This window comes from Peromyscus eremicus, chromosome 6 (assembly GCF_949786415.1).
Source record: "Peromyscus eremicus chromosome 6, PerEre_H2_v1, whole genome shotgun sequence".
In the NCBI taxonomy this organism is placed as follows: Eukaryota; Metazoa; Chordata; class Mammalia; order Rodentia; family Cricetidae; genus Peromyscus; species Peromyscus eremicus.
Genome location: NC_081421.1, coordinates 24,880,979 through 25,025,157, shown reverse-complemented (window position 1 = coordinate 25,025,157; position 144,179 = coordinate 24,880,979). Strand labels below are relative to the sequence as shown.

General features: G+C 41.5%; 2 protein-coding genes across 3 annotated transcripts in view; one reads left to right on the top strand and one right to left on the bottom strand.

Moving 5' to 3' along the window:
• The window catches only part of Nceh1 (neutral cholesterol ester hydrolase 1), a 76,721-nt gene extending 58,712 nt beyond the window's left edge, over positions 1–18,009 (bottom strand). The window contains exon 1 of the mRNA XM_059265282.1: positions 17,802–18,009. Coding sequence (XP_059121265.1) covers positions 17,802–17,939 — 138 coding nt within the window. The 5' untranslated portion in view covers positions 17,940–18,009. The remainder of the gene's footprint in view (positions 1–17,801) is intronic.
• Positions 18,010–46,069: 28,060 nt separating this feature from the next.
• Ect2 (epithelial cell transforming 2) lies at positions 46,070–109,935 on the top strand. 2 transcript variants are annotated; one of them, XM_059265281.1, is made up of 25 exons: positions 46,070–46,261; positions 52,609–52,760; positions 53,543–53,622; positions 53,713–53,805; positions 56,232–56,414; positions 57,526–57,615; positions 61,711–61,818; positions 65,079–65,152; positions 66,500–66,630; positions 67,068–67,183; positions 67,284–67,346; positions 69,047–69,269; positions 73,546–73,682; positions 76,821–76,940; positions 78,739–78,807; positions 81,001–81,111; positions 81,972–82,068; positions 83,190–83,271; positions 84,758–84,836; positions 85,217–85,336; positions 88,980–89,118; positions 91,524–91,678; positions 101,610–101,717; positions 105,103–105,246; positions 108,663–109,935. In XM_059265281.1, exons 2-25 carry the CDS (start codon positions 52,631–52,633, stop codon positions 108,750–108,752), a joined length of 2,742 nt encoding a protein of 913 aa, XP_059121264.1. In that variant the 5' UTR covers positions 46,070–46,261; positions 52,609–52,630; the 3' UTR covers positions 108,753–109,935. The 2 variants fall into 2 exon arrangements, with proteins under 2 accessions (XP_059121264.1, XP_059121263.1); XM_059265280.1 differs by lacking the exons at positions 46,070–46,261; positions 52,609–52,760; positions 53,543–53,622; positions 53,713–53,805; positions 56,232–56,414 and having other exon boundaries at positions 57,506–57,615; positions 108,663–108,800; positions 109,484–109,935.
• Positions 109,936–144,179: the final 34,244 nt, after the last annotated feature.

Genomic DNA, 144,179 nt, shown 5'->3' with positions numbered 1-144,179 from the left:
AAGGACTGGCAGGAATTGGCACAGGCTGTTCTTGAACCCGGACGACATCTCCAGTGGAAAATGTGGTTCAATAATGAGGCTAAAAATATAGAAAAACAATGGAGGGATAGCGGAATACAAGTCTGTCAGGATCAGCTTATTGGAGAAGGCCAATATGCTTCAGTAGAAACACAATGTTTATATGATGTCCAAACCCTAGTTCTATGTCGAACGGCAGCTTTGAATGCATGGGACAGAGCTGAAGAACCAGGAAAAAAAACTGAGTCATTTACAAAGGTTATACAGGGCCCAAAAGAATCTTTCACAGATTTCTTACAAAGATTGACTTCAGCAGTACAGAAAATGGTCCCGAATTCAGAGGCTAGTCAGATAATAATTGAATCTTTGGCCTTTGAGAATGCAAATGCAGCATGCAAAAGAATAATCAGGCCGTTAAAGGCAAGATCTGCACCTTTGGAAGATTGGATTAGAGATACAGTTAATGTTGAGGCTTATGACCATGATGATACATGGGTAGGAGAAGCAATTTCAAAAGGTTTGAGGAATGTTAGATGTTTTGGATGTGGAAAGCAAGGACATTTGAAAAGGGATTGTAAACAGGTCATTCCTAGAAATAATGTTTCTTCAAGGAACACTGGCAACAGAATGCCCCTTCCTTCTGGAGCATGCAGAAGGTGTGGTAAGGGAAAACACTGGACCAACGAATGTAGATCAACAAGGGACAGACAGGGTAATCCTCTGCCTCGAGCTTCGGGAAACTCCCAGAGGGGCCTCAGGCAGGCCCCCACAGTAAATCCAGTTCAAACCTTTCCTGCAGTTGTAGAGGAAACCCCTACTCAAAGCAACTAAATAACCAAATGTCTATAGGAATAAATCATGTTAGTCGAGATGATGAAACAGAGAAAATAGGGAATTCAGGAAAAAACATAAAGAAAATTTTTTGGCAAACTTCTATTAATGAACAAAGACCAAAACTAACAATAAAAATAAATGGTGTTTTGTTGTCTGGTCTGGTACACACAGGTGCTGACATTACCATAATTGCACCAGAATTTTGGCATCCAACTTGGCCTCTTCAGGAGGTAAATGTTCAACTGTTAGGAATTGGGACATTATCTCGAGTGAAACAAAGTGCAAGATGGCTTGAATGTATAGGTCCAGAAGGACAGAAAGGAAAATTAAAACCATATATGGCTAACATAGCTATGAACCTGTGGGGTCGAGATTTGTTACAACAATGGAATACTCAGATTAACATCCCTCCAATCTCAGAAACAAATCATAAATTAGTACATGTTTCTGAGAGAAAGATTAAAAGATATTATTCTAATGAGTGCTCACCAGCCATCCATGTCATACAAGAACAGGGCACAACTGATAATTTTCCAAAAACACCAACAGCTCTACCTTTAAAATGGTCAACAGATAAGCCTGTATGGGTTCAGCAATGGCCTTTAACAACAGAGAAACTCCAGGCTTTACAAGAGCTGGTGGAAGAACAGTTAAATGCTCATCATATTGAAGAATCAACCAGCCCTTGGAATTCTCCTGTATTTGTTGTTAAAAAGAAATCTGGTAAATGGAGAATGGTAACAGACCTTAGAGCAATTAACAAAGTAATTCAGCCAATGGGCTCTTTACAATCTGGAATTCCTTTGCCTACTCTGTTACCAAAAGGATGGCCTCTCATAGTTATTGATTTAAAAGACTGTTTCTTTTCAATACCGTTACAAGAAAAAGACAGAGAAAGATTTGCTTTCACAGTGCCTACTTATAATAATTCTCAACCGGTTAAAAGATTTCAATGGAGGGTTCTCCCACAGGGAATGTTGAATAGCCCAACTTTGTGCCAATATTTTGTAAAACAGCCATTAGAAGTGGTACGTAAAAAATTTCCTAAATCTATAATTTATTATTATATGGATGATATTTTATTAGCTGACTCAAATGCAGATACTTTAGAAAGAATGTTTGAAGAAGTAAAGAAAATTTTGCCTTGCTGGGGTTTACAAATTGCTCCTGAAAAGATACAAAGAGGAGATTCTATTAATTATTTAGGATATAAAATAGAACTTCAAAAAATTAGACCTCAAAAGGTGCAAATTAGGAGAGATAGACTACAGACTCTTAATGACTTTCAAAGATTATTTGGAGACATTTCTCATCTAAGAACTATTGTTGGGGTAAAAAATGATGAACTGAATAATTTGTTTAAAACCTTAGAAGGTGATAAGGACTTGAACAGTCCAAGAGAATTATCACCTGAAGCTGAGAAAGAATTGGCCTTGGTAGAAAAGAAAGTACATGAAGGGCACGTAGATCGTATTGATCCAAAGCTGGATTGCATTTTGGTTATTTTACCTTCTAGGCATTCTCCAACAGGAATATTAATGCAAAGGGAAGATATTATATTAGAATGGATATTTTTACCAAATAAACCAAATAAAAAATTAAAAACGTATGTGGAAAAAATCTCTGACTTGATTTGGAAAGGAAAATTGAGACTTCGTCAGTTAGCAGGAATAGACCCAGCAGAAATTGTTGTACCTTTAACTAAGGAGGATATTGAAAAATTATGGATAGAAAATGAAGCTTGGCAAAAAGCTTGTAGTAATTTTTTGGTAGAAATTAACAGCAAATATCCCAAAAGCAATAGAATTGATCTTATAAAGAGAGCTGATTAGATCTTGCCTCGAATTGTGAGGAAAAAACCCATATCTGGAGTTCGTACATTTTATACAGATGCCAACAAACAAGCAAAGGCAGGTTACAAATCAGAAAATTTAAGTAAAGTGGTTCAAAGTCCTTATAATTCAGTTCAAAAATCAGAATTGTATGCTATTCTGTTGGTATTAATGGATTTTTCAGAACCTCTCAATGTAGTAACTGACTCTCAGTATGCTGAAAGAGTAGTATTACATATTGAGACTGCAGAATTTATCCACGATACTTCAGAATTAACTTCATTATTTATTCAATTACAAGATACAATCAGAAAAAGGAGTCATCCTTTATATATAACTCACATCCGATCCCATACTGGTCTGCCAGGCCCTCTAGCACAAGACAATGATGAGATTGATAAATTATTGATAGGAAATGTGCTGGAGGCCTCAGAATTTCATAAAAAACATCATGTAAATAGTAAAGGTTTAAAAAAGGATTTTTCCATAACCTGGCAACAAGCCAAAGAAATAGTGAAGAAATGTCCTACTTGTTCCTTCTACAATCAAACGCCATTACCAGCAGGATGTAACCCAAAGGGTACTCAGAGGAATGAAATCTGGCAGATGGACGTGTTTCACTTTGCAGAATTTGGAAAATTGAAATATGTACACCACACTATTGATACTTATTCAGGATTTCAATGGGCAACTGCTTTGAGTTCTGATCTGTAATCACTCATTTGCTAGAAGTTATGGCCATTATGGGTATACCTGCACAAATCAAAACTGATAATGCTCCATTATATGTCTCTGTTAAAATGAAACAGTTTTTTGCTTATTATAATATAAACCATATTACAGGTATACCACATAATCCTACAGGTCAAGCAGTTATAGAAAGATCAAACAGAACTCTAAAGGATATGCTAAATAAACAGAAAGGAGTAACAAAAACCCCCAGAAATAGACTACATAATGCTCTATTAACTTTGAATTTTCTCAATGCCAATGAGAAAGGAACAAGAGCTGCAGAGAGACATTGGATAATAGAAAAAACTACAGAATTAAATCAACCTATATACTTTAAGGATGTGCTGACCTCAGAATGGAAACCAGGATATGTATTACATTGGGGACAAGGTTTTGCTTTTATTTCTTTTTTTTTTTTTTTTTTTTAGTTTTTCGAGACAGGGTTTCTCTGTGTAGCTTTGCGCCTTTCCTGGAACTCACTCTGTAGACCAGGCTGGCCTCGAACTCACAGAGATCCGCCTGCCTCTGCCTCCCAGTGCTGGGATTAAAGGCGTGCGCCACCACCGCCCGGCTGCTTTTATTTCTACAGGAGAAGATAAGCTGTGGGTACCATCAAAATTGATAATGGTTCGATTTGAACAAGAGAGACCTCTTAATTAGAGGAGGTGATAGTTCATCAACTATCATGAACATCCAATTTAAACTAACTTACACCAGTAACATATGCCTTTTCATTTAATCAGATAATAACTTGCCAAAAAAGGAACATCCCCAAAAAACCTTGGGGAAAGGTTTTTGTTTTTGTCTTTTAGGAGAATGAAGGTTAAGGAATCTGAAGAACACTGGACAAATGAGACAACTGAAGAAAAGGGACAAATCGTCTATCCTAAGAAACAGAGTGAAATGGCGTATGGGTATGTTATCTAAAAAATTTTTATGTCTTCCTAAATGTTTGTTTCTGCTTTTCTTTAAAGATTTAACACTATTTAACCTCTAATAGTCCCAGTTCAATTAAAATTTAAAGCTGACTTTGGAGTTGGAGAATGGCTCGCTCCTTCTTTAAACTCAAGCATGTTATTAAAAGGAAAATACAGACTCCCTGTATCATGCCAGAGGAAAAGAGCCATCTTCTGCTATGGGACAGGAGAAAAGCCAAATTAATTAAGGGACTATTCTATTACTAATCTCAACTCTTTGATTCTATTCTGATTCTTTAAACTTTTCTTAAAGTATGAAATTTATACCAAAATTTACAAGATTAATATATATAGATATATATACATTTTAAACTTTGTTAAGATATAAATGGTCATATACAGTACTAACTAATTCTAAAAAGCCGCATATATAGTCTTTATGTTCGAGTCTCTTATCAGTTTTTTGCAGGAAATCACGGTCAGGCCTAACATCAACTGAAGTCTCCAGGAAGAAAATGGGGCCCCACAACAACAACAATTCCATGTGGACAATAATAACATCACTAAGCTGACAAACATCATCTACAGATCAGCTTTGAACTACAAAGTGCTCAGAGCAATTTTGAGAGCGCTAGCTGAGATGATCCAGTCTCAAAGACTACTTGAATAAGGATTTGAGATAAACCCTGAACTTTGGCATTATACACAGACTGGATAATGAAGGATATAGTTACCTTTCCTAGAATTTGACAATTAACCTAAAATTTTTCTTTCAGGATAAAGATAACTTCGCCCATACCCAGCAGGAAGCAATTTCAAGAATACGACGCCCACATTCCTAAAGAGGTGGTGTGGGGTGGTTGGTTTTTTGGTCTTTTAGGTCTTTTAATGGGTTTTGGGTCTGGGATAATTTTCATTGATTAGGGGGGTTGCTTACAAGTTGTTGTAAAGGGTGAGGAAAAGGGCTAAGCAAAGGAGATTAGATTTAAGGTTCTTATTTTAAAAAAAAAGAGAAAGAAAGAAAGAAAAAAAACGTAAATACTTTACATTGGATTGGATTGTTTTATATTGTATACAAATTATATATATTGAAATTGATATTGTTAGAAAATGCTATATGTATATTTCTAATTGTACCATTCATTTAACAATGTAATGCAATTTTCTAATCCTTGAATGTTATTACCAACTATTAGGATATAAAGAAATGAAAGTTAGTAGTTAGACATTATAATAGAACTTGTAGTTATATTAGGTATGTTTTCAAGATTGAGTAGATATATTTTAGATAGACAGGTTATCTTCAAACCCTTCAGAGATCTACAGAATATGGCATTTAAAATGTTTTAATAACTTAGAAAATTTTTCTTTTTTGTTATGACTATGAGACATGTCGGTTCCTGACAGTACCAATCTACTTCAGAGAAAATATGGGCATTGAAAAAACTGCAATTGGAGTTAACTTTCATTGTAGCAAAAGTTAGCCACTGGACAACAAAGTATCCTCGAATCAACTGCTGACAGACAGGACACGAAACAAAGGACTACTGATTCTTGTGAAAACAAGTGTGGTTATATGGCTTTATCAAAAGGCATCTTCTGAGGCCAGGACAATATAGCACCATTCCTGAAGTGGCCTTCGCAATCCGGGAAAGGTACAGTGCCCTTTTTTTCGAAGGCAGCTGAACAGGCAGTGGGCCGATGGCTTCTGATGTGCAATGGGGAGGTAGCTGAAACAGTTATTCTTGAAGAGTAATTAAGCTCATACCTCTCAACAGAAGAATGGCAGGATGCTGAAATGAAGCCACATACACACATAGCCAAGAAGAATGGACAGCTGAATTCAAAAAACATCAAAAATTTCCAGAATTTAAAATCCTGAATCATGACATGACACTAGTGGAATTCAGGTGTTTCTGGTATATAGACTGCTCTCACCCAATGTGAGGTTGAACTGTTGACCTTGTGTACATTCTACTTCACAAATGAGTCTGTCAGATACGCTAAGCCTATAGGCTGAAGATGATGCCCCAACACTGCGGAGAAACCTCAGATGATTGTCCAGGCAGCTGGCTGTTTCTGTCAACTCACAAGTTTTTGGAAGTTGCTTGCATGCACTTCCTGTTTTTATTTTTTATTTTTTTGTTAGCTAATACTATTTCCTTCTTGGGTCTCTGAGGGAGTTGAAGATTAGTTAGTTATAGTTGACGATTAATTAGGATAGAAAGTGAATTAGATACAATAGAATAGATAATGGAATTATTTTCTCTGAATTTGTCAAATACAAATGAACTAGACATTGTTTAGGTATTTATTACTTGTATATATTGTATATAGTTATTGTACTTTTGTATATAGTTTTTCTTATGTTAGTTATAAGCTTTTTCTTTTTTCCTTTTTATTAAAATAGAAAAGGGGAAATATGGTGATATTTTATTTGTATTAAAATGTTATTTGTATGTTAATAAATAAAGTTGCCTGGGGGTCAGAGCTATTAGCAAGCCATAGGAAAGCAGGGCAGTGGTGGCATACACTTGTAATCCCAGCACTTGGTATACAGAGCTGGGTAAGTCTCTGTGTGTTCAGGGATACAGCCATTATTGGACACACATGTCTTTAATCTCAATACCAAGCAAGGAAAACCTGGAGGCCTATACAGACAGGCCGTGACGAGGCGGTCATGTGGTTGGGTTTACAACCAATGAGAAGGCAGAACAGGAACACTATATAAAGACATTAACACAGGGGTAGTGAGTTCGGAGAGGTAGGACCACTGCAGGAGGAAGGGTAAGGTTTTAGCTCTTAGCTCTGACCTCTTGGCTTTCTTCTTTGCATTGGTTCTGTGTTTCTTATTTAATAAGAAGGTTGGTTACATCTACACTACACTACCAATGGGTACTCTTCTAGGGGCATAGCTCGGTAATGCAGTCCTTGCCTAGTATGTATGAGCCGCCCCGCCCCCCACTGGCAACAGACTGGAACCAGGAAACAAACAAGCAAACACATTTCTGAGCACTGGAGGTATACTTGGGAAAGTGCTTGCCTAGCATGGTGGAGCCCCGGGTGCCAGCACCTCATCAACAGGGCAGGATGGTGCATGCATGCACTCTCAGCACCTCATCAACAGGGCAGAATGGTGCATGCATGCACTCTCAGCACCTCATCAACAGGGCAGGACGGTGCATGCATGCACTCTCAGCACTTCAGGGAGAAGCAGGAGGATCAGAAGTTCAGGGTCATCAGTGGCTACATGGAGTTCTTGGCCACCCTGGGCTATGAGAGTCTAAAAAAATGCTGAGGATTACTCTAAAACAGACTTGACCACGTGACTTCCTGCCTTCCCTCTTGGCCATGGATAAAAAGCCACTCCTTACCCAGATCATGCTTCCCTCTGACCCCACTCTCGTCTTAAAACATTTAAGGCCCTAGCTGGTCTAAGCCATTTTTAGGTTCCCAGCCTTATCCTCATTTCCCCCCAGGCCCCTCATTCATCCACTGTTGCTCCAGCTACATGCCCTTTCACCCCTCTCTTGTAAGTGCCCGACTTCCCCTTTCTCAGCTGGTCCCTGTGCAAAGTCAGTCAGCACTGTGGTCAAGCTCCTGAGTACAAGAGCAAGGCTCTTCACCTCCTCATCTGTCATCCCGAGCAAGTTACTTGTCTTCATTTTGGTGTGTTCCTGGAGTAGCCCAATGAATCCCACGCAAATCACAGGGCACAGGATCTGAGAGAGCAGGCACTTACTGCGCTTAAAGATGGTAAATGTACGGACAACACCCAGCCTTGCTAACAGACTGGATACCAAAGGACAGGAGAGAAGCCCCAGTTACAGGGCCACTGTCTGTTGTTTGGTCTCAGAGCCTTAGCTCCTGATCCTCCTGCGTCCATCTGTCCACTGCTGGGATTACAGGTGTACACCACCCTGCCCTCACCCTAGGACTGTGTCCTTTTCAAAGATATTGCAGAAGCCAATAGAAGCCCCATCTATAACTTACGTTCTATCATCAAGTCCTGTGACAGTCACATCTTATTCAACCAGCAACTCAAGTTTGTTGTGTAGCTATATCATGTTAACTGAAATACCCAGGAAGGAAGCTTCTAAGAACCCAGGAAGTAAAGACAATTCACAGGGCCCAGGAAGCTCATGAATGTTACAAAATTCACACTCCTACCCCAAGAGAATACAAGCAAACAATGCTGGGGACAGGTGACTTTCTCTGGGAGCTACAGGGCACCATCATCCATGCTGGGGCGGGCTTTTCCATGATACGGCTGCCTTTGAATTACCCATGCTCCTGTAACATACTCCTAGACCCATTAGTTCAGTAGGCAAGGTGTGGAATGGTTTCTTTGACTGTTAGGGTTTTACTGCTGTGAAGAGACATCCTGACCACGGCAACTCTTATAAAGGAAAACATTTAACTGGGACTGGCTTACAGTTCAGAGGTTCCATCCATTGTTGTCATGGTGGGGAGCATGGCAGCATGCAGGCAGACATGGTGCCTGAGAGTTCTACATCTGGATCAGCAGGTGGCAGGAAAAGAGAGAGACACTGAGCCTGGCTTGGGCTTGAGACCCCAAAGCCCACTCCTAGTGACACACTTCCTCCAACAAGGCCACACCTCCCAAAAGTGCCAATTCCTATGAGCTCATGGGGGCCATTTTCATTCAAACTACCACAGTACTTTATCCTGGATGAGTAGATATTTGTTTGCACCTCACCAAGAAAAGCCATACACTTAGATGAGTTCATTCTGCCATTTATTCTGTCATGCCTAGCACTGGTGCTCAGTTAATATTTATTAAGGGTTGGGGAGGTGGCTCAGTGGTTTAAGCTAAGCCCTTGCTATGTAAACAAGAGAACCTGAGTTTAGAGCCCAGAACTCAGGTAAATGCCGGGTGAGCACAGTGGCTCACCAGTGATCCCAGTCTTGGAAGGCAGAGACAGAGAATCCCTGGAACAAGCCCTGGAACAAGCTAGCTAGAGCAAGCAGCCTTAGCAGAGCTCTGGGTTTGACCTAGAGACCCTGCCGCCTCAAAGAATAAGGTGGAAGATTTGATTGCAGAAAATTCTGGGCTGGGGACAGTGAGACATCTGAGTGAGTTAAGATACCTGCCGTCAAGCCTGAGGACTGGAGTTTGACCCTCAGATCCCACACAGTGGATGGAGAGAACTGAGTCCTGTAAGTTGTCCTCTGACCTCCACATGCATGCCTACACATATCACATACACATATATGCAATACATACAAAATAAAGAATATTTAAAAAATCCCTAACATCAACCTCTAGCCTCCTCACATAGGCACACATCTGTACATGTGTGTGCAAACACATGTGAACACACACACACACACACACACACATGCATTCACCACAAACATACGCTGAAAAGAATAAACATTTCTTTATTGAACAGGCCTAGGAGTGTGTGGCTCAATGATAGAGGACACACTTAGCATGCATGAGGTTCTGGGTTCAATCCCTAGCACTCACATGTGCACACACACACACACACACACACTATATACAAATGATATATAATACATATACATTATATATAAATACATATAAGAGATGATGATGCCAGGTGGTAGGATTTTAACTTTATTCTAGAAACACTAAAAAATATATTGCAACCATCTCATAATATGACATATCTTAGATTGTCCTGGGAATGTTGCCAAGTTTGTCACTCGGCAACTCAATGACATTCTTTTCCCTTTTTGTGACGCTGGAGAATGAACCGAGAAACTCATGCATTGTAGACCAGAACTCTACCACTGAGCCACATTCCCAGGTCCCACATCTTCATCCTTTCATCTGTTTGTTTTTGAGACAGGGCCTTCCTATGCAGCTCAGGCTGACCCTGGAACTCTTAATCCTGCTGCTTCAGATTCCCAAGTTTGGGCCTATAGATATGTGCCACCCCATACCAGGTCTTATCTTCATTCTATAAGCATAAAATGGAGGAAATAAATAAGCAAATATTTCAACGTAGCCTCACTGGAGGCCAAGATAAACACATGCCAGTTATTCATTTATTCATTATTGGGAACTATGCTTGAAGCCAAGGCCTTGTGTTTGTTAGGTACACTCTACCCTATCTCTCCCTGACCTCCCCTCACTTTAAGTTTTTTTATTTTGAGGTGTCTTACTGAGTTACCCAGGTTAGCCTTGAACTTGTCTTCTCCTGTGTCAGCCTTTCTAGTTTGCGGGATTATACAAGTATACCATCATACCTAGCTAAAACCAGACCTCTCTCTCCCTCCCTCTCCTTCCCTCCTTCTCTCCCTCCCTCACTCACTCTTCACTTCCTCTGGTATGCTAGGAATAAAATCCGGATCTTACTCATGCTAGGAAAGCACTCTACTGCTCAGCTACATCCCAGCCTCATGCTCATTATTTTTAGAGTAAACTGCATAAAAAGAACATTTCAGAATGAATGCTTAACCACACTTCCACACTTTACAGAAATGTAGATCAAGCTCGGGCTGCCTGTAAAAAATAGGATAGGCTGTCTCACAAAAGATCACATAAGAAAGAAGCTTCTCTGTGTCAGGGCTATATTTGCAGAAGTGATAAAAAAAATTAAGAGGAGTCTATTAATTAGCCCTTGCATTACACATCTGGTAAGTGAATCAATTTGACCTTAATATTTCCTATGTGCTGTCTGCAGATCACAACTCCACCTGCTCACCTGTCAGAACTAGTTCCGATCCAACACCTCCCTGAAGGTAAAGCCCTCCCACTGCCCTGTGTCTGTAGAAAATTCAACAAAATCAGCTACACATCACTATGGTTACTGAACCCTCCAACTTCCGTAAAGCGGTATTCTTCATCACAAGTCTGAAGGCGGCATGCCAAACTTGTTTCCTACCAAGCATGGTGGCCCACAAGTACAGTCCCCATGTTCCAGAGGCTGGCAGAGAGTTATCACGAGTTCAAACACAGCCTACGCTAAGGACAGAGTAGGCTTCAGGCCAGCCCAGTGTGACACAATGTTTCCAAAGAGAACATCATTAAAATTTATTTACTAATATTTTAAAGTCCATCCCATCCAGACTACAGATGCAGTGTGAGCAGCTGCCTCAGGCTCCTATCCCATCCAGACTACAGATGCAGTGTGAGCAGCTGCCTCGGGCTGCCATCCTATCCCTTCCCCGTGGACTGTATCCCCTCAAATCAGGAGCCACAATAAACACTTCCTATACTTACAGCTAAAATTTACCCGAGATTGGTAGAATTTCCAGTTCAAAACTCAAGACAAAGGTCAGTATACTGGAGCTCTGCAGTTTCCAGCTAGGCTGTAATTTCAGTCACACCCACACAATACGGGAGCACAGCAAGGCCTGCAGAGAGCACAGGTGGGGTCACATTACAGCTCTAAGTGTGAGCAGACATCTAAGAACTTTGCTCAACTAGTCCAAACGCTTGGTCATCCATAGAAAGGAAGACATGGCCTGGTGGTGTGGCTCCACACTCAAAAATAAGAGGAAATCGGCATAAACTCCATTTCTGTAACCTTTCTTTACATTATGTCATAAGAAGATTCATATGACCGACACACCATGGGTCTCTCACGGAACCTTGAAATAACAGACACAGCTAGAGTGGACGGCCAGAAAGCCCTAGGGATCCTCCTGTCTCCGCCTCAATAGTGCTGTGAATACAGACGTGTGTTGGGAACATAGGCATGAGCTAGGAATATGGACATGCACACTGAGGATGCAAGCTCGGGTCCTCATACTTACGTAAAAAGCATTCTGCTCTGCTGACTGAGTCATCTCCCCAGCACTCACTAAACGTTATTTCACAATATAAACATTCTAGCTGCATAGTACTCAAAAATATGAGCAGACCACAGTTTAACTTCTTGTTGTTTAGGGATCAAACTCCAGGTCTCACAAACGCTAGGCAAGCACTCACCACTGAGCTACATACACCCCACCTCCCTCTTCTACTGTTCCTGAATTTCCATTCATTTAAATGATTACAGGGTCCTGGGGATCAAAGTGAAGTACCAGTGCATGCACTACAAGCACCCTACCAGTGAGCCTGTCTCCAACCCTTCCCTTTAACACAGAATGCTTCCTTTCTTTTTTTTTTTCTTCTCTGTCCCCACCCCCCACCCCCAGACAGGGTTTCTCTGCCTAGCTTGGCTGTCCTGGAACTCACTCTGTAGACCAGGCTGGCCTGGAACTCAGAGATCCGCCTGCCTGTCTCCCGAGTGCTGGGATTAAAGGCGTGCCCCACCACCCAGCTTCTCTATTTCTTACAAAGGACCATGTACTTGGACTAGCAGGTTCTCAATCCCGTAACATCTGCATCTCTAGCTACAGCTTTGCCTCTATGACAATCTGTTATGTCCACCATGACATAACAAATTCTACCCAAAGGGTCTGGTGGCCAAGAATAAACATGCTTCAGAGGTTTCTGATGGGCACTGCCAACCACAGAGGAAGTGGTCCTGCATGTTCTCGCCAGCAGAGCTCACCTCTGAATGTCTAACCATCTTTTCACCTGCACAACTTTTTCCTTTTTTTTCCCCTGTATCCCAGGCTGGCCTCAGACATGCTTTGTAGATAAGGATGCTGAAATTACACAAATGTGTTGGTTTACGTGGTGCTAAGGATTGAACCCTGGACCTCATTCATGCATGGCCAACTCTGCCAACCAGCTACAGCCCCAGCCCACTTACATACCTAACCTGACGTGGCTCCTTGCTGTCCTCAGGTCTCCAGCTGCACCGTCTTCATCTGCCTGCTTCCTGCCCTTCACAAACACACTGCCACTGTGGTTTCTGCTGTCAAGTCTGATGGCTCTGCTATCACATTGAATCTGCCTCATTAGCATTTTATTCCCTGGACCAGTGGCTCTCAACCTTCCCAATGCCGTGACCCTTTAACACAGTTTCTCACGTTGTGCTGACCCCAACCATAGAATTATTTCATTGCTACTTCATAACTGCAATTTTACTACTGTTGTGAACTATAATGTAAATATCTGATATGCAGGGTATCTGATAATGTGATCCCTGTGGGGGTCATGACCCACAGCTTTAGACTATTGAAGATCACCCAGCTAATCTGATAACCTAATCATACATGCTAGATTACCTGGATAGGTTAATAAGCAAAATATATATCATCCATAGTATATCCAAATAATATCAAAATAAATATTATCCATAACAGTATTTTGTCTTATTTATATCATAGTACAATTTAAGAGGATTTCTTTCTTTTTGGACAGAAGATATCAGAATGTACCCCAGGTTGGCCTTGAACTTAAAGTAATCATCTTGCCCCACCACCTGAGTGCTGGAAGGACCATGGTTTTCAAGCTTGTGACAACTGAAATCACCTGGGGACGTCTTAAAGAAAAGGCCGCTTACCCGGCTGGCAATACAGCTCGGCGGCGGCGGCACAGTGCCTGCCTGGCAGGGCTGGAACCCCGGTTTCTACAACCACAGGGAAAAGAACTGCTAAGAACACTGGAAACCCCCAGAACTCTGAGTGAGTGTGGCCTGGGGGATGACCTAGGCAGGAGAAGTGTTCAGGCAGTGCTGGCACTGGAGAGCTGGAGACAGGAAGATAAGGGGATCAAGGCCAGTCCCTGCTACAAGAAGCACAGACGACAAAAAGCAAAAGGGAGCGAGCGAGCTGAACAGCTTCCAGGACCCCACGGAAGGAACGCTCAATAAACACTGTCGCCGTGATCTGACAGCGGGCACCAGATCAAAGAAAAAGTGAGGAAATGGTGGAGGCCAAGCACAAGAACAAGGAAGGACCTACAGGAATTAGTATTAGACAGGGTCTCACTACGTAGCCCTGGTTAGGCTGAAGCTCACCAGGAAATCTACCGGAATATCAAAGACGAGCTAATACCAATTCTCCTGAAATGGTTCTGAACCATAGAAACAGAGGGAACACTGCTAAACTCTTTTTACGAGGCTGCAGTTACCCTGATACCCAAACCACACAAAGACAGAACTAGGAAAGAGAACTACAGGTCAAAGCCCTCATAAACAAAAAACCCACCGAGATCTGCCCGCCTCTGCCTCCCCAGGACTGCAGATAAAGTAAGTGTGCACCACCACACCACGCTGCACTCACACTTCCTGATGTTAGAAAGTAGGCCCAGCTTAATCTCTCAAACAACTTCACCTGCTTTTTTAATTGAGCCAAACCATCTCACCCAAAAGTATTTGGCAAACAAGGTTGTGCCAAATCATGACAGCTGTCTAGGTTTTCTGTTTGTTTTGATTTTCGTTTTTCAAGACAGGGTTTCTTTCTCTGTGTAGCCTGATTGTCCTGGATCTCACTCTGTAGAGCAGGCTGGCCTCAAACTCACAGAGATCCTCCTGCCTCTGCCTCTCTAGCGCTGGGATTTAAGGTGTGCGTCACCACCACCACCCTGTATCAATAAATCAGCTTATCTTGTGTTTGAACAAAACGGACAAGCCTACAGATTTCCCCTACAATCTTGTGGAGCTCTGCACACCATAGAACCCCAACACAGCCTTGCCCTGGTGGTTTGGAAGGCATGCTGGAGAAGAAAAGCTTCCCTCCACCACACAGGCTACAGGCTTTTAAACAGACTCTCGGGACACTGAGGAGGTGAGGCAGGACGATCAGGAGCTGAAGGCCAGCTTGAACTACGTAACAAGTTTGAGGCCAGCCTGTGACAAGTAGCAAGATCTGGATACTGAAAACCAAAAATAAGAAAAGAACAATTTATAAGCCGACACGAGGGATGTGAAAACAGAAGAATTGTGAGTTTAAAGTCAGCCTTGACTACATAGCCAGCCTCAACTACATGACACACTTTATCAAACAACAACACACGTCCACACATACACGGCACATAGTGGGGACAGGTCTGCAATCTCCACATGGAGAACTTCCAGGAACTTGAAGCCTGCTTGTGGCCCACACAGTAAATTCCAGGTCAGTCTGTCCTACATACAGTGAGAGATCCAACCAACCAACCAAATAAAATTATAACAACAGTTGAGGGGCGTGGTGGTACACACTTTTAATCCCAGCACTTGGGAGGCAGAGGCAGGAAGATCTCTGTGAATTCAAGGCCAATCTGATCTACATAGTGAGGTCCAAGCCAGCTAGAGCTACGTAGTGAGTGAGTGAGTGAGTGAGAGAGAGAGAGAGAGAGAGAGAGAGAGAGAGAGAGAGAGAGAGAGAGACTCACAAACATAACTGGGCCAGGGTGTAGCTCACTTGTCCACTGTTTGCCCAGCACATACAGAACCCTGAGTCTAACCCCTTTTTGGGGGAAAATTCAGGGAAATTGCTTTCCAGGTAAAATATGCTTTCATCTGGTCTGAATGTCTTGCTAATATTTTCAGTTTAGCAGGAAGGTGACCAGAGCCACACTCTGACTGAAAACCCTCTCGCAAGCCAGCACCAGATGAGAACACTCATTACCTCCTCGGCTGCTGGGAGTACCTGGCATCACACATACCCAGCATGCTGGAAGGCATACCACAGAAGGCTGGCACAGCCTTGCCCTGTGATCTGAAGGGCAAGCTGGGAAAGAAAACCTTCCCTCCAAACCTGGGCTTTTCCTAAATTACTATAAGGAAGAGTCCTTCAGTGACCTAAAACAAGAAAAGATGAAGCACCTTGGTGCCAATACAGCATTCTTTCCTTATTCTGACTTACTAAAGATGGCCAACCCAGCCCAGTAAACACCCTTTATTCTCCAGAATCTTCGAAAGATGTTACTTGTAAGGTGCACACTCACTTCACGAGGGCTTCCTAGGAAAGACTGACTTTCTTGTATGCCTGTAGAGAAGAGACCACCATTGTTCCAACAGGTCAACACTCTGTTAAAGTCTAGATGGTGGTCCAGGCCCAGAATTCCAGCGTTCAGGAGCTAGAGGCGGGGTCAAGAGTTCACGATCACACTCAGCTACTCAGTGTGTTCCAGGCCAGACAGAGCTGCATACTGAGACCCTGTCTACAAAACAAGCAAAAAACAAAAACCATCTGGAGCTTATGGTTAAGAGCACTGGCCCTGGGTTCATTCCCAGAACCCACATGGAGGCTCACAACCCTCTGTAAATACAGTCCCACGTAATCCAACACCCTCTTCTGGCCTGCTTGGGCACGGCACCCACGTGGTACACAAACATGCAGGCAAAACACCCCTACATAGAATAAATAATAATAAAATGTAATGCATGTTCACATACTTTAAAAAATAAACAAAAACAAAAACAGAGCTGGGTGGTTGTGGCTCACGCCTTTAGTCCCAGCACTAAGGAGGTAGAGGCAGGCGGATATCTGATTTCTAAGCCAGCCTGGTCTACAGAACTGAGTTCCAGGACAGCCAGGATTACACAGCAAAATCTTGTCTCAAAAAAACAAACAAACAAACAAACAAACAAACAAACCAAAAAACCGCCAGTATTAAGGCTCAGTATCGGGCAGAGGTAGAGGGTGACTTGGTTGTGGAGGAGTGTTGGGAACCTGGATAATATAGACTACTCAAAAATACTATCCACTCGTGGGGTTCAGCCTTGGCTGCAGACTGCTTCTGATACTAAAAACAATCCTCCTACGACGAAATAAACCAAATAGTTACACTGTCCTGCCCATGAGGGGAAGCAACCTACACCAGCAGGGTACAGTGGAGAGAAATGCCACCCTATCAGGTTAAAGAAGGCCACATCGCCTTAGCTCAGGCCAAGGTTATCTCCCCGACATCGAAGGACACAAAACAAACGCTGCCGGGCAAACAGAAAGCACAGCCTGCCAAGGAGGACCTTGACAGCCTCCAGCCTCCCAGCCTCCTTTTCTTGGGCTGAGCTGAGAGGTGCCAGGGAGCGAACCGAAGGTCAGAACGGTTCCTCCTGGCCCCAGAACGGAGCGCTAGGGCCTGGGGACATTGGGAAGCTGCCCGCGCCCGCTTTTGCTCTTCGGGGAATCACAATCCCTTTCGCTAAAAATATTTAACTCCTCCTCTGCCTGCGGATGGGACGACGAGGGTGGGGGCGGGGTGGTTTTTTAAATGCTGTAGGCTTTGGCTCAAGACACTGAAAATCAAGAAAGCAGGGGCGCTATTTAGCACCTGGGAAAGGTTAAACAGCTGTCACCGAGACGCCAGGCGAGAACTTCACCTGTTTCCGGGCGCATAAGGATGCGAACACCACCGGGCTAGGGGTCCTGGGGAAGCGCGCACTCGGGGAAGCACGGGTGACACTGAGTGTCCCCACTGAACTGCAAAGATGCAAACACGACACCCTCAGCGCCCGGGGGATCGGAAGAAGCGAAGGGGAGGGGAGATGCGCGTTCACGGGAACACGGGCGACCTGGGGTATCCCTACTGCAGTGCAAGGATGTAAATGAGATACCCGCAATGGGCCCACGGGCAACCTGGACAAGCGATGGGGGTTTCGTTCGGGGGAGCAGGGGCGACACGGAGCATCCCCTTCGCTCTGCTCACCACTTGCTGCGCGCCGCGGAAAGTGGCGTCCAGCAGCATCAGTTTCCAAGGGTCGGACACCGCGCCGGGCAGTGGGATGTACACGTAGTAGGCGGCCAGCGCCAACAGCGCGGCCAGTAGGACGCACGACGACCTCATTGTCCCCAGGCCGGGCTGTCCGGAGATGACCGCGGTACGGTGCGATGCTACCCGGAGACGGCCAGTAAGTTTCTGCCGGCCTCAGCTGCTGCTTCACGTGTTCCTCTTAAGGCTGCGAGCCAATCACAGCCTGTGTCGGGAGGAAGTGGGAGCGCGGATGTGCCCCCTCCGCGGTGTCCTTGCGAAGGGCTGCGGGCTCGCCAGGTTGCAGGAAGCGAGATGGTGCTGCCGCGCCCAGAGGACGCACAGCAACCCCTGGCGGGCACTGTGAGTATGACCGCCTGTGATGCCAAGCTGCCTTCTGAAGGTTCGCAAAGGGGTTCCAGGCCAGCCTGAGCCGCTTGAAGCAGTCTCAGAAGAAAAAAACTAACAGTAACAAAAAAACAAACAATCAAACAATAAGTTGAGTTTAGCACACATACCTGTTTTGAAAGGTAGGAGCATGAGGACCAAGGTCAAGGTCATCCTGAACTACATGGCAAGTTTGAGGCCATCCTGGGCTAGCCTAGAGACCCTGTCTCAAGAAAACCAAAATATTAAACAAACAAATAGAAAACTCAAGTAATTGCATTGTGCAACTTCCAGAGCATATAAATCATCTGATCCAAAACGGAGATACTATTGCCAAAGATAACAAAAATCCTCTCTCTAGAGGAAAACTTGGAATGGAATATACATTCAGTAAGTGGTTCAAAAAGAGAGTTGCTGTGCAAGGCGGTGGCACGTCTTTAATCCCAGCACTTAATGGGGCAGAGGCAGGCAGAGTTCTGTGAACTTGAGACCAGCCTGGTCCACATAGCCAGCCAGGGCTACAGGGCTACATGAGAATCTATCTCAGGGGATGGCAGGCAGGGGGTGGCTATAACACAGACAGACAGACAGACAGACAGACACTATGATTTCTCATAGCTCAAACAAGACCAGTATAGCTAGCCTCATGTCTTTGCTTCCAAATCCCATTCTCACTGGGCATGGTGATGGGGTTGGTAATTACAGAACTGGGGAGATAGAAACAGGAGGACCAGGGTTTGAGACCAGCCTGGGTGAAAACTTGCTGGGGAAAAATAATGAAAAAGGAGGGCCGATGATAGAGTGCTTGTCCAGCATGCACAAACCTTGGTTTAGTCTTCAGCACTATGTAATAAGTAAAGCAAAGATTTTATTTTAAAATATTTATTTGTAGGTTAGAGAGATGGCTCAGAGGTTGGGGGCACTGTTTGTTCTTCCAGAGGTCCTAAGTTCAATTCCCAGCAACCACATGTGACTCACAACCATCTGTAATGAGATCTGATACCCTCTTCTGGCATGCAGACATACATGCAGACAGAACACAGTACATATAATAAATAAATAAATCTTTTAAAATATTTGTCTTTAATTATGTGTTGTGTGTATCAGTGTGTGGAAATGTGCACATAAGAGCAAGTATCCGTGGAGGCCAGAAGAGAACAGCTCCCCTGGAGCTGGAGTTACAGATAAGTGTGAGCATCTTGACATGTGTGATGGGAACTGAAGTCTGGTCTGTAGACAAATTTCAAAATTGTCTTATTAAATAAAAAACACAGAGCCAGAAATTTGGGTTAAAGCCTTAGAGAGATCAGGGAAATATGAAAAGCCACTAGCTAACCTCACCTCACCAACTCCACAGCTTCCGAAGAGCGTGACTTCCTGTCTACCCAGGCTTACATGCCTTGCTTTTCTGCCCTCTCATTGGCTCTTAGCCCAGCTACCTCACTTCCTCTTCCTACACAGCTCTGTCGCTATCTGTCTTTATAGACCTCCAGGTCTCTATGGTAGGTATTGGGATTAAAGGCGTGTATCACTACGCTTGGCTTGGTTCCCTAGTGTGGCCTTGAACACACAGAGATCCTGCCTGCTAAGGGATTAAGGGTGTGTGCGGCCTGACTTTTTTGTTTACTTAAAGTGGCTGGCCTTTCCCCCTCGATCTCCAGGCAAGCTTTATTATTATTATTTATTAACGCACAAATAAAATATCACCACACTTCAGCACAAATAAAATACCACCACACTGGTCCTTTGCAAGACCCTTGCAAAAGTGAGCTCTTAACTACCATCTCTCCAGCCCTAAATGGTTTGCACTGGTCCTTTGCAAGACCCTTGCAAAAGTGAGCTCTTAACTACCATCTCTCCAGCCCTAAATGGTTTGTTGTTATTGTTTTAAGAAACTTCTCTAGTTCTTGGTGCTTCCTTCATAGCTTGGAAAGGGGTTTTGTTCTTTTTGATAGCTTTTATGACACTAATTAAGATAAACTAAAGCCCTTTTTTCATCACTCATTTCTATTACTTCATTCACTCCACAAATAACACCTAGCCCACACCAAGAACTAGAAGAGCTGGAGAACAAGACCACAAAGTCTCTTTTATTCTGCGCTGGTGACTGAATCCAGGGCTTTGCATGTCAGACAAGCATTTTATTTACAGCTGAGCTGCATCCTAACCCTCGGATTTTTCTGAGACAGGAACGCAGGCTAGCATAAAACCAACCTCCTGCCTCAGACTCTACAACACTGAGTTTACAGGCATTTGCCACTACCTGTAGCAAGTAAGACACACACACACACACACACACACACACACACACACACACACACACACACATTTTGGATCTCTGAGACAGGCTTCCATAGAGCCTGGTCCAGCCCGGTTCTGTCTAACCTCTACCTACCTGAATTTCCCAAGGACGGTTACTGTCATTTGTTAACAGGCGACACTTGCTCTGTTTAATTTTTTTGTGTCTCATAGTTGGGGGGTGATTGTGAAGTGCATGGAAAACACACAAGGGAAGCCAAATAATAGCAACAATAGCGGATATACAGAGTGCTTATTGTGAGCTGCATTCTAGGGTAAGCACTCCAAAAGGATCAATTTGTTTAGTTTCATAACAGTTCTGGGAAGCACTATTGTTGCTCTGAAAACAGAGGCATTGAAAGAAGTAGACAGGCATAGTGGCACACACTTTCAATCCCAGAACTTGAGGAGCTGAGGCAGGAGAATGTCTGAGTTTGAGGACAGCCTGGTCTACATAGTGAGTCCCAGACCAGCCAGGACTACATAGTGAGATCTTGTCAAAGAAAGGGAAGAAAAGGAAGGGAGGAAGGAAGGAAGGAAGGAAGGAAGGAAGGAAAGAAGAAAGGAAGGAAGGAAGGCAGAGTTACTCCTAGCCATCCATCTGGTGATCGCTGGGATTTCAGCTGAATCCATATCCAGGGCTCATGATGTTTTATCACTCACAGCTACTGCTGGGAAATGAGAGTACAACCCGAGGATAAAGCTCTCTTGATGTAATGCTTGTCCATCATGCAAAACCCCCTGGCTTTGCTCCTCCCAATGACAAGGACGGGGTGTGTCGGCACGTGCTTATAAGCCCAGCACTCACCAAGTAGGCAGATCAGAATTTCAAGGTCATTTTTGGCTATGGCAGTACCATGTAAGGAAAGGAGACTGACTCCTGAGTAGACTATCCGAGAGTGAGCCTGGTCCCCCTAACAAATGAGCTTCCTCTCTATTTATTGAACAGCAGATCAAATACGGCATGGGAAAGGATGGAGGAACTTTGTCTTACTCTATTACAGGAGTTTTACTTCTCGAAGAAATTTGATTTTCTGAATTTCCTGATGACTCAGTGCAGCAAGCAAAGCCACAAATAGATATTATCAAAGTGTGCACTTCCAACATTTTCTGTGGGTCATTCATTGTTTTCAAGTCATTATTTTCAGTGGTGGTCTCGGGCCTAAGTACCACCCCTTACACACTTATTTTGCTCTGGTTCAGAGACATGGAGAAGTTATGCAGGAGAAATAGGGCACAAGGTTTAAGATTAAAGCTACCGCTCAGCTTATAAAAGCTGATTGTACGGGGAGCTCCAAGGTATGGCACGATTGACTGCATCGTCTTCTTAAAGGCAAGTTAAGTCCAACAATCCAGGCACGTGGTACATAGTTTGAAATGATCTTAAAGCATACGATTAACTTGGCTACAATACTGTATTGGATGCTCAGGAGCCTTTCTGAGCAAATACCATTTGATTATTTTATAAACTGAATCCAAGGGGGAAAAAGCCACAAGTACGTCAAAGTTTCTTTAATGCTGCTTAACTCATTAGAACTGCTTGTGGAGGCCTGGAATGGTGCAGATCTGGAGCCAGACTATCTTGGGCTGTCTTTAGTTCCCACCTCCCTTAACAGTAAGTAGAAGCCTGTGTAATACCACAGACACGTTTGTGTCCCTCAACTGTTCTCAAAGGCCTCTTTTTTCACCAAGAAGTCTTCTGTGTTCAGTAGTAGCCCATCAGTCATTTGTGAGATTTAAACTCTGTATCTTTAGTATGTATTCTCCTCAGGATTAGGAATGATGTACTTACTAATATACTGCTGGATATTCTGTATCTTCCCTTCAGACATGCCTTTCCCCATTTTCATCAGGTTGGTTGTCCTTCACCTTAGGTATATTCTGGACATTTACCTCTTGTCACATGTACGGGTTTAAAACACAACCTTAGATTCTCTGCCTTACGTGTGCACTCTGGAGATTATTTGCTATATGGAAGCTCTTTGGCTTTATGAAATCTTGTTTTTATATTTCTGTGCCTTTTGGTTTATGTCACAATATTTGTTTCCCAAACAGATGTCATGACACTCTCTCTTATGTTCTCATCAACTATGTAAAGAGTTCAGTTGTCATATTTAAGTCTTTAGTCTATTTGAAGTGAATGTGTATGAGTTGTAAGATGAGGATCTAATTGCACTCTACTTTTTTTTTCCTTAAAAAAACAAACCAGCCAGGAAGTGGAGAGAAGGCTCAGTGGGTAAGAATGCAGTGCAGACTTGAAGACCTGAGTTTGAGTCCATCGCCCCCAAGTAGAAAGCCACGGTGCACCCCCACGTACCTGTAACCTCGGTCCTGTAGGAGGTAGAGACAAAAGATGGCTGGGGCTTGCTGGCTGTCAGGCTGGCTCCAGGTTCAGTTAGAGGCTTTCTCAGAGAGAGAGCAATAGAGCAGGACACCGATGTCCTCAGCTTCCATGTGCACACCGATGCTGAGGTCGCTGATGCTGAGGTCCTCGATGTTGAGGTCCCCGATGCTGAGGTCCCCGACGCTGAGGTCACCGACGCTGAGGTCCCCGATGCTGAGGTCCCCGATGCTGAGGTCACCGACGCTGAGGTCCCCGATGCTGAGGTCCCCGATGCTGAGATTACAGGCTTGCACCACAATGCCTAGTGGATCAGTTTCTTTGTAGATGTAGCTTTTTGTAAATGGAAATTTTCACTAACTTGAGGAACATAACCTGGCAGATGTAAAGTTACCATTTGTTCCAAGGTATTCACATGGGATGGCTATTCTTGGTTGTCAACTTGACTATATCTAGAATAAAAACTAAAAAACACAAGCATCTGGACACACCCACAAAGGAATTTTGGTTAATTGGATCATTTGAGGTAGGAAGACCCACATTAAATCCAGATCATTTGAGGTCAGAAGACCTACCCAAAATCTAGGCCACACCTTCTCCTGTCACTCATTGTCTTTGGCAATCATGCTCCTGAGGCATTCCTTCACCGTTATTAGAACCTACTTCTTCGGGATCCTGACATACACTAAAGACCTGCTGAGACATCCAGCCTCATAGACTGAACAACTACTGGATTCTTGGATGTTCTGTTGGGATACAGCCATTGTTGGACTAGTTGGACCACAGCCTGTAAGCCACTCTAATAAATCATATGTGTGATGTATAATTTATTATATATATAAGTACACACACACACATATATATGTATATATATATTCATTTTATCTATCAGTTCTATTCTTCCAGAGAATCCTGATTAATACAGCACACTTAAATTTCCTCCGTCGGAAAGCAGTTCCTTCCTGCCCTCTGCTACCCAGTGAACTCAGGGCAGAGCTTTTGCCTTTGCCACAGGAGCAGTTAGACATCTAGATGGTGAGGAGAGAGAGGCTTGCTTGCCAAGCTCTGCAGATTAAGTTGTCTTGAGGGCTAGAGACTGGGTACTGTCTTCAGATTTGCGTTTTCCAAGATGTAACTCTCTTACTGAGTGGCTGCTAGTTGGCAGGAAGAAAGGATGGTAGCCTGAAGAAGGGCTGGAAAATGTGGGTTTATTTTGTCTTGATTTAGTTTGTTTTAGATTCTAGAGACACTGTCTTGCCTTATAGCCGAGCTCACTTTGAACTGGAGACCCTCCTGTCTTAGCCCCTTACTAATATAGGCATGAACTACAAAAGCCTAGCTGAGCTGATGGATTTGAGAAGCGCATCATGTAGAGGATTGTGATCACAGCTTTGGGAAAGGGAAGAATGTTGCAGGAGGCCAAGGTTTCCAGAGTTATGGGCAACTGGGGAGATGGTACCCACAGGAGAGTTGCTGGGGGTTGGTACACACCTGTAATCTCAGCAGGAGATACTGAAATTCAAGGTCATTTGCTAATAGTTTATAGCCAGCCTGGGCTACATGAGACCTTGTATCAAGACAAAGAAACAGACAAAATCAAAACAGGAGGAAATTACTAGGAGTGTGTGGCAGTTTGAATAAAATTGCCTCCATAGACTTGTAGTTTTGAATGCTTTGTCATTAGTGAGTGGCAGTATTTGGAAAGATTAGAAGGATTCGTGTGGCCTTGTTGGAGGAAGTGTGTCCTGGGTGGGGAGTGGGCTTTGAGGTTTCAAAGGCCCATGCAGGGCTAGACTCTCTCTTTCTGTCTGCCTAAAGATGAAGGTGTAGCTCTCAGCTACTACTGCACCATCTGCCTGCGTGCTGCCTGCTGCCCACCATGATGCTTATGGACTCACCCTCTGAAACGGTAAGCCAGCCCCCAATTAAATGCTTTCTTTCGTAAGAGTTGCCTTGGTCATGGTGTCTTTTCACAGCAGTAGAACAGTGACTACGACAGAAAGGAAGGTCTCTGGGGAAAAGGCAGTATTGCACTTTTTGAAATTAAAGTTTAAAAACTTGTGTTTTCTTTCTTGTTTTGAAAACTTATATTTTCAAAGGGAGACTCTGGTGGGCAGTTCAGTGTATGAATTTGCACCTCAGGAGAGATCTGAGGTAGAGATGGAGATTTGAATATTTGAAATATTGACAGTCTGAAAGTGAGAATAACACAGAGTAAAGGCCAGAAATAACAATGCTCATATGCAGCCCACAGAAGAGCAAGCCAGAGGTCTGGCCTGCGGGTTGGTTATGAGTTTTCATGCTTTTTCACCTATGGTAATGTGTTCCCACAGTGAAACATAGGGTTTTAGTGACCCAGTTAGAAGCAGCTCCTGGCTGCCCTGTTTCCTTTTTTAAATGTGTCTTAGGACTGAAGGTTGTGGATCGGAGGAAGATGATGTGTCTCAGATGCCCAGGCTTCAGTGTCCATTCTCAGGTCCTCGGAAGAACTTTTCCTAATTATGCCTTTTCTTTATTTTTGAGAATTGCATATACATACACAGTAACTCATGATCATATCCACCCCCAATTCTCTCCCCCAAATCGTTCCCAACAGGTCATCCTCCCAACTTCATATCTTCCTCCTCCTCCTCTTCCTCTTCTTGATAACCCACTAAGTCCAATGAGTGCTGTCCATGGGTGAGTGTGGGTGGGGTGTGGGCGGGGTCATCCACTGGAGGGTGGGACACCTATCAGTTGGAACTTATCAGTTGATTCCCCCTCCTCCACCAGCTCCTCAGGAAGGGGTAGGGCCTGGAGATCACCTTCCCCCATCTATGCTTGAATTCTGGCTGGGTTGATCTCACGCTAGTCTTGTGCCAGTAACCACACAGCTGTAAGTTCGTGTGTGTGGTAGCAATGTCATGTCCAGAAGTCCGCCTTTCATAGCCTCCTCCAGCTCTTACATTCTTTCTTCCTCCTCTTCTGAGCTATTTCTGGAGCCTTGTCAGGGTTGGGGAGGGTGGGCAGAGTTGCAGTAGGAGAGTGTGGGGAGACTGGATAAAGACGGGTCACGTTAATTAGCTAGGAGCACTCAGTCTCTTATTCTCAGTACTTTGATCAATTATGTCTCCTCTGCATTGACTGACTGCCCATCGCATAAAGAAGTTCCTATGACCAGAAGTATCTGTGACCAAGGTTGAGAACAGCCGTGTCTGTAGGTATAAGCATAAGTATTTAGAAGGCGGTTTGACAACATGACCACTGAACCAGATAACAGTAGCAGATTTTGCCCTAGGACCTAGGACCTCCTCAGCCATGGGTTTTTGACCAGGATTACAGTACAAACTTGGATTCCATATTCTGGAGCAGGCCTCGAATCCAGTCAGCAAGCACTTAGTTCCCTCGTAACAGCTATGCCGCTACGGCACATCCTGCCCATTCAGTCAGCACTGTAGCGTGCAGGACCCAGTGCTGAGTAAATCTACTGGGGCCTTTTCCATTGCAGCCTGCACAACGCCGCCTGGGATGGGGAACAGAGAATTTTCTTTTTTTAAATGTGGGGAGTATTTCATCTTAGAGATTTGCTTTGGAAGTTTAGATTGTACTCTTGCTTCTGTCGTAGTGAACTTACGTTTTCCTCAGTACAAAGGCCTCACATGAATCCTGAGCAAGCATTCTACCGCTGAGCTATATTCCTAGCTACACTCTGAAATTTTCAGTTTGAGACAAGGTCTTGCTAAGCTGTTCAGCCTACCTGGAACTGGAAATTCTCTTGCACCCACCTCCTGAGTGCCAGGGTTGTAGGTGTAGGTCACAATACCCCATGTTGCTTATTTTTGTAAGATCTTGATGTAAACTAAAATTCTAACGTGGTGTCTGTTCTTATTATCATCCCACCTACATTAAAGATCTAAGTTCTACTTTAGACTATTTGATGCAAAAATAAGTGTAAGAAGAAATATAACTGTGTGAGTCAGAAGCTCAGCTCTGGGAGGTAGAGCCAGGCCCAGTGTGCTGGCCCTCCAGAACTTGGGCTAGTATGTATTGGTCACTCTTGCATCTTCATTTGGTAACATAACTCTAAAGGTAATCAACATTTTCATTATTCTAGGGAGGCAACATCTAAGAGGAATCACAATTAATAATGATAATCATACAGAAAAAATAAAAAGCACACATTTATATCCACAAACTTAATACTTTAACAGGTAGAAGTTTAAAAATAGTAATAGTCTTTGCTATAAACATAATTTTATAATTTTAGTTTGTTAGATGTATATATAAAATTCGAGAGGTTGGGGATTTAGCTCAGTGGTAGAGAGCTTGCTTAGCAAGTGCAAAGCCCTGGGTTCGGTCCTCAGCTCCGGAAAAAAAAAAGAAAATTCGAGATTCTTTTTTTTTAAAAAAAGATTTATTTATTTATTATGTATACAGTGTTCTGTCTGCACACCAGAAGAGGGCACCAGATCTCATTACAGATGGTTGTGAGCCACCATGTGGTTGCTGGGAATTGAACTCAGGACCCCTGGAAGAGCAGCCAATGCTCTTAACTGCTGAGCCATCTCTCCAGTCCAAAATTTGAGATTTTTATTTGCTTATTTTTAGCCCAGGCTAGCCTGAAACTTACAATCTTTTCCCCTGATCTCCTCCAGCACTGGGATTACAGTGGTCCCCAGCATGCACACCTAAGGTAATCAATCTATTAGACATATGATTTTAATAATTATGAACCTGGTGTGGTGGTTGGCAAATATTTGTAGCTCCAACACTCAGGAGGCAGAGGCAGGAGGATCAGGGGCTCAAGGCAAGCATTGGATACATACTTAGTTAGAGGCTAGCCTGAGCTACATGAGACCCTCTCTGAAAAAACACAAAACAAGATTATCTTTTTTGTTTTGTATATTTTTTTAAATAAGTGCATTTTCTATGCCCAGCTAGATTTTTTTCTCTTTTCTTTTCTCTTTCTTTCCCTCTTCCCTATCTCTCTCTTTTTTGAGACAAATTATCACTGTAGCCCAGGCAGGTTTGGAAACTGCTACACAGACAAGACTGGCCATGAACTTTTTTCTTTTCTTTTTGCTCTTTCCCTTTCTTTCTTTCTTTCTTTCTTTCTTTCTTTCTTTCTTTCTTTCTTTCTTTCTTTCTTTCTTTCTTTCTTTCTTTCTGTCTCACTGTGTACCTTAGGCTGGCTTGGGACTTGCTGTATAAACCAGGCTGGCTACAAAACTGACAGAGATCTGCCTCCCCAAAACAACTAGGACTAAAGGTGTGTGTGACCACATAGAGCTGGCCCTGAACTCTTGGTTCTCCTCACTCATCCTCTCATCCTTATAGCTTTTAAAATTATTATTATTACTTACTTGCTCCATTTTTTGTTGGCTTTGTTTTATTTTGAACTCTCTGATGAAGAGGTTTCTACTTTAAGGTGTCCCAGGGTTTCCAGGAGACAGAACTCTCGCCCTCCTTTCCTTGAACAAATACAAGCTTGTTGAGCAGTGAGATGTCTGAGCAGGTGGAGGTGCTTGCCGCCAAGCCTGAGCACCTGAGCTGGATCCCAGAGGTCCACATGGTGGAGGGAGGGAACTGATCTCCACGTGCTGTACAGTGCACATACTTGGAACAAACACGTAAGTAAATAAATGGTATCTTTACAGTGTTTGTGCTTTCAGCTTTTGGGGGAGAGATGGTAAAAGACTTGGACCATTCTTGGGCAGAGCTTGGGTGTACACCATTGAAAACTCGTAGAACACCAAAAGTTTCACAATGAACAGACAGGGCACAGCAAAGGTTTCAAACTGTAAAAACAACCTACATTCATGTCAGGTGTTCTGTGTTGTGCAGGCCCTTCAAAGAAGGAGAGACACCCTAGAATGTAATTTAGGCTCTGGCAGCAGGGAGGAACAGTTTCTGAGAACTGAACCCTGAACCACTGTTCAGAAGCACATTTATTGGCTGTACATAAAGCCTGTGTTTGGGATCCAACAAGTTCCTCGTGTCAAAAGCCCCTCTGATTTTTTCTACATGTTATCTGAAGAAAACCATCACACCCTCACAACCTTTAGTCTTTATTGTACAGTGTTTGCTGTATCCAATAATAAAGACCTCCAAGTGTGCCTGGTTAGTCATGTGATCAAAGATCTGCAATAGACGTATAACCCCTTCAAGTTAAAAAAAAACAACTCTATAAATCATAACTGTTCTCTACACAATTTCCTCAAGGTCCAGGTACCTTCAACAAACACTAATACACGCCCTAGATACAGTGACTCTACTAGATTCCCACCACACATTCACAACTTTTTGAAAACAAAAAAACAAAAAGAACTGTCAATGTAGGCCAGGGATGGTGGTGCATGCCTGTTTTATTCCTAGTTTTATTCCTAGTACTCAGGAGGCAGATCTGGAGAAATCTAAGGCCGATCTGGTCTAGGTGGCAAGTTCCAGGACTGCCAGGGCAACATACTGAGACTTATGTCACTCACACCACAAGCCAAGGTCCAAGTCCAGACTTGGGAGGAGGTGGAGACAGGAGAATTAGGAATTCAAGGTCATTTTTGGCTACATAGTGAACTCAAGTTGGCCTGGGCTGCATGAGACCAGTCTCAAAAAAAAAAAAAAAACCAAGTCAAGTGATGCTCACTCAGCTGGGCCTCTAATGTCACATCCACACTCTCAGGAGTAGTGCTGTGTCAATTCCTACATCACTCACCTTCCTGAAGATAAGACAACAACAATAAAACCACCACCACCACCAAGAAAAGGAATTTAATTTGGAACAAGGAAACAATGTAATTTGAAATTACTGATAATGATCTTAATTATACAAATAGTATATGTAATGACTCTGTTTAATCTTCAAGGAAGAAGCATGCAAAACGTTAATGAAAAATTAAAGAAAATTATGTTTAATGAAGGAGAAAATAGCCCAATATTTTAATAGCTTCCATAAAATAAGCTCAACTGGGTGTGAAAAAAGGTGAAAATAATGAGCTAGAGCATTTTCCATTTCCACGGCGACTGGATCTAGCACCACAACCTTCATATTAGTGTTCATTAGGGAAACATTTCCTTTTTTACATATATTAACCAAAACTGCCTCTCTATTACAGATAATTAGTACAGATATAAAGCTTCGTGTTTTCCAGTTGTACAAAAATGAAAGCGCTGGGATAGGATTAGTGTTTTCTGAGGCTGGGGTTGGTAGAGTGATCGCCTAGCATCCATAAAGCCCCGGTTTAACTCCAGCACAGCGCAGACTGGGCATGCTGGCACACACCTGCAGTCCCTTCACTTGGAAGGCCGCCATTTTATTAGCTCTACCGCAAATCTGAAGAAGACTGGGCTTCATGGGGTCCTGTTTTCAAAAGAATTGTAATAAGATCACATCAATGTGTTTCATAGTTTTATTCCTAGTGCCCAGCACAGCACCTCAAAGGTAAATGCCTAATAAGTAAATAGTTACGCTGATTTGCTTTGTGGTGTTATGAAAACTGCCTGGCTATTTTGTTTTTGGTGTGATAATGTTTTGAAACAGGATCTCATGACTTTAATTCCTGATTCCCCTGCCTCTCTCTACCTCCCCAGTGCTGAGACTGCAGGGCATGCCACCGTATCCACCCTGCCAGCTCACCTGAATTTCAGATTTCTGCTGATGTACTACTGCTGCTCACAATGTGGGACTTCTCCACTTTTCCATGCCTTTCTGGCACGCGGCATCTCACACTCTGTGCTTGTGCTCTAGTGCTTTAGGCACACCAGTTCCTGCGTGACACGGGATTTGCAGCTTGTTCCGGATCCTCGTGTCACTGGAGCCAGACATCCTAAGTTCTTACCCCCAGGCCACTCCTTTGCACACTCTCTGCCACAGATTTAATAATGCTCTCATGAACATTATCTCATGAGCAGGGCCAGTTCTTTGGGAAGTCCATGTCAGTGACACCGGGGCCTCATGTACAGGCTTGCCATCCCAGCCACTCAAGAGACTGCAGCAGGAAAAGTGAGATTCCAGGGTGAGTTCAAGTCCTGTCTGAGCAACATAGTGAGACTCAAGAGAGCAAATGGAAAAGTACAAAGGAATATAGCTCAGTGGTAGAGCGTGTGCCTAACACATGGGAGCCCCTAGGTTCAACCAGAAGTGTGACAAAAAAGAAAAGGGAAAAAGAGAAGGCTAGTCAGGGAACACAACCTCCAGGGAATGAAAGTGAACTTGACAGTGGTCTGGTGTGATCCCCCCCTTCTTCTTCAGGGTCTAGTTGTGTAGGACAGGTTGTCCTCAGGAGTCCAACCTCCCACCTCTGCCTCTGAGGGCTGCACACTAGCCACCTGTCATCTGATGCCACCCATCTCTTGCTGTCTGCATAAGGCATTTATTTTGGTTACGCATTTTACGCACTTATTAAAATGATCACAGTGCCTTGTTCCCTTATCCTGTGAAAGAGGTAATACAGTTCACTGGATTTTAAAATGGTGACGTTTTTGGTTTTGTTTTGTGTTTGTTTTTCAAGACAGTGTTTTTTTTTTTATGCAGTTTTTGTTGTTGTTGTTGTTGAGTTTGTTTTTGTTTTGTTTTGTTTTGTTTTGTTTTGTTTTTTGAGACAGGGTTTCTCTGTGTAGCTTTGCGCCTTTCCTGGAACTCACTTGGTAGCCCAGGCTGGCCTCAAACTCACAGAGATCCACCTGGCTCTGCCTCCCGAATGCTGGGATTAAAAGGTGTGCGCCACCACCGCCCGACTACTTCTCTATGTAGTTTTGGTGCCTGTCCTGGATCTCGCTCTGTAGACCAGGCTGGCCTTGAATTCACAGGGATCCCTCTGGCTCTGCCTCCCAGTGCTGGAATTAAAGGTGTGTGCCACCACCGCCTGGCCATAAGGAGTTTCTTCAATGACCATCATCTCTGAAGTAAATTGCTGCTGCCAGGAGCAGATGTGTCTTATTGTCATGAAAAGCCCTAAGTTAGCAAAACATTTTAAATGCCATATTCTGAAGGTCTTTGAAAGGTTTGAAGACCATCTATCTATCTAAAATATATTTCTATATGATCTGGAAAGCATACCTAACATATCTACAATTTTGATTGTTAGAAATGACTCAACATTAACCTATGTTTCCTGATTATCCTATATAGTTTATAATAATAGTTTTCCAAACTAGAACTTCACCCTACATTTCCAAATGAACTGCATAGGCACAATACCTCAAAAAAAAAAAAGAAAAGAAAAGAAAAGAAAAGAAAAGAAACATACATATAATATGTTGTAACAAAAATAACCTTAAATTTTTATCAATATACAAAAATCCTTTAAACAAGAGTAGAAACATATATACAGTATATCAAAATTAACTTTGAATTTGTATCAATATACCAAAATTCATGCCAATGCAAAATATCTGAAATTAATAGTTGTCTCTTTATTCTATATTCCTATATTCCCCTAAATAAAAACAAACATCCATAGCCCACCAAATAACCAAAGGCCTCCCACAACCAAACTCTTGGGAATGTGGACTTTGTGTTCTCCAAACTGCTTCTTGCTGTCTGTGGATGAAGCATCTTTAGGGTCCCAAAGAAATTTTCAGATAATGACTAAGTCCTGGGAAGACCAGCAGTAACCTTTGTGGATAGATATCACCTGTCAAGGTTCAGGAGGTCTCCCTTCATCAAACCTGATTCATCTCATTCCTGAAGGAATCCACAGCCTCTCGTCTCCTGTGGGAACAAAACTCTAAAGCATTTTTGATTTCCATTTGAAAAATACATTTTTTATTTCTTTTTTAGAATTAAGGCATTCCTAAAGTATCTAGATTGGTTCAATTTAGCAGTCCAGTTCACAACCCCATGCATCTTAGCTGGTATTGCTTGCTTGTCAGCATTCAAAAAAAAATTAAAAATCAACACAATACTATATAGGATCCAGACTTCCTGTGTATTTCCCATCTTACATGGCTTTTTTCTTTTATATTACTTTTACTATCTATTTAAAGGCTTTATTTTTCAAACTCTATAACTGCTTATACCCATATTCTTTTTTTAAAGATTTATTTATTGTGTATTATGTATACAGTGTTCTGCCTACATGCCAGATCTCATTACAGATGGTTGTGAGCCACCATGTGGTTGCTGGGAATTGAACTCAGGACCTCTGGAAGAGCAGCCAGTGCTCTTAACCACTGAGCCATCTCTCCAGCCCTATACCCATATTCTTTTCTTTCTTAAGCCTATGCACATTATAAAACACACTTGAATCTCTTTAGAAGGTTTTTCTGTCTGAACCTCTTTTACTATGTGTTGTTGTAGAATATTATTTTAAGGTGTATTACTTTTGTTTTGTTGCATTTGTTTAACTCTGTGAACTTGTGTTACTTTACCTGTCTAAAACACCTGATGGTCTAATAAAGAGCTGAATGGCCAATAGGGAGGCAGGAGAAAGGATAGGCATGGCTGGCAGGCAGAGAGAATAAATAGAAGGAGAAATCTGGGAGGAAAAAGGAGAAGTAGCCAGAGAAGGAGGAGGACTCAGGGGCCAGCCACCCAGCTACACAGCAAGTCACAGAGTAAGAATAAGATTTACAAAAGTAAGAGAATGGAAAAAGCCCAGAGGCAAAAGGTAGACGGGCTAACTTAAAGTTAAGAAAAGTGGGCAAGAAACTAAGCCAAGCTAAGGCCAGGCATTCATAATTAAGAATAAGCCTCTGTGTGTGACTTATTTGGGAGCTGGGTGGAGGGCCCCCAAAAGAGTAAAATACCAACAACAGCATATCTTTCTGCCTTTTTTGACCATGTGAGCAAACTTGTAAACTGCTAACCTACACCTGGATCCTCCACACATGGCTCTAGACTGGCTCTGCCTGCTTCTGTGGTCATGAAAGCCAAGCCTAAAACTCACGGCTCGATGGGAGGTTTATGACCAACTACTGCATTCAGCCTTCCTAGAGCTCTAAAATGCTGATGCTTGCACTGTGGCAGGCATTTTTACTTAGTTTTTTGTTCCTACTTAACAAACTGGCTGCTCAAGGGCTCACTGACTGGCAGGCAGGAACTCTTCAAGGAGACATATTTTTTTTCCTCCCCCTTTTCTCAGTCCCTAGGGATATTTGAGCCTCAGGTTGGTATTCCAAAATGTAAGTGATAGCTTTTGCTCTTTTGAGAAGCCCACCACCAAGCTCCCAAATAAATCACACATGGAGAGACTTATTAGTTATAAATGCCCAGTCTTAGCTTGGCTTGTTTCTTGCTAGCTTTTATTAACCTAAATTATCCCATCTATCTTTTGCCTCTGGGCTTTTCCTTGTCTATTCCTGTATACTTTTCTTTGTTTCTTACTCCATGGCTTGCTGTGTAGTTGGATGGCTGGCCCCTGGAGTCCTCCTTCTTCTCTGGCTACTTTTTTTTTCCCTCCCAGATCTCTCTTTTTACATATTCTCTCTGCCTTCCAGTCCCACCTATCATTTCTCCTGTCTCACTATTGGCCATTCAGTTCTTTATTAGACCATCAGTTGTTTTAGACAGACACAGTAACACAGCTTCACAGAATTAAACAAATGCAACATAAACAAAAGTAACACACCTTAAAATAATATTCCCCAACAGCAAGAGGATCAGAATATCAAGGTTATCCTCAGGTCTAAGATACTTTCTCTCTCTCTCTCTCCACTCTCTCTCTCTCTCTCTCTCTCTCTCTCTCTCTCTCTCTCTCTCTCACACACACACACACACACACACACACACACACACACAAATTGGGAACTAGGAGATAGAGTTACAAGTAGAGAAGGGCAGGTATGGACACTGTTAAAGATGGCAAATTTAGAACTTATGAGAAAGACAATATGAATGGGGATGAGCTCAGTGGTAGAGCTCCTGCCTAGTATATTAGAAGTCTGTAAGACTCTGGGTTCAATCCTTTGCACTATAGGATTGAGGGAGTGCAGCTAACATGTAATAAGCAGGTATAGTTCATATCAAACTAAGATGAAGCACTTTATGGAAGACATAACTTTAGATTTGTGCCATGTCATCTTGCATGCTGAAGATAATTCTTAGGATAAATTTAGAGAATGTGCTATGGGCTAGTGACTGTTATTAGGTGCTGGAGAATAAACTGAAGAGCAAATCAGTAAGGCTTCTATAGAGAGTGCTTTATTTATTCATTTGCTTTGAGTTTGTTTGTTTGTTTGTTTGTTTGAGAGGGTCATATGTAGTACAAGATAGCCTGGAACTCACTATGGAGTACGTGCTGGCCTTTAATTCCTGACCCTCATGTCTCAGCCTCCTGAATAATAATTTTTGTTTTTCTTTCTTAGAGTCAAGATCATACTCTGTAGCCCAGGTTGGCCTTTGGACTCACTATGAAGTTCAGACTAGCATTGAATTCATGGCAATCTTCCTGTATCAGCCTTCTGAGTCTTATAATTACAGATATAAGTCACCATACCTATCCATTTTTAACTTTTTAATTTATGTGTATGTCTATGTGAGTAAATGCCATGTGTGTACCTGCTGCCTGCAGAAGAGAGTGACAGATCATCTCTTCATCTCTCTAGACCCTTAGTCCATTTTTGCTGTGGGATGGTCTGTATGTCAAATGTGTTGCTGATTGGTCAATAAATAAATCACTGATTGGCCAGTGGACAGGCAGGAAGTATAGGCAGGACTAACAGAGAGGAGAATTGAGAGAACAGGAAGCTGGGTGAGGGAGACACTGCCAGCCGCCACCATGACAAGCCACATGTGAAGATGCCGGTAAGCCACGAGCCATGTGGCAAGGTATAGATTTATGGAAATGGATTAATTTAAGCTGTAAGAACACTTAGCAAGAAGCCTGCCACGGCCATACAGTTTGTAACCAATATAAGTCTCTGTGCTTACTTGGTTGGGTCTGAGCAGCTGTGGGACTGGCGGGTGACAAAGATTTGTCCTGACTGTGGGCCAGGCAGAAAAACTCTAGCTACACATTTTCTTAAAAAAGGTAAAACACAGCCGGGTGGTCGTAGCACATGCCTTTAATTCCAGCACTCTGGAGGAAGAGGCAGGTGAATATCTGAGTTCAAGTGTACCCTTGTCTATAGAATGAGTTCCAGGACAGCCAGGGCTACATGGAGAAATTCTTTCTCTAAAAACAGAAAAACAAAAACAACAGCAACAAAAGGTAAAACATATATATTATGGGTAAGTATATTGGTGCTTTTGTATGCATACTGTAAGATAATAGATTAATAGAAATGAGCCTTCTGATCTTGGTTTTGCCACTTTCTAGTTAGCTAACCTTGTGTGACCTCTATGTTGCTGGCCTTGGTAAAGGTCATCTGTAAAATCAAAAAATGAGATCAGTGAACTGAGTGAGGTTTTCTTCCCTGAGCTCATTTTACTAATCAGATTACTCAATTTTAAAGAATGCTTTTGAGTTTGGGGATTTAGCTCAGTGGTAGAGCACTTGCCTAGCAAGCGCAAGGCCCTGGGTTTAGTCCTCAGCTCCAGAAAAAAAAAGAATGCTTTCCTTCTACTTGGGACCCTTTTGCTCTACCAAGGGAGCTAATTCTAGTGCCCAGTGAAGTACCAGAGCTGCTTTTGCAGTCCTGCAAATCGGTGTCAAGTGATTTATAGCCTAATGATTCACATGAATAAAGCGAAGATTCATATACTAATTACTGACTATTGAAGTGTGCAAAGCAGCTTCTTCTGGCTCCCTCTGATTATAATGTCTGAGGCTTGTTTTACAGGAAAGGGTGACAGGTTAGAAGATGCTATAGCATAACCAACCTGGAAGTGTGACAATTTAATTGGAAAATGCTAATAATTTTTTAAAAAATATTGACAGAAATTTCATGGCTATCCATTAAAACAAAGCTTTAAATGAAATTCTTAGAGGACTGACTCTTTGTAACTTTAGTGTGGCATTGTATATAGCTGTGTTTATAAATGAGGCCAGTGTGAGTTATATGAGACTCTGTCTCAAAACCAAACGAAAACAAAACAAAAAAACAGAATAATCTATCCATTGCAAGCTTTAATATTTGGCTTCATGGTGTGTAGTGAGATATAGTAGGGAAGGTGTTATGAACAGCCAGTTTCTATTAAAAATGGGCAGAGGATGGGCAGTGGTGGCACACGATTTTAATCCCAGCACTAGGGAGGAAGAGGCAGGAGGATCTCTGTAAATTCAAGGCCAGCCTGGTCTACAGAGTGAGTTCCAGAGCAGGACTATTCAGAAACCCTGTCTCTAACATTCCCCACCTCCCTGGGGGTTGGGAAGAAGAGACCAGTATCATTGAGGTGAAATCTCTAATGTATTCCTCAGGGTCTGCACACAGAGGAGGTCCATTGAGGGCCAAGGTTTTTTCTTAGGCTGGCAGCCCAACTCAGTAATGTGTAAGGGCCACCCAGGTAGTGCTGGTTTTTATGTTATTAACTTTGGGGTGACTACCAAAGACATCAGCAGCTGTATAATGAAGCTGGCCTGAGTGTTAGCATTTAGGCATCTGTACTGCCTGCCCTTAGAAGGACCTCAGCTGCAGCCACTAAGAGCACCCCCTGTGTGCCTTCTCTGTGTCTTTATAAAAGGCGGGCCTTGTACACCTCCCGTCTCTTTCTATTACTTCCCTCTCATCCCCAGGGACCAGTCTCTGCCCCCTTCTCTCCTGCCCGTCAATAAACCTCCCTTGTGGGTCCTGTTGTATGGTGTGACTACTTCCCACCCTTTTTAAAATACAGCATTGAGCCTATGAGATGAGTTATATGTGCTGTGGATGGCAGAGAGAAATGGGGGCTTCCTAAGCCCAGAAGATCATGAGTGGATCCCAAATATTGGTCACTGTTGGACTTTAATTCTGCTGTGATCCGATCATAATTGTGGTCTGGTTCTTCCCTCTTAATTTCTGCAAATGACTAGTATAAGTATTACATCTCTGAGGGAAAAGATTTTCCTAGTGGAAGTTGTTGTAGAATATTATTTTGAGATGTGTTATATTTGTTTATGCTGTGGAACATTTATTTAATGATGTAAAATATGTTGCATTCTTTTATGTTGCATTTGTTTAACTCTGTGAAGCTGTGTTACTGTGCCTGTCTAAGATTCCTGATGGTCTAATAACGATCTGAACAACCAATAGTGAGGCAGAAGAAAGGATAGGTGGGGCTGTCAGGCAGAGAGAATAAATAGGAGAAATCTGGGAAGAGAGATTGAGGAGTGAGAATAGGAGAGGAGGACATCAGGGCCAGCCACCCAGCAACACAGCAAACAACGGGGTAAGAGTGAAAGTAAGATTTGCAGAAGTAAGGAAAGGAAAAAACCCAGAGGCAAAAGGTAGACAGGATAATTAAAGTTAAGAAAAACTGGCTAGAAATAAGCCAAGCTAAGGCCAGACATTTATAAGTAATAATAAGCCTTCATGTGTTTATTTGGGAGCTGGATGGTGGGTTCCCAAAAGAGCAAAGCATAAAAAGAGCAAGACCAAACCACAACAGGAGGTGTTACAGCTCTGAGGGTAAAGGTATCCTGGCAGTTGGGAGCCAAGGAATACCACAAAGTCACATGTACAACAAACCTCACACAAGAGATTTATTGGGAGAAACACAAGAGGGTAGCTGCCTCTGCTGGGGAGAAGCAGCACAGACCTGAACAGGAGGCAGGCTTATATAAGGTTTCTAGGGGCAGGGCTTTTCAGGATAGCCTGGGCTTGGAGGGATTATGTGGTTGGTCTTGAGCTTTTTTTTGTAGGGTGGGGCCTGGCCACTCTCCAGCCTCAAGGGCCTGGGGACCACAATTAGAGACTCTAGGGGGTAGTGTTTAGCTGTTCAAGCCTCGAGGGGCTTACAACTAGAATTTCTGAATTGGTAGGTTGATGGGTCCTAGAATGATGCAGATAGATCTTGGCTCCTGGGCCTCCCCTGCAGTGAGCTGGAGCCTGCTGCTGCTTTTCTTATCTGGCTCTGTCTTCAGGCCTGTGACTGATCGCTAGAGCAGAGCAATGCTGTCTCTAAAGGGGTCACCGTGACCCACAGAGACAAGACTATAGGTTATAAGGAGGACAGATGCTGGGGGCCTGTCAGTGGTCACTGCACTAAGCATTGAGTCTCTTTTTCAGTGTAGACCACTAGATTCAGTTTTACAGAGGAACAAACGCTTTGTCTACACATTACATTATCAAGTGCTGTTTGAATCTCGAGGAGAAACTAGTTATGGAGGTGGGACTTGGCATTCCCATGTCAGACTCAAGCATATTTTGTTTCAAAACATCCTCCAAAGCTCCCTTCACTGAATCAGGCTGGCCGCCTAACTCAGTAACAGGGAGAAAGAATAAGAAAACAACCAAAGAATAAAGATGTGATTATTATGTATCTCACGATATAAAGCTCCGTCCCTAGCTGCCACTTAACACTTATTTAAAACCAAAAGTATCATTATGGTAGATTGATCTAAATGTATGAAGACTGTCTTCCTGTGTTTTCTACAAGTTTTACCTGGGAACTTACCAAGCCCTACAGTTCAACAGTAAATACACAGGTAGTATTAATTCGTTATGTATACCATTTGGATATATGGATTTCTTTCATTAAGGTGGTATTAGGTAATACTATCTTCCCAGACACACCATTACCATTACACCAGCTGCATCATTTTCAGTTGTCATGTCTAGGCCTGTGGATTGTTGATTTGTTAGTTATTATGTCTCATATCATGGTGGGATGCTTTTTTTTTTTTTTTTTTTTTGGTTTTTTCGAGACAGGGTTTCTCTGTGTAGCTTTGCACCTTTCCTGGAACTCACTTTGGAGACCAGGCTGGCCTCGAACTCACTGAGATCCGCCTGGCTCTGCCTCCCGAGTGCTGGGATTAAAGGCGTGCGCCACCACCGCCCGGCTTTTTTTTTTTTTTTTTTTTTTTTTTTTTTTTGGTGGGATGCTTTTTTGAGCACAGCAAAGAAAGCTGGAAAGTTTAAGCAAGTTACAAGGATGTGAGCAAGGTGTGTAAGAAGTCAAAGTTCAAAGCACTGATGTTTAAATCAAAGGAGTTGTTGAGCTATTCTCCAAAATAATTACAAGGACTGGCTTAAAGAACAGAAATGTATGTCTAATCAAAGTGAATTTAAAAGTGTTTGGTGAAAGGACCAAGCAGATGCCATAACAGGCTGCTCAGTCTTCTCTCAGAGATCAGGCCTCAATTTCAGTTCCCTGAGACTTGAGCAAGCAGTTTCTGGGAGGGCCATGAACAAAAGACATAGTCCTTGCAGTAGCTCCCTTTCTGCACGTACTCTGACTGCTCAAAGTTCAGCCAGATGTTTACTGTCTGGGACCCCTCACCAACTTAGAGTTATGTGCATGAGTCAAGGACAGAGCCTAGACCACTGAGCCAGGCCCCACAGTCAGTACGTGCTAGGCCAGCCAGCCCCCATGGCAGCTCAAGGACAAAGCCTGGGACTTGTGCTGGACTGCCCCCAAAGTGATAATTGTAACCACCAACCAGTAAATTCAAAGGTTACATACCCTTACCCAATTAAAAGAGAACAGAGATAAAAATAAACCAATCCGAGTTGCACCCGTGCAAAACCCTCCCGGCTCCCCTGAAGGCCTTGTGGTTTTTGCCTTTAAAAAGCCTGCCACACAAAGAAAGAGCAACTCCTCCCTGACTCACTGTATTGGGTGTAGGAATAAGTTCCCTGTCTAGACTTGTATCTACAGAATAAACCTTGCTGTTGCATTCTGGACACCTGTGGTCTTCGGTGGTCTCTTTGGGGTCATGATCTGGGCATAACATTTGGTTTTTGCTCAAGTTTTATCTAAATATTACATAGTTGTTAAAAGTATCTAAGTGGTGCCACTGACCTTCCGAGAGTTCAATAACCATATTTGGAGGCTATACTAATGAGATAAGAGGGACGAGAGGGAGGATTGCACACACACACACACACACACACACACACACACACACACACACGCATGCACACACGCACGACACCCCCCAGCTCTCCATGGTCAAGTATTACCAGGAGACTATGGGACACCTCTCTAAATGTCCTGCAACTGTGGGCAATCCTCTGCTCTCTTGGGCGGCAGGCAGAGATCCCCCTGGCGAGCTCTCACAGTGTCTGGTTTGCGCAGGGGAGTGTCAGTCCAGAGGAAAAATCTTCTCCAGGCTTCAAGGGAAGCCATTGTCAAGCAAGGCCTTTGAATTATTCTCACATCCATGGAACGACTGAAAAACAAAAGGAGGCTAAAGGATCCAAAGGTTTTTCTTGAGCCCAGACGACCCACAAGAACAAGATTCTCATAGAATCTTGACAGTTAAAAAAAGTGATTAATTTTAGCCTCCTGTATGGTCTTAAACACCCAGCAGGAAGATGTCCAAAGAATAAAGCAACTGGTGTGATTCTTCAATGGTTTAAGGTATCACATTTCTTGGGCATTAGGTTTAAAATCACATGAGATGTTATTTAGACAGCTATTTCTCATTTATAATTTTCTTCCGGACCAGAAAAAAACACAATACAGACCTCAGACCTTGGCTCAGTTAAACACTGCAATGCCTACCTGAAGCCAAGAGACATAGGCCCACTACTGTTTTCAACTGATGTTTACATTTCCTCTCCATCTCTTTGTCTGTCTCTCATCTGGGAGGGACCTCGTACTGTGTTGTTAGCCTGGGGTCATCACTCCCAAGACCAGCCTTGGATGTGGGACTGTCTTCTCTCTGGAGAAAGAAACATGAAGTGGAGATCCTGGCTGGAACAGCCTTGGGGTGGAGGTGGAGGTAAGGATGGCGCGCAGGTATGGTGGCTGGGGACCAGGGCAGAAACTGCAGCATGGCCACCACTGCTCTTGCAGTCGTACATGAGAAGGCACTGTCGGGAAGGAAGCAGCAGAAAAAGGAAACTGTGGAGCCAAGGTACTCCTTCAAAGTCATCCCCTGGGGACTCACTTCCTCTAACCAGCCCTTACCTCCTAGTAGCCATGAATTTATCAATCCCTGTGGTGTTCAGTCACCTCCCAGGAACACCAACAGCTGGGTACCAAGCCTGTCAATACCTGGGGGGCCTTTGTATCCAAACCAAATCACAACACAAGGGGAAGCAGGTGTTAGGCATTCAAGAAGAAAAATAAAGCTGGGTAGTGGTGGTGCAAGGGGGTCTCTCGAGTTCCAGGCCAGTCTGGTCTACAGAGCGAGTTCCAGGCCAGCCAGGGCTACTCAGAGAAACCCTGTCTTGAGGGAAAAAAAAAAAAAAAGGAAGAATAATAAGATTTAAAAAACCCTCAAACATATTTACTGTGTGGGTAATTTATTCCAGTTTATATACAAAGTAGTAGCTTTTAGAATCAAGTTAGTAAGTAGGAAAACCCACGTTAATTGAGATCAGACATAAGGAAAGTCAATGGACTAGGGCATAGCTTCTTAGCTGAGTGCTTGCTTAATATGCACGAGGCCCTGGGTTGGATCCCCACTATAGCATAACCTGAATGTAGTGGTACATGCAGTAATCCCAGCACTGTGGGAGACAGAGGCAGGAGGAACAGGTGTTCAAGGTCATACTCAGCTAGGTAGTGAGCTGGAGGCCAGGCTGGAAACGCATAGCACCTTGTCTCAAATGGGGGTGGGGAGGAGAGAAAATGAAGTCAGTCTGAAAATGAAGTCAGAGCTTATTGATCTATTTTGGTGTAAAACTCCTACAATATGGCTTTGATCAATCTGAACAGCTAGGATCAGTGTTATAAATGTAGCTGTAAACAGGTACTCTGAAAGTTCTTGGATTTCAACTCAGACAATTGATAGAGTGATAGGGAAAAAAAGGGCAGATTCATGGCTGTTAACTTGCCAATTTATAAAAAAATACTTGGGGCTGGAGACATGGGTCAGAGGGCCTGGGTTTGATCTGTAGCTTCCACATAAGACATAGATATACATCAAGATAATGAAATATTTGCTTATCTTCCCTCTGTTTTTCATAAATATATGTGTGTGTGTATATGTATGTATGTACATATAATACTTTGGTATCTATATAAGGTATACGTTCAGATGGAACCTCCTGCTCACCCCTGCACGATCCAGAAAGCCCCATTCCTGTGTCTATCTCCAAATCCACTGTTGTCCATGCTGAGATCCCCTGAACAAAGGAAAGGCGCCAGAAGACCACTTCGGAATTCTTGCAGCTTCCTCCCCTGAAGTTGCCAGCCGCCCAAGTCCCTACCTAAAGAGCTCATCTTTTGACCATACTTGGGCACAAACCCAGCTTGCGGCAGACCCATCATCACCCCTCACCTACAACCTGTAGTCTACCTATTTTCATTTGCGGGTACTTCTCCAGCTTCAATCTCTGGGTCTGGAGAACCTGCCTGAAAGTTGTTTTGCTCAAATAAACCTGTTGTTATTGTTAGAATTCTAAGCCACTCCCCCATGACCACTCATGGGCTGGCAAGATGCTTAGTCATTCTAGGGCCTTACGTCCTATGTAATCAGTGCACTGTGTGATCAAGTAATCTGTGTGCATGCGTGGCGTATCTACGGAAGCCCATATACACATGTGCGGCGGTGGGGGCTCTATAAAAGTGGGTTCCACTTACTCCTCTTCCTGCAGGTCTTTCCATAGGCCTAAGCACCCCCTTCTATTTCCTCTCCTTAATAAACTGTTATAGTGGGCTTTGTTGTACCTCGGGCTTTTCTCGCATGGTAAACAGAGCCGCTTAATGAATAACATTGCACTGCATAATAAATAACAGTAATACTTTTACAATTTGGCTTAGTCTGGCTTACTGCGTCGTCGGATAAACCTACTGTGGGGGAGGGGATCTATTAGTTAGTATATGTACATATAGGCACAAATTTTCCTTGTTTTATTTTGAGACAGGGTAGTCCTATGTAGCCTTGTCTGGCTTGGAATTTGCTTATCAAAGAGCAATATACCATGCCTTTTTAAAAAATATTTCACATTAAAAACACTTTTAGATTTAAAAACTTTCTTTTATGTGCGTGAGTGTTTTGCTGTATGTATGTATATATACCATGTGAATGCTGATGCCCACAACAGTCAGAAGAAAGCATAAGATCCTCTAGAACTGGAGTTAGGGTGGTTCTGCGCCGCCATGTAGGTGCTGGGAACCAAACCCAGGTCCTTTACAAGGGCAACAAGAGTTCTTAAACTGCTGAGCCATCCCTCTAGCCCCACCCCTGCACCTCCCCCATCCCCTTCCCAGCCCTTTTCATTCATTCTCAGGCTGCACGAGTTTAGTCTGGCAAGACAGCTCCGTGTGTAAAAGCCCTTGTCATGCAAGCCGGATGACCTGAGTTTGATTCCTCACTTCCCACTGTGGAAGGAATGAACTGACTCTTGAAAGTTTTCTTCTGACCTCCAAGTGACATACACAGGTGCGAAAACACACACACACACACACACACACACACACACACACACAATGAAGATTCAACGATTAAGGATTGTGTTTTATTTTACCAGGATCTGTATGATGCTAGGTACAGTTTGGTAGCAGTCATCTCTCACACACAATTATCTAAAATGCTTCCCATACACTGTTTTCTATATTAGGATTCCTTTTCATCCATCTGTTATTTCTGGATTCCTTATATTTTTAGACAGGGTCTCACAGAGCCCAGGCTAGCTTGGAACTTGCTGTGTACCCAAGGATGACCTCTAGCCCTCCACACTCCATGGTGATGGGATTACAAATGCACACCACCACACCCCACTGAAGCCTCACAGGCTGGAGCTACACCTAATTCGTGTTTTCACTCCAAGCAAGTGCAATGGATTCTTACAGTCGATACATATTTGCTGAGTAAATACAAACCCGTAAGTGAAGATGCTATCTCCTGTTCACTTCTCATCAAAGCGCCACACAAGCACTGAAAGGCTGCCTAACCTTCCCACACAGGTCTCACACCCTGTCCCAACAGACTCGGAAGCTTGTTTCCCTAGGGCAGTGCTCAAAGGGAACAGGGCCGCTTCAGTCAGAAGTGCTTTAGTGATGAGAATGTTTGGAATGCCAGACACACCCAAGCTTAAGTACGCAAGCACACTCCAGAGCGCAGTTTCAATGCCTACTGTTCTTTTCTTCCTCCGTAACGGCGAGTATAGAATTTTAGTGAAAGGCAGACCGTAGATACTGGTAAGCAGAAAAAACTGTGATCAGAGATTGCTCTACTCATTCTGTGAATCGCACCACAACCTTTTCAAGCTGCTGAAGTTGCCTGACAAAACTAGAAAGAAGTTGTGTTGTTTTTAAAGTAGAGTTTTTGGCTGGAGAGTTGGATAGTGGTTAAAGCGCTTGTAGCTCTTACAGAGGTCCTGGGTGTGATTCCTAGCACCCACATGGTGATGCATGATCTTCTGTAATTCCAGTCCCAGGGGATCCCAGTCTTCTTCCTAACTTCAAGGCACCAGGTCCTCCAAGGGCACCAGGCACATACATTCAGGGAAAATACATACATGGAGGCAAAAAAGTTGGACAAATAAAATAAAATAATAAATCTAATACAAATTTTACCTTTTTACTTTTTATTGAGATCTGAGGGCTTAGCAACAGATTCGCTCCTTTTTCATTTAAGTCAACAATCTCTTGGTTTTTTGTATTTTAACTAAAAAATAATTGTTTTGAGACAGGTCACTCTGTGTAGGCTGGCCTTGTCCTCCACCTCCAGCCTCATCCTCCTCAGTGGTGGGGTCAGTACACTCGGCTAGAAGTGTATTTTTCTTAAGAGCTTGTATTTTAGAACACTATATCTAGAAACAATGTTCAGAATAGCAATACTGACCCCAGGGAAAAAACTGGTCACTTCTTGTCTAGACTTCGGGGGACCTTCTTTCTGCCTGGGTTGCGGTGGGAGGAGCAACCGTGAGGCAATGTGCCTCAGGAGATCCCAAAATCTCACGTTTTTAAGTTGCTCAGATGCAAGCTGGTCTTTACAGAAGCAGTGAGTGCGGAATGACTTGGGGTGCTCGGCACTTTTTCTTGAAGTTGGAGGAGCCGGCAGAGCGAGGCCCCGCTCCTCAGGAAATGGGCTGTTTACTGAGTAAACACGCGGTAACCACAGAAACACCTGCTGCTCCAGAGGCGCCGCGGAGCCGCCGCCCCCCGCGGCCACATCCGGGCACTGCGCTGACGCTCACACGCTACGGCCGTTTAGCTCATTTGAAAGCCACGCACAGCCAATCCACCGGCACCGCCTGGAGGCGGGCCTTGGGCTGTGACCAATCAGCACGCCCTTCGGGGCTCCAGCCTATCAGAAGGGGGTTGACAGAGGGCGCCAATCAGCATGGCTCTTAGGGCGAGCGGCTGGATTTTTGAATCGGCCGCGGCCGCCTCCCTCGAGCCATGGCGGCGCCGGTGAGCGGAGCGAGTGTGTGAGGCGAACAGCCGAGGACCGCGCCGGAGCGGCTGTCTTTACATCTCAGCGTGGTGGGACTGCGGGTGAGTGGGGGCGAGTGCCCGAGCCGTGGGCGCGGCGCCCCCGGGAGCGCCATCCCTGCCCGTCCCGCCCTCCCCACCCCCGTCCGCTCCCGCCCGTCCCGCCGTCCCGGCCGGCCCTTCCTCGCGGTCCGAGCCTGGGCCCCCCTCCTGTCGTGCTGCTGCCCGGCGCCCCGGGTGAAGGGCGCAGTGGGGACCGGGATTTTGGCCGCCCGCCCGCTGCGGCCCCGAGCCGCCCTGATTGCTCTGTGGTTTCCCTCTGGAATTCCTGCAGAATTCCGATGTTCGATTTTTAAGTGTAAAACCCTGGCCGCCCCGCCCCTTCCCGGCCACAGATGTGTGTGGTTAGTGACTGTTCAGGAAGCGCTATCGGTGGATTTGGACCCCGCTTGGAGTCGCCTTGTGGGCAGCTTTGCTTAGCCACAGACTGGATGTGGCCGCAGTTGTCGTCTGTTAGGATGGCTGCCAAGGTTAAAATGAAAGGCAAGGAAAAAGATTTGGGATAGTGCCTGTAAAATATTAAGCTCTAAGTAAATGAGAACTAATCACAGTTATTAATAACATATTCACTATTGTAATTTGATTCTTTACGCTGGATAACGTTTTTATGAAGAAACCTAATTTAAAAGAACAGCTAAAATGACTGTTTGTTTAAACGGGCCCATGTGTTGTGAGACAGGGTCTCAGGTAGCCCGGCGTAGGCTTGTGCTGTGGAGCCAAGGGTGACATTGATCTTCTGATGTGCTTGCCTCCACCGGAGTGTTCCGATTACAGGTGTACTTTCACCGTGCCTGGTTCATGAGTTAATTGGGGATGACTTCATGCGTGCTACTGCGGAGCTGCACCCCGAGACAAAGACGTGTTGTTTTGTGGTCACTGATTCTGTTGTGTTTATTTTTAAAAACTCTGAATATAAAAAAAATGTGATTGGTGCATTTTAGTTTGAAATCAGATTGTTGGATGCTGGTTATATCATTATTTACCATGTAGCTCTTTTGCTGTAAATTTTGAAGCTGTTTTGGAAACATGATATATGCATTTAAGCATTTTCTTTTCTTTTCTTTTCTTTCTTTCTTTTTTTTTGTTTGTTTGTTTGGTTTTTCGAGACAGGGTTTCTCTGTGTAGTTTTGGTGCCTGTACTGGATCTCACTCTGTAGACCAGACTGGCCTCGAACTCACAGAGATCCACCTGGCTGTGTCTCTCAAGTGCTGAGATTAAAGGTGTGTGCCACCACCGCCTGGCGCATTTAAGCATTTTAAGTTAAAGAGAGTTATATAAATTAAAGTATCTCTAAAAATGTATAGTAAAAGTGGGATGATGTTAGTTCACGATTTAATTCCAGCACTCGGGAGGTAGAGGCAGACGGATCTCTGAGTTTGAGGCCAGCCTGGTCTATGGAGTGAGTTTTAGGACAGCCAATATTACATGAGAAGCCATGTCTTGAAAAACCATAAAACCTGTCTTTAAAACACGCACACGCACACGCGCACGCGCACGCACGCACGCACGCACAATACAATGCATACACACACACATATATATACACATTGTGAAGTCTTGACGTTGATGCATGATTATACATAATTATGGGCTGTATTTCGACATTTCTTTTTTTCTCTGGGGCTGAGGGGTTGAACCCAGAACATCCATCCTTCATGCTTTACCACTAAGCTACACTTCAAGCCTTAGAATATTCTAGTAATTTATACAGTGTGTATGATCAGATCAGGGTAATGGTTATGTCACATCACTTCTTTTATTGGAAACATTCAAAATCCTTTCTACTAATCTCTTTTTAATGAAGCACAGTTGGAGTTTATTTATTAGGGGAAAGTTTTTTTAAATTTTTAAAATTTTATGTGTATTGGTGTTTTGCCTGCATATATGTCTATGTGAGGTTGTCAGATTTTGGAGTTACAGACAGTTGTGAGCTGCCATGTGGGTGCTGGGAATTGAACCTGGGTCCTCTGGAAGAACAGTCAGTTTAATCGACAAGCCATCTCTCCAGCCCCAGGGGGAAGCTTTAAGCATTGTGTTCTACTAAACATTTCATTAATTACTGCATTTGGCTTTTTTTAAATCAGGTTTCATGTGATCCTCCTGCTTTTACTACCATGAGCAGCTCAAATGGTCTTATTTATTTATTTATTTATTTATTTATTTATTTATTTATTTATTTATTTATTTATTATGTATAGTGTTCTGCCTGCATGCCAGAAGAAGGCACCAGATCTCATCGTAGATGGTTGTGAGCCACCATGTGGTTGAACTCAGGACCTCTGGAAGAGCAGCCAGTGCTCTTAACCTCTGAGCCATCTCTCCAGCCCCTCAAATGGTCTTTTTGATTTATTGAACATTTTTGATTTCTTTAACCTAGCTTGTTTTTGTGAACCTTTAATCCCAACTCTCAGGAATGCTGACACAGGAGGATTGCCTGGAGTTTCATAGTGAATTGCAGGCTGGCAAGGGTCACATTGCAAGATCCCTCCTCAAAAGAGCATCAGTCAGCCAAATCAAATCATCTCCATTCTGAAAGCTGATCACCTCTCCCTCCTCTCCCTTTTCCTTCTCCCTCTCTCCAGCCCTTTTTTTGAAACAGGGTCTTCTCCTGAATTTTGGAATAAAAGGTGTGCACCCCAAGGCTTGGCCCAGGGTCTCACTCTGTAATCCAGACTGGCCTCAAATTCACAGTAATCCTCCTGCCTTAGCCTCCGGGAGTTTACTACCATGTCTGTCTTTTTTTCCTTTCTTTTTTTTTTTTTTTTTTTTTTTTTTTTGGTTTTTTGAGACAGGGTTTCTCTGTGTAGCTTTGCGCCTTTCCTGGAACTCACTCTGTAGCCCAGGCTGGCCTCAAACTCACAGAGATCCGACTGGCTCTGCCTCCCGAGTGCTGGGATTAAAGGCGTGCACCACCACCACCCGGCTCTTCTTTTCTTTTTAAAAAACATTTATTTTTATTTTTTAGGTTGTTGTTTTTTTCAGACATGGTCTCACTTTAGCCCTGGCTGTCCTGGAACTCACTATGTAGACCAGGCTGGCCTTGAACTCACAGAGATCCATCTGCCTCTGCTCCCAATTGCTGGGATTAAGGTGGGCCACTATACCTGGCTCTTTTTTTTTTTAAATTGAAAATAGATTTTTTCTTTTTTGGTATTTTTGAGACACGGTTTCTCTGTGTTTTGCTGGTTGTCTTGGCACTCTTTCTGTAGATCAGGCTGGCCTCAGATTCAGAGATGACCTGCCTCTGCCTCCCCAGTATTTTTTTTTCTTTTTTTGATTTTTTTTAATACAATACATTTGATCATTTCTTTTCCTAGATCCTCCCCATCTCCCTACCTCTCCACCTAACCAATTCCACAGCTTCTTTGTCTCTTTAGAAAACGAACAAGAAAAACAGAATAGAAAAATCATGAAGAAAATCCAAAGAAAAAGCATGAGAAGCACATACACAAGCAGAGAGACACACACAGAAAAACCATAAAAGCACAAAACAGTATATAAACAAAAGACCAGTTAGGTAAAAAAATGCCCAAAGTATTATGAGGCAAAATATTTCCACAAGAATACCACAGTTCGCTTTCAGTTGTCTACCTCCTGTGGGTATGGAGCCTGCCCTGTGATTGTGTACTCAGTGAGACTTAGGAGAACACTGTATTCTTCTTTTGAGTGGTGTCAGTTGGAGATAGCTTCTTGGTTAGAGATGGAAGATCATGTCAACTTCCTCTCTCAGTGCTGGGACCCCTTTTGGCGTGGACTGTGCAGGCCCTGTGCATGCTTCTTCGGTCTCTGTGAGATCATGTGTGCATTACTCCTGTTGATTCAGAGGGCACTGTTTCCTTGATGTCCTCCATCCCCTCCTCCTCTTCTGATGGAGACGTCATCCCGTTTAGGGCTGAGTGTTCCAAAGTGTCTCACTCTCTGCATAATGTCTGGCTGTGGGTTTCTCTATTGTTTCCCATCTACTGCTGCTTCAAGCTTCTCTGGTGATGGCTGACCAAGACACTGGTCTATGGGTATATAACAGAATGTTGATAGAAGTCATTATGTTGTGACATTTCTTTAAGTGACTTAGAACCTTGCGGTTTTCACTAGAAATGATTTTTAGAAGATGTAGGAAAAAGATTGTGTGGAATTTGTAATTGATTCTGAATAAAGACAACTATTGGAGCACTCTATAGAGAACTTTAGAATAGTGATTGCTATGGAAGACAATAAACAATACCGAGTTGTGAATATTGTATAAATATGAATAGTTATTTGTCATTTCAAAATACCTATTCAATTTCTATCACAATCTGAATTTGAGTTGCAATCTATATCCTGCTTTCCTCAAACAGAAACTGAGGCTTAATGCAGAGCTGAGCTAGAAAACAGGTGTCTGACTTGTAAGTGTATGATTTTTACAACCATGTGTAGGTCTGTTGTGTGTACATTTTGTACTACCTAGACTCACCATCCAGAAGTGAAGATTCAAACCTTACTGATTTTCCAAAGCATACAGTTTAAACTGTTTCTTTACTAAGAATCCAGAGTAGTGTCTCTCTGAATCTGAAGTAGGGAAAAGTGGACCAGTCATGAGCTCTGATGTAAAGATGAGACTGTTAAGTTAGTTAAGAAATTCCACCCCCCCCCCCCCCAAGTTGGGTATAAAGCCCAGGGTCTGCAGCATGACTGGCAAGCACTTCACCACTAGCTACAAACTCCAGCTTTATATTTCAGTTAAACTTTCTAACCTGCTTGCTTAACTTTTCAGTTCTTAGGTCCTAGTGAAAGGACCAAGTGGATTCCATAACAGGCTGCTCAGCCTTCTCTCAGATATTAGGCCTCAATTTCAGTTTCCTGAGACTGAGCAAGCAGTTTCTGGGAGGGCCATGAACAAAAGACAATTAATCACTGATGCCCCTGCCATCAGGGACAGGGAGATAGGACACACCAAGCCTGGACCACTGAGCTAGTCCCCACAGTCAGTATGTGCTAGGCCAGCCTGCCTCCACAGCAGCTCAAGGACAAAGCGTGGGACTTGTCCAGGCCTGCCCCAAAATGGATAACTATAACCCCTTTACTAACCCTAGCCAATTAAAAGTTACTAACATGCCACTTGCATAAACCAATCCTGAGTCTGTTCCTATGTAGTCTGTAGGCCCTAAGACCCACCCCTTGCTTTGCCCCTATAAAAATTCTGCCCCATTGCTACTTGGGGTCTCTCCTGCTCTGCTGCTGCATCAGACAGAGAGGTCCCAGTTAACTTGCAACAATAAAAAGACTGCTTTTGCGTTGGAGTTGGTCTCTTAATGGTCTTTGGGGAACTCTGGGTACAACACTAGAAGTCAAAGAGCTTTCTTTCATAGTCCAGATTTATATTGGTACTAATTTATATTTGTCTTGTCAAATCTTAGAGATATTTGGAAATTAATATAAACATGTCAATAATATGTAAGCTGCACAATTACCTGTGAAAGGTTCTGAGAAATCCATAAAGGTTGAGTCAAGAGTGATGATTGAAGTAGAGAACATGCTAAGTAGAGCTGATCACTACTAAATATGCACAGTTATAAAGTACATTGCAGTTTGAGCCTCAAAACTGCTCAGAAATCATTGTGATTCATGGAGTTTGACACTGGAGTTACTGGATTTGAGACTGGCAGGCATTTGGGCAGGGAGCACGAGAATAAAGATGGGATTATTGTAGGTAGCTGTTGTGTGGACGTTTTGGAAGAGAAATGGGTTGAAGACAGATGAGGAAGAAAGAAGTGGAAAAGTATTTGTGACCACCTTTTGTGCGCTTATGTCAGGGAGGTTTCTGTGTTCCTTTGATGCTCTTGATAGTTACTTGTTACTGTATTTTTATAAACCGGTTCTGAGTAGCTTTATTTTACAGAAGAGGAAACCTAGACTCGTGGAGGTTTTGAAACAGGGTCTCTTGTACTCCAAATTGGCTTTGAATTCATGTTGCCAGAGATGACCTCCTGTCCTGATCTTTCTTCCTCCACCTCTGTGGTGCTGATTCCAGGCATGACGACTCCCTACCACTTGGGCCCAGCTGATACATTTTACATGACCCAAGTACAGCTTCTAACGCAGTGGTTCTTAGCCTGTGGGTCAAGATCCCTTTGGTAGTGACATCAGATATCCTGCATATCAGATATTTACATTATGATTCATAGCAGTAGCAAAATTACACTTATGAAGTAGCAATGAAATAATTTTAAGGGGGAAGTCACCACAACATGAACTGTATTAAGGGGTGGCAGCATTAGGAAGGGTGAGAACCACTCACTGGTCTAATGCTTGTTGTTGCTCAGTGACCAGGTTTGTTTCATGTATTCAAATTTCAAATTTTGTTTTTCAGCCTCCAAAAAATAGTACAGACAATGGCTGACAACAGTGTATTAACATCTCCTACTGAGATAACAAGCTTGGCAGATTCTTCCATCTTTGATTCTAAAGTTACTGAAACTTCCAAGGAAAACTTGTGCCTGGCATCTACTTCAAATGTTGACGGTAAGCCTGTTGTCTGCTTTTAAAAACACAGAATTGTTACTTTAATTTTTTGGTAACTGATGTAACAGTTGTTAAGTTAGAGCATGTCTATTGAGTAACTAAGTCGGGCTCTATGTCTACATTCTCTGGCCATCATTTGAGCTAATGCTTCCCCAGTTTGAAAAAGGGAGTGTTCTAGTGTTGATACTGCTTCTTAGTATTGAGACAGTCTAGCTATAAAATTGCTAAGCTAGAATTTGTTGATGGTTAAATGAGGAACCACTTTTTTTTTTTCCCAGCGCTGAGGACCGAACCCAGGGCCTTGTACTTGCTAAATCCCCAACCCCAAAACGATTTTTTTCCCCCCCGAGACAGGATTTCTCTGTGTAGGTTTGTGCCTTTCCTGGAACTCACTCTGTAGTCCAGGCTGGCCTTGAACTCATAGAGATCTGCGTGCTCCACCACCGCTCGGGAGGAACCACTTTTATTTCACTGCTTTGTAGATGGTCTTTCCTAAAGTTTCCTTTGCTTTAAGAAGTAGGACCATGCTTGATAATGCTTCTTTGGGGGAATTATTTCTTGGTTGTTGTTTGTATGCCTTTTACTACAGTATATCTTTTTTTTCAAAGTGATACATAGTCAAATATTTTTGTAGGAAACTCAGAATTAGATTATTTTAACTTTCGGGAATGTTCTATTCTCCTCAGAGATAGAAGACTTTCTAGATAGGAAGAAGGCCTAGGAAGTACTGATTGTGCCGTTGGTACCCTATAACCACATTAAAACATTTTACATTTCAATAGAAGAGATGCCTCAGGTTGAAACAAGATTGATACTGGTCCAGGAAGCTGGGAAACAAGAAGAGCTTTTAAAGGCTGTAAAGGTAAGGAGTTTGGGTTTGTAGTTCATTTCCAGATGAGATTCTTCACCCACCTATCTTTCTTAATCTTATACTTAAGTCTCTTTTCCACAGACTATTAAAATAATGGAAGTCCCTGTTATAAAGATAAAAGAAAGTTGTCCTGGAAAATCGGATGAAAAGTTAATAAAAAGTGTTATTAATATGGTAGGTCAAGCATCTCGTTGCATGTGGCATGCCTCACTTCCTTCGATTGAATTGCTTCACTCTGGTGAAGGCATGAGATGTATGTGCACTCTGAATTAGAAATGTAGAAAGTAGCTTATACTTATTTTAGAATTGGGTTGTTTCTGAAATCCCAAACTAGCATTTATTATAAATACAAATTTTAGAGACTTCTCATTTAATTTAAATCAAGGATGTAATGTGTACAAAGATCTGATAATTTTCTTTACATGTTTTAGTACTTTTCCCCATTAATTTTATGTAGTTTGAATTCTTGTTGTTTTTCCAAATTATTAATACCAATAATCAATTACTGTGTCTCAGAATTTGTAATATATCTAACTAATTTTCTAGTCCATCTCCAAAACAATCATTATTTATTATATTTTGACAGATTGAACCCAGGGTCTCCTGCATGCTAGGCAAGCATTTTACTGCTGAGCCAATGCCCTGGCCTTCAGTTACATTAGTTTGCTAGGGATGTAGGAACAAAGTAACACAGACTAGAGAGCTTGTGCAACAGAACTTCATTTTCTCAGTTTTGGGAGCTCATTGGAATTGGTGCCAGCAGGTTTAGAGTCTCCGAAACCTCTCTTGGCCTGCACGTGGCTTCCTTGCTGTATCCCTCACGGTCTTGTTTCTTTGTAGTACATCTTTGCTGTTAACATCTTTACCCACATATAATCATCTTGTGAGATAAAGCTTCACTTTTCATTTTGGGTTTGGGGTTCAGTATAAGAACGTCAAGGATATCTGGGTGGTGGTGGTGCACGCCTTTAATCCCAGCACTTGGGATGCAGAGGCAGGCAGATCTCTGTGAGTTCAAGGCCAGCCTGGTCTACAGTTCCAGGACAGCCAGGACTACACAGAGAAACCTTGTCTCAAAAAAACCAAAAAAACAAAAAACTTCAAGGATAGCTGATTTGTCTCATCACTCCAGTCTTTCAAATTAAAGCCCAAATAATTTATTTATCAATTCAGAGTTATTTATTTATTTTGGGGTATTATTTTTCTGTGTATCCTTGGCTGTCCTGAACTCATTCTGTAGACCAGGCTGGCATCTGCCTCCCAAGCACTGGGATTAAAGTCGTGCACCACCATTCAGCTCCATTCAGAATTCTTTTTTCTGTTCTTTTCACACAGGAATTATGTAGGCTCTTCAGTATGTTGATTCTTGTTTTTTTTGTTTTAATTGTTGTAAGATACTTGCCTTTGTGTATTGTACGTCTGTCCCATGCAGCTAGTTTTGCTCATGACCTCTCTTTACAGCATAGGTATTGAAATGAGAATGTTGGGGCTGGAGAGATGGCTCAGAGGTTAAGAGCACTGAATGCTCTTCCAGAGGTCCTGAGTTCAATTCCCAGCACCCATATGGTGGCTCACAACCATCTGCAATGAGATCTGGCGCCCTCTTCTGTATACATAATAAATAAATAAATCTTAAAAAAAAAAGGAATGAGAATGTTAATCAGAAACCTTTTTGTTAAACTGTGGTATTTTATAGCTTATGGTATTTTTTCTTATTTTTTTGAAGATAGCAGTGTATGTATATTATCATTTTTCCTGATCAGAATAAAAAGTGGTGAACAGATCACTGATGAAGTGCATCAAAACATGTGTACTTAAATTTTTTTTTTAAGTGGGGCCTGGTGGCTTATACTTGTAATCTCATCAGCAGTCTGAGGCCAGGAAGGTTGCTGAGAGTTCAAGGCCAGCCTGGGTTATATAGAGAAGTTCAGGCTAGCCTGGCTAATATTGTAAAACCTTGCCTCAGAAAAACAATAAGGCAGTGGCAACAGCTCATTACTAGAGTGCTTGCCTAGCACGCTCAGAGTTCTAGGTTCAATTCCCGTTACCACCAAAACTAAAACTAGAGAAAGGGGAACTTCTGGTGTTCCAGTATTTGGAACTTACTGTGCATGCTAGGTGGTTATAGGCCACTGAGTCATGGAGCCTAAGTTCATGTCTTTACAGTATCCATCTGTAAAGTCTTAATGTGGATGGGGTAGATGACATAGAGGTAGAGAAACATAGTTTTTCATTATTGTATAGGACATTGGTGATTGTATGCTTTAACAGTTAAGTTTTCTACAAATCTTAAAGAAAGATGTCAAAAAAGTACCGGAGTCCGGCCGGGCGGTGGTGGTGGTGGTGGTGGTGGTGGTAGTGCACGCCCTTAATCCTAGCACTCGGGAGGCAAAGCCAGGTGGATCTCTGTGAGTTCGAGGCCAGCCTGGTCTACAGAGCAAAATCCAGGACAGGCACCAAAACTACACAGAGACACCCTGTTTCAAAAAAACAAAAACAAACAAACAGAAGTACAGGAGTCATTTTTAGGGAGTCATGTATTTTATATGGTCTATGAATGAGTTTTATTTGTAATAACCATATTAAAAAAAAAACCCTAGGAAATTAAAGTGCCCTGTGGAAAGATGGACTCAGTGGAAGAATTTGGAGATTTGGATTCCCCAGAATTTGAGAATGTATTTGTAGTCGCTGACTTCCAGAGTTCTGTCTTCAATGACTTACGCAGGACTGACTATAGAATTGTTGGACCACCAGTTATACTCAACTGTGCACAAAAGGGAGAGGTAAGAAACATACAGTTATCATGACTTCCCAAGAATCATTTTTACTGATGAAGTTTTTGAAAATTTATAATTAGAAAATTCTGTTAATTGTTGAATGTATGTAACACTTAGAATAATTCATAGTTGCTGGGTGGTGTTGCTCATGCCTGTAATTCTAGCACTTGGAGGTGGAAATTGGATTTGGAGTCTAGGCTCCATGAGCACATGAGGTGCTCTCTCCTCAACAAAATGATAATTAATAGGGGCTATTCTTATGTATTCCTTTTTAATTTTTTAGTAGTCAAAACCCAAGGCTATTGAAAGTCAGACAATGAGAACTGTGGGTATGTAAAAGCATGTACATATGGCCTTACTTATTACACCTGTAATGCCTTAGGAGAGAATTGCAGAGGCTTGGCTTCCAGACATGTGTATACATAAACCTTTCTTTTTTTCCACATAAAACTGGTGCCATATCTGTTATCATAAAATTTTAACTAAGAGGCTATTTTAGCCTCCCCCCCCCCCCCCAGGTTTTTAACTGTGTGTGTGTGTGTGTGTGTGTGTGTGTGTGTGTGTGTGTGTGTGTAAGAGGACTGCTTGGGGGGTTCAGTTCTTTCCTTTCATTATGGTGATTTCAGGGTTCAAACCCAGGTCATCAGGCTTGCCAACAAGTGCTTTTTTCTTGGAGATAGGGTTTCTCTGTGTAGTCCTGGCTCTCCTGGAACTCACTTTGTAGACCAGGCTGGCCTTGAACTCAGAGATCCCACTTGCCTCTGCCTCCCAAGTGCTGTGATTAAAGGAATGGGCCATTATGCCCAGCTACATTTTTAAAACTTTATTTTGAGATAAGGGCTTCTTGTATTCCTGGATGGCCTTGAACGTACAATCCTCCTGTCTCAGCCTTCTGAATACTGGGATTGATTACAAGAATGTCCAACTGACCATACCTGGTGGGGAGATACTTAATTGTGGAGTTTATAGAGTTTGACTTTTGTTACCCGAAAATTCAAGTAAAACTTGGGTATTGAAAAGTTGATTGGCAAGAGGAGAAATTGTTAAGCTTGGGGCCATGTTTTCTAAATCCTAGCTAAAAAGGAAGCTCATAGGTTTACACTTGTGCCCTCCACAGCCCCTGCCGTTCTCCTGTCGGCCACTGTACTGTACGAGCATGCTGAACCTGGTGCTGTGCTTTACTGGATTCAGGAAGAAGGAGGAGCTCGTAAGTATGATAAGGCAGCTTCGGAGATGTTTTCCTAGTAATGCAGATTTAAATGCCTTTGTTTCTTTTTGGTATCATGAGTTCATTTGAAAGGTCTTGAAGGAAAAACGCTATGGCCATGAGGTTCTAAATTTTAAAGAAAAATTCTGTTTTTTTTTTTTTGGTCTTTTTTGTTATTTTGTCTTTTTTTTTTTTTTTTTTTCCCAGAGCTGAGGACTAAACCCAGGGCCTTGCCCTTGCTAGGCAAGCGCTCTACCACTGAGCTAAATCCCCAACCCCTAAAGAAAAATTCTTAAGAGCTTTGTTTAAAAAGAAAAAAAAGAATGTAAGTGATAGCTGGCATGTAAATTAATAGAAAATTTTACTTTCCTGCTAATTATCAGTTACATTGGTTAATTGAAGTTTTTGTCACACAAAATAAATATTGTTATACAAGCCAAGCTTTAAGTATTCTTACCACCACAGAGAAATCACAGAAAGTTTTTTTGGTTCACAATATTTCCTAAGTTGGAACTAGTAAATATTGCTATAATTTTGTGGGACAGGTATTGATGTTATATAACCTGATGTTAAAAGTCAATATATTTGGGGCTGGAGAGATGGCTCAGTGGTTAAAAGCACGTTCTGCTCAGAGAACAAGAGTTTGGTTCCTATCACCCATGTCAGCTACCTCGCAATGGCAGCAGCCTGCCTTCAGTACTAGCTCTGGGTGATCTGACACCTGCTTCTGGCTCTGGATACCTACTTGGGTGTGTGCGTACTCACAGACACATAAGTAAAAGTGAACTTTAAAAAAGAAATCAATATATTTGTTTGTGGGTGTGGTCTTGGCTTTGATATCCAGTGTTGTAGAGTACATAAAGTGAATAAATGAAGACAATCTGTCTGTGTTTAGGCAGGATTAGAGCCTGTCGTCCGTCTGTTAACTTTCTGTGTGCATTGTTTGTCTTTTGTGTGGTTTGCCTGTAGCAATAGCAAGCTACTCTTTTTTTTTTTTTTAAAGGGGTGAAAGAAAGCCTTAGAGATCAGAGAAATAGTGATAGCCACCAACCTTATCTCTCCAGCTCTGCAGCTGCCAAAGGGGGCTTCTTCCTGTCTACCCACGCCTTTATTGTCTTGCTGGTCTGCCCTCTCATTGGCTCTTAGCCCAGCTACCTCACTTCCTTGTCACTGCCTGTCTGTACAGACCCCCAGGTCTCTGGTGGTACTGGGATTAAAGGCATGTGTAACCACACTTGGCTGTTTCCTGGTGTGTCCTTGCCTGCCAAGTGATCAGATTAAGGGCATGTGCTACCACTGCCTGACTTTTTTGTTAATGGCTTGCTATTACCTCTGGTCTCTAGGCAAACTTTATTAACATACAAATAAAATATCACATTTCAGCATAAATAAAATGTCACTACACTATATCTTTTTTTTTCAGAGTAGATTCAATAATTACAGTTTTATTCTATCATTTCTATATAATACATTTTTATACCATATCCTCCTTTCTTCTTTTAGAAAGAGATTGACTATGACCAATAACAATTTTTAACCAACCACTAAAAAGAGACAAATTAAATTTTATTTGACCACATAAATTAATGACCATTAAATGACCCAAAACCACCTACCCCACCTCTTGGGAATGTGGGCATCCTGTTCTTACAATCCTCCTGTTTTTTCATTACATACCAATCCCAGTTCCTCCTCCCTCCCCTCCCCTCCCCTCCCCAACCTCCCCCAGTCCCACCCCCCATCCACTCAGAGAGGGTAAGGCCTCTCTTGGGGAGTCAGTGAAGTCTGGCATACTAAATTATGGCAGGATCAAGTCCCTCTCCCTGTGCCAGGCTGAGCAAGGTATCCCACCATAGGGAATGTGTTCCAAAAAGCCATTTCATGCATCTGGGATAAGTCCTGGTCCCACTGCCAGGGGCTCCCAAACAGATGTAGCTACATAACTGTCACCCACATTCAGAGGGCCTAGTTCGATCCCATGCATGTTCCCCAGCTGTCAGGCCAGAGCCCATGAGCTCCCACCAGCTTGGGTCAGCTGTCTCTGTGCTTTTCCACATCCTGATCTTGACCTCATACTCTCATGATCCCTCCTCCCTCTCTTCAACTGAAGTCCAGCAGCTCAGCCCAGTGCTTGGTTGTGGATTTCTGCATCTGCTTCCATCAGTTACTGGATGTAGTGTCTATGATGACAATTAGGGTAGTCACTACTCTGATTATAGAGGAAGGTAAGTTCAGGCACCCTCTCCATTATTGCTAGGAGTCTTAGCTGGTGTCATCCTTGTGGATTCTTGGGGATTTCCCTAGCACCAGCTTTCTCCCTAATCCCCTAATATTTCCCTCTACCAAAGTAACTCTTTCATTGCTCTCCCTCTCTGTCCCTCGCTCCACTGGGCCATCTCAGCCCCTCCTGTTCCCATCTCTTACCCCTCTTTCCCCTCCCCCCAGTTTACCCAGGAGATCTTAACTATTTTACCTTCCTGAGGCCCTCCATGGGTGTTCCTCTTAGGGTCCTTTTTACCTAGCTTTTCTGGGGTTGTGAATTGCAGCCTGGTTATCCTTGCTTTGCCTCTAATATCCTTTAAAGAGTGAGTACATACCATGTTTGTATTTCTGGTTCTGGGTTACCCCACTCAGGATGATTCTTTTTAGTTCTATTCATTTACCTACAAATTTCATGTTTTCATTGTTTTTTTTTTTTTTTTTTTTTTTTTTAACCACTGCATAATACTCCATTGTGTATATGTACCACATTTTCTTTATCCATTCTTCAGTTGAGGGGCATCTAGTTTGTTTCCAGGTTCTGCCTATTACAACTAATTGCTATGAACATAGTCCTTGTGGTATGATTGAACATTCCTTGGGTATATGCCCAAGAGTGGTATAACTGGGTCTTGAGGTAGATTGATTCCCAATTTTCTGAGAAACCGCCGTACTGATTTCCAAAGTGGCTGTACAAGTTTGCATTCTCACCAACTGTGGAGGAGTGTTCCCTTTGCTCCACATCCTCTCCAACACAAGCTGTCTTCAGTGTTTTTGATCTTAGCCATTCTAACAGGTGTAAGATGATATCTCAGAGTCCTTTTGATTTGTATTTCCCTGATGACTAAGGATGTTGAGCAATTCCTTAAATAAATGTCTTTCGGCCATTTGAGATTCTTCTGTTGAGAATTCTCTGTTTAGATCTGTATCCCATTTTTAATGGGGTTGTTTGGTATTTTGATGTCTAGTTTCTTGAGTTCTTTATATATTTTGCATCAGCTCTTTGTCAGATGTGGGGTTGGTGAAGATCTTTTCCCATTCTGTAGGCTGTCGTTTGGTCTTATTGACCATGTCCTTTGCTTTACAGAAGCTTCTCAGTTTGAGGAGGTCCCATTTATTAATTGTTGATCTCAGTGTCTGTGTTACTAGTGTTATATTTAGAAAGTGGTCTCCTGTGCCAATGCGTTCAAGGCTACTTCCCAATTTCTCTTCTGTCAGGTTCAGTGTAGCTGGATTTATGTTGAGGTCTTTGATCCATTTGGACTTAAGTTTTGTGCATGGGGATAGATATGGATCTATTTGTAGCCTACATGTCTACATCCAGTTATGCCAGCACCATTTGTTGAAGATGCTGTCTTTTTTCCTTTGTATAAATTTAGCTTGTCAAAAATCAGGTGTTCATAGGTGTTCGGATTAATGTCAGGGTCTTTGATTCGATTCCATTGATCTATGTGTCAGGTTTTTTGTTTGTTTGTTTGTTTTTTCGAGACAGGGTTTCTCTGTGTAGCTTTGCACCTTTCCTGGGGCTCACTTGGTAGCCCAGGCTGGCTTCAAACTCACAGAGATCCACCTGGCTCTGCCTCCCGAGTGCTGGGATTAAAAGGTGTGCACCACCACTGCCCGGCTATGTGTCAGTTTTTATGCCAATACCAAGCTGTTTTTATTACTATAGTAGAGCTTTACAAGCTACTCATTAAAAAAAAATAAATGTTACATAAAATTTAACATTTATAAAAATTTGTATAAGTTTTGTAAAGTAGTTATGCTAAGTGAGTTATTAATACAGATTTTTGTTCAAATTAGTTAAAATCAATTTTGTTCAATTTTTCTTTTGAGGTCAAATTGGTGACATTGGTTCATCACATGGGTGGAGTTATTCGAAAAGAATGTAATTCGAAAGTAACACATCTGGTGGCAAATTGCACACAAGGAGAAAAATTCAGGGTATGTAAACTTAATATTTTCATTTGTTTTCAGTATAGTATTGCTCTGTAATGTTTTTTTGTTTATATGTTTGTTTTGAAATGGTCTCATACTATAGTCCAGGATAATCTAGAAATCATTTTGTAGGCCATGCTAGGTTTGACATCACGAGTGTCCTGTTTCCCCTGTACAACTCCTTCGATTATAGGCTGCTCTACCGTGCCTGGTTTGATGGGGTTTAATAATATCACTCTTGTTGATTCACCATTTACGGAGGGTCAGATTGGAATTTTGCCATTGGCATGTTTAGTAAAGGATTTGTGATGTAGCTCATTATAGAGTGCTTGCCTAGCGTGCACGAAGGACTCGTCCAGTCCCTGGCACTGCATACCTGTCCTAACAGTGCATGATTAATCCCAGCTGTTGCCGTGGAGACAGGAGGCTCAGCACTTACAGGCCGTCTAGGTGGTTCAAGGTCAGCCTGTGTTCATGTGAATCCCTGTTTCAAAAAACAGAGGGAGGCAAACAGAACCTTTAGCACAGATTTAATCTGTACAGAACTGTGGCCCATCAGGTTTTCAGAAGGAGTGAAGCCAAGTTAGACATGGAAGAGAAATGAGTGGGGTGGGGAGGGTAGGAGAGGGGTTTGCTAGCAAATGTTGTCCGACCGTAGTGACAGGCAGGTCAAGAACTGTGAGAACAGATGTTTCACTGTTGGCTTGATACAAGTACAGCCTCTTATAAAATGATCTTGTTCCTTTGCATGTGTTAATTATCTGTGTATTTAAATAAAAAAGAGTTATCTATTTGAAAAAAAACAACAGGAAAAAGTATGTTTCTCTTAAGACCGGGTCATTTCTTTTCTCTCTCTTTTTTTTCTTTTTGTTTATTATGGGGGTGGGGATAAGTAAAGGGTTTATTTCAGCTTACATTTTCACATCACAGTCTATCACCAAAGAAAGTCAGAGCAGGAACTCAAGACAGGAACCTTGAGGCAGAAACTGATACAGAAGCCATGAAGGAATGCTGCTCACTGGCTTCTCAGCATGGCTTGCTTTTATACCCCAGGCCCATCTGCCCAGAGGTGCTATCACCCACAATGAGCTAGGTCCTCTTATATCTATCAATCACTAATTAAGAAAATGCCTTACAGGCTTGCCTACAGCCTGATTTTGTTTTTTTAATTTTATTTATTCTATGTGCTTTTACATCATGTATCTTGATCTCATTCATTTTCCCGTCCCTTTGCGTCTGCCTTCGCCCCTGCACACTCCCCAAATAATACAAAATTTAAGAGAAAAAAATTAAAAAAGGAAAAACTTAAAAATCTTGTCATGGAAGTTGCAGTGTGACACCATGAGTCATACCTTGAACCCTTTTGTCCGTATATCTTTACTTGCAAGTATTCATTGCAAAGAGTCTTTGGTCTGGTTTAAGGTCTCTGGTTTCTTTTTTCTTTCTTTCTTTTTTTTTTTAATGTGCATTGGTGTTTTGCCTGCAGATCAGATCTTTGAGTTACAGACAGTGGTTAGCTGCCATGTGGGTGCTGGGATAAGAACCCAGGTCCTTTGGGAGAACAGTCAGTGCCCTTAACCACTGAGCCATTTTTCCAGCCCCGTCTCTGGTTTCTACTACCGTATGGGTGCTGGGCACTTGCTTCGGTTCTTCCTGGATATCTTGTTGTTGCCCTGTGTTGTGGAGTTCCTGTAGCTTTGAGTCTTCAGGTCAGGTCCCTTCACGTGCTCCAGCAGATCATAGATGGGGTAGATAATATATATGGTGGGCGAAGTCCTAACCTTGGCTTGGGCCTGGGCAGCTGTAGGGTTGGTCCACCAGATGTGAAATGGGGACAACTGTCCCCTGCTTACAACTTTGGGCCTCGCTCACCTCCACCTGCACTAACAAGATTGGCTCTCCCACTCTTATGATCATAGGGCCAGGTCTCCGAACTGCCCCAGATGTTGATGGGGGGAGGTTGAGGGGAGGGCAACTCCCTTCTGCCCATGCTGCCACGAGACAGATGGGTAATGGGGACAGCTCTCCCATGCTCACAGTTTTGGGACTGGCTCACCTCTGCTGGTTCTTTTGTGCTGCCCTGGCGAGGTGCAGGGTTTGCTCTCCGGAGTGCTACAACTGGTGGGCGTCAGGGACTGTTCTGCTTATGACCACAGGGTCAGCTCCACCTGCCCCAGACGTTGATGGCGGTGGGGCAGCTCTTCTCCGCTCCTGTCAGCACAAGATGGATGGATGGTTCATGGGACAGCTCTCAAGTTCACAGTTTTGGGCTGGCTCACCCACACCTGTGCTCAGAGGTTGGCTCTCTTGTGCTGATTTGTGTGATTGAGACAGGATCTCTATGTAACCGTGGCTGTCATGGAATTCAGTGTATCGGCCAGGCTGGTCTGAAACTCTCAGAGATCCCCCTGCTTCTGCCTCCCAGGTGCTGGGATTAAAGATGTGGGCCACTGTGCCTATCCCAGTCTAGCCTCCCAAGTGCTGGGATTACTGGACTATCCATCCTGCCAGCTGAAAATAACTTAGTAGGATTGAAGTCCAAAGAGACCCTGAGGACCTGAAAGCTGGAGAACTGGTCTTGCTCATTTCAAGGGGTGAACTAGCTGGGGCAATGCTGAAGAGCTCACCCTGGTTGTGAGGAAGGGGGAGAGCTGGCGACCGACCAATCCTGCAAGTACCCAGGCCCAGAACCAGGGCTGTGAGTTGTCCCACCCAAAATCCACCCCACCTATGATCTGCTGGAGCACATGAATGGGACGGTCCTGCAGACCCAAAGCAGCAGGATCTCCACAACACAGGGCAACAGCAGGATATCCAAGAGGAGTCCTAGTGAGGGCCCAGCGCCCATAGGTGGTAGAAAGCAGAGGCCTCGAGCCAGACCATTGACTCTCTGCAGTGAACACTTGGATGTAGAGATACACGGACAAAGGGGTTCAAGGTGTGACTCACAGTGTCACACTGCAGCCTCCATGTTGAGCTTTTTTCCTCTTAAATTTTATTTTGGGGGAGGGGAGCTTTCCATAGGCAGAGGGACAGAGAAATGAATGGGATTGAGATGCATGATGTAAAAGACACAAAGAATAAATAAAAAGAAAGTTAAAAAAAAAGAATTGGGTACCATGGAACTTATTTTAAAGTTACAGTTACTTTAATAAAGTAGAATGTAAAATTCTGCTAAGAGTTTTGTACATAATTCTTTAGAAACACTTCCTTGAATGTAGTTATTTACAGTGAAAACTCATTGTGATTGATGTTAATATTCTTAGGTTGCTGTGAGCCTGGGTACTCCAATTATGAAGCCAGAATGGATTTATAAAGCATGGGAAAGACGGAATGAGCAGTAAGTGCTTAGGAATCCAGTAGTTTATTGTGTGAATTCAACATGTTATTTATTTATTTAAGAAAATTGATGTGTGTGTGTGTGTGTGTGTGTGTGTGTGTGTGTGTGTACTTGAATGCACGTTGTACCACGTGTGTGCAGTGCCTGAGGAAGCAAGAAGATGGCATCAGATCCTCTGGAACTAGAGTTACCATGTGGGTCCTGGAACTCAAACCTGGGTCTTGCCTTGTGGAATAGCAGCCAGGGTTCTTAACTACTGAGCCATCTCTCCAGCTCAACGTAGTATTTTTTAAAATGTGTGACTTTACCCTTTGTTTTAAAGATAAAGCCATGTGCCAACAAAAACTAAATTTGTAGATCATACAGAAAAAAATAAATTCAGTCTTTGAATAGCTTAGGGAATAAAACATAGGTTATGAAACAATTAATTGAAAGATTTGGTATCATTGGATTTTACTTTGTAAAGTACTTTTTGTGTGTGTGCACGATAGTTTGTGTGGGCATGCATGTTGCAGCACACATTTGGAGGTCAGAGGATGACTGTGGAGTTGGTTTCCTCCATTTACTTTTACGTGAGTTCTAGGGATTGACCGTAGACTGTAAGGCGTTTGTGGCACGTGCCTTTCCTGCTGAGTTAGCTCACAGGACTGATTTTTGTGAAATAGGTTTGACTGGGTAGTTAAGATGCTTTGGTGGGTGGTGGTGCTTGCTACCCAGCCTGCTGACCTGTGTTTGATTCCCAGGGCTCACATCAGGGAGAGATTGAACTTCCAGGGGTTGTCCGCTGGCTTCCATGTGTGCATTGTGGCCCCCATGTGCACACATACAAATAAAATGTTTGATTATCGTAAACATTCTAAAATTAGCTAGGTAACAGCTTACTGTTTTTAGGTATTTGGATTATATTACAGTTTTTTTCTACTTTATGTTTAGATATGTTTGAATTGGTGCTTAAAATTTATTATCTTATTTTGCTAACTTTCCAATTACTGATTCTCTGCTGTGGCACTTCATCATTATGTAAAATTTCATGAAATTGGAGAATATCTGCTATAAAATTCCAAAACCACAGCCAGGATGTGAAGCTTGTCTGTGGTTACATTTGGTCAGGTGTAATGGCCCCTGGGTCTATGCATGTTACTAAGCGACATCCAAGACAACCCCCTCTTTTTAAGAAAAGAAAGCAAAACAGACAAAACCGAAAACAAACTGCATAAGTTCAGGACCTTAGGTAAGATATTTTCAATAAATGTGTTATGCTAAGACCTTTAGAATCCTGAGATACCAAACGGATGTGCCGAACTGATAGAATTTAAGCTGGCTTTACAAGTGCATATTTGTTTTTAGATGTTTCTGCGCAGCAGTCGATGACTTTAGAAATGAATTTAAAGTTCCCCCATTTCAAGATTGCATTTTAAGTTTCCTGGGATTTTCAGATGAAGAGAAAAACAGTATGGAAGAAATGACTGAAATGCAAGGTAACATAACAAGATCTATGTGGTGGTTAATGTTGTCCAGAGACTAGTGTCTGAGCGGTTCTGAGGGAGTTTCTAGCCTGGACTGATGGAGGCGGAAGACCCCCTCTGACTGTGGGTGTGCCGTCCCATGGTCCCATGCATATGAAGGAGAAAGTGAACTGAGCACCTGTGTTTGTTTCTGTGCTTCCTGAAATGTGACCAGCCATCCCGTGCTTCTGCTACTGCGGCACCTCTGCCATGCATGGACACTTGAACCCAGCCGAAATAAACCCTTGCAGCTCTTATTAGAAATGACTAATATTATAAAAGTTGTATACATTTTTATTCCTCAGGCCTGTTCAATCACTTCTTAATAAATAGCTGCTGTAGAGATGAAGTTTGGAGAGCAGTTATTTGGCTGATTTATGTTTGTTTATCTGTGCTCCTGTTCTCTTTAGGAGGTAGCTATTTACCAGTTGGGGATGAAAGGTGCACTCACCTTATTGTTGAAGAGAATACAGTAAAGGAACTTCCATTTGAGCCCTCAAAGAAACTTTTTGTTGTCAAGCAAGAGGCAAGTAACTCCAGAATAAAATTAGGTAGCTTTAACAATACTCTAGCTTCTCTGCTGATGTAGATTTAAAATTTAATTGAATATTTTCTTTCTCCTCTAGTGGTTCTGGGGAAGCATTCAGATGGATGCTCGTGCTGGAGAAACTATGTATTTGTATGAAAAGGTAGGTTTTTGCTCTTGAGCTATTGGTTCTGTGAATTTTTTCATATAAAATTGATACTTTTGTGTCCAGAACATTTAGAAAGCATGGTATAATTAGTATACATGTCATATATCTAACTTTTTAGAATAAATAGTTTGAATACCATATTCTTAGTCTTTGTAAATTTAAGTGAAACTGTGCAAGGCAGTGAGTTTTCTTTTAATGTCCTTACTAGTTGTATGCCAACTTGACATAGCTTACGTCATTTGGGAAGAAGGAGCCTCAGTTGAGAAAATATCCCCACCAGATTGGCTTGTGAGCAGGCCTGTGATACACATTTTTGATTGATGTGGGAGAGCCCCCTTCACTGTGGCTGTGGTCCTTTGGTGGTCCTGGGAACTATAAGAAAATAGGCTGAGCAACCCATGAGGAGCAAGTACTCCTCCATGGCCACTGCTTTACTCCCTGCCTCTGGTCCCTGTGCTGACTTCCCGGGATGATGGATGGACTGTAAGCTGTAAGATGAAATAAGCCCTTCCTTTACCAAGTGGCTTTTGCTCATGGTATTTTATCACAACAATAGAAACCTTAACGAAGACATTTAATATAACATAAGTTATTCTCTGCTGATTGTTGACGATACTGTCATCAACAGTAACACCCCTGTCTTTAGAAACTTTACAACCCTGCTAGAACCAAGGTGCGTTATAACCAGATACTGTTTTAGAGACTCTCATTCTGAGAGAGTGGCAGGGTTGAATAGGACAAGTGAATGTTGAACCAGCATCCTAGGCTAACCAGGTGAGGACATTGGGTAGAGCAGCAGGGAGAGTAAGCAAGCTTGCGACTAAGTAGTTCAGAATGGTTTTTTAAATTAGGGGAAAGAAAACCAATAGGTGAAGTTCAATAGATAGGAAGACCAGAGTTCTTAACATCCTGAAGAGCTGCGTATTATTCAGAATTGTGAGTTATTGTTATTAAAAAGATGAATGTGAGCAAGAAAGATTCCATTTTCATGTTGGATATCAACAAAGAGGACTATTAAATTCTAGAAAGATTTTTGAGAAGATTTACTTCAGTTTGAGATTTAGTAATTTTGAGTGGAGAAGCCGGGTGTGATGGCACATGACCATAATCCCAGGAGGCTTCAGAAGAAGGTTTTCAGTGAGTTTGAGGCCAGCTTTGGCAATGTAGTGAGGTACCAGGGGAGCCCAGGTTACTCAGCAAGACCCTGCCTCAGAAAGATGAAAATAATTTTTGAATGCTGTGTTGAATATAAGGTTTTAGACTTACTGTTTCCTCTATAAAATCTATGTAATTACTCACTGTGCTCCTTAGTCTTGTTCTCGATGTAAAGTTCTCAGTGAAGTTTGAAGTGTGCTTTAGATGTAGTGAGAGAGCTCTAAACTCTGGTTGAACTAGGAATGTTTCAGGAGAGATGAAGCGTACTAAGTTCCTCCCTGCTGTAGTCGAGACTGAAGACACAGGGTGTGGTTCACCCTCTCTCAGGTCATGCCCTAGAAGAGTAGCTAGTAAACAGGCCAAGAGACAGCATGGAGAAGGAGCTATGGAAGAGGTGCGAGGCTGCCTGTTACAGTGGTGTCCTGACCGGTCGGTTTCATGAAGCTTTGAGGTTGTCTAGTAGACTGCGAGATTCTGAGAATTGGTGTTCCTGTCTCAGTCATCATGATAAAACTGAGCTGCTGTGCTTTTCATTTTAGACTAACACTCCTGAGCTCAAGAAGTCAGTGTCTCTGCTTTCTCTAAGCACTCCAAACAGCAACCGCAAACGGCGCAGACTGAGAGAAACACTGGCCCAGCTCTCCAGAGAGACTGACCTCTCCCCGTTCCCTCCCCGGAAGCGGCCCTCGGCTGAGCACTCCCTTTCTATTGGCTCCCTCCTGGACATTTCCAACACACCCGAGTCCAGCATTCACTATGGAGGTAATTCACATCTTACAAAACTAGTGACTAATAGAAGAAATCCCTACTCCAGTGAATGGATAGGAAAGGCTTTTCTGTTAATTAACTTATCCTAGTTGAGGAAATAAGACACTTGGAAAGCTAAGCATAGCTGGGCAAGGTGATACACCCCTGTAATTCCAGGACTGGGCAGGTGCAGACCAGAAAATGAGTTCAAGGCTGTCTGGCCAATATGAGACTCTGTCTCAAAAACCAAACCAAACCAAACCAAACCAAAAAACAAATTCCATAAATCAACTATGCACAGTAATGCTTTTGTTGAATGATCGTTCACTGTAAGCTTTTGTGTGCTTTTAATAGGTGGTGTCTGATTTATAGGCCACTGAACTGAGGTGCAGGGGATTATGCCTTTCCCAGGGCTATAACTGGAGAGTGACCGCTATTTTAAAAGATTTTTTTTTTAAACTTTTTTTTTTTTTTTTTTAGATTCATTTATTTATTATGTATACAGTGTTCTGCCTGCATGTACCCCTGCAGGCCAGAAGAGGGCACCAGATCTCATTACAGATGGTTGTGAGCCACCATGTGGTTGCTGGGAATTGAACTCAGGACCTCTGGAAGAACAGCCAGTGCTCTTAACCGCTGAGCCATCTCTCCAGCCCCCCCCCCCCCTTTTTTTTTTTTTTTTTTTTTTTTTAAGACTAGGACTCATAGCTGAGGCTGATCTTAAACTGCTGCTTACCCTGCTTCTCAAGTCCTGGGCCACCACACCACTAAAGAGAACTATAAGCAATGTTACATTTATTATGGGGAAATATGGTGAATGACTAGGTAACGTCTGAGGAGGGTGATGTCACTTTGTGGTGGACTGACAGGAAGACTGATTAACCCTGTTTTCATCACCAGTATTTCTCTCTTTAGTCTGTAAATGTGTAGTATTTTCTAGATTTTAGATAGAAAAACATAAAAGCTTTTGACTCCATGGCATTCTCTCCTAATTGTGCCATTTTTCTGTTCCTTTTCCATTTGTATGCTTCAGAGAATTGCCTGTATGATCCATGAACTAACTCATCCTTGTTTCCCTTGTCCTTTCCGCTCGTCCCCATTAAGTAGCAGTCCCTGCTACTTGTCATTTCTCTCCTGGGAGACAGTTTCTATGTAATTCACAGTACTCAGAATTTGAACAGCTAACTCCTTCCTGGACACATCCCCAGCCTTCCCAGGCTTCCTGATAGAACTTACTTCTTTCTCCTTTGCCCAACTTTTCCTTCCAACTCTAACTCCAAATGCTTCATGATCTCATTTAATTCCCCGTCTTTAATTTTCTCTGCTGATGTCCCTGAATGTATCTTCTCTGCTTAGCTGCTAACTTGAGACATTCTGTCCTTAGGCAGTGAGGATCTGAGATTGAACCGAACGGGAACTCCTGTGTCTTTTCCCATCCGTCCTTCCTCAGTTTTTCCTGTAGCAGACGCTTTTTTATGATAGTGACTCCTGCATTACATCTTCGTTTTGAGTTTTGCCTTTGTACATGTCAAACTTATAAAAGTCTTTAAAAATGGAAATTTAAAGCATGTCACACCTCTGCTTTAAAAGTCATGGAGTGGCTGCTTTGTGCTGTTGTAGCTCTTTCCTGTTTCTTTGAGGGTCTCCCAGCCCATCGTGGCTGTGAATGTCCTGTGCAGCCGAGACTGGCGTTGAGCTGATCCTCCTGTCTTTGCCTCATAAGTCAGTGTCATGGCTGTGAGCCACCCTGTGTGGCTTCAGGAGTCATTAAATGAAACAGGTGTGGCCTTGGCCTAAATGATACTTCATCTTTGAAGATGATAGTTCTGTTTTAGGAAAATCAGGTGGAAAGTGAGTAGCTTTTAAATTTAGCATCTTTTCTGTTTCAACCTTCTAAGTAACTAGGGTCACAGGCCTACATGACCAGATTCGGCTTGGTTCTGTAGTTGTTATGGACGAGGGCATGAGGTAGTAAGGAGCCGATCTTAAAGGTACAGGGCTTGAATGTGCAGTTTAGGAGAGAGGAGAAGGAAATTAACCATTAAAGCAGACACATGACACACTGTTATGTCAGGTCTCCAGCTGGCAGGTCCCAACTAGACACAGTGTAATTTAACATCACTAGATCTCAGACTTTTCCTCATTCAAGTATCTTGAGGCTTAGGACAGGCTTATGTAGCCTGAATTAATGTAGGACATATGGGAACTATTTTGAACTCTATTAATTTTCAAACAACTTAGAACTCCACAATACACATGATTGTCTTAATATAAAAATGTTTAAAGATATTTGTGTAAAACTAAGTAAGGGTTAGGAATAGTTACTGTTTGTTTTCCATACTACTTTTTTTTTTGGTGAAACATTCTTGTACATGTAATGCTAAAGTGTTCTAATCATACTGAGAGTAAGAAAATGAATTTTTTTGAGGGCAGCCTGGGCTACAAAGTGAGTTCCAGGACAGGCTCCAAAGCTACACAGAGAAACTCTGTCTTGGGAAAAAAAAAAAAAAAAAGAAAGATAGAAAATTAATTTTAAGCTTTTCTCCAATTTTTGTTTCATGATATATGCTTAAAACATGCTAATTTTTCTGCCTTCTCCCATTTTCGGTTGGACTGGGTGTTTCTATGTTAAGATTACTAACAATTTTGGTTCATTTTTTTAAAGATTTATTTCATGTGTGTAAATGGTTTGTTTGTCAGCATACATGTTTGTACACCATGTTCATGTGTGGTCCTCTAGAGCAGAGGTTCTCAACCTTTCTAACGCTGCTACCCTGGAGTACAGTTCTCATGTTGTTTGTGGTGACCCCCAGCCATAAAATTATTTTGTTGCTACTTCATAACTGTGATTAAGCTACTGGTATGAATCGTAATATAACTATCTGGTATGCACGGTATCTGATATGTGGCCCCTGTGAAAGCCATTTGACCCCCCAGTTGAGAACCACTGCTCTAGAGGTCAGAAGAGGGGGTCGGATCTTTGAGCTGGAGTTAGTCAGTTCTGAGCTTTTGTGTGGGTATTGGTAATTGATTCCAGATCTCTGTAAAAACAGCCAGTGTTCTTAACCACAGAGCCTGTTTATCTGTGAAGGAGGCTTCTTCTATCTGCAGAAAGTTTACATTATTGTAATAGTGTAATCATAGCCCACCCTTTCCTCTCTCATGACTTATTTATTTATTTTCTCATTTATTGATTGATTGATTGATTGATTGATTGAGGTAGGGTCTCTGGACATGGTCCTGGCTGTCCTGGAACTCACTATGTAGACCAGGCTAGCTTTGAACTCATAAAGATTCACTTACTTCTGCTTCCTGAGTGTTCAGATTAAAGGCATGCACCACAGTGCCTGGTTTCTTTGTTTTACACTGAGGTATTTTAATATTTTTTTCTATTTTATTATTTTAGCTTTTCAAAAACCTGTGGTTTTTCAGGTTCTCTCCATGGGATTATTCTGCCGTGCTTTCTTTTGAATCAGTTCAGTCAAAAATCATTATCCATACACATTCCTCCATATACGTTTGTGCTGTGTGAGAGGAGGGAGTAAGTGGAAAGCATGATGAGTCCTTAGTTCTCAGTATCGAAGTGTCTGTGTTTGGACATTTTTTTGTGTGTGTGTTTGTGCTTTCCGAACATGGGTTGAACTCAGGACCAAAACATACCGGGGGAGTGCTTTCCCACTACATCATCAGCTCATGCTTTGAGACAGGTAGGGGCTATCACTGTAGTCCTGGGTATTCCTGAAGTCATGGCTTTCCTTCAGCATCCTGAATGATGACCTTACAGACATGTACCACTCTAGCTGGTTTGGGGACGTTTTTTAAATAACCACATAACAGTTATAACATTAATTCCATGAACCAAATCTAGTATTTTAGATTTCTCTAGTTTTCTTAATCATGTCCTGATTTCTAGCCCCCGACCCAAACAACAACAAAAGTTTGTATTTTAATTTAGAGTACAATCCAGGATACCCATTATTTTCATCATTTAGTTTCCTCTCATCTAGGAAACTTCCTTTTAGTTTAATGACTGTGGCAAGTTCAAAGACTATCGGCCATTATTAGTAAAATGTATGTCAGTTTTGTAATTGGTATTGAGACTGAACCTAGAACTCCGCATATGCCAGGTTAGCTTTCTCCCATTGAGCTAGATTCTCAGCTCAGAGTTAATGACCTTCTTGGCCACTGTATTTTTCTGGCGTTATCCTATGAGGAAATTTTACTTTAACAGAAATCTCTATGGCTGTATAATATTTAGATCTGCCTTCCAATTAAATCTCTTCCTTTTCAGAAACACCCAAGTCGTGTACTAAGTCTTCTAGAAGTTCTACTCCAGTTCCTCCGAAGCAGTCAGCCAGGTGGCAGGTGGCCAAAGAACTCTATCAGACTGAGAGCAATTACGTCAACATACTGGCCACAATTATTCAAGTGAGTATGAATTAGGTTCTAGATAACTTCCTAAAAGACTCTCACGTCCACATACTGGCCACAGTCATTCAAGTGAGGTGAGTTAGGTCCTAGATAACTTTCTAAAAGACTCTCCCCTCTTGCTTCCCTTCTGTGATTCTGTGTCTTGTTCTTTTAAAGGATATTGGGTTTTCTTTTGGGTGGTATTGGGGGTATAGGGTTGAGATAAATCTTGCTGTATAATTCTGGCTGGGCTGGTACTCAATACATGACATAGACTGGCCTCAAACTTGGAATGACCCTTCTCTCTCTCTCTCTCTCTCTCTCTCTCTCTCTCTCTCTCTCTCTCTCCCTCCCTCCTGAGTACACAGAGAGCAGAGTATGTGCACCGATCCCACCCCGGCAGGAGGATGACCTGAAAGACCAAACCAAGTAGTATAGCATCAGCCTGTTTAAAACAATAATCCTTGACCCCAGGGGTCACTAGTGGTGCCAGTCAGAAGCGGCTGTTCAGTTTGTCTGTTAGAAGTGCCTTTGCTAGAATGCTGTAGCCTTTGTGTGACCTTGTGGCTTTGTACCTAAAAATCCACGTAAGATCCCAGTTTCTTGTTTTCGTTTAGGCTGACAATGACTGACTACATTGAGTTCTTACAGCTTCACATTGTAAAGATACCGCCTTACAGTTAGAACTATAGAATTTTTTGAAGTTTGTGTTCTAGAGAAATCGCCCTATTTAATACAGCATATGTGTGAAAAAATATTGTCCAAACAATACCGAGAAGCTGAACAACTCTGATGTCAGTAATTTTCTCAGTCCTTGCGTGTGTTCCATCAGATGGCAGTAGTTACTCAAACATGGGACTCATTGCTGATCTGTGTTTAAACATTCTTTGAGCTGGTCATGGTAATGCCCGCTTGGAATATCAGTAATGTCAGTGCTGTGGAGGTGGAGGCAGGGAGGGCAAGACCAGTGGGCTGTAGTGAAAGCCTGTGTCAAAACCAGGCACAAGCGACCAGACAGAACTGTGGAGTGCTTCTGATGAGAAGCCAGTGCTTTAAATGACTCCTGACAGCATCAGAGTGCAGAAGACAGTGAGGAATAAGCCCACGGAAGTTGAAGGTATGGAAGCCAGGAACTAGACGTTTTCGTGTCGTCTGAAGTAGCTTTAGGTCGTGAAAGAGAGCATTCGGGATATTGTGAAGGTCTCCAAGCTTATCTTAGAACAGGAAAACTAATAGATTTAGTCGTGTGGCGTCGCTACCCCCCCCCCCCCCCCCCCCCCCCCCCCCCGGCCTTCCCGCCTTTTGAGATGGTATCCTCTGTATCCCAGGCTGCTCTGACACTTGCTGTGTAGCCAGGATAACTTTGGACTTCGGATCCTCCTGTTCCCACCCTCAAGTGCTAGGACTTAGAGGTGTGCACCACCCTGCCAGCTTTGTGTGGTGCTGGGGATGGTCACAGGGACCCCTGCATGCTGTGTGTGTTAGGCAAGCACTGCTAACTGAGTTACATCCCTGGTCCTAGTTTTCATGGAAAAAAAATTGTGACACGATTCTACGCGCATGCGCGCGTGCCTACACACACACACACACACACACACACACACACACACGGGGTGGGGAACCCAAAATAAAGTGCCGTGTACAGTAGAGAACAGCGGAAGTGTGGGGAGGATGGTCAGGTTGAAGTGCTTGCCGTGGGGATGAGTCCTGGGATTTGGCTCTCCAGAACCTTGTAAATGCTGGCTGGGCTTGGCTGCCAACCTTATTCCAGCCTCAGAAGTTAATGGGAACCCCAGAGCAGATCCGCCGTGTTGGCTACCTTTGGGTTTGACTGAAGAGGACCTGCTGCAATGCATAAGATGGGAAAGCCGTGAAGGATGATTCTCAGCATCAACCTCAGGCTTCCACGTGCACATGCACACACATGCCACACACATGCAGATGTGCACACATTCATGAAAATGGAAAAAGGAGAAAAAGTACTTGAATATTAAAAATTGTCACCATTACAGGGGTGGAGTAGCTCTAGGGGAGAGTGCATATGCAGCATACATGGGCATAGATTTTATTCTCCACACCATTAACATAACCAGTCCATTACTTCCAAGTCACACAACAGTTTAGTTTCCACAACACAGGCCCCTCACCCCCACTTTTATAAATGGGGTGAAATCTACCTGCTAAAAACGAATAAAAATAAGAAAACCACAGCTGGGTATAGTCGTACATACCTGAAACCCCAGTACCTGGAAGGCTAAGGTTATTTGAGGTTTTGTTACTTCTTTTTTTTCTTATAATTGGCACAACAGGACCAGTGAGATGGCTCAGTGAGTCAAAAACGTATTTGCCTTGAAAGGCCTTCATTGACCCCAGATCCAGGGTGGAAGGGGAAGATTGACTTCGGGGAGTTTTCCTCTGACTTGTGCATGTGCACCGTTGCACGTGGGCACCGTGTTTTTCTCCCCCTTCCCCCTACTTGCGTCTCCCCCTCTCCCCTCCTCCCTACTTTCTGTCTCCCCCTCTCCCGCTTCTGTCTTTGACACACAGAAACACACATAATAATATAAAAATGCTACAGCGATAAGTGGGCAGAGTTTAGGTTTTCTCATGAGATTTAGAAATCTAGTTTTTTTGCTACTGAATTTTTATGTTGCCATTTCTAAAACATTTAGTATTATACGACTGTTATGTGTCTAGAAAGCTTATTACTTTCTTTGTTACAAATTGAATAAAAAGGAATTAACTTTTCTACTAATTCTAATAATTTATTTGTTTGGTTTCCTTTGTAAAAAAACAGATTTATTTTTGTTTTATGTTTATGGGTGTTTTGCTACTGTTCTGGTGGAACCAAGAAGAATGTATTGGATTCCCTGGGATTGGAGTTATAGAAGGTTGTAAACCACCATATGGTTGCTGAGAACCGAACCTAGGTGCCCTGGAAGAGCAGCCAATGCACTTAACCCCCCCCCCCCAAGTGTGTGCCTGTACAGAGTATATCAATGTAAGAATGAGAAATAAAATGTTAGGAGAAAAGATGGTGAAATTGAGGAAAGGTTTTTCCCTCGACTATTTCTGATGTTGCCGTCACTGTCACTGTTTATGTTTTAGCCTTCTTTTCCTCACGGTTTGCCTGAAGCAGATCCCTCCCCCACTTAGTTATTTCAGGTGCCATTAGAAGAAGAAGGGCAACGTGGTGGACCTATTCTTGCTCCAGAGGAGATCAAGACTATTTTTGGGAGCATCCCAGATATCTTTGATGTACATATGAAGATAAAGGTAAATGTGCATTAAAGATGGACAGCACTTATTGTAACATTTCAGGTCTTTCTGCCTAGCTAAGTAAATAAGTTTTGTATGTGAGACTTAACATCTCACTAGTAGCTGCCTTTGAGCTCATCGAGATCCTCCTTGCTCAGCTGGGGATTACAGAGTTGAGACACCACTCTTGGCTTAGATTTTGTAAATGTCTTCAGTAAATTTTTTTTTTTCCTTTTGGTTTTTGAGACAGGGTTCCTCTCTGTAGCTTTGCGCCTTTCCTGGGACTCACTCTGTATCCCAGGCTGGCCTTGATCTCACAGAGATCCACCTGCCTCTGCCTCTCTAGTGCTGGGATTAAAGGCGTGCGCCACCACTGCCCGGCTCTTCTACCTTTCTTAAACAGGCAAAAAAAATTTTTAAGACATTTTATTGTATGTGGATAAATATTTTGCCTGTGTGTTTGTATGCGTACCACATGTGTGCTTGGTGCCCAGAGGTCAGAAGTTGGCATTGGATCTCCTGCAATCTGGAGTTATAGATGTGGGTGCTGGAAATTGAACCTGGGTACTCTGAAAGAGTGAAAAGTGGCTCTAGACCCTTGAGCCATCTCCCCATTCAAATTTTTATGAGTATTTTATGTTTTAGGATGACTGAGGAATTTTATGGACCAGGGATTAGCAAACTTGTGGTTCATAGGCTGCATCTAGCCCTCTGTTTTGGTAAAGAGTCTTACAGTAGAGCCCATTCATTTTCATACTTTTTTTTTATACATTATATTTTGATTATATTCTTTCCCCTCCCCTACTCCTCAGATGCTCCCCACCGCCCTCCCCACCTAACTTCATGTTCCTTATCTCAAAAACAGAAAAAAATTAGAGCAAACAAACAAACAAACAAACATAAAGCCAGCAGGACAAACAATATATCAAGTACAACAAAAAGCCCACAAAAAGGGGGAAAAAAAGTCTTGTGTTGATCAACTCTTTCTGGGCACGAGGCCTGTCCTGATGTAGTTGATATACCCAGTGACAGACCATTGCAGAAAATTCATTTTCCATTTCCCAGAAGGTATCAGTTCCAGATCACTTGGTAGGGTTTGTTGAGTCTGTTTCCCTTTCTCAGTGCTGGGGTTTTGTCTGGCTCGAGTATGTGCAGGTACTTGCACACTCCTACTGTGAGGTCCTGTGTTCAGTTCTGCTGTGTCTGGAAGATGCTGCTTCCTTAGAGTCATCCAGGTTCTCTGACTCTTAGTGTCTCTGCCTCCTCCTCCACATACATGGCCGAGCCCGGGGGAGAGTATTGAGAGGGGCATCCCATTTAGGACTCGTGTCCCAGTCTCCTCACTCTCCATTGGCATACTCTATGCTTGCTTCCGTTCTGCAGAATTGAGGAACTAGTAACAAGCCATATGGCCTTGGAATATTTACCATCTGTCCCTTCTAGTAAAATTTGCTTGACCATGTTACAGGTTATAATTTTTAATGACTTGTGTTAAATTAGTTGCTACAGCAGCAGGGTTAAAAGTAGCTTTTTCATAATTGATAAGGCCAATCAGCTTTATATTTAGTAAGACAAAGCATTGAGCTATTAGTCATATTGGGGAATTAGGATTGGTCTACCTGACAGTGCTTTGTATATTTTCTTAATTAGTCCAAAGGTTATGTTCTTTGTAGACAAAAATTTAATTCTTTGTTAGAAAAGGAGTTTACATATAAGATTAAGGTACTGCATAAAGTTTTTTTTTTCAGCAAAAGATCTCATAAATGTTATAAGATATGTAAGGAGCTGTTCAATGTTTCGATTTGTTGTATTTCAGGATGATCTTGAAGACCTTATTGTTAACTGGGATGAGAGCAAAAGCATTGGTGACATCTTTCTTAAATATGTAAGTGTTTGTTTACAGTCGTGTGGACTTGAACGATTGCAGACTTAGTAGTAGCTCATTAAGGACTGGCAGGGAAGGAGATGTGAAAATGCCATTTAAAGAGTTCCCGTGGTTGTTACAAAATATCCTAGAATTGTTCTTGACTTTTAAACATGTTTTCTATATGCCAGCTTAATACAAGGTCATCAGTAGACCATCACTTATCTCACAAATGTATAGGGACTTTTATGTAAAATTATTTACTATCCCCCAAATGGTTATATATTCATGATTTTTAAAAAAAAACTTTGCATGTGCCAGGCAGTAGTGAGCACACCTTTAACTCCAGCACTCAAGAGGCAGAGGCAGGAGGATCTCTGAGTTTGAGGCCAGCCTGGTCCACGGAGCCAGTTCCAGGACAGCCAGGGCTACATAGTGAGACCGTGTCTCAAAAAACAAAGACTTTGTGTGCATATATATATGTTGATACATGCACATATGTATTGTTGGTGTCTCTTGCTTTCATATCTGCTTCTGTTGAATTTTAAAACCACAAAGAACCGCGTGTCTGAGGGTGTAGCTGAGGCTAGAGTGCTGGCTGAGTGAGCATCACACATGGTAGAAGGGGAGAAACAAACGAACCACTTAAGACTCGGGGTTGGGGTAGCTCAATGTTAAGAGTGTTTGCCTACTGTGTGTGTGTGTGTGTGTGTGTGTGTGTGTGTGTGTTTTAATCCTTCAGCAAACAAAATCAAAGACAAAAGGCAGAGTATATAGTTGCGTACAGCTCTCCTTCCAGCACTCAGGAAATTGAGGTGAGTGACTGTGAGTCAGAGGCCCACCTGGACTACATAAAGTGGTCCTGTTCCAGCAAACATAAAAACCATGTAGCTCAAATTTAGGGGAATAATCCATTTTGTAACAGGCCTGTGGTTTATACCTGTAATCCCAGCACTTGGAGGCTGAGGCAGAAGGATTGCTTTGAGTTTGACGCTAGCTTGAGCTCTGTCTCAAAACAAACCCAAAACAAAGTCCACGAAATGTTTTCCTTTTCCTGAGGTCCTGTGACTAGGAACTGCTCTTCTTAAGTCTATTAGGCTGGGATTTGCATGTGAGTACCTGATGTTCCCTTCTGCAACAGGTTGCTTTTGTTTCCTAAGGCCTCTTTCTCAACCTTTATAGATGTTCGTTCAGGTTGTTGAGGGTTCTACAGGTTGTTGAGGGTTCTAAACATGGAGATCATTGACATATTTGATGACTATCAGCATGTTTAATTAGCGAAGACAGTTTTTTCTTTTTAGAGATTTTAATTTTTAATTTTAATGGTATTTATATGTGTGTGTGTTTGTATACATGAGTGCAGGCAAGTTCTTGTGGAGGCTTGGAGTTAGGGTGTTGTTGACAATCAGTGTTCCATGTGGGTACTGGGTACTGAACTTGGATCTGCTGCAAGAGCAGTAAAGTCTCCTTAACAGCTGTGCCACATTTTCAGACCAATTTTTTTTTTGGTCTTGAGAAATATGATTGGTATTTTAATCGTGGTTTGGATTCTTCAAGAAACAATAACATTCATTTTTAGGCTCCCATAGATTAGCTTTAACTTAATTTAAAATATTATGAAAATAGAAAGGTTTTGAATGTCTAGTTTGTAGGTATGTTTCATCATGCCTAGTTTATATGGTGCTGGGATCAAACCTACGGTTTTGTTTATACTAGGTAAACACTCTATTGACTACATTCCCAGTCTGATATTCAGATATTTGTTATGTTTTAAAGTATGTGTCATTTGTGTGTGTGTGTGTGTGTGTGTGTGTGTGTGTGTGTGTGTGTGTGTAACTTTATTTGCTGTTTTAAGTCAGCAATAGGCTGATTTATAGGCTGTGTGTACCAGTTGATGCATTTTGAATAGCAATGAAAAAGTTGTTTTGAGATGAAGTCTCACTATGTAATGCTGAGGACATCCTGGAGCTCTCAGTAGACCAGTCTGCCTCCTGCTGGCCATCTTCTTGGCTTCTGAGTGCTGAGGTATGGGCCATTGTGTTTAGCATCAACTTATTTGTAAAACAAATTTCTATATTTAACAGAAATTATGAGGAAACTTATTTAAAACCTTTCTTTTGCATATAAGTCCGATTGTGATTGTCAGTTGTGTCACAAAGATTCATTGTCTAAGGGTGACATTCATAACAGATTGTTTTTATTTTTTGTATCTAGTCAAAAGATTTGGTAAAAACCTACCCTCCATTTGTAAACTTCTTTGAAATGAGCAAGGAAACAATTATTAAATGTGAAAAACAGAAGCCCAGATTTCATGCTTTTCTCAAGGTAATAGAATTTTCTTTCATATAAAAATTTGATTATCACTTGTGAATTGATTCATTAAATAATTTTTAAAAGAGCAATTTATAATGTTAGTAAAATTCTACTCATGTAATGACACATTAATACTGGTCTTAATTTTAGTTGTACCTGTGGGTGGCTACGATGTTTAGACTTAGAATGTTTGGTATTTATACAGAAGGGGCCAAGAGGCAGCTGAGTGAATAGGGATGCTGTATGATTTGTTTTGGCTTCTCTGTAGCAGTAGGCTTTACGTGTGGTGGCATATGTGGATATTGTCAAAGGAGATAATGTTATTATCCTTGATGAATTCTGCAAACGCCTGTTGGTGTCCAACGATCCTGTGTTCACCTTTAATGGTTGCTGTTTCTCCCGTCAGTGCTTTCTGTGAACCAGGGGTGTAGAGCAGTTGATAGGTTAAACTGTTTCAGGGCTAACGTATGCAGTCTTTATAAAAGCTTAAGAAAGCCCCTATATGTTACACGTGTGTAGAGGAACACACGCTCTGTAACATGTTAACCCTTCCTGACCAAGACAGAATTTTAGACCTTGAAAGTTATTGAATCATGGTGATCTGCCAAAGAGTAGCTCCATCCTGCATCTTCTCCATGAATTCTTAATTCATTTATTCATTTATTTTATGCAAATGCATGCGTGCGCACGCTTGCATGTGTGTTCATTGCATTGTTTGTGCATGCATGTGCATCTTTGACCCTGTAGATTCTGGGGCTTGAACTTGAGTGTCTGATGTGGTAGCAAGTTCCTTTACCTTCAGAGTCAGCACCTGCTTCCTCTTCTCTCTTCTTGACAAGGATAGTTGTGTCTAATAAATTACTTCTGTTTAGATAAATCAAGCTAAACCAGAGTGTGGACGGCAGAGCCTTGTGGAACTTCTCATCCGGCCGGTGCAGCGGCTACCCAGCGTTGCTTTACTACTAAATGGTACTTGGCTTACTGTGGTTTTGTTTGCTTGATTTTTTTTTTTCCAGATATTTTTATGCAGTAGTTTCTTTCTCCTCCTCTTCTTCCTTTCCCTTCCACCTTTATTTTTCTTTTTTCTCCTTCCTTCTTTCTTCCTTTCTTCTTGAGGGTCTCCTGAGTGCAGTGATCAGTATCTGGTTTATGTAGTATTGGAGTTCCAGCCCACAGCTCCATGTTGCATGCTGGCAAGTGCTATCCCAGCAGCTCCATCCTCAGTCTGCAGTACTTCTTTCTTGAAGAGTTGGTGTTTTTATTTTCAGGGTTTGTTAGGTCTTAGCATTAGAGTTTGTTTTTTATATAGATATCAAATTTATGATAAATTTGAAAAGCAGTCTCTGAAGCTACAAATATTTAGTTTTACCTGATAGTCTATGTTGTCATAGTGGTCTCTTTCTGCTTAAAAGTTCCTTTTGTTTCATGGTATCATAGATTCTAAATCTATTTATTCAAGTAACAGAATTCCCACAGAAACGTCACAAGAAGAGGACTCATGTCCTAAGTTCCTAGTCCTCTTTAAGGTTTTTATATTTGATTTTATGTTTACCTTTTTGTAAAGTCTTCGATTGGAGCTGGGGAAGTAGTTCATTTGGCAGAGTGCTGGCCTAGTACATGTTTCCCGACAAACCAGGCCTGGTGCTGCTCTCCTGTAATCACGCCTGGGGGAGTGGAAGCAGAGAGTCCCAGTGCAGATGATTGGCACAGAGAATGCGAGGTCAGGCTGGGATACATGAGAGACCCTGTCTCAGATGACTCAGTCTCAGAGGGTTTAGTGTACCTTGAGACCTACAGCCATTTACTTCAGTGCGTCCAACTGCAAGTATCAATCAAGGATTTGCTAGTACAGCTTTTATGATTCAGTTTTTGTTTTGAGACAGGCTATTACTGTGCAGTCAAGTTTTGTTCCAAACTTGCAATTCTTCTATCTCCAACTCCTAAGGTAATAGGATTACTGTTCTGCTCTACCATTCCTGGCCACAAACTTCTTTTCAATATAAGGGTTAGATGTTACCTTTAAAAACAGTTAGCCTATATCAAAATGGATGTATTTCAAGCAGTCATGAAAAAACATGTTATTATTACAGATCTCAAGAAGCATACAGCTGATGAAAACCCTGACAAAAGCACGTTAGAAAAAGCTATTGGATCACTGAAAGAAGTGATGACGTAAGCACCTTAAGAGTTTCCTTTACAATGGGTGTGTGTGTGTGTCAGAGTCAGAGAGAGAATAGATGAGCATGTGAGCACATGAGCTCCACCACAGGCACACAGAGGTCAGAGGACAACTGTGGAGCTGGTTTACTCCTTACACTTTCACGTGGATTCTGAAGATTGAACTCGAGGTTGCCAGGCTTGCGTGGTGAAAGTTGCTTTTACCTGTAGATCCATCTTGCTAGCTGCTAACATGTTTTTGTTATTGGATTTAGACTGGAAATGATATCTTTGTCATAAATAAATATCAATAACAAACTTCTGTAAAATACCTAAATTATTCCCCTAGTAGTATGATTATAATTAAAATGGTAAATATTGTAAGAGTATATTGATCAAACTATTTCTGACGTTAATTGTATGTACAGAGACAGTAATGGGATAGAAATTTGAAAATAGCCATTAATGCACAAATAGACCTTCTCTTCTTGTGCCCTAGAGCAAGGCTTTTTCCTCTCATTCGCATGCATATGGTCTTGTTCATGGCGATTTTGTGATTTCAGTTAAATTCTGATTTACAAAGATATATTTCTGTAAACCTTGCATTCATAGGTCCTTTCACCGACATGGATTTTCTTTTTCCTATTACTACTTTTTATATTTCTTTACTTGAATCAATTTTCTCATATTAAACTTCATGCAGTGAAAAGAAGGCTTTAAACATTCCTTAAATTGAACAAGATCCTAAGTCCATACAAGTTTTCTGTCATGACTTACATTCTCAAGGCTCCCTGCTGATGTTGAGCAAGGTGTGAACTCCAGATGGAAGCTCTTGCTATTGAGTTCCCTACTGGACTCCAGTAGGATTTACGCCGTGGTGGAGCCTTGTCCACATTTCTTACCAGTGAGCTACAAGTGAAAGTTCCCCTGCCCTTACATGCATAAACTGTTCACTATAAATTCTTGGGTATCTAATAAGACACAATTGCTGACTAAGAGTTCAGTAAGTGCATTCTTTGGCTTTTTACCATTATGCATTTCCTAATTTCAAGAGAGTTGTCCTTGTTTTGATGGATTTTTAGTTTTGGGCACAAAGGTAAAAGAAAGGAGAGACTCTTAGACCATTCTCTCTAGAAGTAGTGGATTTTTTCTCTGCAGTGAAATGACTACCATGTGACTTGAGAATAAAGCATAAAGCTTTAACTGAAAGTATGTTTCAAACTTCAGAATTTTGTTAACATTAAATATTATGCAAGCTAACAGTATTTTAGAAAGTGTTTACTAAGTGAGTAAAATATTCCACAGTGAAACATAACATTTCTGAAAGATCTATGGAATATTTTTTAATATCAGGATGGTTTTGAAGGAATGTCTGTCTGATTCATGTATCGAAATTAAGGCACCCACATGAAAGTCAGGCTTTGTGACATGAGATATATTTGTGTGCTGATTTCACGTCTGTATTAAAAGAAATTTTACAAAATACATATGAATTTTTCAGACATATCAATGAGGATAAGAGAAAAACAGAAGCACAGAAGCAAATTTTTGATGTTGTTTATGAAGTAGATGGATGCCCAGTAAGTATTGTTTGATGATTACCATTTAGTTTACTGCCTTAATGAGGTTTCTATAGTTTCAACAATATAAGCGATCTCAGGCTGCAGAGATGCCTCGGTGGTTGAGAGCACATGCTGCTTTTAAAAAGGACCCAAGTTCAGTTCCCAGCACCCATGTCCGGTGACTCACAACCTAGAATCCAGCTACAGGGGATTCAATACCCTCTTTTGGGTTCTGAGGGTACCTTTTCACACATAGCATATACTCAAAGTGACACATACACATAAATAATAATAGAAACAGATCTTTAAAAATATATTAACAATCTTAGCACCAATTTTGAATGACAGCTTGTAAAAGTTACTGGATAACATTTGACCATTTTTATCCATGTTCCCAGGCTAATCTGTTATCTTCTCATCGAAGCCTAGTACAAAGAGTGGAAACAGTTTCTCTAGGTGAGCACCCCTGTGACCGGGGAGAGCAAGTCACCCTCTTCCTCTTCAGTGACTGCCTCGAGGTAAATTTGTACTCAGTGTGATTTAACACTGAGGTATTTTGTGATTTCCCTAAATATTTAAAACCAAGCTTTGATTGGAGTACAATGTAGAAATTTGAGGTATACTCAGTTATTTTTCAAAGAAATTAAGACCAGTTGCTGATTTCATACAGTGGAATGCTTTGGAGAGAAAGTCTAATATTAAGTTTGGTAAATTTCCAGTCTTCAAGTCGTAAGTAAAAATTCCTTACAGGTAAATGTTTAGATCATGGGGACCTTGTGTTTTTATGTATATTTATTCAAGATCTACAAATTAATTTTTTTAATTAAAATATAAGTAGCCATTTGCAGCCAAGATGAAATCAGTTGAAGAGCTAACTTGATAACTTAGTACTGTGAATCCCTTGATTCCTTCTTTGTCTACTTTGATAGCATCTCACTGTGTAGTTCAAGCTGGCCTTGAACTTTGGGCAGTCCTTCCACGTCCGCCTCCTGAGTGCTGGGATGATAGGCTCGAGCCACTATGCCAAATTGGATTCTTTAAAATTAGAAGGTTTTATTGATGAGATGTAATAATTTCAATTCCAAGACTCTACCCCGTCTGTGGTCAGTGTTTTCTTCTCATAGCACCCCACAAGCAAATTATTGAGTTTATGTACTTCTTAAGCTTTTTTCCCTTCCTTTAACATGTATTTTTAAATAACCAATTTAATGAGGGGAAGTATCTTAATTGCTGTAATGAAATTCCATGACCAGAGCACCTAGAGGAGGAAAGCATTTATTCGGCTTACACTTCTACATCACTGTTCATCATTGAAGGAAGTCAGGACAGGAACTCAAATGGCAGGAACCTGGAGGCAGGAGCTGATGCAGAGGTCATGAGGGAGTGCTGCTTACTGGCTTGCTGCTTACTGGCTTGCTCAGCCTGCTTTCTTATAAAACCCAGTACCACCAGCCCAAGGATAGCAACACCTGCAATGGGCTGGGCCCTCACACATCAATCACTAATTGAGAAAATGCCCTACATTCTTTCCTACAATCCAGTCTTATGGATGCTTTTCTTAATTCAAATTCCTTTCTCTCAGATGACTTTAGTTTGTGTCAAGTTGACGTAAAACTATCCAGCACAGGTAGAAAGGAATTCAGCTTCCTTCATTTCAAAAATGAAAAGATGTTCATTGGGTAAAAACATTAACAAGGAAACTCATTTGACATGTTTATAACTGATTAACTTTCTGTTTCCCTCATCAAAGTGACTGCTGTCTTTCCTGTTTCTTTTAAGTCTATCCGTTCCTTTATCCATTTTCTGTGTTGCTTCTCTTAAAGAGCTGTCCTCTTACATCGTGTACATTACTTAAAGAATAAAACACAGGCCAATCTTAGAGACCAAGGTATGTATGCACAGAGCAGCTATAGGTGCAGTAAAAATCTCAAGGAAGATCTCCTGTGTTGAAGAGTCCTGTACTTAGAGGTTAAGAGTGATACTTTTATTTGGCTAGTAGTGTTACAGAAAGCACAAAGTAGTGATAATATGATGCACAGTGGACCACATCCTGCAGTGACAAGAATGATGAAAGGTATGCCGTGGGTCCCCTGCAGTAAAGACCTCGGCCTGCTCTGCTTGTGAGAGCAAGGCCAGGAGTCACCTTCAATCCCATCTTACCTGAATTTACATTACCAGAGGGCTTAGCTGTATATAGTTGGACTGTGTTTCTTCTGTTTGTTTCTGTTAAGACTTCTTTAGGTTTTTCCTATTGAAATCTCCAGGTCTGTTGGCCCCATTCTGTTAGGTCTGGTTATTTGGATTCCCTTAACAATTTGTTGTGGAGTTTATCTTTGTTTTTAGTATAGCAGTGATTTGTTTTGATTTTTCAAGACAGGATTTCTCTGTGTAACAGCCCTGGCTGTCCTGGAACTCAACTCTATAGACCAGGTTGGCCTCAAACTCACAAGAGATCCACTTGCCTCTGTCTCCTGAGCATTGGGATTAAAGGTGTGGACCACCACTGCCCTGCTAGACCTTTATTTTTTAATTCACGTAAGAAAAGTAGAACTCAGCGGGCAGTGGTGGCATATGCCTTTAATCTCAACATTCAGGAGGCAGAGGCAGGTGGATCTCCGTGAGTTGGAGGCCAGCCTGGTCTATAGAGCTAGTTCCAAGACAGCTAGGGCTACACAGAGAAACCCTGTCTCATAAAACGAAAGCAAAAAAAACAAAAGGAAAAATAGACCAGCAAATTTGAAACAAAAATAGTTACTTTTAATATTCTGATAGTATATAACGTAAATGCCTAGAGCAATCACTATACTTACACATTAGGAGCAGTTCAATCGCAGTAAAATCTGTACTATTTTTAGTATGACATTGACTAATGTTAAATCTAGATTTAAGGATTTATTTTGCATTTGAATATTTTATCTGTGTTTTGGGTTTTTTTTAATCCTTGATTTATTAATGTTTATGTCATCAATTTCAATACCGTAAAATGGTATATTTTGTTTAGCTAATAAAAAGCATATTGTAGAGGAATTAAAGTACCTTCTGCTTACTTTCCCTGTGCTCCTGTCAGTGGAATGTTAATGTTTGGTATATTTATGTGATATGTAGAATAGACATTTCCATATCTGCTTTAGTGGAAATATGATACACCAACTAGCTTATCGTATTCATTAGCCCAGTACCACGTAATATATTTTTGATTGTATTTGTCTTACTCATGATGACCAGTCTCGATTCAAGTAAATGTTTGCACTCATTTTATGTAAATGCCGCTCAGCAAAACCTGTTTTACTGCAAAGGAGATTCCTTTCTCCTTTTTCTTTTGGCAAAATCTCAATATATCACGAATCACAAGATCTTTCTGATTTTGCTCTTCTCCAGTTACCTATCTCTTCCTTTTGCATGGGTATCCAGTTAAGGTAAAGTGATAGCCTCATACAGCACTTTGACTTTATAATTTCTATTTGTGTGTGTGTGTGTGTGTGTGTGTGTGTGTGTGTGTGTGTGTGTCTGTCTGTCTGTCTGTCTGTCTGTGTTATTGTTGCTGTTTTATTTTTGAGACAGTCTTTTTGTGTAGCTCAGGCTGACCTCGACCTGAAGGTCCTCTCCTGCGTTAGCTTCCTAGAGCTGGGATTTCAGGTGCTGAATGCATGTCTAATTACTTTCCTTAGGCTTCCCTTTGTCAGTACTCTGTAGGCCGCCGTGAGACTAGGAACTGTTTGACACTTCCTTTGTATTATTCCGTCACTAGGAGATATTTGAAATACCCCCTTACACTACAATTAACACCATTTTGAACCCAGGACAGCTGTCCCAGAACAGCTATTTCCCATCTGAGGTTCCAGGCTTTATTCAAGTCTCCTGCCAATTTTTTTCTTGTTCTTGCTTCTCGTCCTTCCGTGCCCTTGAGACTTCCACTTCCCATCACCCCTGTCCCTAGGCTTGTTTTTCTGGTTGTGAACTTTCCTAATATGGACATGAGCATCTGGCTGTACAGTTACATGTGTGCTTTTTGTCACGGTCTCTCGCTTTTATCGCATAGTAACTGGAATGGCTAATCATCAGATTAGTTGCATATGGATTTATGTGACTAGTGTTATTTTTAAATGTGTGAACCTTTGGTTTTATCACAATAATGATTATGACTTTTTCCCCTACAATCAGATAGCAAGAAAACGGCATAAGGTTATCGGTACTTTTAGAAGTCCTCATGATCGCACCCGACCTCCAGCTTCTCTTAAGCATATTCATCTAATGCCTCTTTCACAGATAAAGAAGGTGCTGGACATAAGAGAGACAGAAGGTAAGCTCAAAGTAGTCACTAAATAAGAATAGCTTGTCCTCACTGAGGCTTAGATTTCCTACTGCCATTCCTTATTTAATGGATGAATTATCTTGACATGTGGTTCAAATATAATGTATCCTAAAGTAATTGTTCTTGTACCTCTATCTTAACTTCATCTCTAGGTACAGACTTGATGTTTTCATTGTTTCAACCAGCAGAATATCCTCTCTCTAAGAGTCAAAGGCTTTTAAATGGTTATATATTAAAATAGCACCTTAGTTTGTCTTATTCCCATATCAAAACTTACTAATCATTCTTTAGAATCCAAAATAAATCACCAGTCTTGTTCTGGACCATATATCTTAATACCTTTTTTTCTTGCCCATGGTGCATTTAGGACTATCTTTTCTTTTATTCTCTATTGAAAAAACAATGTGTGTGCATGTTTTGTCTGCATATCTAAGCACTACATTTATACAGTGCCCACAGAGGCCAAAAGAAGGTCCCAGATCCCTGGGATTGGAGTTAAGATGGTTGTGAGCTGCCATGTGAGTGCTGGGAATGAACCCAAGTTCTCTGGAAGAGCAGCCAGTGATCCTAACCACTGAGCCACCTCTCTAGCCCCAGGTGTATCTTCAAGATACATACTTGGGAAGGGAGTTGTGGGAGTGGACAGGAAGGCTCATGTGTAAAGGAGTTTACTGCCAAGACTGACCCGAATTCAATCCCTGGGACACACATGAGGGAAGAAAAGAACTCGCTCCCACAAATGGTCCACTAAAGCACACATAATCTAGTATGTGAGTGTGCATGGGAACAGACAACCACACAGTTTAGTTTTCTTTTAGAAAAGATAGAGGTTGAAGAGTAGATGGATATGAAATAAATAGCCCCCAGTAACTGGTAGGCTTGGTCAGGTGCATGGACACATACACGTGCAAAAGATAGCTGTGGTGCTCCCTCTAATCCCAGCACTCGGGAGGCAGAGGCAGGCAGATCTGTGAGTTTGAGGCCAGCCTGGTCTACAGAATGAGTTCCTGGCCAGCTGTGGTATGTAGTGAGACCCTATCTCAAGATTAATAATGAAAAAATAAGTAGGCATGTGTGCATTTGTATGTGTGCACCTGTTGCATTTGTGCCAGCTTCTCATTTGCAACAAAATTCCTGAGATAATCTATGAAATATTTTGGCTGATAAGTTTGGAGCTTTCAGTCCATTCCCTTTTAGCTTTATTGCTGTGGACTGCGGTGATGTGGTTCATCATGTCTGAGAGCGCATGCTTGAGACCCATAGCTGAGCTGTGAAGTGAAGAGGTCAGGGTCCCAGCTGCAGACAGGCATTTAACACAGCGTTGGTGTCATTCCTCATCCGTAGTGCAGCACTGGCCTAAGGAAAGCTTCTCCTTTTAACGTATTGAGTATTTGAGTGACTTTCTGTGGGTCTGGAAAGGCCCCCAATGAACATCTATCTGAAGTGGTGTTAGCTGTTTAGCTAGCACTTAGTGCAGCGTGTTTATGGTCATGTTTTAGGCAGCATCTCTTCATTTGTTATTTAATAAAGTTAAGCTATTTCAGTGATCCACTCCTCTGAGCTGTAAGGCATGAGCCTTTCCTTTTTCTCATGTGTGTTGCTGGTGTTCAGACCCAGGGCCTTGTGCCTGTAACTCAAGCACTCCACCACGGAGCCGTATCTCCAGCCCACAGTAACTTACAGAGCTGTTTTCTCTCAGTTCTTCAACTCTGTGTTTATTAGTGCCTATGAGGAGACCGTTATTTAATTTGGGGAGTGGTAGTTGTGAAAGTGTTCACATTCAGGGGTGTCTCTAAGACACAGATCAGGGAGGTGGAAAGACCAGCGAGGTGGCTCAGCAGGTAAAGGCACTTGCCATCAGGCCTGACGACCTGAGTCTGGTCCCAGGGCCCGTGTGATGGAAAGAACTGACTCTCACTCACAAGTTGTCCTCTGGCTTCCAAATCTTCATTGATAGCAACTTAATGTTTGTTTATCTTCATCATTATGTTTTTAAAATAGATTTTTTTAGCATCTCGGTTACAAAGCAATTACTCTTTAATATTTGTACACTTTTTTTATGTGATTTATGTATGTTGCTAGTGGTTTTATGCTGCCATTTTAATTTTGAAACTTAAATGCTAGAATTAGATTATATCTTTTTATTAGATTATCATTGAAAAATTTAAATGTCATAAAGAATACTTTTTGTTTTCAGGTTATTGTTGATTCCTTATACAGTTTTTATGATTATAATTCTTCTTCCCAGTGCTTCAACTTACTGCAGTGCTGGTCCCGTTTTAGTTGAAAAAAGCAGGAGTGGGGGAAGAGAAAGCTGATTTTGGTGGTCTGTAGAAATGAAATTTCTAAACATCCAAGGAGTAACACTGTTCGTGGTTATTCTGGAACCCTAGATTGTCATAATGCTTTTGCCTTGCTGGTGAGGCCACCAACAGAGCAGGCCAATGTACTGCTCAGCTTCCAGATGACTTCAGAGGAGCTTCCAAAAGAAAACTGGCTGAAGATGCTCTGTCGACATGTTGCCAACACCATTTGTAAAGCAGATGCTGTAAGTTCTTAAACCTGTGTCAAGTGCAGCTGTAAACATGCACAGTGCAGTCAGGCTGCACAGTGCAGTCAGGCTGACCACATTCCCAGTGACAGGTTAATCATGGATGGAAGAGAGCCTTTAGTTTTATTCACATGCAGAAAAATGAGGTTATTTGGTCCCTTTTAACCTTCTAGCTCTTGTGGCTGCAGTGTAGTGAGTCTTTGGGGACTTGTAGTGCACCGTGTGATTTTTGCAGATCCTTTTTCTTTAATAGAATTTAAAATATTGACATTAAGGTAATTTTGTGTATATATATATATATATATATATATATATATATATATATATATATATAAAAATCTTATTCTAGCTGTTTTGCAAGTTGTTTTCTAACTTTCTATTTTAATTTTTTTTTGTAAAAAATTACTGTTTTGTGTTTACGGGTGTCTTTGGCCTGGTTCCCATGGAGGCCAGAAGAGGCCATTGGATCCCCTGGAACTGGAGTTACAGATGGTTGTGAGTTGCAGTGTTGGGAATCAAACTGAGGTCCTTTGAAGGAGCAGCCAGTGTTCATAACACTAAGCCATCTCCCCAGCCCCTTCAAATCAAATTCTTCTTGAACTCCAGCACTGAAAGTCTTTGTTCAGTGCTGTCCCAAAGTCCCTGCGATCTCTCTTCAGTCCCGTTTTCTTCTGGTTTCCTTTGACTGTGCTGCCTTTGAGCTGAGTGGTTCATTTTTATTGTTTGACCTAGCCTGACTTCAATGCTGTCTATTGTCTTTTTAAAATAGTGCGTGTTTTCTGCTCACTGATTTTTAAACTGCTTCTATCACTGTTAAGTGTCTCTGCTGAGCACTGAATCTTTTCTCTGTATTTTTGAAACTTGAATTTCCTTAAAACAATTCTTTTTTAACGTTCCAAGGTATAATGTATCATAGTGGGGAAGCTGAGGCGGTGGGAGCTTGAAGTGGCTGATTACGTTGCTTCCATAGTTGAAGAGGTGGAGAACGATGAGTGCTTGTGCTTAGATTACTGTCTTTTTATACAGTGCTGGATCCCACAGCGGTGGTACTGCCCAGTGCCGCCCACAGCGGTGGTGCAGCCCAGTGCCGCCCACAGCGGTGGTGCCTCCCAGTGCCGCCCACAGCGGTGGTGCAGCCCAGTACCGCCCACAGCGGTGGTCCACTGCCGCCCACAGCAGTCAGGGCTTCTCACCTCAGTTATCCTGTCCACGTAACCCTCCAGAGTCCTGTCTTCCAGGTGATTCTAGATGCAGATTAACAGTCCTGGTAGTAGAGGCAGTCTTCCTGCTGCTGGTCAGCGTGGTTCTCGTAGTTTATTTAGTCCCTGGTTTGGGAATTTGCTCAGCATTGGTTTCCCCATAGTGTGCCTGCTGGTGACTTTCAAGTCCAAGGACTGAATTCTTTCTTGCCCAGGCCAGAGGCAATGTTCATTTTGCTTCACGTTGAGGAAAGAGTAATAATCATCCTGCCTTCCTTTTTCAGTGCATCTTACTGTGCTAAGTTAAAAGCAGACGATGTATACCTCTCGTCTGGCTGCCCTTAGCACTGAGGAAGATTATGTATCCTGTCACTGAGCCATCTTGTTCAACCATCTCAGCCACTGTCTTTCCGCTTCCTAACTCGTAATTTCCACTGGTGTCTTTAGGAATGCTTAATACAGGCAGACTATTCTTCAAAGTGCTTGGAACCAGAAGTGCCTCACACTTTGGCACGTTTTTCGGGTTGTGGAATATTTGCAGACTTCATCAGATATATCTCTAATCTGAAATTCTGAGATCAGTTGCTCCCGAACTTAGCACTGAGCGCACACTGTTTTGTGCCTCATTTTGGCTTCCAGATTGTTGGGTTAGGGATGTTTGACGGTACTAAAAGAGGGCATTTTCTTTCTGTCTCCTTGAAAGCAGTGGAAGGTCGTAGCATGTTGGTTTTTCTATTATGACAAGTTGCCAATCCAGTTTCCTCACAGCAACTCTTAAATTAGTTACCATCATTAAGACAAGATTACCTTTATACCAGACAGACTACAGTGAAGAGCTGGATGTGATGACTAGGAGTAAGTGAATTGCCAGGAACCTGAGAACCTTTAGTAGATGTTGGATGCATTCAAGATCCCCTGGAAGATCTTCGGATGGGATCAGGTTGTTAGGGAGAGCCTTACTCTGCAGAAATGATACAGAGATAGGATCTGTTGCTGTGATAGGCAGAGCCTGCTCAGTAGTAGTACTATGAGTTGCTTTGGACCTTGCCGTGGAATGACATTTACCATAGTTACACTTGCCTAATGATGATGTTGAAGTTTGCACATAGCATGTTGGGAACAGCATCCTCATGTAGTTCTTTCAAGATGTGTAACTATAATACTGAAATGCAAAGCTAATGAGAATTTTTTTAATGTTATATTGATTTACTGGATGGAAGGTCAGGCAGCAAATGCAGAAAATGTCAGAAAGTGTACTCATCCACAAGATGGCAGCAAACACTTACACACAGAATTACTCTTGTCTGTTGAAGTTTTCCCTTAGAATTGTGCTTTACACATTCAGATTCAGGGGCACCAGTCAAGCTCTTTCCTGCAGTTAAGGTTTCACACACAGGAAAATTTAAAGCCCCAATTAATGTCTTATTTGAGAATATTTTGTGATGTTGAAGAAAGTATGTTTCTAAATATGTATGTACAAGAGATATAAATAATAGACATATAACTGATTTTTTTTTTTTTTTTTTTTTGGTTTTTTCGAGGCAGGGTTTCTCTGTGTAGCTTTGCGCCTTTTCCTGGAACTCACTTGGTAGTCCAGGCTGGCCTCGAACTCACAGAGATCCGCCTGGCTCTGCCTCCCGAGTGCTGGGATTAAAGGCGTGCGCCACCACCGCCCGGCTAACTGATATTTCTTAAAAAGGCAATTCTAATTATTGGAATCAGTAGGGTTCTTTTTTGTTGTTGTTGTTTCCGGTTATCCCAAACAATTGAAGTTGCTCTCCCTGTTATGGTTGAAGTGTCTCTTTCTTTGACATGTAACCTGGGAGTCCTCAAACTTGCTGCAGTCCTCCTGCCTTCGCCTCCCGTGTGCTTGGATTACCACACCAGCTTGACGCTGCTGAAGTGAATAAAATAAGTATGATCATTTTATTGTCTGTACTGTTTAAGTTATTGTGACCGTTTGTAAATGACTTAATTAAAGCTCTCAGTTTGAAAGAAAACTTAAACAAAAACGTGAAACCAAAGCCAAGAACAACAACTGATGATTGCATAGTGACTGTAGGGTTCTGGCGTCTTTATTCTTGGTCAAACCTTCTTGTTGTCTGGATGGTTCACACCTTTAATCCCAGCACTCAGGAGGCAGAGGCAGGCAGATCTCTGAGTTCAAGACCAGCCTGGTCTACAGGGCAAGTTTCAGGACAGCCAAGACTACGCAGAGAAACCTTGTCTTGAAACACCCCCCAAAACCGAAACAAAAAACAAAAACCCATCTTTTCTCCCTGTTGATATGATGCTTCACATTCTGTTGTTTCCAAATGTAAAGTATAAGTTCAGCCTGCTTAAAGTGTTAATTCAGAATGTTTACAATGGGATTTCCTGTCTCTTGCCAGCATGTACCTTTAATTGCATGGTCTATATTCTTGGTCAGGTGGTAGTTTTTTATACATACACATACATATACACACATGTATATTTCTGACCTCTAATGCCAGCACTATAGTTTTACTAATAGTGAAGTTAAACATTGTCACCTTTTGGTGATATAGTTAGTCTAGAAGTAACTTGAGAATTAAATGCCCCATGCCACAGTTTTGTATTTTTGCCACCAACTCAACATTTCTAATAAAAATTAAAAACATAGTCTGTAACTTGGGGCTAGAGAGATGGCTCAGTGACTACAAGCACTTACTATTCTTGCGCAGAATTCAGGTTCTGTTCCCAAAACCCATATGGTGGCTTAAAATCCTCACTATCTCAAGTTCATGGGGATCTAATACCCACATCTGGTCTCTGGGCACAGGCATGCGTGCAGTGCACATACCCATATACATAAATAAAAATTAATCCTGTTTTAAAACCCCAAAGCAATGTTTTATGTCTTGATTTTAGTTATTGCCACTGGTTGCTTATAGCAGTATTTTGTTTTTTCTGAACATGTAAGCAGAATTATAACTACTTGGGGAATAGACACAGGGTATGTAGGAAGAGATTTGTGCTTGTGAGACAGTATTGTGTATAACTAAATTAATATGCTATTTGTATTTATAAATATTCTGCAAGTTATTGGGGTGGATATTTAGTATTCAAAATTCTTGGATCCTAAATGTTAGGATCACAATTATTTCAGATGTTAGACTTTTTCTACATTTTTGAAATACTTGGCATATGCTTCATATGGTAAATTGGATATTACTCAAGTTTAAACCTACAATTCATTTGTTTCTTATAGTCTGAAGGTGATTTTTTGTGCCCGTGGGAGCTTGAAGAGTAACTAGCCAGGGAGGTGATTGTAAGGAAGGAAAGGAAAGGCAAAAGGATCTATGACTCACATGTCAGTGAGAATGATGCTTTTATTGGTTTAAGATACCAGAAATACGAGATAATTCGTGTGTGTGGACTGTCGTCATTCATAAGTAAACTTGTAAACCACAACTGCAGCTCCCTTTCATCTGCAGTTGATACCATGTTCCTTAGTGGGAGGGCCGGTTCCTTCTTTCCAATCTTCGAGTCAGTACTTCTGTCTCTGTAATTGAAAAACTGCCCATCCATGGCTTCTTTTACCTTTGACATTCTTGACTAACCTCTCAATGTTTTCAGAATTATGTTAGAAAGTACGAGATTGAACTATGTTTTAAATTTATTTTACATTTAATTTGAGAAAGAGAAAAAGATTTGAAAATAAAGAGTATTTTGAAAGAATCATAATTACTCCTGAGAAATCACAAGCCTAGGACTACTCCGATGCATTTCCCCCGTGGCTCATTGCCCATCTTTTCACTGTTTCATCCCTGCTTAGAGAACTGAGGCAGTGCTTCCGCCAACAGCTTTGTCGTTACTTTGCCCTCTAATGGAAGACCTGGGTATTTCCCGTTAGCTGTGAAAGACCCCGTGTTTGTCTTCTCCCCAAATCAGAAGGGATTTATTTGTTCTTTCAGAAAATAACCATGAAACTACTTTTCCCTTCTTAGTTCTTAGGGAGTTATTATTTGCTCAGCAATAGTTAACGCAATAGGAAAATGGACCCTAGAGTCTTACGTTATAGAAGCCTTCATTGTAAAAACGTTTGACAAAAACTGAGCCAAGGTGGAGTTTAGCTTCGTAATCTAAATTGATACTTTTTTTCATGAACATTTTATTCAAGAAATAAATTTTCGTTACAATGTGTACTTATTGATGCTATACTTTTTACTCTTAAGTTGAAAAATAGTATTTGCACATTGGAGTAAAAACAAATCAACTAAAAATAGGTACACTATACTAATACTTGTCTCATTTCCCTGTTCCATTAGTCTCTCTCTTTATGGGTGGTTTTGTTATGCTCTTGTCTTTCCAGAAATGGACGAACAGATGTAAAGCTTTCTTTGAAAATGTACATTTATTAGAATCATGTAGGCAATTTTGTCTATAATTTCACAAGTCAGTACTAGTATTTTCTCTTTCTAATTTTCTTTCTTTCTTTCTTTTTTTTTTTTTGTAAATAGGTGAATCTTTGATACATACATTAAGGCTTTAGCCAGCCATTTTACATAGTCCTGGTTCAAGTAATTTTCCAGGGCACTCTGTAGCTAGAGTTTTCCTGCCTGGCCCACAGTCAGAACAAATCTCTCTCACCTGCCAGTCCCACGGCCACTCAGACCCGACCAAGTAAACACAGAGACTTATATTGGTTACAAACTGTATGGCTGTGGCAGGCTTCTTGCTAACTGTTCTTACAGCTTAAATTAATCCATTTTTATAAATCTATACCTTGCCACGTGGCTCTTGGCTTACCAGCATCTGCACGTGCTGTTTGTCATCGTGGCAGCTGGCAGTGTCTCTCTGACTCAGCCTTCCACTTCCCAGCTTTATTCTCCTCCTTGTCCCGCCTATACTTCCTCCCTGGTCACTGGCCAATCAGTGATTTATTTATTGACCAATTAGCAACACACTTGACATACAGACCATCCCACAGCAGCACTCCATTGCAATTTTCAGCTTTCTGTTTTTAAAACAGTGTCACAAGTTGGACAAGTCAAATGAACATTGACAGATTACTTGTAGTTAAAAAGTAAAACATACTTAACAGAAAGTATGTTTATCTCTTTGAACTTTCCAAAGAACAGTAGGCTCTTTCAGTATGTATTTGTTGATGGATATAGGAGTCATCCCTGGCATCTGTTTAGCCAACAGCAGACCGCACACTGTGATGGTCCGTCCTGTGAGATTCTTTTGTAGAGTAGCAATGTAGTTTATGTGGTCTGTGGATGTATGTTATGTTGTTTGCACAGTGTGCAAGTGCATTCCCATGGAGAAGTAGCACATCACTAAACTGTGCACTCAATTTGTGGTGCTGTGTGTAAAGCAAGGCAGCAATCAGAACCTACAGAGTATAGAAAAATGACCTCTTCCAATAAAATTCGTAATGAAGTATTTAGGAATAGTCTTTTAAGAAATGGGGAAATTATTTTCAAAAGTTTGTGTTTGACTAGGATTATAATTCAATGGTAGAGTGTTCGCCTTGCATTTCTAAGATCTGCTTTCACTATCCAGCACAAAAACAATGAAACAGAAATCTGCAGTATTGAGAGCCCTTGATAAGATATTCCTGAGTGATAACATTAATACACAGGTGTTGATTCATCTTTAATTAGTTTACAGATTTCTGCTGTTTCTAAAATCCTTTGGAGAACTTTTGGAATTTGATGGAATGATCCCTAGGATGATTTTTAAAGAAGAAACTGATAACCTAGAAAATAGTAGCTCTGCTACCATATGAGATACTAAATTATATTTAAGCTTTAAAAATGACATTTGTTTATTTAAGAGAGTGGGATGTGTATGCCACTGTGCTCTTGTGAAGGAAACTTGGTGGATAGCTTGTGGTGTGGGAGTCAGCTCTCTCTTTTCACCACAGTGCTCCTGGGGGATTGAATTACAATATTAGGCTTGCTGACAAATGCTTTTACCCACTGATTTATCATGCTGGCCCTGGCTTGTACTTCTAAAAAAAAAGGTTATAGTCATCAGAATACTATTGCACTGTTTTAAAAGTTTAAATATGAACCTATAGGAAAAGTAAATAAAATAATATTTTCCACAGATGGCTGTTTTGCCTCTATGTTTGTATGTCTGTGCAGCGCATGCTTGAAGTGCACACGGAGACCAGAGAGGGCATTGGCTCCCCAGGAAATGTAGTTACACATGGCTGTAAAATGCCAGCTGGTTCTTAGGAATTGTACTTGGGTCCTTTGGAAAAGCAGCAAGTACTCTGAATTGCTGGACCATTTCTTCAGCCCAGAGCAGATGTTTTTCAAATAAGACTATCATGCTGGTGTAGACCCTTAACTATAGTTATGGTTTATAACTTTCATAGTTATGACACAATGAAACTTAGTTAAGTATTTAGAAATTAGATGTATATCCTATTCCTTTCCACATAAATTATAAATATGAGTTAAGTGTAAAAAAGTGAGAAACCATTTCAAAAACAAATATATGTGGCATACCTCTTTTAAATGGGAAATACCCATTAAGCAGAAGGGATATAAGAAAAAGAAGTTAGAGAGTTTGACAAATGAACTGTATGTATGTAAAATAAAAATTGGAAATACAAAAACAAGATAAGTAATAAAAATAACTTTATCATTTTTCATTGTATCTTCCTTAAAAATATAGACATCTACAGGTACTGTTATCTACTGGGGACTGGATTAAGCCTGTCATTTAGCAGATGCATCATATGGGAAAAGTGGGTCTGGAGCAGGCAGAGTGACTTTCGTTTTCTTGTTTTTACTTTTGAAATTATGTGTATGTATGTGGGGTATGTGTATGTGAGTGCACCCATCCGCGGATGACGGAAGAGCTCGCTGGATCTTTGGGAGCTCTGCTTGCAGGGAGAGCCTAACGTGGTGCTGAGGACTGCACTCTGGTCTTCTGCTAGAATAGTGGATGGCTTAACAGCTGAGCTCTTGTCTCCAGCCCCAAATGTGATTGCTTTAGTGAGGAAACTAAAACAGCTTTCGCAAACTAAGACCATTTGGCTGCTAATGGTGGAGAGTAAAGTAGGCATTTATATTTTGCCTTTAGTTTCATTTTGAATAGCCATTTGTAACTGTAGGATGTGCTGTTTAATAATTTGTGTTTGTAGCTTGGTGTTTCAGTCCGTTCTCCTGAGCACTATCAGGCATTCCCTTTGTAAGTGCTGTCAACTAGACATAATCGGTATTTTCTCCACTTTGTATATGAGAAAACTTTCAGAAAAATATCTTTCACAAGATGGTATTCAATTCTCTGTAGTAGTTGCAGACTGATGGTGCTAAAAGGTGGCTTCTCCGTGCTTGAAGAATGAGGTCATTTGCCTTTTCTTAGTCTCTCTCGATTTATGAATTTAAAGTGAAAATCATTCAGGGCTGGAGAGATGGCTCAGAGGTTAAGAGCACCGGCTGTTCTTCCAGAGGTCCTGAGTTCAATTCCCAGCAACCACATGGTGGCTCACAGCCATCTGTAATGAGATCTGGGTGCCCTCTTCTGCAAACATAATAAATAAATAAATAAATAAATAAATAAATAAATAAATAAATAAATAAATAAATAAATAAATGTGAAAATCATTCATAGGCATAAACTTGCCTTTGAAAGTGCAAACAAAATTTATAAAGTGCAAACCAATAGTAATATTTGTAATTATGTGGAGAAGGGCTGTCTACTACACTAGAGGCAGTGAGACCTGGGAGAGTGGAGCAGATGAGTGAGGCAGGCTAGAGTCTCACAATAGCCAGCTTTACTCAGAGCAGCAGTTTATACTCTGAGGGTTAGGAAGAGTCCATGAGTAAACTGTACAGTCATGTGGCAGAAACATTTTCCCATAGAGGCATAGACACAAAGAAACACCCAGTTGTAATGAGTAATTTGAAATAAACTCACTCCTATCCACCACACCTGGGAGGAGCATGAAAGCACATTCCAAGAACAATTCTGTGTTTTGAAGAAACTGAGGTCACGAGACTCTTGTTTTCTTAAGAGTGTTTTCATAATCACTCAGAATTCTCACAGGACCATTCTTGGACCATGTTCTGACAAGGGGTTTTCTGGTTTTAAAGTTAATTTTGGTCTGTGGTTCTTAGCTTACTCTAGGAGGGCTCCTGCCCTTTGAAAATGTGTTCTATAATCGCGGAACCTTGTTTTAGAACAGAGCACTTTGCTCATTATACAGAATATTTGCACAGTTTCAAGAGTGTTAAACACACTGATTCCTGATTCCTTGCTGCTATTACTGTAGGACTGGGATGACAGGCCAGAGCCTCTGACTGAGGAGGAAAGTCAGGGGTGAGAGTCTCTTAGGAAAGTGTATGTGTCGTTGGTTTTGTGGCAAACTATATTTAAGCATTAACTCTCTTAAATTTATAACATTAGTTTTATGTTGTTTAGTAAGCTTTTATATGATGCATATCCTGTTGATTTGAGTTATGTGGTCCACAGTAAACTATTCCTTTAATCATTTATTTTCCATTATCCTCAAGTTAGTATATTTCAGGGTAGAAATTATGTTAAGCATATTACAGTTTTGGGGGTAGTGGGATGGGTTTGCACCATTGATCAGATCTAGGACCCGCTACCACTGAGCCACATTCCAGTCCACGTCACAAGTCTTAAGTAACTTCAGTTATAAATGTTACCATATATATGTAAGTGCTTAATGGTTTGATTTTAGAAACAGTTGGTTTTTGAACTTTAAATTATTTTTTCAACAGGAGAATCTTATGTATGTGGCTGATCCAGAATCTTTTGAAGTAACTACAAAAGATATGGATAGTACATTGAGTCGAGCATCTAGAGCAATAAAAAAGACTTCAAAAAAGGTGAGTTTGGGTGAAATTCTGGACATATCTCTAAAATGTGTTTTTTACATTAAGTTAAACTAATACTTACTTCAACACCAATAAAAGAATAGTCTAGAGCTATTGTAAGGACTTGAATTGTATATCTAGAACCCAAAGGGGCTGGGCCTTGAGACATTTATAATCCTACTTCTGGGGAGGCAGAGTCAGGAGGTATTCCGGGAGTTTGATGATCAGCTAGTATAGCTTACTTGATGAATTCTATGCCAGTAGAGATCCCATCTTAAAAGAAAGTAAAAGTTAGAAAGTACCTGATTACATATCAGTGATTACCCTGTAGCAAGCTTTCTTTTGGGCCACCAACCAGCTCTCAAAGACACAGAGACTTACTATCAATTATGAATGTTTATTATCAATTATGAATGCTCAGCCTTAGCTTATGCTTGTCTCACTAGCTCTTATAACTTAATTTAACCTGTGTCTCTTCACCTATGTTTTGCCTCAGGGCTTTTTACTTTTTTTTCATTCTGTATGTTCGTGTCTGTCTGTCTGTCTGATGGCTGCCTGGTTGGTCCTGGGAGTCTCCCTCCTTTTCTCCCTCATTCTCTCCTCCCTTCTCTCTTTTCTCTCAAGCCTAGATTCCTCCTCCTACATTTTCTCTCTGCCTGCCAGCCCTTCATATCCCTCTACTGCCTAACTATTGACTGTTCAGCTTTTTATTAGACCAATCAGGTGCCTTAGGCAGGCAAAGTAAAACAGCAACACATCTTTACATAATTAAGCAAATGCAGCATAAACAAAAGTAACACATCTTTACATAGTTAAAGTAATATTCCGCAACATAAACAAATGTAACACATCTTTGCCCAGTTAAAATAATATTGCACAACATTGCCCTGTGACCTGCTTGTGTGCACATGCAGGCACACACTCTCAATAGTCTACAATAAAACTGTTCTACAGTACTTGGAAATGACTCACAGATTTGGTTTTCTAAAGTTCAGTGGCATCTTTGTCATAGCACTTACTTACAACTTGCTGTTGGCGTTCTTGTCTTAATGACTATTGTATGAATCAGACTTGTGTTGAAATGTACTGTTGGTGTTTTACATAGAAATCTGTGTTCAAACAGAGAGGGAGAACAAGGAATAAAAGACCATGATAAATGAAGACCACATGAGAACAGGAAGAAGCAAAGTGCTAGAGAGGCCCACAGAAATCCACAAAGATACTCCCACAACAGACTGCTGCCAATGGTCGAGATACAGCCCGAACTGACCTACTCTGGTGATGGGATGGCCAAACACCCTAATTGTCATGCTAGAAACCCCATCCAACTACTGAGGGATCTGGATGCAGAGATCCATGGCTAGGCCCCGGGTGGATCTCTGGGAGTCCAATTAGCGAGAATGAGGAGGGTTTATATGAGCGAGAATTGTTGAGATCAAGGTTGGATAAAGCACAGGAACAAATAGCCAAACGAATGGAAACACATGAACTATGAACCAATGGCTGAGGGGTCACCAACTGGATCAGGCCCTCTGAATGGGTGAGACAGTTGATTGGCTTGATCTGTTTGGGAGGCATCCAGGCAGTGGGACCAGGTCCTGTGCTTATTGCATGAGTTGGCTGTTTGAAACCTGGGGCTTATACAGGGTCGCTTGGCTCGGCCTGGGAGGAGGGGACTGGACCTACCTGGACTGAGTCTACCAGGTTGATCTCAGTCCGTGGGGGAGGCTTTGCCCTGGAGGAGGTGGGAATGGGGGGTGGGCTGGGGGGAATGTGAGGGGGGGCCGGAGTGGGGAGAACAAGGGAATCCGTGGCTGATATGTAGAACTGAATTGTATTGCAAAATAAAAAAAAAAAAAAAAAGAAAGAAAGAAATCCGTGTTCATTCATCTTAAATAATGCCAGAGAGAGTTTTCAGCAAGAGTCAGGAAACAGGATCTATCCGTGTTTTCATGTTATGTCGATAATGGGGCTTTTAAAAAGTAGAAGTTAGCTGGGTGTGCTTGTGCCTGCCTTTGATGGCAATACTTGGGAGGAAGAGGCAGATGGGTTTCTGAGTTCCAGGACTGCCTGGCTTATGAAGAGAGACTCTGCCTCCAAGATAGATAGATAGATAGATAGATAGATAGATAGATAGATAGATAGATAGATAGATGATAGATAGATAGATGATAGATAGATAGATGATAGATGGCTTATGAAGAGAGACTCTGCCTCCTGGCTTATGAAGAGAGACTCTGCCTCCAAGATAGATAGATAGATAGATAGATAGATAGATAGATAGATGATAGATAGATAGATGGCTTATGAAGAGAGACTCTGCCTCCAAGATTGATAGATAGATTGATTGATAGATAGATAGAGAGAAATAGAGCGAGAGATAAAGTAAATAAGTAAGTAAATAAAAGTAGGGTTTCAGAGAGCCAATGGACATTTGCAACCTGTCTTAGGGTTTCTATTGCTGTGAAGGGACACCATGACCACAGCAACTCTTACAATGGAAAACATTTAACTAGGGCTAGGTTACAGTTTCAGAGGTTCAGTCCATTGTCGTCATGGTGGGATAGCATGGCAGCATGCAGGCAGACATGGTACTGGAGAAGGAGCTGAGAGTTCTACATTTTGATCCACAAGCAACAGGAAGTGAACTGTGTCTCGTACTGGTCATAGCTTGAGCATCTGAGATTCCAAAGCCTGCCCCCACAGTGAAACACTTCCTCCAACAAGGCCACATGTCCTAATAATACCACTCTGTATAGGCCAAGCAGTCAAACACATGAGTCTCTGGGGGTCATTTCTATTCAAACTACTACATAGCCTTATGGTTTGCTGCTTTATTTACAAGGTTTGTTTTTTCTCCCTTTGAAGGGGAGGCTCTGTGCTATCTTTGTATATGCTTTCACTTAACACTGTAACATATAGTAGGTAAACTAGTTAGATCATGATTCAGAGGAACTCCTTCCCTAGCAGCAAAGAAATTGGGTCCAAGTGGCTTTGGAATGCACAACTACACTGTGACAGAATAAGAGAAAAATCATGGGTTTTATTTAGCTAAGGATGTAGCTTAGTGATGAGTGTATTTTTTTTGTACATAGAAATCCTGGGTCCAATCCCAGCACTACAAAAAGAAAAGAAATAGAAAACAAACAGCACAGCAAAACCCCTAAATTTCTTGTGTCTCAGGCTAGCCTTTTCCTTCCACTTCTCCCTTCCATTGGACTTGAGTGCTCCAAGCGCAAGAGGGAATAGGCTTCATTTTCTTACTGCCTATGCCAAAGAGAATTCTACCACATCTATTTGTGGAAATGATATATTTGGCTTTCTTTGTGTAGAGATATTTTTATGGACCATCTTAAGTTTGTCTAGCTAACTAATACTAACTCTTTTTAAACTTCAGGTTACAAGAGCATTCTCTTTTTCCAAAACTCCCAAGAGAGCCCTGCGGATGGCTCTTTCATCATCCCACAGCTCAGAGGGAAGGAGTCCTCCCAGCAGTGGCAAACTGGCTGTGAGCCGTCTGTCTAGCACGTCATCCTTAGCAGTAAGTATTGGTTCAGTAAGCTAAAGGACTAACTCAGGTGTGGAGAGGTGATGAACTTCTTTTGACTTATAAAAGAAGCAGAAAAGGTCCTTTCTTTTTTTCTTTCCTCCAGCAGGGTCTATTGTAACCTTAGTTATTATGGAACTTGTGTGTAGAACAGGCTGTTCTACTCAGAGATCTACCTGCTTCTGTCTCTCTCCCCTCCCTCCCCCCCCACGTACTGGGCATGTGCCACTACACCCAGCTAAGAGCCTCTTTTAGTGAGTTAGGTGCATACCTACTATGTAGTTTACTGGATGTGAGATTTGACTGGCATCGAGACATTGTAATTTTCATAAGAAAAGAAGCATGCTTTGGTCTGGCTTTATCGCTTTCTTAATATAAATGTTTTGTTTCTATTTGATAAGTTCCAGTAACATTGGACTAAGGTTTATTTCTTTTTCAGTTGGCTTGATGAGTAGAATGTCATCTCTACAACTAAACTTTAGAGGGGTCTATGGAATTTACAATCATGTGCAAATACTTAAGTGTTCCAAAGCAATCTGCTTTCACAGTGTTAGAATGAACTAGACATTTGTAACAGTGTCACATCACCAAAGTATATGTGTTCTCATTAAATTATTATTAACCCACACTACTGAGGTTAAGGAAATCACATGGCTGTCACTTCTTAGCTATACATCACTTAGCAAGCTTCTGAGTTTTTATGAACAAGAGGTCAATAATCCTTACATCAGAGAACTGAATTATATATAAAATCACACCTGTATGTCATGTGTGCTGCATATTCAGGTATCAGTTTGGGTAATAGTTAAGCATGTGAACTTTGAATCCCAAGTTTTCAAAACCTTGTTTTGCTGTTTACTAGTGTATAACTTTGGCAAGTTTTATTAATGATCTGTCTCATTTTTACTGTAAAACAAATCCAAAGTAATGGTGAGGGTGAAATTAATGTATATTAAATGCTTCGAATCTGGCACACTGGGTGCTCTAGTGTTAATGAGTGGGTGGTTTTGTGTCATATAAAACTAATGCAGATAAGGAACATAATAGTGGTTATTTTTAAAAACTAAAGTCTTTAATACTTCACAGAGTTATAGCCAAGAAAATGAGTGTATTTACAAGTACATACAAAGTCGGCTGGAGTTGTAGCTCATTTGGTGAGTGTTCATCTCACATGCACCAGGCTGTGGGTTGTCCTCGACACCATGCTAACCAGGCACACACCTGGAATCCCAGCATGCAGTGGAGTGCAAGTAGGACCAGAATTTCAAGGTCAGCCTTGGCTGTTTAGCTCTGTAACAAGTTTGAAGTCAGCTTGCCCTATATGAGACCCTGTCTTTAAGAAATATAAAAAAATTTTTTGAAAAAAAATAGGTGTGCAAAGTTACAAACACAATGCAGATAAGCATTTGTTTGTTAGATTATGACTTTTCTTAAGGCCAAAGTTTTATTTGTTTTTTTCATTGTAACCAATGTGAACATGGTTGCCTTTAAATACTGGTAAGTAGGTTTTATAATTTTTCTTAGAAGAATCGTAGAAAATGTATGTTATTTGTAGTAATGTTTTTATATAGACAATATACATAAGAAGTACCTAAAGTACCTTTAAGAATTCCGTGCTCTCTCCTCAGGTGCTGTTTCTAGTCTAACAGATTACCTGTTGTGTTCCCCAAGCAGTGTAATTGGATTAAGCACGTTCATGGTCAGCACTCAGATCCCACTGTTGGGCACACTCGGTATTCCTGTTTTTCTTCTGTGCAGCACTCTGCCTCCTGTTCCAGTTCTTCACAATTACTAGAAGGAAATAACTGATGTTTTCTTTCAACGTTTTCAAATTTCAGCAAATGTTCTTCCCAAGTCACCTTTGACATTTGTGAAGAATTAGGAACTATGCCAAGCAGTGATGGAAACAAGCCTTTTGAAGTTTCATGTGAGCTTTTTGGCTCTTTGAAATTTATATTTGTAGAAAAAGAAAGAAAACATTCTCCATTGAATCACTTTATGTGGGATGTGACTTTTGAATTCACAACTTTATTGCTTTGAATCTATAGTAAATTAGATTAAATAGTTTTTGCATATTGCCAAATAAAAATGTTTTTTACAACAGAATTTATTAAGTTCATAATAAGCAGGTTCCATTAAAAATTTTCTTTAGAAAACAATCATCTAAAGGAGTGTTTTATAATATGTAGATTCTTAAATTTATGGCTTTTATATAGTAAATCATAAAAGTTCTACCAGAGGAAGTCACAGAGTTTGGCTGTTGAAGTCATTAGGTTTCATCACTTGAGTGGTAGTACCTTATTAATTTTGCTTTTAAAACTATTTATTTTACTCCCTTTTGGATGAAAATGTAGAGCCAGTTATCTTATAGGCTCTGAGTTTAGATATAGTCATTCATCTGCATTTTAAAAAAAAGTAGACTTTTAGTTTATTTTGATTATACTCACTTGGGTTTTATAACCTTCTGCATGTTTTTCTTGTTATAGTTTAAGATTCTGATGATGATTAACTTTGACCTTTGAAAGAATAAGTTCATATTCCTCAGAAATTTGATAATTACTGTTACTCAGAAGTGCTGCTGTCCTGTTCAGTTTCATGTGGAGTGAAGTATACACATGAACATACACACATAAACACATAGGAGTTGTGCATATAACATAGAAACTTGATGATTTACTGTTAGGTTAGTTCCATGATGTGATTTTTATCCTTCCTAATTTTGCTGTAAGAAAAGGGGTCTGGAGAGAGAGGACTCAGCAGTTAAGAACATTTCATGCTCTTTCATAGTACTCAAGTTTGATCCCCAGAACCCACGTCAGGTAGTGCGCGCTCGCGCGCTCTCTCTCTCTCTCTCTCTCTCTCTCTCTCTCTCTCTCTCTCTCTCTCTCTCTCTCTCTCTCTCTCACACACACACACACACACACACACACACACACACACACACACACTAAGAATTAAGAAAGAACCAGTTAGAAGGCTCAGCAGGCAAAATGTTTCCTGCTGAACCTGAGGACCCACCTTCAGTCTCTGGAAGGATAGACTCGGCTCCTAGAAGTTGTCCCTCTGTTCAGCATACAAGTTTCTCAAGTGTTTATCTTGTAACTGACTTACAAAGTCTCACTTATAACCTGTAGCCCTGAGCCACGAGTGCCTCACGGAGGAAAGATACCAATATGATTAATTATTAAGCCAGCATCTTCTGGGTAAATTAGTCAGTCATCTAGCTTTTGTTTCAGAATGCTAGTTTTAATTGTGTTTTATTCCTACTCCATTCCTATTTAAAGAGTTTGGAACTGTGTCTTGATTGTCATGGTAATTAGTAGAGGGTGAGATTGGTAGGCGTGGCACTGAGCTCTGCTACAAGTTTTGAGGAGAAAAAAATTGAAGTATGTTTGTCTTATCTTTCACAGGGCATTCCATCTCCCTCCCTTGTCAGCTTGCCTTCTTTCTTTGAACGAAGAAGTCATACATTAAGTAGATCTACAACTCACTTGATATGAAACTTAACCCATGGGACTTCATCCTTCCAAAAGATGCTGACATAAATGGTACTTCTAATTAGCACTTGGTGAAAGTCGTAAAGAAGATAAGTAACACTAACCAATGCCGTTTTATGTTCTTGAAAACCTACTTTTACTTCTTACATTTTTCAAGATAATCCATTTAAAAAAATATATTGAGTTTTGATGTAATTTATCTCTGTTTGACGCTCACTTCTGAAAACCAGTAACTTAAGTTATTCATGATAATTAGTAGCTTTGTAACCTGATACAGTAAACTTATTGGTGGGTGTAAAATACTATTGTCTATTTGTATAGTATCTTGAATGAATTTTTGAAAGTACATATTTGTGTATCTCAATTTGTGTAGAGACTAAGTGGTAATGCAATACTTACTGAATAAAAACCTCTGACTAAATTCTAGAGCCTTAATCACATGTATTGTTTGTGCTTCACTGCTCTTTTGCAGTTTATTTTCTTTTAAAATAAAAGATTTAGCACATGAATTTTAAAAGATACACCCGTATTAACCGTATAATTAAGATTGTTTGAAAATATTTTTTGCAAATTGAGATAAGGACAGAAAGATTAGAAAACATTTATATGCTACAAAGACAGATATTAGTATGTACTTTTAATTGTTTCAGAGACTTTACTTTTATTTTTTTTTGTTCTGGCTACTATCAAATCTTGCTTTAGTTTTGACTACTGTGTTGAATTTTATTTCAAAGGAGAAGACCATGGGAAAACTGTTAAGAATTGCTTCTGTTCTCCCTACAGTCCTTCTGAAGTTGCCTTCAGTCTTGCTGATCTGCTGTGAAATGCATAGATATTATGTGTGGTCAACTTTTTTTGTGGTCATATCGTTAAAAATAAGATTGGAAATTTATTGTCAAATACTTTGTAAATCTGCCATTATCTTTTAGTATAGTATTTCTTAGAGTCAGTAATACTGAATGATCAGGTTCCTGTGGCCAAGTCTATTATTATTTCCTGCTTGTTCGGGGGTGTGTAAGTCTCCTTGTGACTTAATTTTCAACCGTGTGCTTTAATAGTTGAGTTGACATGGATTTTTTCTACGCCATGTATGTCACTTCACAGGTTAGCATACGACACTGTTTTGCTATATTTTAAAAGCAGTTATTAGCAAGAACTTGTAAATAAATAGCTTAAAACACAATTATCTTTTATGTCTTTTCTTCTGAGAAATTTTCATAGACAAATGTGGATGCCTCCTTAGTCTCTGGACTGTTTTGTATTTAGCTTATTCTCATATGTTTCACTGATGTTTTTGAGTATTTGTATACTGGGCTGTCTATAGGATGGGGGTGTTTATTGTTTTATTGGAGATGGAGGTATTGCCCTAGCCACAAAGCCTGAATTTTCCAGAGAGAAGAAATAGCAGAAGTTATATGAACTTGGAAAACTATCAGTTGTACTATCAAAAAATAGTAAACAAATGGTAAATTTTAACCTAAAAGCAACTCTGTCTGGGCCTTATCACTAACTGTCCACTGTAGAGCATTGGTATGTCCCATTATCAGATAAAGCCAGTTTGTATGTGCACTTAATGCATTAAGATTCTACATCATGCAGAATTATCAGCAACTTTTTCCTCTATTGAGAAAGTAACATATGTTTTATTTATTATAAAAGCCTTTACAAATGTTTTAATGCTTTTAAAGCATCAGATAGTGTTCTTTCAAGAATGCAAGGGTGGTTTAATATCAGGATATTTGTTGATAGGATTTATATTGACAATTTTAGGATGAGAGATGTATTCACCAATCACCAAGTTTCAACGTTCTGAGGACCACTTGTCAGCATAGCTAAAGCAGCTGGATTCAGAGTGAATGCCATAATGGGGACAACAAATGTGCTGCCTTTGTTTGCTTTTGGTGCTAGCCTACCTCCTCTTATTGAGTAGACTAACTCTACCATTGCGCTATCTAGGTCGCTAGCCCCAGCACCAATCATTTCTTATGAAATATAACAAAGAATAATAATGCTAATATGTAAGCAAGAGGAAAAGAACAATGTGGAAGATCTAATGGCTCTAGGGAATTGGGTCACTGACTCTTAACTGGTGCCTTGGGAATGTGAGTGGTGTATGTATGTTTCTACATATGTATGTATGTGCATGCATGCATGTATACACACACACACCCCCCTACCTCACATAAATCCTAAAATGTTTCTGCCATCAGAAATAGCTTTGGGCAGATCACACTGTTTTTTGTTTGTTTGTTTGTTTGTTTGTTTGTTTTTTGAGACAGGGTTTCTCTGTGTAGCTTTGCGCCTTTCCTGGAACTCACTTGGTAGCCCAGGCTGGCCTCAAACTCACAGAGATTCGCCTGGCTCTGCCTCCCAAGTGCTGGGATTAAAGGCATGTGCCACCACTGCCCGGCCAGATCACACTGTTTAAAGCAACAGAAAATGCCTGACTTGAAGGTAAGAGTGCAATTAAAGTAGGAGATGAAGTGTGAAAGAGAGGAAGCAAGTAGAATCTCTTGGCCAAGAAAATAATAGATCAGTATAGAAATACACATACATACATAAACATGTATGCTCAGGGCCTGAGACATGGCTCAGTGGATAAGAGTGTTCATCATGAGGACCTGAGTTCAGACCCTCAGAACTAGTGTAAAAATCCTGGCATAACTCTAAATGTGCCTATAACCTCAGCCCTGGCGGGCAGAGACAGATGGATCCTGGGATCTCACCCGCTCACCAGCCTAGCCTAAAGGCAAGCTTCTGGTTCAGTGACAGTTGTATGATATTTTGTTTGTGTTCTGACAAAGCTTGCCTGGAGATCAGAGGTTGAGCTAGCCACTAGTTAAGGTGGACCAGCCTTAATAATATTCTTCCCAGGGGCCCAGAAGCGAAATTGTGAACTAGAAGAGAAACTATGAACGTCGAGAATTATTTTTGCGAAAAGAATCTATGTATACTGAGCTCTTTCATCCATTTACTTTATTCCTCTCGGATAAAATCCTGTCTACACAGATTCAGTTCTGCTCTCATGCCTAGCTCCTTTCTTACCTGATTGCTCTCTATGTTTATCTGCTATCCCCTCTATGTTCTGTCTTAATTCTCTCATCTTAGTTCTGCCCCATCTTGGTTTTTCTCATCTCATTCTTCCCCATCTGGTTCTTACCCTTCTGGCTCTTCCTCATCTTCCATCTCATTCTTCTAGTTCTCCATCTAGTTCTCCAGTAGAAATCCTCAAAGTTCTCTCTAAGTCTCTGAGGTTTACAGTTACATACCCATGCAATAGCAGTCCTCTAGCTAAAGCAAGGTCACCAGGCTTGAATTCTTACAGGATCATAAAGGCAGACAAGAGTTTTCCTCAGGCAGTGACTATTGGCTTTGTTTTACAACCCAAGAGAAAAGGAGGAGGTCAACTAAGAGCTAAAATCAGTTAATATATCAGAAAAAGAGAATTTATGTGCTCAAAGTACATTCCTAGAAGTGGTTAGGTAAAATTGTTAGGAGTCTATAATGTTAGTAAGGCTGTGTAAGAAAGGAGGGTCTCAGCTTAAATTGCACAAGAAATAAAACTATCTGCCTCACCTAAGAGACAAGCATTGTTTCCATAAGGGTGTTACTTAGTTCAGGAGATCATTTGGCCTTGGATGCATGATAGGTATTTTAGATAAATACACTGTTAGTTCTAGGAAGCACAAATAGAGTACAAGAAAATCATTGTAGGAATCGGCTAATATATATACAAAAGCTAAAATATCACCAAGACTTCTTAAGCCATGGCTTGACCTTTGGAAAAGTCCTAGACCTTTCCAAGTAGTAGCTTTTGTGATAGTAGCTGGATTTCATTACATTTTCTCGTGGCTTGGAGCACTAGTTAACCGTAGAGGCCAGGCAGTGGTGCCGCACACCTTTAATCCCAGCACTTGGGAGGAGGAAGCAGGAAGATCAGGAGTTCAAGGTCACTTTAGGCTACATAAGATTGAACCAGTCTGAAAGACAAAGGTGGTACACACCTTTAATCCCAGCACTGGGGAGGTGGAGACAGGTTCTCACTGCCAATTTGGGCTGAGGATTTGTAAAGGTAAGAAATTTCTAGTGATTGCTGCTCTGCTTCTCTGATCTCTCCAGGCAGGCTTTATTGAACACAATATCACACAACAGACAGTCCCATCTTAAGGCTTTATTGAACACAATATCACACAACAGACAGTCCCATCTTAAGGCAATAATATCCATGGAGAATAAAATGCGAAGATACCAGGTGTCCTGTTCTGACCTCTGTTTACAGATGTATAAACTGCACATATAAGTGTATGCACACAAAATAATAAACAGCTCATAATGGATGATAGATTAGCATGATTGTTTTTAACAAAACATTTGTTATGCCCAGATCACGACCCCAAAGAGACCATGGAAGACCTTGGATGTCCAGAATGCAACAGCAAGGTTTATTCTATAGGTACAAGCCTAGGCAGGGAACTCATTCCTATACCCAATACAGTGAGGCAGGGAGGCGTTGCTCTTTCTTTGTGAAGCTAGCTATTTAAAGGCAAAATCCGCAAGCCCTTCAGGGAGGTTGGGGGAGTTGGGGGTTTGGCATGGGTGCAACTCGGATTGGTTTATTTTTATTTTTGAAGGTCTCTGTTCTCTTTTAATTGGGTGAGGGGATGTAACCTTTGAATTTACTGGTTGGGGTTTACAATTACCATTTTGGGGGCAGGCCTGGACAAGTCCCAGGCTTTGTCCTTGAGCTGCCATGGGGGCTGGCTGGCCTTGCACATGCTGACTGTGGGTGCTGACTCAGTGGCCCAGGCTCTGTCCTTGAGCTGCCATGGAGGCAGGCTGCCTTAGCATGTTCACATTGACCCATGCACGTAGCTCTAAGTTGGTGAGGGGTCCCAGACAGTAAACAACTAGCTAAACCTTGGTCAGAGTACGTGCAGAAAGGGAGCTAGTGCACAGACTATGTCTTTTGTTCATGGCCCTCCCAGAAACTGCTTGCTCAAGTCTCAGGAAACCGAAATTGGGGCCGGATCTCTGAGAGAAGACTGAACAGCCTGTTTTGGCATCTGCTTGGTCCTTTCAGTTAAGTGAGGGGCTGAAGTGATGACTCAGCAGTTAAAGAGCACTGGCTTTGATCCTAACTGAGCAATTGAAAGCACGTGGTAACTTAAAACTGGTTGTAACTCCAGTTCCAGGTATGCCTGCAAGAGCACTGTAAGCATATGATCCACACGCAAAACAAAATGGTGATAAATGTTTAAAATATTGTGGAAAGTGATCCTTAGGATTGTAAGCTGGCCAATCTTACAAGAGAATTTTTGAAAAATCCAATGTAATCCATTAAATAAGTCATTATTGAAATCTTAGTGTTTACTACTTCTGGTGAAACTGGAGAAACATACTCCATTTTTTTTTCTAGTAGCAAAATAAAATGTCTGTAACCCTTATCCAGAGAATTTAGTCACATTTAAAAAAATCGTACCATCCATTGACATGTGCTCTTCCCAAATTCCATTGGCAAATAGAAAAATGACCTACACACAAGATGTTACCACATGATGTGGGTAGAGCAACACTGCAATGTCTTGTCCATTAATATGGGATTAGGTAATAAAAGTTCACTCACTATATAGTATTTGAAGTTAATTTTTCTTATAAATTTATTTATTTGTATTTTATGTACATTGGTGTTTTGCCTGCATGTATGTCTGTGTAAGAGTGTTGAATCCCCAGGATGAGGAGTTATAGACAGTTGTGAACTGCCATGTGGGTGCTGGAAACTGAACCTGGGTCCTTTGGAAGAGCAGCCAGTGCTCCTAACCACTGAGCCATCTCTCTCCAGCCCCTGAAGTTAATTTTTATCCATGTATGGTGTGATTTCTAGAACACCATTTTGAAGCAAATGCCAAGATTGAGAACAATAGTTTCATGCTTAGAAGAGTTTATTACATGTGGCCCCACCAGATCTAAAGTGAGCCCATCACAAGGTCCAAGGAATTTCAACTAACTTAGGGAAATCTGTGGTTGCTCTCCTGAAAAGATAGCAGTCCTTGCCTTTAGATGTCTAGGGAAGTCCCAAGTACGTTGTCGAGGTCAAGGATGAAATGTAAGGAGCAAAAATGTGACTGTCGTGAAGCTAAAGCTAGGGATTCTCTGCTTGGTACAGAAAACCCAGTGGTCAGTAGGAGGCTGCTTCAGTTGGTCACAATTGCCCAAGCAGAGGCTAGGAAGATGTCACAGTGACCTGGTGTGTGGCACTCACCTGGCAGATCCCATGGAATGTACCATGCAGTCCTAATTTGACGAAACAGGACATTCTTATGAATATTTGGCTCAGTATCCAAGAATCGACCATCAGTAATCCTTTGTACTCCAATGAGGGTGAGCATGAGTGTGTATCACAGTGGTTGTACTGGTCTGTCCCCTGCTGGTGACATTGGCGTTGTAACATCATTGCATTTGGTGTTGTCTTAATCAATCTTAGCTGTATTTCTGTGATATTCTCATAGTCTCTGAGCTCACAGATCTTACAACTCAGCACTCAGACAAGAGACCTCAGTTGGCTTTCTCGGGGTCCCATCTTCTGCTGAGATGGTTAAGTACATATTCAATCACAGACCTCAGTAGGCTTACTGAAGCCCAATCTGTGACTTCTGGTTATATTAGAATTTTCTAGAAATACAGTAACATAATTTAGCTCTGAGTCAGAAGGCCTGAATCAGGGAGCTGACAGGCAAATGAAAACACTGCTTCTAAAAAATCCCAACAGGCTACTAGGCATTGTGCCTTTAAAAATATTGTTTTTGTTTGTTTGTTTTTTAAAATTGATTTCAAGTTCAGGCTGCCCCTGAACTTACTAGGTAGCTTAGGCTCACTTGCCTTTACTTCAGAAGTGCTGAGGTTACATGTGTGCACCACACAAGGCTGACCTGCCTCTACTTCAGAAGTGCTGAGGGTGCATGTATGCACCACACACCTGGTTTATGTGGTGCTGGGAATGAGCTGCAAGGCTTGCATGTGCCAGGCGTACACTGTGTACCTCATCCTTCAAGTGCTCCGTGGGTACTTGAACCTAGTTATAAGTCAAGGCTGAAGAGACTCAAGCATTCTCAGGGTCCAGGCCACTGACTTGGTGGAAGGCTGTTGCCATTTATTTAGATAGCTCAGGATTAATTCTGGCAGAAGAGGGATGACAGTGGAGACGAGGGAAGCATCTGCTGCTAGCAAAGAACAATCAGGATTTAGGAGTGCAGTGTCCTCAGCCCTGTTAGTCTTTTCAACATGTCCTTATTCCAACTTTGAGTCAATAACCTCCCTTTATTAGTATTCACTCTATATACTTGAGAATTCAACCTGCATGCTAATCCAGCCACTCAGGGAACAGTCCTGCTTTTGTATTGGTTATCTTTTTTTTCGTGGCACATCTAGATTCTTTGAGGTCATTTATGCAGTGCATGAGTTGTAAATTAGAACCCTTCAGCTTGGTCATTTCTCTTGTCACTTTACTCATTGACATTAGGCACAACTAACAATGTCATTCTTTAGTTTTCTAAGTGTTTACAAGCTCCTTTACTGAGTTCCTTAACTCCTGGCTTCTGTAAGTAGTTGGGAGTATCCAAGGCCGATAGGGAGCGCATCACAATACACACTAGCAAAGCTACTAGAAATGGAGTCACTGATGTCTCTAAATCCAATCAACTTAGAGAACCAGCTCCAGAAATCCTAGCACCAGTTGAGAAAGCTCATCCTCACAATTATGTTTCTCTGGAAACATTGGTGTTACTAAAACCTTAGACTGGAGTTCTTCAGAAGCACAGCCAATATTATATAGAGTTTAGATACATAAAATAATATTCTTATAGGAATTGGCTCACTTGATTTTGGAGGCTGGTGGTATAATTCAGTCTAAGTCTGAAGCTCAGAACCAGAGAAGCCAGTGATTAAATATTGGATTGAGTCCAGATGTATGAGAATAAAATACTTGTGTCCAAGGGCAAGAGAAGATGGATGCCCCAGACTAAACATGGCACATTGGCTCTTCCTCTGGTTTTATCTAGTTAGGCTTTTAATAGCTTGGCTGATGTCCTCCCACACTGATGAGGGCAAATCTTCTTTACTCAATTTATTAAATTCTGCTGTTAATTACTTCCAGAAATATCCTTAGGGACACACCCCAAAATAATACTTAACCCTTAATCCAGTCAAGTTGACACATGAAATTAACAACTACATTGACATTCCAAGGCAGTTAGTAAAAGGTGGTTCAGCCTTCTTTCCAGAGCACACATTGGTTTACAGTTAATCTAAAGGCAGCATCCCTTACTACCTGGGTATGTAAAGGCAGCATCCCTTACTACCTAGATAGGCAGAGAACTTTCTGTATCATTAAATTCTTGTTCCTTTCTGCTCAACAATCCTTTCCTCAGTCCATGCCTTCTGATTCATGACATAATAAAAGCAGCAGGGGAGACCAGACTACATCTTGCTTCAGAATCTCAGTAAAGTATTCAAGTTGATCATGTCCAAATTTACTTTGCACAGCAGCTGTTCACCAAGTTTCTTGCCATTGTATAAAAGGACTCCTTCTGCCTTCTTTCCAGCAACTCTCCTCATTTTTTCCAGAGACTTCTCAGCACACACTGAACATGTGTATTTCTACCAGCCATTTCTCTAGAGGATATTGTTTGTTTTTGCTCTTTTGGGGGGCTCCCAAATAAATCACATGTGGAGGCTTATTCTTAATTATAGCCTGGCCTTATCTTGGCTTGTTTCTTGCCAGCTTTCCTTAACTTTAAATTATTATTCTCCTACTTTTATAAATCTTACTCTTACTCCGTAGCTTGCTTTGTAGCTGGGTGGCTGGCCCCTGGAGTCCTCCTCCTTCTTTGGCTACTTCCTTTTCTTCTCTTCCCAAATTTCTCCTTCTATATATTCTCTCTGCCTGCCAGCCCACCTATCCTTTCTCGTGCCTGGCTATTGGCCATTCAGTTCTTTATTAGACCACCAGGTGTTTTAGACAGGCACAGTAACACAGCTTCACAAAGTTAAACATGTGCAACATAAACAAAAATAACACACCTTAAAATAATATTCTACAACATTCCCACCTTTTCATCTAAATAAAAATAAAGGTTTCAACTTAAACATGGTAAGACTACACACAATAAAAAGTATCAAGTAAGTATTACATTCACACTGTACTCAATTCCAATTCATTTGTGTCTGATACATTTAAAGAAAATATTCGATAATCTATCCTATCTTAGTAAATCCAAAATTCTATATACCTAATTTACTTTCTATCATATCTAAGAAAAACTGCAACTATAACTATCTAGCCTTCAACTCCATCAAAGGCCCCAGAAGGATAATACTAATTTGACTAAACAAAAAGTGCACTGCAAACAACTTCCAAAACTCTAGCAATGACAAAGACATCTGACTGCCTGGACAGTCACCCAAAATTCCTTCTGCAACATTGGGGCATCCATCTTCAGCATGCAGGCCCAGAATATCTGGCAAACTTTTCAGTGAAGCAGGAAATTTGAAGGACTGTCCTGCCTTATAGTGGCAAAGTTCATCAGTTGCTTTCCTCTGTGTCCTGTAGAATGTCTGGCAGTTTCTTCTGTGAAGCAGGAACCCTGAAGGACCATCCTGCCTTGTTTTGGCAGAGTTTAGCGGTCACTTTCCTGTGGGTCCTGCATGTCAAGTTTATACAGTATGCTGTCAAGCAGTGCAGGCAAGAGAAATTTCTTGCCCAAATTGCTCACTCACTCCTCTCCCTTCCTCCGAAAAGGTGAGTCCTCCTATTGGGGGGTTGGGGTGAACAGCAGAGCCTGGTACATTTAGTTGAGGCAGGACCAAGCTCCTCCCCTCTGCATCAAGGGTGAGCAAGGTGTCCATCCATAGGTAATGGGCTCCAGAAAGCCAGCTCATGCACTGGGGATAGATCCTGATCACACTGCCAGGAGCCTCTCAAACAGACCCAGCTACACAACTGTCTCCCTTATGCAGGGGGGTCTAGTGTGGTCCCATGCAGTTTCCAAAGCTGTTGGTCAAAGGTTCGTGAGTTCCTATGAGCTTGGTTCAGTTGTCTCTGTAGAATTCCCCCTCATGATCTTGATACTCCCCTCCCCCAAGTCCTTGCTCATATAATCTCTCTTCCTTCTCTGACTGGGCCCCTTGGGCTCAGCCTGGAGCTTGGTTGTGGATCTCTGCATCTGATGAGCAAACCTTTAAACAGCTAACCTACACCTGAATCCTCTGCACATGGCTCTCAGTTGGCTCCATCCGCTTCTCAGGTCATGAAAACCAAGTGTGAAACTTGCAGCCAGTCAAAGGTTAGTCTGACCAGGAACTGCATTCAGCCTCCCTAGAGCTCTAAAACGCTGATGCTTGCACTGTAGCAGGCATTTTTACTGAGTTTTTCTGTTCCTACTTGACTTGCTAGCTGCTCAAGGCCTGCTTACCAGCAGGCAGAAACTCTTCAAGAAGCCAGATGCATATATTTATCTTTCTCAGGCACTATGGAAATTCAAGCTCCACATTGGTATGCCAAAATGTTGTTTTTTATTCTCTGGGCTCCTCTGGCTCTTTTGGGGGTCCTGCCGCCCATCTCCCAAATAAATCACACACAGAGGCTTATTCTTAATTATAAATGCCTGGCCTTATCTTGACTTGTTTCTTGCCAGCTTTCCTTAAATTATCTACCTTTTACCTTTGGGCTTTTCCCGTCCTCTTACTTCTGTAAATCTTACTCTTACTCCATGGCTTGCTGTGTAGCTGGGTGGCTGGCCCCTGGAGTCCTCTTTATTGTCTGGCTTTTTCCTTCTCTCTTCCCAAGTTATCCTTCTATTTATCCTCTCTCTGCCTGCCAGCCCCACCTATCCTTTCTCCTGCCTTAATATTGGCCATTCAGCTCTTTATTAGACCGTCAGGTGTTTTAGACAGGCACAGCAGCACAGCTTCACAGAGTTAAACATGTGCAACATAAACAAAAGTGACACTCATTAAAATAGTATTTTACAACAGGAGACAGCCCATCCTGCTATGATCCTTGCTTCTGAGGTCTCACTGGTAGAATCACTTACATACACATTTCCTTTTGTTGTTTTGTTTTGTTGAGACAGGGTTTCCTGTAGCCCAGGATGGCCTTGAGTGCACTATGTAGTCATGTTTGGCCTTGAACTCCTCATCTTCATGCTCCTGCCTCTTAATTGCTAGGTAGGATTCAGGCATGCGTCACTACTTCTGGAAGCATCTGTATTTCTAACAAGTTTTCTTTTCTCCCAGCACAATGTTGAGTTCCTCTCAGTATACTTTGTTTCATTTTCTTCTTATTTAATTTTTAATGTATGCGTGTGTAGCTAGAGTTTTTCTGCCTTGCCCACAGTCAGGACAAATCTCTCTCACCCGCCAGTCCCACAGCTGCTCAGACCCAACCAAGTAAACACAGAGACTTATATTGGTTACAAACTGTATGGCCATGGCAGGCTTCTTGCTAATTGTTCTTACAGCTTAAATTAATCCATTTCTATTAATCTATACCTGCCACGTGGCTCGTGGCTTACCGGCATCTTCATATGCTGTTTGTCATGGTGGCAGCTGGCAGTGTCTCTCTGACTCAGCCTTCCACTTCCCAGCTTTATTCTCCTCCTTGTCCCGCCTACACTTCCTGCCTAGCCAATGGCCAATCAGTGTTTTATTTATTGACTAATTAGCAACACATTTGCCATACAGAACATCCCACAGCATGCGTGTTTGGCCTACATGTATGTTTGCACACCAACATAGTTGTTTGGAATACACGAAAGCCAAAAGAGGGCATCAGAGCCCCTGGAACCGTAGTTATAGATAGTTGTGAGCTGCTGTGTGGGTGCTGGGAGTTGAACCTGAATCCTCTGCAGGAGCAGGCAGTGCTCTCAACCACTGAACCATTTTCTTTTGCCCCTCTTACTTAGTTTTTCTTTCTTTTGTATTAATTTTTTTCATGCAAGTATGTATTATACATTGAGCAATTAATTTCCCCTTGTATATTCTTACTCTTCTCTTTCTCATTTTTTTACACTAGTAAAAATTTTTTTATATTATGGTATACAACATAGTATTTTGAAATACATGTTATAGAACGCATTAATCAAGCAGTTAGCATATATATTACCTCACATAACCAACAATATAAACTTTTGCATAATTCATGTATCTTCTCACTAGCCAATTCCCTAGCTATTTCCACTTTTTGTTGTTTGTTTTTTGAAACAAGATCTCATATAGCTCAGTACAGCCTCAAACTTCTGATCCTCCTACCACCACCTCCCAAGTCCTGGGCTGCAAGCATGTGCTCACACTCTACTTTTTAAAGTAGAGTTACGGAACCATAGCTGATACCAAAATTAGTATTTGTTTCCTGTTGGTGACCATTAAATTGTAGTGACTTAAATACAAACTGATGGTGGATTGTGCGTGTGTGGCTAGCCTACTCTATACATCTAGGCCTTTTATCTAACCAAACAAAACATGCTTCCCCTGCCCCCAATCTTCATAGGTTCCCTTAATTTGGAGATGAGAAGTGCAGTAGTGGTCTGACCCCAGGTCAGTGGGGCAGGCTTCTAGAGGCTCTAGGAGAGAACCCCTTCCTCCTCTCTTCCATCTCAGAGGTTTGGGCTGTTTCCTGGCCTGTGACTGTCACTCCAGTCTGTGCTCATGTCATCAGATTACTTTTCCTCCTGTGAGAACAGCTCTGGTTACATCAGCATATTCCCACCTGATATTCCTAGAACTTCTCATCTCAGGGTCCACAGTCACTTCTACAGAGTCCCTTCCCATGTAACACAGATTCCTGGGCTTGGGAGCCTGGCATCTTGGTTAGGTCGACAGATGATGGGGTCTGTGCCAGCATTAGTACTTCAGCTTTGTTCATATGGCAGTGATTGTGAAGTTCCAAAGCAGCAAATAATTTAAAAGTCTCTGCTCTGTTATTTTTGCCATTTTTTATTGGGTAAAACCAATTATATATCCAAACCTAAAGTCATTATGGGAAGGCATTACTACACAGAGGTCCAGGTTTTAGATAACTTGAGCACACTGGAACTCATTACTATGGTAACTTTCATAGACACGGTTTTAGAAAAATATAATTTGCTAGCATTAGAGATGGAAAACATCCCCATAAACACTAATGAGAAGGAATCCTCATGTAAGAATAAGGCCAAGTGGATTCAGTGGTGGATTCAGACTCTAATAGTTGATGACAAATTAAAGCCAATCTTGCCTGGTGTGTGAAGCCCTAGGTTCAATTCCTGACAACACATACAACTTATACAACTTCTTAGGAACTAAAAAAAATGGAATTTATGAATTCTGCACACTTTTGAGCATCTTAAAGGCTAATATTATGTGAGAATTCATGCAGAATTTCAAAATAAAATATTAACAAATGAAATTTTGTATTATATGAAAGAATTCCATATGACCAAGCCGGGTTTCTGTAGTGTATTCAAGATTACTTAATTTTAGATAGTTCATTAGCACACTTTCACATGGAAACTTACATTATCTAAATAGAAAAATATTTGGTATATGCGGTGTACATCAGTGCATCAAACCAGGAGAAAAACTATCATGACTGATTTTGAAAGTTTTTAGCTAATTCAATACAAGAATATTAAATAATTATTAATAAAAAGGAGCAGATGGAGCTGAGGAAATGGCTCAGTTGACAAAGTGCTTGTTCCCAAGCCAGAGACCTGTGTTTGGATCCCTAGCACTCACTAAAAACCCAAGTGTGGTGGTACACACCTCTAAATCTGGGGAGGAGGCAGGCATACCATTGGAGCTCACTGCCTAGCCAGCCTAGCCAGCCTAGCCCTTTTGGTGAGGTCCAGAAATGAAGGAACTTGAATCAAAGGTTAAGGTATATACACACATGTACACACACATGCAAAATGAAGGCAAAAGGTAAACAGACTGAAAAATACATGCAACATCTGTGATGTCAGCTTAATGATTTTAATTCATAAAAGCTTTATAGTATCAAGATGCAATTATCAAGATCAATGGACAAGTCATTACCAGACAAATGAGTAATCAGTGAATGTGTTAAAAGTTACTCATTATAATTAGCAAATGAGACTACTAAAAATGAAGTAATGCTACTTTAAAAATCAAGTATTCAGATATTGCAAGGTATGATGTGCTACTGGCAAGGGTGTGCTGTGTATCACAACTTGCATAAACAATTCTCAATTGAATACAGAGATCCAGACACTATGCAGAGAATGAGAGACCTTGGAACATTCAGCCCTAAATGGGATGTCCCCATCAAATCCCTCCCCTCAGAGCTCAGGGAACCCCACAGAAGAGGAGGTGGAAACAGTATAAGAGCCAGAGGATGGGGGAACCAGGAGAACAAGGTCCTCTGAATCAACTGAGCAAAGCTCATATGAACTCACAGAGACTGCAGCAGCACACACAGGGCCTGCACTGGTCTGCTCCGGGTCCTCTGTGTATAGTATGGCTTCCAGCTTAGTGTTTTTATGGGACTCTCGAATGTGAAAACGAATGGGTCTCTGTTTCTTGTGCCTTCTCTTTGGCTCTTTTTCTTCTGTTGGTTTGTTTTGTCCAACTTCAATGTGATTATTTTTAGTTTTGTCTTATTTTATTTTGCTATATTTTAATATATCTCTTAGAAATCTTTTTTTTTTTTCTAATAAGAGACAGTTAGGGAATCAATCCCAATGGGAGAAAATGAGGAGGAACTGGGAGAAGTAGAGGGAAGATAAACCATAATTAGGATATATTACATGAGAAAAGAATTTATTTTCAATAAAAGGAAAAAGAAATCCAAAATCCCAAATGCCCCAAATTGGGACTCCTGTCAGCATAGCACCGAAGTACTAAGGTCCACTATCAGACTCTTTCTAGCATACATTTATTTGTTTGTTTACTGAAGGGCACATGCAGAGGTCAGATAACAACTCCACACCTAACCTCTCCTTTTCAGGATACATTTGTTTGTTTACTGAGGGACACGAGCATGCTACAGCACACATGCAGTGTTGTTGGGGGTTTTTGCTCTCTTGGGGGGCCTGCCACCCAGCTCTCAAATAAATTACACACAGAGGCTTATTCTTAATTATAAATGCCTGGCCTTATCTTGGCTTGTTTCTTGCCTGCTTTCCTTAACTTACGTTATCCCACCTACCTTTTGCCTCTGGGCTTTTCCCATTCCCTTACTTTTGTAAATCTTACTCTTACTCTGTGGCTTGCTGTGTAGCTGGATAGCTGGCCCCTGGAGTCCTCCTCCTTCTCTGGCTACTTCTTTTTTCCTCCCCGATTTCTCTTTCTGTATATTCTCTGCCAGTCCCACCTATCATTTCTCCTGTCTCACTATTGGCCATTCAGTTCTTTATTAGACCATCAGGTGTTTTAGATAGGATCAGTAACATAGCTTCATAGAGTTAAACAAATGCAACACAAACAAAAGTAATACACCTTAAAATAATATTCTACAACAGTACAGAGTTCAGAAAAAAATTTAAGGTGTAGGTTCTCGCCTTCGACCATGTAGGTCCCAGATATTAACCACAGGTTGTCTGGCTTAGGAGCAAATTCCTTTACCTAATGAGCCATCTTGTCATCTCACACCTGACCTCTCTAGGTAAACTGAAAATGCTGTATAAAATTACCCTCAATCTCAGTGAATAAAGTATACATGATACATTATTTTCATGTTTCTTTGCATTTAGGTTACATCCTCAATATATCTCATTGTGTGTCCACAGATATTCCTAAATATGAAACAGATCAAGAATTTATTTCCAATAGAGATACTCAACCAGAATAGCCCCAAGGAGTACTTTCTGGCATATATGGGATTTCTTGTTTCTCTCCATTGTTTTATTTAGCTTACTAGTTGCAAACACTCAAAAACTGGAAGATATGGAAAGATATTATTTTTCACATATTATTCCAGGAGTGACCCATGATAACCAGGCCTATGTCTCAGAAGCCCTACAGGCATACACTCGGCCTTTTGGTCAAAGGCATGCCCTGGCCCAGTTGCTACTTTCAGGTAGGTGTTTATTTCAGTTTTTGTCTGCACACCCTCCAGACTGTTGCCATTGCATTTAACTAGGCAAAGATGTGTTACATTTGTTTATGCTGCAGAATATTACTTTAACTTTGTAAAGGTTTGTTACTTTTGTTTAAATTGCATTTGTTTAATGATGTAAGGATGTGTGTTTAATTATGTAGAGATGTTGCATCTGTTTCACCTTGCCTGCCTAAGGAGCCTGATTGGTCTAATAAAGAGCTGAACATCCAATAGCTAGGCAGAGAAAGGATAGGCAGGGCTGGTGGGCAGAGAGAATAAAAAGGAGGAGAAATCTAGGCGAGAGAAAAACGAAGAAGGATGAGAGAAAAGAGAGGAGAGAGCAAGGAGACGCCCGGGGCCAGAAGCCAGGCAGACGCCAATCGTCAGACATAGAGAAGCAGTAAAAGTAAGATGTACAGAAGGAAGGAGGGTAATAAGCCCCAAGGCAAAGGGTAGATACAGAGAAACAGGCTCATTTAAGTTAAAAGAGCTAGCCAGAAACATGCCTAAGCTAGGCTGAGCATTGAAAACTAATAAAGTCTGTGTCATGATTTGGGATCTGGTTGATGGCCTAAAAGAAAATGTCTGGTACAGAATTTATTTCTTCTCTTTATGTGGGTGCTGTATTTAGGGTTACATCAATATTCTTTATAAAGTGTTTGCAAAGGATTTCTAAGCTTTTATTCTTTCAAAAAATAAAATTTTTCATCAGAGATTTCTTTAAAATTTTTTTTTTTATGTACAATCCCATAACATGGCTATGTGCGTTGCCCATTTTCTTATCAGCCTCCAGCTGGCAACTTGCTGCATTACTGGAGGGTATGTTTGTCTTAAGGTTCTGCTAGAATTGTTCATGAGAAAGCATGCAGTGCACACACTTCTGAGGGCATTCTGCAAAGCATACGGTGGCTCTCTTAACTGGTAAGTGACATCCAGTTCAGTCAAGCTTGGCCCAGACACATCACATACCTCATATCCTTGTATTCATTTCTTTGCATTTTACATACACTGTACATGCATGTTTATACATGTCAAATTGTCTGCAGGATGTAAGCCCTTGAATGATTTAACACTTTATATACTGCATGCTCAAAGATCCTCCCAATCTATATTTTGTATCTAGACTATATAATGAACAGCAAGTAAGACTGACATTCCCTAATCCTTTCCATGCCGTTTTACATGGCTTACTGTGACATCAGCATCCACCCTACCACCTGAGCCTGAGTCAGGCTGAGCCTGAGCCCTGGTCTCCTCTCCAGCAAGCTCATATCTCTTCATCATTCCTTCTCCTAGCACTTTGATCCCACGTTCTTAAGGTGGATTTTATAAGTGAATCCATTCCTCACCTGTAGTCCATTGCCAGGCTTTACTTGAGACATGCACAAATCTCTCCTGGATCTGCATGGTGGCCTTCAGTTCTAACCTGAGACTCACAAAAGCAGAACCTGGAACAAAGGCTTCTGCTCAGGTTTATCTGCCTAGTTCATCCTGAGGAGAGACAGAAGGGAAAGCCAACACAGTTTGCTTTATTGAGCAGGCCACCATTACAAACCACTGCTGCCCAGCCCTGTGGGAACACCCTGCCAGACATATGAAAAGGAGAGAGGCAGAGAGCTCTCTCAGCCTTCAAACCCACAGTTCAAGAGCATGACTTCAGTCCTTTGTGAGCCTAGGTTGTACTTGCATGAAGACCCAGCAACTCTGACACCTCAAAGGCTTGGAAGTCCCCAAGACACGTCCTCCATCCTGGCTTCAGCAAAAACGATGATATCTGAAAGGCTCAGAAGTGTCCAGTGGAAGGGCCCTGACCACTTCCATGCCCTTCCTGTTCATCTTTTATAGCCAGAGTCTTTGTAAAAGAAAATGAGTGTGCTATTTTCCTGCTTAAAATCTTTCGGTCTCTCCTGAAGCTTTCTGGGGTGGGTGAGGCTCCTTGGCAAATCACAAGGCCCCTCCTTCCTTCCTGGAGCCATCATCACTGATTCCCATGTAGACACTGCTTCCTACAATGTGCCCTGCTTGAGTCCTGCCTCTCCTCTGCTGTTCCCTCTCCCAAGGATGCCTGTCTTCTTTGCTTGCTTTTTCCTTCAAAAAGCCTTACATGAATATGCTCTTTTCCCCGGGGTGGGATAGCTTCTTTTTATAACTTCCAACATCATTTATTGTTTCCTTTAAGCATAGAATTTATGTCATTACACATGGAGGCAAGGGCTCTACCACTGAGTTATACCCTGTTCCCAGCTTTACCTAATTTACTTATCAAACAAACACAGCCAGCTCCTAGCTCAGAACCCGACAGACCATAGGTGTTCAACAACTGTTTAAATTGCTGCAGCATCAATGGGAAAGCCCGACAGAGGGGCAAGTGGAGAGCTCCATTTGATACACGCCTCTTAGGGTGTCCCTTCTCAGAAGTGGTAATCTGATGTCTCCACAACACCTGCCTTGGGAGGAATAGGGATTTAATTTTTTTAAAATCACATTTACTTATCTCTCTATCTCTCTATCTCTATCTATCTATCTATCTATCTATCTATCTATCTATCTATAGTGTGTGTGTGTGTGTGTGTGTGTGTGTGTGTGTGTGTGTGTGTGTATGCCTGTGCATGCCATGGCACATGTGTAGGTCAAGAGGACAATTTGTGGGTGTCAGTTCTCTCCACAATGTGGGTCCTTGTGCACTGAAGACAGGTCATCAGGCTTGGTGGCAAGTGCATTTATCCTCAGCCATCCCACGAGTCCCAGCAGTAAGGATTTTAAGCATTATGGGAAAGAATGTTAGGTAAAGAGATGGGAAGAGGACTCCAAGTCAGCACATCACAGAGACACTTGCACATTAATATTTATTGTAAAACTAGTCACAGCAGCTAAGTTATGGAAACTAACCTAGGTGCCCAACAAATGGATAACGAAAATGTGTATACACAGTGGAGTTTTTCACCCGTAGAGAACTGAGTTGTGTGGCTTGCAGGAAAATGGACACGCCTAGAGATCACCATATTAAGTAAGTTAAACCTGTCTTAGAGAGACAGATGCTTTCTCTCACATCTCATACATTTTATATTGACACACAAAATCATGTGTGTCCCTCGAAAACGCAGGCAATAGATAAAGCCACAGCAGTAAACCCCAACGAAGAAAAGTACACACACATCACCACCAAAAAATAACAGGAATGAACAATCACTGGACATTAATATCCCTCAATATCAATGGACTTAATTCACCTATAAAAAGACATAGGCTTACAGAATGGATACGAAAGCAGGACCCATCTTTCTGCTGCATACAAGAAACACATCTCAAATTCAAAGATAGACACTACCTAAAAATAAAAGGCTGGGAAAAGACTTTCCAATTAAACGGTCTTAAGAAACAAGCGGGTGTAGCCATCCTGATATCCAGCAAAATAGACTTCAAACTAAAATCAATCAAAAGAGATCAAGAAGGGCATTACATACTCATCACAGGAAAGATCCACCAAGATGAAGTCTCAATTCTGAACATTTATGCCCCAAACACAAGGGCACCCACATATGTAAAAGAAACATTATTAAAGCTTAAATCACATATAAAACCCCATACATTAATAGTGGGAGACCTCAACACCCCACTTTCACCACTGGACAGATCCCCCAAATCGAAACTTAACAGAGAAATAAAGGACTTAACTGATGTCATGACTCAAATGGACTTAATCGACATCTACAGAACATTCCATCCTAACAAAAAAGAATATACCTTCTTCTCAGCACCCCATGGAACCTTCTCTAAAATCGACCACATACTTGGTCACAAAACAAATCTAAACAGATACAAAACAATTGGAATAACCTCCTGTGTTCTATCAGACCACCATGGTCTAAAGTTGGATTTCAACAACAACAAAAATTACAGAAAACCTACAATCTCATGGAAACTGAACAATACCCACCTGAATCACCAATGGGTTAAGGAAGAAATAAAGAAAGAAATTAAAGACTTCCTAGAGATCAACAAAAATGAAGACACCACATATCCAAACCTATGGGACACTATGAAAGCAGTACTAAGAGGGAAATTCATAGCACTAAACGCCCACATAAATAAGCTGGAGAAATCTCACACTAGTGACTTAACAGCACACCTGAAAGTTCTAGAACAGGAAGAAGCAAAGTCTCCCAGGAAAAATAGATGCCAGGAAATTATCAAAGTCAGAGCTGAAATCAATAAAATAGAAACAAAGAGAACAATACAAAAAATTAATGAAACAAAGAGTTGGTTCTTTGAGAAAATCAACAAGATAGACAAGCCCTTATCCAAACTAACCAAAAGACAGAGAGAGAGCATCCAAATCAACAAAATCAGAAATGAAAAGGGGGACATAACAACAGACATTGAGGAAATCCAGAGAATCATCAGGTCATACTTCAAAAACCTCTATTCCACAAAACTGGAAAACCTAAAAGAAATGGATAATTTTCTGGATAGGTACCACATACCTAAATTAAATCAAGACCAGATAAACTATTTAAATAGTCCAATAACCCCTAACGAAATAGAAACAGTCATTAAAAGTCTCCCAACCAAAAAAAGCCCAGGACCAGATGGTTTCAGTGCAGAATTCTACCAGATCTTCAAAGAAGAGTTAATACCAATACTCTCTAAATTGTTCCATACAATAGAAACAGAAGGAACATTACCAAACTCCTTCTATGAGGCTACAATTACCCTGATTCCCAAACCAAACAAGGATACAACAAAGAAAGAGAACTACAGACCGATCTCCCTCATGAACATTGATGCAAAAATACTCAATAAAATACTGGCAAACAGACTCCAAGACCACATCAAAACAATTATCCACCATGATCAAGTAGGATTCATTCCAGGGATGCAAGGATGGTTCAACATACGAAAGTCTGTCAATGTGATACACCATATAAACAAACTCAAAGAAAAAAACCACATGATCATCTCACTAGATGCTGAAAAGGCATTTGACAAAATCCAACACCCCTTCATGATAAAGGTCTTGGAGTGATCAGGAATACAGGGAACATACCTAAACATAATAAAGGCAATTTACAGCAAGCCAACAGCCAACATCAAATTAAATGGAGAGAAACTCAAAGCAATTCCACTAAAATCAGGAACGAGGCAAGGCTGTCCGCTCTCCCCATACTTATTCAATATAGTACTTGAAGTCCTAGCCAGAGCAATAAGACAACATAAGGAGATTAAGGGGATACAAATTGGAAAGGAAGAAGTCAAGCTTTCCCTATTTGCAGATGACATGATAGTATACTTGAGCAACCCCAAAGATTCCACCAAGGAACTGATACAACTTATAAACACCTTCAGCAACATAGCAGGATACAAGATCAACTCAAAAAAATCAGTAGCCCTCCTATATACAATGGACAAAAAAGCGGAGAAGGAAATCAGAGATACATCACCCTTTACTATAGCCACAAATGACATAAAATACCTTGGGGTAACACTAACCAAGCAAGTGAAGGACCTATATGACAAGAAGTTTAAGTCCCTGAAAAAAGAAATTGAAGAAGATGTCAGAAAATGGAAAGATCTCCCATGCTCATGGATAGGCAGAACTAACATAGTAAAAATGGCAATCTTACCAAAAGCAATCTACAGGTTCAATGCAATCCCCATCAAAATACCAACACAATTCTTCATAGACCTGGAAAGAATAATACTCAACTTCATATGGAAAAACAAAAAACCCAGGATAGCCAAAAGAATCCTGTACAATAAAACAACCTCTGGAGGCATCACGATCCCTGACTTCAAGCTGTACTATAGAGCTACAGTAATAAAAACAGCTTGGTACTGGCATAAAAATTGACATGTGGACCAATGGAATCGAATTGAAGACCCTGACATTAGTCCGCACACCTATGAACAAATAATTTTTGACAAAGAAGCCAAAAGTGCACAATGGAAAAAAGAAAGCATCTTCAACAAATGGTGCTGGCAAAACTGGATATCAACATGTAGAAGGCTACAAATAGATCCATATCTATCACCGTGCACAAAACTTAAGTCCAAGTGGATCAAGGACCTCAACATAAACCCAGCTACTCTGAACCTGCTAGAAGAGAAAGTAGGAAGTAGTCTTGAACACATTGGCATAGGAGACCACTTTCTAAATAGAACACCAGTAGCACAGACACTGAGAGAAACAATCAATCAATGGGACCTCTTGAAACTGAGAAGCTTTTGTAGGGCAAAGGATACGGTCAACAAAGCAAAGCGACAGCCTACAGAATGGGAAAAGATCTTCACCAATCCCACATCTGACAGAGGACTGATATCCAGAATATATAAGGAACTCAAGAAATTAGATATCAAAATGCCCAACAGTCCAATTAAGAAATGGGCTATAGAACTAAACAGAGAATTCTCAACAGAGGAAACTCAAATGGCTGAAAGACATTTAAGGAATTGCTCAACATCCCTAATCATCAGGGAAATGCAAATCAAAACAACTCTGAGATACCACCTTACGCCTGTCAGAATGGCTAAGATAAAAAACACTGAAGACACCTTATGCTGGAGAGGATGTGGAGCTAGGGGATCTCTCCTCCACTGCTGGTGGGAATGCAAGCTTGTACAACCACTTTGGAAATCAATATGGTGCTTTCTTAGAAAATTGGGAATCCATCTCCCCCAAGATCCAGCTATACCACTCTTGGGCATATACCCAAGGAATGCTCAACCACACCACAAGAGCACTTGTTCAGCTATGTTCATATCAGCATTGTTTGTAATAGCCAGAACATGGAAACAACCTAGATGCCCTTCAACTGAAGAATGGATAAACAAAATGTGGTACATATACACAATGGAATACTACTCAGCAGAGAAAAACAATGACATCATGAGGTTTGCAGACAAATGGATGGATCTAGAAAAAATCATCCTGAGTGAGGTATCCCAGACTCAGAAAGACACACATGGTATGTACTCACTCATAACAGGATACTAGATGTGGAACAAGGATGACTGGACTGCTACTCACATCACCAGGCAGGCTACCTGGAAACCAGGACCCCAAGAAAGACACAGGGATCGCCCAATGACAGAGAAATGGAATGAGATCTACATGAACAGCCTGGACATGAGTGGGGGTAGTGAAGGGCGAGGGTAGAGGGAAAGAGAGCTTGGGTGAGTGGGAGATCCCAGCTGGATCAACAACAGAGAGGGAGAACAAGGAATAGGAGACCATGGTAAATGAAGACCACATGAGAATAGGAAGAAACAAAGTGCTAGAGAGGCCCACAGAAATCCACAAAGATACCCCCACAACAGACTGCTGGCAATGGTCGAGAGACAGTCCGAATCGACCTACTCTGGTGATGGGATGGCCAAACACCCTAATTGTCGTGCTAGAAACCTCATCCCACTACTGAGGGATCTGGATGCAGAGATCCATGACTAGGCCCCAGGTGGATCTCTGGGAGTCCAATTAGCGAGAATGAGGAGGGTTTATATGAGAGAGAATTGTTGAGACCAAGGTCGGATAAAGCACAGAGACAAATAGCCAAACAAATGGAAACACATGAAATATGAACCAATGGCTGAGGGGTCACCAACTGGATCAGGCCCTCTGAGTGGGTGAGACAGTTGATTGGCCTGATCTGTTTGGGAGGCATCCAGGCAGTGGCACTGGGTCCTGTGCTCATTGCATGAGTCGGCTGTTTGAAACCTGGGGCCTATGCAGGGTCGCTTGGCTCGGCCTGGGAGGAGGGGACTGGACCTACCTGGACTGAGTCCACCAGGTTGATCTCAGTCTGTGGGGAAGGCTTTGCCCTGGAGGAGATTGGAATGGGGGGCGGGCTGGGGGGAAGGTGAGGGGGGCGGGAGGGGGGAGAACAAGGGAATCTGTGCCTGTATGTAGAACTTAATTGTATTGCAAAATAAAAATTTAAAAAAAAAATCATGTGTGTGTATGGAATAGAAGTGAAACTGTCTAAGGAACAAGGGGGATTAGTGGGAAGATGGAGGAGTGAGAAACAGAAGGCAAGAGAGATAGAGGAGAATGTGCAATAAAAACTTGTGTGAAAATGCCCATATATAACTACCCTGTACAGTGAACATACATAATGAAAATCAAGGGACAGAAGGAAGTGGTGGCCTGGTGGTCTTGGAATGGTCCTCTATGGTCATGAGCCTAAGAAGTGGGAAAACTGAAAACTGACAGATGTGTATCAGCCTTTGGGAGAGCCTCAGCCCTGCACACTAGTCTTCTTCATGAGTTGTAGCCACGAGCAGCCATGTGAGCTCAGATGGACATGGGCCAGTGTCATTTGTGCCAGGTTGAAAATATAACATAAGGCATTAACACTATACCTCCCCAAAGCCAGATTCTTGCTGCCAAGAGGTGTGGCATTGCTATCACTCAGGGAAGTGTGGGGAAAAACTTGGGGAAACAGTGTAGGCTCAGAGATTACTTTCTTAACTTCCAAATCTGCCAGGCTAAATTCATTTGCAAAGAATAGTCAGTTTGATAGGCTTGGCTTTGGCAATTTCAGCTTTTTTAGACTTAATTTTTGCCAAATTGATTATAATTTTATTTTTAAAAGAATAGTATGATGTAGTAGGAAGTTTTTCTGTGTCCTGCCTGGTCCTGCAGCTGCTCAGACCCAAATAAGCATACAGAGGCTTATATTATTTTCAAACTATGGCCATGGCAGGCTTCTTGCTAGCTAGCTCTTATATCTTAAATTAACCCATTTTTATAAATCTATACCTCGCCACATGGCTTGTGGCTTACTGATACTTTACATTTTGCTTCTCCTGGTGGCATCTGCTTCTCTCTCCTTTCTCCTCCCACTGTCTCTCTTGGATTTTCCCGCCTGGCTCCATCCTGTCCTGCCATAGGCCAATGCAGCTTTATTTATCAACCAATCAGAGCAACACATATTCACAGCATACAGAAAGATATCCCACACCAGTATGATTCTTAATTTGTTTAGAAAAATAATGAATGATTGTAACTATTTCTGGTTTCTTTCTCCCTTCCTTCCTTTCTTTTTGAGACAAGGTCTAAAGTATCCTAGGCTAGCCTCAAAACCACTATGTAGCCCTTGTATTATTAAGAATGGCTCTGAACTTGACCCACCAGTCTCTGCTTCCTGAGTGATGGGCATGTACCATCACACCCAGTTTATGCTGTTCTGGAGATTTAATCTTGTTCATGCCAGAAGCACTCTACTAACTGTGGTACATCAGCAGCTCCTGACTTCAGTGTTTCTAATGGTTACAGTTCTGATTGCAAACAGAAACAAACAATGCTACTTCTACAACTGTTATCTTTAGGTGTTATTAATTGAACTCTAAAATCTTAAATATTTTAAATAGGATACTAAGGTAGAAAGAATATTTTTCCTTTACAACCAAATGACAGACAGAGACAAACGTTAACTTAGAAATACTTAAAAGTGAAAGGTGGTGGTTTCAGAACATTCTCCACTTTCTGCCTTGCCCCAGGCTCGCGACAAAGAGCAAGCTTTTTGTCGAAGTCACCATTCATTAGACTCCACTGTGGGCTTAATCACACTTAAGTACAATAATAACTGATGTTCATCTTGATGTCCTTAAGCAATGCAAGACACTGGGACCTTCATAATCATGAGAACACAGCTAAATGATGTTCGAGATTAATTTTCATTTGGCTTATTTTAAGCTAGGTCTATGGGCATTTGTGATAAATGTATTTGTTTTCTCACTGTATTTCAGAAAAATCCTTGAAGTGACTCCCGTAAATGTATACTACAAAAATTGTAAAAGAAAGTGTGTGTGTGGGAGCTGCTGGCAAGATTGCTCAGTGGGTAAAGACTGATGATCTGAATTCAATCCCCAGAACCCACACGATGGAAGGAGAGAACTGACTCTTACAAATCATCTTCTGAATTCTACATGTATGCTGAGATACCCCCACTCCCAAATGAATAAAAATTTAAGAGTAGGATGCTATGATGAAGCTAAGGATGAGTTTGGAACTCACAGTGACTATAGAGGGGTTCATTTGTTGAAAATGCACCACATGGCTCCACAGTAGGGCCCACAGCCCCGGTGGCTTTTCCAAAGGCCAGAGTGCTCCTAACGAGCACAGGGAAGACACTGCTCACTGCCTGCTTAAACCCTTTAAGCCTGCCCAACAACCCCAGACTGTACCCTCACCTGTGGGCTTCAGATCTCAGCCTACTACCTTGGAAGAAGTCTTCGGCATTACCAGAGGCCAGGCAGGTTCTAGGAACCCCAGAAACTCCAGGGGAGACAAGGTCTCCCACCTGCTATATCCCTTTAAGCCTGTCCAACAACTCCAGCCTGCACCCCGAACCCTGGGATCCATATCCTGGCCTACTACTTCAGAAGAAGTCTTTGACTTTACCAGAAGCCAGGCAGGATCTAGGAAGTCCAGGTTAAAAGACCAATGAGGAAATAGAAACCAAATAGCCATCCAAAAAAGACAAATGCAGAGATCAACACCTAGATCTATAGTCATCCCAAATCCAGATGCCTAAATGCCAGAGTAAGAGCATAATCAGTAACAGAAAGGGCAATATAACATCACTAGCACTCAACTATCTCACAACAGAAGACCTGAACAATCCAACACAGCTGAAACACAAGAAAATGACCTTTAAAATGACTTTATGAAGATGATAGAGGTCCTTAAAGAGAAAATGAAAAAAATTCCTTAAAGAAATTGATAAAAAGACAAACAAAAAATTGGAGGAAATCAATCAATACCTAAAAGAATGCCAAGAAAGCCAAGAAAAAACAAACAGACTACCATGGATTAAAGCTGGATTTCAACAATAACAGAAACAACAGAAAGCCTACAAATTCATGGAAACCAAACAGCTCTCTACTGAGTTACCACTGGGTCAAGGAAGAAATAAAGAAAGAAATGAAAGACTTCCTAGAATTCAATGAAAATGAATGCACAACATACCAACACTTGTGGAACACAATAAAAGTAGTGCTAAGAGGAAGTTCATAGCACTAGTGCCTTCATAAAGAAGTTAAAAGTTCTAGAACAAAATGAAACAGACACACCAAAAAGGAGTAGACAGAGGAAATAATCAAATTGAGGACTGAAATCAATAAAAAAAAAAAACAAAGAAAACAATACAAAGAATCAATAAAACAAAGAGTTAGTTCTTTGAGAAAATGAACAAGATAGACAAACCTTTATCTAAACTAATGAAAAGACACAGAGAGAATACTGAAATCAACAAAATCAGAAACAAAAAACAGGGACATAACAACAGACACCAGGGAAAACCAAATAATCATTAGGTCATACTTCAAAAACCTGTACTGTGTAAAATTGGAAAATTTAAAAGAAATGGACAAATTTCTTGATAGATACCACTTACCAAAGTTAAATCAAAATCAGATAAACAGTTTTAATAGACCATTAACCCCTAAGGGAATAGAAGCAGTCAGTAAAAGTCTCTCAACCAAAAAAAAAAAAAAAAAAAAGCCCAGGGCCAGACAGTTTGTACACAGAGTTCTACCAGACTTTCAAAGGAGACCTAATAACAATACTCCTCAAATTATTCAACAAAATAAAAATAGGAGGAACATTACCTAATTCATTTTATGAGGCTACAGTCACCCTGATATCCAAACCATACAAAGACTCAACAAAGAAAGAGACTTGCAGACCATTTTCATTCATGAACATTGATGCAAAAATACTCATTAAAATACTGGAAGACAGTAGCTGGGGCGGTGGTGGTGCACACCTTTACTCCTAGCACTTGGGAGGCAGAGCCAGGCAGATCTCTTTGAGTTTGAGGCCAGCCTGGTCTACAGAGCGAGATCCAGGACAGGCACCAAAACTACACAGAGAAACCCTGTCTCATCCCCCCGCCCCACAAAAAAAAAAAATACTGGCAGATGGAATCCAAGACCACATCAAAAAGATCATTCACCATGACCATTTAGGCTTCATCCCAGAGATGGAGGGGTGGTTAAACGTACAAAAATCTGTCAATGTAATCCACCATATAAACCAACTGAAAGAAAAAAAAACAACCACATGATCATCTTGTTAGATGCTGAAAAAGCTTTTGAGAAAATCCAACATCCCTTCATGATAAACGTCTTGGAGAGATCAGAGATACAAGGAAGATACCTAAACACAATAAAAGCAATATATAGCAAGCTGATTGCCAACATAAAATTAAGTGGAGAGAAACTCAAGCAATTCCACTAAAATCAGGAATAAGACAAAGTTGTCCACTCTCTCCATACCTATTCAATATAGTATTTGAAGTTCTAGCTAGAGCAGTAAAACAACTAAAGGAAATCAAAGGGAAAAAAATTGGAAAGGAAGAAGTAAAGGAATCATTACTTGCACATGGTATGATAGTATACATGAGCAACCCCCAAAATTCTACCAGAGAACTACAGCTGATAAACACCTTCAGAAATGTGGCGGGATACAAGATTAACTAAAAAAAAAAAAAAAAAATCAGTAGCCCTTCTATAAACAAATGATAAATTGGCTGAGAAAAAAAATATCAGAGAATCAACACCCTTTACAATAGCCTCAAATAATATAAAATATCTTGGGGTAACTAACCAAGCAAGTGAAAGACTTGTATGGCAAGAACTTTAAGTCTTTGAATAAAGAAATCGAAGAAGCTATCAGAAGATGGAAAGATCTTCCTGCTCATGAATCATTAGGATTAATATAGTAAAAAGGGCCATTTTCCTAAAAGCAATCTACAGATTCAATGCAATCCCCATTAAAATTCAACACAATTCTCTACAGACCTTGGAAGAATAATACTCAACTTCATAAGAAAAAAAAAAAAACCCAGGATAGCTGAAACAATCCTATACATGAAAGAACTTCTGGAGATATCACCATCCCTGATTTCAAGCTCTACTACAGAGTTATAGTCATAACAACTGATTGATAATGGCATAAAAACAGACAGGTGTGTTGTTGGCTATTTTCTGCTCTTTTGTGGGGCTCGCCACCCATCTCCCAAATAAGTTACACATGAAGTCTTAATTATTTTCTTATGAATACTCAACCTTAGCTTGGCTTGCTCCTAGCCAGCTTTTCTTAAATTATTGCAGGAGGCCATGGGAGTATACAGTAGGTGACAACTAGTATTTAACAGGTCAACCCCACTAGACCCACCTGATGGGGAGCCCCACCTGGCAAAGCCATGGAGTTACTGACTATAAATGACTGGTTGTTTCTGTCTGTAATTTCTCTCATGTACCATTACATTTCTTTCCTAAGAACTGCTATGGGTATTTTCCCCACTGCTTGTGTGTTTATCTTGGTGGATGGTCAGGAAGATGATTTCTGCTTTAGCTGTATAATTCTAATAATATTAGAACATTTTTCATAACCAATACAAGAAAGTAATAGTATTTTCAATCACAAAGACAGCAAATTTTAGACTTCAGAACATATTCGAAGTAAACTGTTTGCTCTGGGGACAAATATACAAGGATAAATTCCCAGGCGTTGTTTGTTGCTAAATCAAGGTCAGACATGAGGCAATTTCGGTAGTAATTGACTTTTTGCACATAGTCCCAGTCTGTTACAGGCTCAAGGTTCAGCCAACTGTTTACTTTTTTGTCTGGGAACCCTCACCAACTTAGAGCTATATATATGGCCAAGTGTTACTCACTGGCTGGTCAATGTGACTTACCTAGTCTGAGAGAAAATATGTGACTTATCATGTATTATGAGAATGGATTGGACCCTGAAAATGTAACATACAATTGTCCAAAGTTGGGCAGAGAGAAGAAGGGGTATGAGAGTGTGCATGTGAGCATGAGAGAGCTTCTGTGAGAAGAGCTGTACAGTGTGAGTGTGTGTTAGAGTGTGAGAGAGTGCCTGAATGAGAGAATGAATGAGTAAAGAGTGGATAAATGATGTAATCATGTGAAGGAATGTAGCCGAGTAGAGAGAAGAAATGCTGCCGGGCGGTGGTGGTGCACACCTTTAATCCCAGCACTCAAGAGGCAGAGGCAGGCAGATCTCTGTGAGTTCGAGGCCAGCCTGGGCTACAGAGTGAGTTCCAGGAAAGGCTCCAAAGCTACACAGAGAAACCCTGTCTTGAACAAACAAAAAACAAAAAACAAAAACAAACAAAACAAAACAACCCCCCCCCCCAAAAAAAAGAAAAAAAGGAATGTGTGTAGAAGAGAGAAGTGGAGCTGTGTAAAAAAGAGCTGTCGAGGAAAATGAAGCTGTATAGAAAAGAGATGTAACTGTGCAAAAGAGGTCTGTGGCTGTGTGCAGAATGTATGGAGAATGTAACAGTGTGGAATGTATCTATGTGGAGACAGATTTTCAAAGAGAGATTTTTTTTTTTTGAGACAGGGTTTCTCTGTGTAGCTTTGCGCATTTCCTGGAACTCACTCTTCAGCCCAGGCTGGCCTCGAACTCACAAAGATCTGCCTGCCTCTGCCTCTCAAGTGCTGGGATTAAAGGCATGCGCCACCACCGCCTGGTGAAAGAGATTTTTTAAAGATGAAGTAAAAGAAAAAGTTAGCATCAGAAAGCATGTATGTTTCCTTATTTACCCCTCAGGTAGAAAAAGTCTAGCCCTTGCCAAATTTATGGATTTTTATTTTTTGCATACCCTGGGTAGCTGGAGGCTGGCTACTGAGAAATTATCCCATCTACCTTTTGCCTCTGGGCTTTTACCTTTCTCTTCTGTAAATCTTGCTTTCACTCTTACTCTGTGGCTGGCTGGGTGGCTGGGTTGCTGGGTGGTTGGATGGCTGGCCCCCTAGTGTCCTCCTTTCTTTGTTCTCTTGGTCTTTCTCCTCTCCTCCTAGATTTCTCCTTCCATCTCTTCTCTCTGCCTGCCAGCCCCACCTACCCTTTTTCCTGCCTTGCTTTTGGCCATTCACCTCTTTATTAGACCATCAGGTGTTTTAGACAGGCAAAGTAACACAGATTCACAGAGTTAAACAAATGCAACATAAAAGAATGAAACACATCTTTGCATCATTAAACAAATGTTCCACAGCATAAACAAATGTAACACATCTTAAAATAATATTCTACAACACAGGTGGATCAATGGAATCAAATCAAAGACCTAGATGTAAGTCCACATACCTATGAACACCTTGATTTTTGACAAAGAAGCCAAAATGATACAATGGAAAAGAGAAAGCATCTCTAACAAATGGTGTTGGTCTAAATGGATGTTGGCATGTAGAAGATCGCAAATAGATCCATATCTATCACCCTGCACAAAATCCAAGTCCAAGTGGATCAAAAATCTCAACATAAAACCAGATACACTGAACCTGATAAAAGAGAAAGTGGGAAATAAACTCTAATGCATTGGCACAGGAGACAATTTCCTGAACAGAGCACCAACAGCTCAGGCACTAAGATTGACAATAAATGGGACTTAATGAAATTGAAAAGTTTCTGTAAGGCAAAGGACACATCAATTGAACAAAACAGCATCATATAGAATAGGAAAAATATCTTCACAAATCCCACATCTGTTAGAGGACTGATTTCCAAAATACATAAAGAACTCAAGAAACTTGATATCAACAAACCAAATAATCCAATTAAAAAATGGGATACAGAGCTAAACAGAATTCTCAACAGAAGAATCTCAAATGGCCAAGAAACACTTAAGGAGATGTTCACCATCCTTAGCCATCAGGGAAATGTAAATTCAAATGACTCTGAGATTCCATTGTACACCTGTCAGAATGGCTAAGATCAAAAACACTAGTGACAGCTTTTGTTGGAGAGGATGTGGAGTAAGGCGAGCACACCTCCATTACTGGTGTATGTGCAAACTTGTACAGCCACTTTGGAAATCAAAATGGTGGTTCTTCTGAAAACTGGGAATCAATCTATCACAAGACCCAGCTATACCACTCTAGGGCATATACCTAAAAGATTCTCAATCATACCACAAGGTCATTTGCTCAGTTATGTATATAGCAGCTTTATTTGTAATACCCATAATCTGGAAACAACCTAGATGTTCCTTAACTGAGGAATGGATAAAAAAAATGTGATAGATTCACACAATGGAGTGTTACTCAGATGCTAAAAACAACACCACCAGAAAATTTGAAGGCAAATGGATGGAACTAGAAAAAACCATGCTGAGTGAGGTAACCAGACCCAGAAAGACAAATATTGTATGTATTTACTCATAAGTGGATATTAGCTGTAAAATAAGGGATAACTATGCTATCCACACTCAGAGAGACTAGGTAACAAGGAGGGTTCCTAAGAGGACACCCAGATTTCCCTGGAAAGGGGAAATAGAAAAGATTTTGTGAGTGGACTGAGGGTGGATGGGAACCTGAGTGATTCAGTTGTAGTGTGGCAGAGGGGGAGAGTACTGAATGAGACTCCTGGAAATGGGGGGCATTTCAGTGCCAGGTAAAAGTCTGGCACAAGGGAATCTCCTAGGAATCGACAGGATGACCCCAGCTATGGCGGATAAGAAGCCTGAACTGGCCATCTCCTGTGACCAGATTGGCGCCTAGCCCAATTGTCATCAGAGAGGCAACCAATGGAAACAGATGCAGACCCACAGCCAAACATGAGGCGGAGTTTAGGAAGTCCAGCAGAAGATCGGGAGAAAGGATTGTAGGAGCCAGAGGGGTCAAGGACATCACAGGAAAACTCACAGAAACAACTAACCTGGGCTCATAGAGTCTCACAGAGACTGAACTGACAACCAGGGAGCCTGCATGGGACTGACCTAGCACTCTGCATATATGTTACAGTTATGTAGCTTGGTTCTCTTGTGGGACTCTTAATAGAGGGAGCAGGGGCTATCTCTGACTCTTTTACTAGCTTTCAGGACCCTACTCATACTGGATTACCTTGCCCGGCTTTAATAGATGGGGAGGTGTTTTGATATGCCATGTTTTGTTGATACTCATGGGAGACCTGCGCTTTCCTAGAAACGGAGGTGAAGTGGATTGGGGTGTGGAAACAGAAGGGTGGGGTTGGAGGAGGGACTGGGAGGAGAGGAGGGAGGGGAAACTGGGTTGGGGATGTAAAATAAATAAATTTATTAAAAAGTGCACCATGTATCTCATTCTAAGCAAGTAGCTTCTATCAAAATACCAGTTCTTCAGTCAGCAAGACTAATTCTATAGTTCCCAATGGCCAATACACAGCCAATTTGCTTGGAGACAGGAGCTGTTGCTGGAAGAGACTAGATCAAATGACTTACCACAGTGTAGTTGTTTGGATGAGAAATGTCTCCCACAGGCTCAAGCACTTGAAAACTCAGTGATGCTTTTTGGGGAGGTTATAGAACTTTTAAGTTGTGGAATCTTGCTGGATGAAACATATCACTGGAGGAGGTCTTGCTTCATTTCTAGCTCTTCTCTCTGCTTCCTTTGTGTAGTTGAGATGTGATCCCTCAACTTTCTGCTCTGGCAGCCTACTGCCAAGCCTCCCTCACCGTTACACCAAAACAAACCCTTTCTTCTATAAGCTGCTTTTAGACACGGCATTGTATCACATTGATGCTGTTAGGATCCTGCAGAAGTCCTACAGAAGACCCCCAACCATGTATGCAATCAGCAAGATCATTTATTATTCCGGTATACTGGGGCTGTCCATCCAGCACAGAGGCAAAATGGCAATGACCCCAAGAGGGATGCGTGGGCTCCTTTTAAGCATAGCGGAAGGGAGTTCCTAGAGCAATTAGGTCACTTTGGATATGATTGGCTTAAGCAAGTGGCAACGATATTAGTACATTCTAATTGGCTAGGGTTAGTTTGGGGCTGGTCAAGGCTATAGTTTTCCATTTTGGGGAAGGCCTAGACAAATCCCAGGCTTGCTACATCCTATTTCCTGTGACTTCTGTTGTCAAGGGCACAAGTGATTTAATTGCCTTTTGTTCATGGTTTCCTCAGAAACTGTCCAGTTTCAAGAGCAGGGACTCAGTTTTTAACTGAGTTATTAGGGCAGTCTGTCATGATATTTGCCTGGCCCTCTCAGACACAAATGTAACTTATATGGAGGTTGGTACCAAGTGTGGGGTCTCCACCACAACCCAAGTTCCACTTTTACTGCCTCGTGCAATTACCTCTTACACCTCCTTGCAGGGCCTCCTTGCCACACATTTCCTGGCTTCAGCAGCTGCCTGGAACCATGCCTGTATTCCCTCATTCTTGTATTTTCCATGTCACCAAAGCCATATGAACAATACTACTAAGTATGGCTGCCAGTTTGGGATGGACTCTTGACCCCTTGAGTCCCATTCATTTTGTATGCTGTTGTTTTCTAGGAGCAGAAAACAACCTGGAAACTCAGCTGGGTGGGTCTTGCCCTGAGGTCACGTTTGCCTTTATTCTAGTGTGGAGCTGAAGGCCTCTACTAAATGGCACCAATCTTAACAATTACCATTTCTCTTTCAACACATGCCTTAACTATAACATTAAGCTTTCTAGAGTTCCTTTTCTCTCCAAACTACATTTTGTATTTCTCTTTGTCCTACCTGACATTATTCATTGTGGGCCTGCATAAAAGTTAGTAATAATCATATCACAGACTCAGCATTATGTTGTTTTGAAAAGCCATGTAAGGAAGAGTTTGCTTGGGCTCTAGTTTCTAGAGGGCTAGATGTCCATTAGGTGAGGGAGGCATGGCTGCAGGCAGCCAGAGCAGAAAGTTGAGAGGTCATAGGTCAACTGCAAACTGAAAACAGTGAGAAACTAGAAGTGGGGTGAGACTATTGGCTCTCAAATTCCACCCCAGAGCCTCCTCCAGCAAGTCTCTTAAACATTCCATAACTTTCCCAAATAATGTCCCCTACAGGCGACCAAGTGTTCAAAGCCTCGGATGGGGCCGGGGTGAGTCCTCATTCAAACCACCACACATGGGTTCTGGTAAAGAAGAAGAATCATCAGAACTTTTTCTCTTCTCATCCCTGCACCTAATCACTAACCATTTCACCCCCGTTGACTTCCCACTCCTTTGAGAGATTTAGTTGATGGGTTTCTTCTTGGTCTCCACAAATTGAATCTTTCCATTATGTTTAATGACAAGAATACTCACCTTTTGTTCATTACTGCTCAGTCCAAGGAGATCAGCAACACTCAGAACTTCATTTGAACTCTGACCTCTTTCCACAGGTTGGACGGTTCAGGAGGAAGTGGTCTAGTACCTTGCTTCCTTTGGGTCTTAAAACTGGATCCTGTCTTTACCCCTGTTTCCTGGATTCCTGTGGGGAAGAGAGAGGCAAAGTCCTGGGACATCTTGGTTGACTGGCGACACCAGGCATTTATGATAGTTCAGGTGGTGTTACCGTCTCCTGGGCTTGGGC

Excerpts from the sequence above, each read along its gene's own strand:
- Ect2 (XM_059265281.1), top strand. The coding sequence starts at position 52,631 with ATGGCTGACAACAGTGTATTAACATCTCCTACTGAGATAACAAGCTTG. Across the intron at positions 53,623-53,712 it reads AGCTTTTAAAGGCTGTAAAG|ACTATTAAAATAATGGAAGT; the intron begins GTAAGGAGTTTG and ends TCTTTTCCACAG. Across the intron at positions 65,153-66,499 it reads TGGGAAAGACGGAATGAGCA|ATGTTTCTGCGCAGCAGTCG; the intron begins GTAAGTGCTTAG and ends ATTTGTTTTTAG.